Below are 126,342 nucleotides of genomic sequence, written 5' to 3'. Positions count from 1 at the left end.
GGCATGCGGAAGGGCGGTTTGACAGTTTCTAATCATGAGAAAACATCAGACAAACCCAAAGTGAAGGACATCCTGTAAAGTAACAGATTAGTACTCTTCAAAACTGACAAGGAAAAAATGAGGGAAGAAAACAAGGAAAGAAATGGTTTTTCAGAGAAGACTACAGGGTCATGACCACTAAATAGAATGTAGTAACTTGGATTGGATCCTGGACCAGTAAAAGGACATTAGGGAAAACCTAGTGCAATCTGAATGAAGTCTATAGCTTAATTAGTATTAACAATGTTAATTTCTTAGTTTTAATTAACAAATCATGAGTATGTAAGATATTAAAATAAAGGAAGCTGGGTGAAGGGATAACAAAACTCTCTGCAGTTACTATCTTTGCAACTTTTCTGTAGTTCTATAATTATTCCAAAGTAAATAATTTTATAAGAAAAGAAACCCCACGGTGAGAAATATACTCATTAAAGTGGCTGATTATCTTTTTTAAGTTTATGTATTGTGAGAGAGAGAAAGTGGGAGCAGGGGATGGGCAGAGAGAGAGGGGGGGCCAGAGGATCTGAAGTGGGGTCTGTCCTGACAGCACAGGGACTCAAATTCACGAACCGTGAGATCATGACCTGAGCCGAAGTCAGACGCTAAACCGACTGAGCCACCCAGATGTCCTAAAGTGGCTAATATAAAGGTGAATGACAATCCCAAGTTTGGGTAAATATGTGAAGCAACGGAACGCTCATGGATTGCAGGGGGGGATTGTAAATTGCATCATTTTAGAAATGTTTTAGCTGTATTAACTAAAACTATACATATTTCTACCTTATGATTTAGCAATTTTACGTCTAAGTATATACTGAAGAAAAATGAGTGTCTCTAAAAAGACATGTACAAGAATATTTGTAATAACTTTATTCACAATTGCTGAAAATTTGAAACAAGACAAGTCAAAAAGAACCAAGAGAATGGATAAATTTAGGTGTATTTATATAGTGGAATACTACAATGAGACAATTTAAAAAAGAAACCAAGCATCTGATGCTAGCAACAACAAGCATACATCTCAAAAACAGGATATTGATTAAAAGAAGTCAGACACAAAATGGTTAATATGACATGATTCCATTTATATGTAGTTCAAGCATAGGAAAGACTAATGGCTCGGGGTAAGTCATTAAATTAAATAGTGAATATCTCTGGAGATATCCTGTATCTCAAATGTATTGTATGTCTCCCAGAATAGTAACTGAGACCCAAGCAGTAAGGATTACTGAGGGGGGAGGGATGTGATGTCTTCTTCTAGGGTACTAAAAATGTTCTGGATTTTCTGGGATGGCAACATGAGTCTGTACATATGTAATAGTTCTTCAGGTTATACACTTAAGATCAGTACAGTCTATGTACTTTACCTTATGTATCTTATGACTTAATAAAATGTGAAATAAAAAAGAATAACAGGCACCTGGGTGGCTCAGGATCCTGGGTGGATCAGGATCCTGGGTGGATCATGCAGGTCATGATCTCACAGTCATGAGACTGAGACCTCTGTCGGGCTCTGCACTAGGGAGGGAGCCTGCTTAAGATTCTCCCTCTCCCTCTCTGCCCCTCCCCCGCTTGCTGGCACATGGCTGTCTTTCAAAATAAATAAACATAAAAAAAAAGGTAAAAAAAAATCTTTAAAAAATACGATAAAATTAAATTTAAGATTCAGTTCTTCCATTGCACTAATCCCATGTCAAGCATTCATTAGCCAGATGTGACTGGCACCTACCATATTGGACAACACAATTAATGATTTTTATCATTACAGAAGGTTCTGTTGGACAATGCTGATAGAGCTTTTATAAATGGACTAATCCAAAGGGAGGCTTTAGGCCTTGAGTGTAAAAATAATTGCCTTTTTGAGGTCTTATTGCTCTGGAATGGCTTCTGCGTGAATCACCCTATTTTACTGGACAAGCCCCTTTATCAAACAGGTGTTTTTTGGTTTAAAAAAAAATTTTTTTTTACATTTATTTTTGAGAGACAGAGAGAGAGCACAGCGAGGGACGGGCAGAGAGAGAAGGAGACACGGAATCAGAAGCAGGCTCCAGGCTCTGAGCTGTGAGCACAGAGCCGGACGTGAGGCTCAATCTCACAAACCATGAGATCATGACCTGAGCTGAAGTCGGACGCCCAACCAACTGAGCCACCCAGGTGCCCCTCAAACAGGTGTTTTGAAGGTCAGTTCATAAGTTGAGGATATCAGAGGTATGTTACTTGTACAAGTAAATCTTTTCATGATAAGCACATAAAAATGAACAGATGCCTAGAAAAAAGATCTAACATGAATGGCACGGCTCTGTGCTGAGCAGCAGCATGGGTGGGGGACGTGTTGACACTGGGGTGGGGGAAGGTGAAAGGTTGGCCATCCTAGATATTAAACTAAATTAACTCTAAGGTATAATTCCTTAAGGATGAACTGTTATGTCAGAAATATAAATATAATTATAAAGCAATGAAGAACATAAAATAGACTAATAGTACAGGCCCAGCTCATTTATGAGAATCTGAATAAAATATTAGCAAACAAGATCCCAAAGGTACATTAAAAGAAAACAACAAGATCAAGTGTGGGTTATTCCAGAAAAGTAAAGATAGTTTAGTATTAGGAAACTGACTTATGCAATTCATCAGATTGATAGATTTAAGGAGAAAAGTGGTGTAATCATCTCTGCAGAATTTTAAATGACATTTGTTTTCCTCTTGTAAAAATTCAATATCCATTGTTAATTTAAAACTTCAGTGAAATACGGATGGGTACTTCCTTAGCATAATAAAATAAACACATCTATTGTAACTTCTGCTGAAAGGGGACATTTTCATTAAAATCAGGATCAAGACAATGATGTTCATTAATGCCATTACTATTTAACACTGTTCTAAAGGTACTAGGCAATGTATTTAGACAAGATTAAAATGTATTAGAAGTATAAAAATTAGACAGCAGAGATTAATTTCATATTATTTATTATAGGTGATAGTGTAAGAGAATCAAATGAAAAACTATTATAGATGAGAAGAGAATTGAGTAGGTAGCTGGGTAAAAAAAAAAAAAAAAAAAACAAACTAAGAAAAGATCTCATTTCCATGACACACAGATAAAACACCTAGGAATGAACTTAACAAGAAATACTCAAGATCTATATTTTTAAAAAAATTGAACATTAAAACACTACTGAGGGATACAAAAGGAATCGATACACAGAAAGTTACCATGTTCGGGGCGCCTAGTTGGCTCAGTCGGTTGGGCATCTGACTGCAGCTCAGGTCATGATCTCATGGTTCGTGAGTTCCAGCTCCACATCAGGCTCTGGGCTGACAGCTCAGAGCCTGGAGCCTGCTTCAGATTCTGTGTCTCCCTCTCTCTCTGCCCCATCCCCACTCACACTCTGTCCCTCTCTGTCTCAAAAACAAATAAATGTTTAAAAAAAAAAAAAAGTTACCATGTTTTTGAAAGGAAGACTAGTACCAGGAAAATGTTAGTTCTGAGTAATCTAGAAGTTTGGTAAGGCTCAATACAAATACCAATAGAAGTTTTTTGGGGGAGGGTTACTAAATAAGCTGATCTTAAAGTTCATTTGGAAAAAGAAATAAGAAAATATAATCAGGAACATTCTAAAAAAGATTAAAAGGAGCTCTGATATATATTAAAATATAAAGCTAAAAAATGGAAAGACTGTGGAACTAGCAAATTAAAAAGATCAGAAGAGGAGACTTGAAAATCCAGAAGTAAACTCAAGTTCTTACACAAACCTGGTTTATGATAATGGTAGTGTTTCCAGTTAGTGAAGAAAAAAAAAATCATTGTTCAATAGGTGATTTGGGGGACAGCAAGATTACATTTGAAAATTGCCCAACAGAAAAATAGTAAGAGAGATGAACAGACAGTGGAAAGTAGTTTACAAATGACTCTAATGTAATGAAAATGTTCACTCACAATGAAATGAAAATTGTCAGTCACAATAAGAAATGCATATAAGAGGTGCCTGCGTGGCTCAATTGGTTAAGCATCGGACTCTTTTTAAAAAAATTTTTTTTTCAACGTTTATTTATTTTTGAGACAAAGAGAGACAGAGCATGAACAGGGGAGGGGCAGAGACAGAGGGAGACACAGAATCTGAAACAGGCTGCAGGCTCTGAGCGGTCAGCACAGAGCCCGACGCGGGGCTCGAACTCACGGGCTGTGAGATCATGACCTGAGCCGAAGTCCCGAAGTCAGATGCTTAACTGGCCAAGCCACCCAGGCGCCCCAGCATTGGACTCTTAATCTCAACTCTTGATCTCAGCCCAGCTCATGGTCTCACAGTTCATGAGTTTGAGCCCTGAGCTGGGCTCTGCCTTTGCTGGCAGCACGGAGCCTGCCTGGGATTCTGTCTCTCCTCTCTGCCCCTCCTCCTCTCTCTCTCTCTCTCTCTCTCTCTCTCTCACTCTCAAAATAAACTTTAAAAAAAGATGCAAACAAAAATTACACTGAGCTAACATTTTTCACCTTGATGACCTCAAATGTTTGATAACACACCAAAGTTGGTGTTTGCACATGGAAATGGACACTCTTAAAAATAGCTGATGTTCTGTCTCTATGGACGGCAATTTGGTAATATTTATCAAAATAAAATATATCTGCCTGTGATCCCCAATTTTTTTGACACCAAATTTTATTTCTAGCATTTTTTGAAAGCAATATTCCCACATGTGCAAAATGACATAGTTTACTATTGTAGAATTGTTCTTTTTTTTCATTTTTTTTTACATTTACTTATTTTTGAGAGAGAGAGAGAGAGAGAAAGACAGAGCTCAAGTGGGGGAGGGGCAGAGAGAGAAGGAGACACAGAATCTGAAGCAGGCTCCAGGCTCTGAGCTGTCAGCACAGAGCCTGACTCGGGGCTGGAACTCAGGAACCGTGAGATCACGACCTGAGTGGAAGTCGGATGCTTAACCTGCTTCCCAGGCACCCAGAATTGTTCTTAATAGTAAAGATTGGAAGTGAATTAAAAAGCCTCAAAGAAGTCTAGTTAAATGGAGCAGCCATATAATGGGATACTATGCAGATGCAGATATAAAAATTAAGGAGGAAGCTTTTTGATACTGATATGTAATTATGGCCAAGCTAATTTGATACATGAAAAAGGCTGGGGAAGGATATACAGAAAATGTGCTACCATTTGTGGAAAAAGGAGGAAGGGAATATATGTGTACATATTTGTAAATTACCTCTGGAAAAGCATCAGAAACAGTAACATTGTTTGCTTCCAGGGAGGGCAAGTTGGTGATTGAGGGTCAGGAGTGGAAGAGACATTTCACCATTTACTTTTTGATACTTTGTGAATTTTGAGCCATGTGAATAAATTACCTACCCCAAGAAAGGAAATAAATAAAGTTAAAATTAAAAAAGAAAAAGAAAACTTAACTTACTCTGGTTTACACAAAAAAGAATGCCTCATGAACCATGTTCTTTTCTTTTCTTCCAACACCTCCATCCTCAGAGGATTCGCTTTTTAACTCCATGACCTTTCCTTCATGACAGCAAGATGGCTGCCCCGAGCAAGATAGCAAGATAGCCATCATGTTCTCACACAAACATTCCCCAAACACGAAAGGAGGGACAAGGGAAGCCAAAAACTTATGATGTTTTTTGTCCTGGGAAGGAAGACTTCACTATACATGTCATTGGTCAGAAGTGGATCTCATGCCCATCCTAAACCTGGCAAAAGGTAATGGGCTTACTGGCTCTTGTGATTGGGGAAGGGGCCTCCCTTCCTAATATCATGGACTCTCTGCCCTAGTACAGAAATAAGGGTCTGTTTCTAGGAAAGGTATGGAAGTCTGTTGCGTATGTTGCAGAAAGAATTCATCACAGCTGTCAATGTGAACCACTCCATCTTTTGGAAAAAAAAAAAACTTAATTACCCAAGGACAACATAGATAAGCATGGGCAGTGCTATAGGGTGAATTATGTCCTCTGAAATGCATACGTTGAAGTCCTAGGCCCTAGTACCTGAGAATGTGACTGTATTTGGAGATTGTCTTTAAAGGCATAATTAAATTGGGGGCACCTGGGAGGCTCAGTTGGTTGAGCATCCGACTCTTGATTTCAGCTCAGGTCATGATCCCAGGATCAAGCTCTGTGTCGGGCTCTACACTGAGCTCAGTGTAGAGCGCAGAGCCTGCTTGGGATTCTTTCTCTCTCTGTTTCTCTCAAATTAAAAAAAAAAGAAAAAGAAAAGAAAGAGAGAGAGATAATTAAAGTGAAGTCATTAGGGTGGGCCCTAATCCAATCTGACTGGTGTCTCTATAAGAAGAGGAGATTAGGATGCAGACCATACAAAAGCCAGAACCATGTGAGGACTCAGGGAGAAGACAGCTATCCCGCTAGCCAAGGACAGAGACCTCAGAAGCAACCAGTCCTGCTGACGCCTTGATCTTGGACTTTTAGCCTCCAGAACTGTGAGAGAATAACGTCCTGTTCTTTAAGCCATCCAGTCTGCTGGGCTTTGTTATGGCAGCCCTAACAAATTAACACGGGCTGATATAGTCCTAAATTTGAATGGTGTCACCTAGGACTGGGCCTCAGCACCATTTCTTTAAAAGATGTTTCCTCCTTTTATTTTGTTGAAAACTGTATATATATATATATATATATATATATATATATATATATATTTTAAATCTAAATACCTTGAACGATTATTAAGGATTCATGTTGTCTGGCTCTGGCATACTGGCCGAGCGGGGCATTAACTCGTGAAGATATAGCTCATGATGACTTACTTGTCAAGAAAGGAATTTGGATCTAATGTTTTCATGGTCAACCTTAAATAACCCATCCACTCAGTCGGATCAGATGGTCCCTGTAGCCACACCATCTTGATGAGCCCCAGCAACAGTGTTCTCAACATCAGACCTAGACGGTGGCCTTTTATGGAAGGATCTGTCCGCTGGCAGCTGCTTTCCTCCCAATCGTTCAAGTTCAGGTTGTCTCTACCAGGCAGTGAGGTAGACAAATTCTGGGCCCAGACGTTTTCTAATAATAGAGCTTGAGGAGATTTAAAGTTCTATTTGAGAAAAATTAAATAAGGCAAAAGAGAATAAACAAGGAAAAATCATGAGTGTGCCTTGCGAGTGGAAGGAGGCTGGCCCAGATCTCTTCCCCAACAGAATGGGAAGAATATTTCACATTTTAGGGCTAATGTGCGTATCTTTCCCTTTGGCCTTGTGGAAAGAACACTCTTTCACTTTGCGTTGTGGCTGCGGGTAGGAGAGTTGGCTGAGATTGAATATGCCTGCAGAACACGAAGCAGGTCTGATTATTTGAGAAAACCAGCCCATTTTTAAACCCCTGTTCGGAGAAACTCTGTAGGGGTATGGTGTGTGAAGTTTTTACCCGAGAGGCCTCTACGGCCTAATGGGGTGCAAATCCAGCTTTGCCATTTGCAGCTGAATTAGGCAAGTCATTTACCCTGTCTGTGACTCAGTTTCCCCAATAGTTAAATGGGAATAGTAATACTATCTATCTCAGAGAGATGTTGTGAGGGTAACATATGTTAATATTATAAGGCATTTATTTACTTATTCATGTTTATTTATCTATTTTGGGAGAAAGAGAGAGATCCTTCGCGTGTGTTGGGGAGGGGCAGAGAGAGGGAGAGAGAATCCCAAGCAGGCTCCGCACTGACAGCAGACGTGGGACTTGATCTCATGAACCGTGAGATCATGACCTGAACTGACATTGAGGGTCAGACGCTTAACCAACTGAGCCACTCAGGCACCTCTATTGTAAAGCATTTAGAACACCATCTGGCACCTTGTCAGGGATGGCCGGCTAATACAGTTATCACCTGAATTACAGACACCAGCCTCTCATTGAAATACCTTTGTAGGATTATATTTTAATGTTTTGACCTTTGCCTTTGACATTGCCCCAATGCAATAGTGTTTCTATGTAAACCCCAAGAAAATGAGTGACCTAGGTCTCGATCTCCTCTTTATTTGCATGTGGTTACAATTTATAAATACACTTGCTGTTTTCCTCTCCCTCCAAAACTCTCCCTTCTACCTAGTAACTGTATCCAAACCCCCAGTTTTTAGTGACTCCCTTTCTAGGAGGAGAGGGGAGGGGTGGTCCTCCATGTAACTCCATCTTCTACAGGGTCTACTTCAGTCCATGTGAAGTGTGGGCTCTCAAAGGGCCTCTGAAGCTTGGGGATGAGCACCACGAATCTGCTGGAGGTCCTGCTGATGTCCTTGCAAGTGGCCATGTGGCTGTCCTCCTTCTGTGCCCTGCTTAGGGTGCAGAATGCCGTGGCGGGCAGCAGTTAGCATCGTTTGCCCTGTCCGTGCCCGAAGCCAGGCCAGTGCAGCCCCGGCGGGCAGGAGGGTCTGCAGTGAAGTCTCAGGCCTGCACAGGAGGCGGTGAGAGTCTTGTGGCACGTACATACCCAGCCAGTGCCCGGCCCTGCTCTCAGAGATGCGTCTCAGGCCCGGCCCCTCAGGGTCTGCCTCTCAGGGGCCCTATCCAGGCCCTCTGTCAGTCCTGTGTGGTAGGGCAGCCGCAGGGAGAAGATGCTCTTGCACCTCCCTTCTCCTGGCTTTTCCCAGACACCAAGAGGCATGGGGGACAAATTGGGTCCTTGGCCCTGTTAGAGGGCATGGCACCCCAGTGTCTCTGTTTCAGCCAGGTGCCAAGCTTTGCCATCCTCCTGGTAGGGTGTAGAGAGCCCGGGGGGGCCTGGGGCACCCTCTTCAGGGGTGGGGTATGGAGGTTCTGGGGGAGCAGGGGGGTCTCCAGGGCCCCGTGCTCCCCCCAGTACTGGCCCGTTGTAGATGTAGATGTTGCCAGTGACAGTCACAGACCCGCCGGTGACATGAATGCCGTTGGTACCTGTGGGAAGGGAAGCAGAGTGAGAGGGGCCGACGGCTAGCTGTTGGAGTCTCTGTTTTGCTCTGCTTCTGTCTGGCTCACTTTCTCCTCTTGCACACCATCCTCCCACCCCCCCCCTTCCATGCCCCCTCTTCTCCCTCCTGCCTGCCCCATGCTCACCATGGGCCACCTGGCCTTGCTCTGGGAGCTCAGCCTCCAGCTCCCTGGCCTGGCTTAGAGGACTCTGCTGCTGTAGCACCTCTTCCTCCAAGCCTGGGGTCGCTGGGAGCCTGGCCGAGGCCGGGGCCAAGTCTCCAGAGAAGGGCAGAAGTGGCTTTACCAGGTCAGGGAAATGTGGATTGACCCTTGGAGGTTCCCAACTTCCATCAGCAGTATTTGATTCCTCTCCCTGCAGGAGAGAGGCAGAGAACCAACCAATGACATGGGCCTCAGACTCCATCGTTCTTTAATTCCCACACCCCACCCCATGCTTAGGCAGCTCATTGTTCTCTCTTCCACTTCTTGCTCCCTGCCACAGGGCCTTTGCACTTGATGTCCCTCTTCCTGGGGCACTTTCCCCCAGATATTCTGATGGCTGGCTCCCTCATTTCTTCAGCTCTCTGCTCAAATATCTGTTTATCAGAGAGGCCCTCTCTGTCCACTCTAAGATAACATACCCCCATCCTTTGCCACTGTCATTCACTGTCCTACTACCACGCTTTATTTACCAATTATCACTACCTGATAAATGTTTGTCTAACTTTATTCTTGCTCCGCTGGCATGTAACTCCAGGAGGGTAGGTACTTTGTTTTGCCCACTGCTATATCCGTGGTGCCCAGAATGGTATCTGGCACATGGTATACGCAATCAGTTATTAGCTGAATGAACACTGAAGCCTGCACACTCTTATCCTGCCTACCCCACCTGTTCATGTATCCCCGTCTACCCCTCCTTGTGGCCTTCTCAGCCTCCCCCATTACCTCTGGACGCCTCTTGAGCAGGGATCCTGCAATGGAAAATTAAAAGGGTCTGGAGCCTCCGGTATGGCTTTCACCCTTCCCCCACACCACGATGTTGCTCCCCACCCTGGGGTCACAGAAGGAACACGCTATCTTTGCCCTTATCTCCAGCCTCAGAATGGGGGTGCTGGATGGAGATGATGTCCATGCTGAGGGCAGGCACTGGGAGTCTTAAGGGTGTGGAGGGACAGAAGGGTTAGCCCTGGGGAAGCTGACTGTTCCCTCCAAACCCCCTTCCCCATCAGGTGGGGACGGACAGCCGGCCAGGCCTGCGTCCCTGCCAGCATCCAGCTCCTTCCTACCCAGCTTCCTGCAGAGAGAGGGGTGGCTCTTCCAGGAGCAGGCCAGGACCGTGGTGAGGAACAGGAGAGAGGCCAGCGGCAGCAGGATGGCCAGCACCAGCACGGTTCCTGCCAGGACAGCAGACGGGACAGCCGTGACGACCCCAGGAAGGGTAGAAGGGGAGGGAAGCTAAGGAACAGCTTTCTGGTCCTCTGGACAACTCAGAGAAAAGGGGTGGCAGCAGCTTTTCCCTTCTAGACCCACTGCAGTTCCTAAAGGCAGAATTGGAGAAACTTCCCTTGGGTTACAGAGAAGGGGAACTAAGTTGGACTGGGGCAGGCCCTCCTGACTGCCGGGGGAAACTCAAGCGAGGGTGGAGATCTCTGGAGGGCATGGATGGTGGCCACCATGTAGAGACCAAGGATGGGGGCAGTCTTGTGGGTGAGGACAGGAGTGTGGGCACTTGGTTTTCCAGGGTTGGAAGTGGCGGTGGAAGGCAGTACAGGGAAGGTGGGACTTGGGTTTGTAAGCAGACTCGGGCCACAGGGTAGAGCCACATTTTTGTGGACGTGACCATCTTAGAGAGAGGCTGCTATAGGAGCTGAGATTGCCCCTCTGTCTCTGTGGGGGTGTTTACAGGGGTGGGGGAGTGGGGCTTGCAAAGTCTCCATCCCCTGGCTCAAGGCAGGCTCCAGGAGGGGAGGGAAGGGAGGCTGGGAGCTGGGATTCTCAGGTCTTGGTGTGTAGCAGTGGATAATTTCTGTCTTTCACAGAAGAGTCTAGAGCACCCATCAGTTGTACCTGGGGAAGGTCAGGAAGACTTGGACATTTGTATACTGGGAGCTGGCCCTTTCTGATCCACCTAAACCTAGGGCCTGAGGGAGCACAGAATGGGAGGTGTGGGAAAAAACTGGACCTGGCGTCTGAGATGTCTGTGTCCCGGCCCAGTTGGGTGACTTTTTAAGCCATTCTACCTCTTGGAGCATCAGTCTCCTCAAAGATACAATGAGGGGGGTTTGGTACCTACTGTCTAAATTTCCAGCCCTAGGGGCGCCTGGGTGGCTCAGTTGGTTAAGCGTCTGACTTTGGCTCAGGTCATGATCTCAGTCCGTGAGTTCAAGCCCCGCATCAGGCTCTGTGCTGACAGCTCAGAGCCTGGAGCCTGCTTCCGATTCTGTGTCTCCCTTTCTCTCTGCCCCTCCCTGGCTCGTGCGCTCTCTCTCTCTCTCTCTCTCTCTCTCTCTCTCAAAAATAAGTAAACATTAAAAAAATTTAAAAAAATAAAATAAAATTCCAGCTCTAAAGTGCCAGGTATATTTGATACATGGTTAAAAAGTACTAAGAGGACAAGGAAAAAGATGATATAGCTGAATGAAAAATCAAGTGACAAAATATTCAAATGACTCCACTTTTAGAAAACCAATTCTATATATAGACATCCATTGAAAAATGTCTGGCAGGATATATTAAAAAATGTTAAGAGTGGATATGCTAAGTGATGGTCCTGTGAGTGGTTTTTAGTTTTACTTCTCTGAATTTTCTTTTTTAAAAAAATTTTTAGTGTTTATTTATTTTTTGAGAGAGAGCACGTGTGCAAGTGGGGAGGAGCAGAGAGAGAGGGAGAGAGAAATCCCAAGCAGGGATGAGGGGCTCGAACTCACAAACTGTGAGATCATGGCTTGAGCCGAAGAGTCAGACGCTTAACTGACCGAGCCAGCCCAGTGCCCCTGTTTCTCTGAATTTTCTAATTTTCTATGGTGTGCGTGCATTATGGTACATGCTCTGGAGTAAGAAAGAACTGAGTACAGGTCTTTGTAATACCAAATACCAGTGAGTGATCTGGGCCAAGTCCCATAACCTCTCAGCCTCAGTTTCCTCCTGTCCTCAGTGAGGATAATAATAGAACTACCATTGACCCTTGAACAATGTGGGGGTTGGGGGCGCTGACCCCCGTGTAGTCGAAAATCCACGTCTAACTTTTGACTCCCCCCAAACCTTAACTACAAATAGTCTACTGTTGACCAGAAATCTTACCAATAACACAGTTTGATTCATGCATCTTTTATATGTTACGTATTATATACTGTGTTCTCGTGATAAAGTAAGCTAGACAAAAGAAAATGTTATTAAGGAACTCATAAGGAAGAGAAAATACATGTATAGTAATGTTCCGTATTGACTGAAAAAAAAAAGCCACATATAAGCGACCCGCTCAGTTGAAACCCATGTTGTTAAGGGTCAGCTGTACTTTACACGGTCATTAAAAAGATTACATGAGCTAGTGATTGTCAAGTGCTGGCAGAGTGCCTGATGCCCTAGCTCTCAATAAATGAAAGCCATAATTATAAATATTTGGTAATTTTTAAAAAGTTAATAAACTCTCTCCCTGCTAATCATGTTTACAGTTATTAGAAATACCCCTTAATCATCTGTTAGGCTAGGAAACCAGCAATGTCACAGAAAAGAAACAAACAAAACAGAGTCAAATGTGGGATGAACTCTCTAATAATGAAAGTGTGTAATCTAGTAAAGAGATTTTTGGTCTGGTAAGTGGGTTATATGATGGTGGCATGTCCAAGACGAGGACAGTAATGTCAGTTACAATTACATCTCAGGGTAGGAGTGTTCCTTGGCATAATAGTACATGTAACTTACAAGTTATGTGTATAATACATAACTTAAAAAGAATGTGTAGATCAAGCTTGCCTAGGGATACTCCAATTTTTCCTTAGGGAACTTTTCTGCTTGCCCCAATTCTGAGAGAAAAGGATTAATCTTTTCCCCATCTTTTTAGCTGGGAGAAATGAAGGCATTTTCCCAGATTCCCCCCATGTGCCCCTGGGCCCCAGACTCCTCACCTGGCATCTCAGGGGACTCGAGTGGATTTCTGCAGCTGGTGTCAGACTGGGCAGTGCCTGGAACTGCCTCTACCAGACCCTGTTCCTCACACCTGTGAAGGAAAGGGAAGCCCAATTCAAGCGGGCACAAGGCTGGAAGTGGAGGCTAGCCCATGCATGCGAGCATAAGGGTGGTCAGCAGCTGAGACTTCTGGGATGGTGGGAGTACGGGGTGGGGGTGCACTCACCTCGTGTGGGGCTGGCAGCGGGCCCTGGGGGAGGAGGTATTCTGGAAGTGCCCTGCCTTACAGGGAACACAGTTTCTCTTAGCCTCCCCGACTTCATCTGGCAAGAGAAAAGCAAGGCCAGCCAGGGTGAGTGGGCAAGGGGCGTCTCTCCACGCTGTGAGTTTCCTTTATTCCCACTGAATGGCCCTCCCTGCCCATAGCACCTTTCCTGATCTTCCTCTGGCCCGAGCCTCCCTGAGCTGAGAGAAGCCTCCTTCTGAGGCCCCAAATCTGTCCCCTGTCCCCGTTCCATTTCTCTGCAGACCCCTTCTGTGGGCCTTTAGCCCAGGGAGGGAGAGGAGGCTCTTTATGTCGAAGAGAACTACCTGGGGGCTCCCTACAGATGAAGTACACGCTCCTGGCCCCATTCAAGATCACTGGCACCCAGTCTCCTCCCCGCCTTCTGCCCACGGTGGCCTCTGACCTTTGAGCTCCACCTCGGTGCCAGGTGGGCAGTTGGAGAGTGGCTCGCAGTGCACACACTCGGTGTCCCAGTGCACGCAGAACATTCCGGGCTGGCAGCGGCACTGGGTTTTCTGTTTGCTGGTGCAAGGCACAGTCTCCTCGAAGCCCAGCACTGGTGGAGAGACAGACAGGGGAGCTCGGTGGAGGGGCTGCGCTCCAGGAGATCCCAGCCTCCCCGGGTACACGGCCACTCACTCTGGTCACAGGGGCGGCACATCTGGCAGAAGGAGAGATGGTTCCAGTGCTCGTTGTAGGAATTCTCGGGGCACATGGCACACACTGTGTTCTGGCCGCGGCTGCATTCCACTGAGACACGTGTGCCTAGGATGTGAGCGAAGCGATCCGGGTGTCAGGGGAGCGGGGCTCCCACCCTCACCTCTGCTGCCTGCCTGCCGTGTGACCCTGCCCTCTTGGGGGCCACGTCCGACGGATGGCCGGCTGCTTTCCTGATGCAGGAGAAATGCCTCTCCTTTCCAGGGGAGATGGTGTCTGTCTCCCCTCCGAGGCGGTAAAGGTGGGCTGGAGTGCCCTGTAACCCACCTCCCGTCCCAGGCGTCCTGTGGCCCTCGGGTCTCACCTGGGGGGCAGCGGGAGCAGCAGACCCGATGCTTGGGCTCGTAGTACTCCTTTTCCCGGTCCTGGCACGTTTGGTTCTCCGTGTGGTATGGGGGCGCCTTCAAGGGGAGATGGAGGTGGGGGGAGAATTGTCCAGGGGGCACCTGGGGAGGGCAGAGGGACTAGAGGGAGGGCTGCCCAGACCCCGCTTCCCCTCCGAGTCTGCCCTCACCCACCTGCGCCGGCCCCTCCCTCATCAGTGGGGCCTGGGATGCTGCCAGGAGACTGCAGAGGCCCAGGACGAGTGGCCCCCAGGCCAGGCCGCAGGGGGAGGCGGCCCACGGCAGGCGCATGGCGGCCAGTCGGCCAGTCGGCCAGATGGGTGGAGGCCTGGGGGGTAGGTGGGAGGCCTGCACGTCCCGGGCAGTGGTGGCAGCGACCTCCCCCCGGAGCCCAGGGTCTGGGACAAGGCTCGGGCTGACGTGCCCCTGGGGCCGAGCGCCCGGGCCTGGCCTGGCCTCCAGGGCTCCAAGAGCCGGGCTCAGGAAGTGGGAGTGGAGCAAGCCGGCCTCGGGGCGGGGACAGGGAGCGCTGGGAGCAGAGGCAGCTGTCGCAATCGGGGAAGAGGAACAGGCTTGGCCGCCCCGATGCAGGGCGGGAGGGGGCGGCCGGGAAAGCACGTGAGGGCAGCAGGGCCGGAACCGGGCCTCCTCCCTTCTTCGGAAGCCTGGCCGGGAGGAGAGGACCGCTAGGTGGGAATGGGCCACAGAGCCAGTGGACAGTGCCCAGATGGGCCTCCGAGAGCAGGGCAGAGCTGACTCGGAACAGAGGGAGAGCCGGAGCTGGGTCCAGCTGGGTGCCAGATCTCAAAGTGGAAGGGCCTGTGAACGGCAGACACGGAGAGTGCAGACACCCGCCGAGGCCCACGGCCAGCCAGCTGCAGCATCTGGGAACCAGAAGTCCCAGTTGGCATCCATCTGGACTCCTGGGGGTTCCTGCCTTGTTGTGTGACTTTTAAAGATAAGCTGCAGAGGAATAACAAGCCAGCCAGCCCTTCCGTCCCCTGATCCACCCCAGTGCACGCATTAGTGGGCACAGGTCACCCACAAGACACTGCAGAGAGTGCTGTGGCCTCTGCTCCCTTGTCCTTTGACGACGGAGGACCACGTAGACCAAATTCCCCATGAATAGGGGCGGCTGCACCGGAGCTGCGTAGCCACAGTCTTTAGTCCCAGTTTCCTCACCCAGGAAGGAGCCTCTGAATCCTTCTGAACTGGAGGAAGCTGAGACACCACCAGTCCAGCCGCTTTGCCTTAATCATGAGAAGATGGAGGCTGAGGGTGCCACATAGAGAGAGACCAGGATTCCGGGGGGCTTGGTCTAGTCCCTGCCCGCTTTCTTCCCACCATTTCCCGGCAACCCGTTAACAACAGCCCCTGCCATGCCCCCTTATGCCAGGCTCTCTGGTCTTCAAGTTGCTGTGCTCCTGGCGAATTCCCACCTGTCCTTGAGGCTCGCACGGGCTCTGGGATACACCCCCACCCCAGGCTGCACAGATCCCACGCAGACAGCGGTCTGGGCTTATTCTTTCCCGCCTCACCAGGCTGTGAGCTGTGCAATGGCCTAGACTGCATCTTTAGGACTGGGTCTCAGTGCTTGGCCGAGTCTGGCCCATACCAAGTACACGTTTATGGAATAAACGATGATGCCTTGTCCACATCACATAGCCAGTCTGCGGCAGGACTAGCCTAGACTCCAGAGTTCCCGATTTCTGGGTCCCAAGCTCATTCCTGCCTGAGTTTAGATATTTCACTCTCCTCTCCTGGTGCAGACCTCAGACCTGTACTCTGCAGGCAAATGTTTATATGGACGGTCCCAGGCAGCCCGGAAGGGGAAGAAATACCAGAGGAGCACACCCTGCTCAGGGCTGCCGCTCTTTCAAAGTCCAGGGAATTGGGGGCTGAGACTGGACTCACCACTGAGCTCTTCAATGCATACAGGTATGTGCATGCAGTGGCCTTAGATTCCTTTTCCTTTTTATTATGGAAATTAACACACCACACACACACACACACATACACACACACACACACGAGGAGAAAATAATACTGTGAACTCCAGCTTCAGCTCATGGCCAGTCCTATTTCTTCCATACAGCCCTCCTCCATTCTTCTGATCTCCTTTTAATTATTTTGAAGCAAATCCCAGACATATATCATTTCGTTTGAAAATATTATAGGATTTTATCGAAAAGAGAGATCTCTCTCTCTCTTTTTTATTATTGAGGTATAACTTATAAACAGTGAAATGCTTGAAGGACACTGATCTGATGGATACAGATCAATGAGTTTTCACTTTTGTAGGTTCTTGTGTATCTCCCCCAGAACATTTCCTGCACTTCAAAAGGCTCCTGCTTCACAGGTAAGCCCTATCTCAGATCTTTTTTAACCACAGCTGGCTGAACTGTATCCTTTCTGCTGCCAATCTCATGCTGTCACTTCAGCCTTCAAGGAGTCTCTGGGTCCTAAAGAAAGAGCCTTCAGATCTGGACTTTAATCCTGGTCCCAACACTTCCCCTCTCTGGGCCTCTTTTTTTTTTTTTTTTTTTTTTTTTTGTATTTGCCAGTCAACTGCTGGTTTGCTTACAGATCTGTCCTCCCCTCTTCCTCTGCTGTTTTGTATCACTGCTGGGAACTACATTTCCCAGACTCCTTTTTCCTCGGGCTTCTGGGTAGTTTCAGCCAATAGGAAGACAGGTGAGTGAAGGACAGGTAGGTGGGAGGAGGAAAGAAGCCAGGCTATTTCTCTGTCTCTCTTTGCTTTCGGACATCGGATATCACCTGTGTTTGCCTGTGTTTCTTCCTTCCCTCCTTTCATAATCCCATCTCCTGTCAGGCAGTCCCCACTATTTACTTCCTGCCAAATAACTCAGGAGGCCTCTGGGTCTATGATGCTTAATTACCCCGCTGTCCTTCCAGCCCTAGAGATGTAGCTGCTTCCTGCTTCGCTGTTTTCTGGGTTGCCTCGCTGTCCCCCGTTGGCTTCTCATCTCTTTCATCACCCGTGTACCAGTTTCTTGGGTTAACTTTCTTCCATTTGGAAGACTTAAGAGTGTTTGCTGTTTCTAAGCTGGACCACAATTGATAAGTCTTAGCAATAAATGGTTATTATGCCTACCCAACCTTCTCCAGGAGGGTGAAGGAAACTCACAGGGGGATCCATGAATTCTTTGTGGGCAGGGCGTTGTCTTGGTTTCTTTTTCTTTGTGTTCTTTGCCAGCTTCCTTGAAGCTCATTTCCATTGGGCAGCACCAGGGCTGGACTGAGTACCCCACAGATTCCCAGAATGTTTGGCCTTCTTCCGAGAGGACTGCTGAGAGACCTTCCTTCCCAGAGGTCTATGAAGAATCCAAAAAGGGTGCCTGGTGGGAATGGATTCTTCTGGATACTCTTTTCCACACAGTTCTTAGCCAACTGGTGCTCTCAGAAAGGGTCTGGTAAATACGGAGAGATGTGTCATGGGTGAGGGGGTCATCCTTCTCCGGAGACTTTGCATTTTCATTGGGGACCATCCCTTTAAATAAACCCAAAGAATTATCCAAATGTCAGTTGTGCTGAGGTGGAGAAATCCTGCCTTGACCCAAAGGAATAAACTTCTAATGGTGAACTTCTAAGCCTCCTGCCAGGTGACTTGTGTAGGAGTGGTATGGAGGAGTTTTCTGGTCATTCCCACCATATAAGCGCAGATAGAAAGCCTACTGTTTTCCACAGTGGGCAGCCCAGTGTTGAAAGGCTCATTAATTCCAAGTAGTAAGAATAAAGAGCTGCATTTAATTGAGTGACTCATTTTTTACCCTAGAAATGGAAAAAATGAAGGAAATTTAGGCAAATTAGTAGATGACAAATTAATGAGTTATCAGAGGAAATTAGGATGTTCAATGGAGATGCTTTCTCATAGCACATCACTCTCTGCCGAAGGTAAATCTTGAGTCTTAAGATGCTCATTCTGCCATCTTCTGCAGATTGGGTCAACAAATAGTGACCACTAGACAGTGGGACGACCAAGATGAATAAGCCTAGAGCTTGTTCTCAGAGAACTCATAGTATGATCTGTGTATACGCACATGCACACATGCACATACTAGGCTAGTAATCATATACAGTGGTAAGTGCGGCCATAGATTCTCAACAAGACTCTTTCTGGCAGTGTGGAAGAGAAAGTGATTATTTCCATCATCTGTTCCCCAGAGAGCAAGAGGCAGTAAGCCCCTTTGAACTCATGACCTTCATCCCATCGCAGACTCCCTATTTCACTTCTCTCCCTGTAGCCTTTGCACATTTATGGCCACATAGGGTTAGGGCATGGCTAGTGCCAGGAGGGAAGGAACAGCTCCGGTCTGGGAGAGCATTTTCCAATGCTGGGGAAGCTTCCAAAACAAGGACCACACGGCCGTGGGACCCCACAGAGCAAGAGTCCACTTCTCTGGAAGTCAGGGGAGCAGCACTGAGCATGGAAAGGAGAAACTCAGCTCTCCATCTGGCCCCACTCCTAACTCCTCACTCCTCTGGGCCTCAGTTCTTTCTTGTGTTAAGCAAGGGTTAATGCACAGTCAACTGGAAAGGGCTTTTGGGACCATCTGGGACCCTCACTCTCCCTTCCCCCTGCCATTTCACTTTTCAGATCAGAACGCAGGAGCCCAGAGAGGTATAGTGCCTTTTCCAAAGTCACATAGTTTAAAGGCAAAAATGGAAGTCACAGAATACCTATAATATGGTCCCGTTTATGAAAAAAAGTATAAATGTAAAGAAATGCATATAATTCTATAAAAGCACACAAAAGATACAGATGGATATACGGATTACAGCAGCCCTCCTTGGCCTGAGGGGTGGGTAGGGAATGGGACAAAGGGAAGCTTTTGCTGTTCTGTATATTTCTGTCTTGTTGGAAAGTCGCATTGTGGCAAAAATGTATTTGGGCATTATTTCTGCACTTTCAAAGATAATACTTAAAATGGAGCCGTGACAGAAGTGCAGATTTCTGTGTTTCTCACAACAAACTTGCTCTGGTCCATTCCAGATCTAGAACGACGCCTTCCCTGAGCATGGGCTGCCCCCCACCCACTGCCCCGGTACACTGACAGGCACTTCTGGGGACACCATGTCCACGTGCTCCGGCTCAGCCCAGACCCGTCCTTGTGATTCTTCTCACAGAGCCCTTGAGATGAGAACTATTTCTGTGCTGCTTTGAGCCCGTGGTTAGATTTCAGACACCAGCTAGCAAACAGAAAAGGCAGGGAGGTGCCTCTCCTAACCTTTGAGATCAAACAGGCAGGGTGCTGTGTACTCCATTTGTTTAAGAACCTGGCTCCGGGGAGAATAGGGGTTCTAAGGCTGTCTGGGTCCTGTGGGAATGTGGGGTCAGTGTAGAGAGCTTTCCACAGAGCTGGGGAGATAAGCCGGGACCCAGATTGCTGATGAGCCCATGAACTCTGCGTTTGAAGCTCCTAGGTTTCAAAACCAGGTACAGGAGGGCTCCAGTTCCCCATGAGTCTGCAGCTGGTTTGTCATGGGAAATAAATGGCAAACGTCCTAAGTAGACATCCCTGCAGGAAAAGAATTCTGATTTTGTGTTTCTCTCGGCTGCTGTTTCGTTCTGTGCCCTCAGAAAACTGGCTTCTCTTTATGGAGGGTCGGTTTCTTCATCTGGAAAATGAAGGAAAAACCCGCCTTTCCCTTCCCAGGAGGGCAGCAGGCGTCAAGGGGAGTGATGGGACCGGGTTTGGAATCCTGGCTGACAGCAGCTCTCACTTTAAGAGGCCGCAGGAGACCTTCTGCCCTAAGAGGAAGCCGCAGGGCCCAGCTGCACCCTGAGTTTGGAGTACCCTGCTTCCCTCTTACTTGTCTGGCACACCCCTTGGTGTTCCTCAAGACCCAGCTGAGATGTTACCTTCTCCAGGAAGCCTTCCTGAGTCTCCTCAGGGTGAGTGCCTCTGCCTGCCACCCCGAGGCTCCCTCAGCACTTACTTCTTATCTCTGCCACTAGAGTCCTTATCTTATGTAGCATGACTGCCTTCTTCTGCCACTCTCCCATCAGTGCTCAGGCTGGGCCTGTGTCTGCACATCCCAGGCCGGCTTCCCCCGGGTGCCTCCGGTGAGGGTCCACTGTGGCCGACCTCCTACCATCAGGCGCGGGGCCTGGCTTGTGTGGTTGGGGCTCCTGTACCTCCTTGGGCTGTCTCTGGGCCCTCTCTCTGACCCTTCCCTTTCTGTGTGCTGACTGCTTAGGCTTCACTCTTTTTCCTCTTCCTGGATTAAGTTCGGAGCAGAGATATTGGAGGAAAAACACAGCCCCTACCAGCGAGCCTTTCCCTCTTCCCAGGGCTGGTGTCCACTTTGGGCCATGCCCACCTTCCTCCTTCCCGACACCTGGTGCTGCCTACATCCCTCCCTATTCGCTCAGGGCCCACTGTCCCTAGAGCTCCTCAGGCTCCAGGTCTGTGCCCAGGTGCCCTGCCTGGCCCCTGTGCTGCCTCTCGGTGACCACATTCCTGCAGCCCCGTGACCACAACAGGGGACATTACACATTCCTGGCCTGGCAGCCAATGGTGTAAAAAAGAACAGAATGTCCCAGGGCCCCGCCCAATCTCCAGCCTCACCTGGGCCCCTCCCTGGCCTGGACGAGGTAAGGGGTGGTAGTGAGGAGTCAGGAGGGAGAAGGATGGACCAGGAGGGAGAGGCAGAGGGGCGCTCTGTGCCCCAGTGCCCAGTGGGGCCAGGAGGTGTCCCCACTTTACTGAGTAGATACCCCTTCTTCTTCTATAAGACCTGGGGGTGAAGCTGACCTGTGGGTGCCTTTGGAAGGAGTGCCCAGAGAGGGGACCCAGCTCCTGGAAGCCCACTTGGGGCTTCATCCCCTCAGTCTCCTGGCTCCACCCCCTTCACCCTCCTCTCTCAGCCTCTCCTCCAGCCCTCCCTCCCAGGCCTTCATCCTGTCTTCTTCCATCCATCTCCCTTTTTCTGCCTTCCCTGTTCTGGTCTCCCCTGCCTTAGTCTCCCTCATCCTGGCTGGTTCTTTTTTCTTTGTTTTGCCCTCCTGGCTTTGTGTTCAGGATCTCTCTCCTTGTCTGAGATCTCTGGCCCTCCCCCTGCCCTTTTGTCTCAGATCTCCTTGCCTGTCAGCCCCCAGGGCCGTTACTCTTCTAGGTGGGGGGCGGGGAGCACCCACCTCCTCCAGTCCCACACTTCCGGGGCACCTGCCCTCAGGAGCCCTCCTCCCTTTGGAGAACTCTCAGCTCAGACTCCTCCTTTGCCCCTCCCCCTGCCCTGCTCACCTTTAATTGAGATGCTAATGAGGCTTCTGTCGCTTCCATCCCAGCCTGGCGGGCGGGCTCCCTGGCTGGGCCGCTGCACCTGTCAGGTGAGGGGGAGGAGAGGCTCGGCTGCCAGATTCAACTGGAAAGGAACCAGTCCCAGTCCAGCCACAACCTGGGAGCTGGGAGCAGGAGGCCGTCCAGACCTCCTGGAGCCCTGCAGTCCCTGGGACGGACACAGCCCAGGGCCAGGGCCAGAGGCGGAGGAGAGAGCCCACTCAGACAGAGAGGGAGCAAGGCAGGGAGGAAGAGGAAGAGAGGCAGGACCAGAGAGCCTGGCACACAGACAGGAGACAGGCAAGGAAGACGAGAGCTGAGAAAGAGACCCAAAGAGAAGCAGAAAGCAGAGAGATAGAGAGAGAGAGAGAGAGAGAGAGAGAAGAGCTGGGACACAGAGGTCCTGGAGGAAGGAGACTAAAGATAGACTGACTAAGCAGGGCAGACTGACAGCTGAGGAGACAGAAAGGGAGGTGCTGGGACAGAACTCTGAAGGGTGCTTCTCAGGCAAGCCCAGCTACAGGTCTCCTGGCCCGGACTCCAGCAGGTCAGCCGGCTCCTGGGACGGTGGAGGGAGGGAGGGAGGGGTAGAAAAGAGTGGGCTCAGGGCGGGATGCGGGCCTGGCTAGGAGCAGCCTTGCTCTGGGTCAAGGAGTGAGGCACCAGAGCCTAGAAGTCAGCCCTGACCCTGGCCCTCCATGACCCCCCAAGGCTCATGAAAGGAGAGCAGCATGCGGAGCAGGGGCTGGGCCCCGACCCCGCGGCACCCCCGCAGCCAAAAGAGGAGGAGGAGGCCCTGATCGAGTTCCACCGCTCCTACCGAGACCTCTTCCAGTTCTTCTGCAACAACACCACCATCCACGGTGCCATCCGCCTGGTGTGCTCCCAGCACAACCGCATGAAGACGGCCTTCTGGGCTGTGCTCTGGCTCTGTGCCTTCGGCATGATGTACTGGCAGTTCGGCCAGCTGTTCGGGGAGTACTTCAGCTACCCCGTCAGCCTCAACATCAACCTCAACTCGGACAAGCTCGTCTTCCCCGCCGTCACCATCTGCACCCTCAATCCCTACAGGTCAGTCGACCCCTCTGTCACTTCCCCTGCGCCTGGAAGTGGGGGACAGAGGGCGCCGAGGCCGACCCGCAGACCCGGGAGTAGGAGGGGATACTCCTGTCCCTAGGTAGACCTCCCTTTGGGCAAGATAGGGAGCCCCCGACTCGATGGGCTCTGCCCATCTGAGCGGCTCTGCCAACGGGGCCCTCCAAGTGCCCACAGCTTATCCAGAGTGTGGTTGTTGGACTTCCCTTCCTCCTCCCACAAGTGGGAGGGCAAACAGATGAAGTGAGATGCAGATAGCTCCAAAGAGCAGGGTAGAGATCATTCCCATCCCTTCCCTGGAGCAAGAGGAGGGCGAAGAACAAGGCCTCCTCCACCTCGAGAGAAGAATCTAATGGACAGGTGAAGCTGTTGGCAGGTGCTGTGGGGGTGGGTGGTGAAAGCTGGCGGGGCTGGGCCCTGGTATGTTGGTCTCAGTATAGAAGGGGAGTTTGTTTTGGGGAAATCAAGGTGGCGGCTGGTGGCAAAGGGTTGGAGAGCCTTGAGGCTGGGGGTAGAGTCAGAGGGAAACCAGGACAGGACAGAAAGCAGCCCTCCCCTCCCCCAAGACCCAGTTGACTCCTGCTGGGCTGTGTACTTCACCTGCCCAGGTGCCTGACTTTTAAGTGCTCGGGTGTGTCCTGAAGGTTTGGGTTTCATCGTTGCTCTTTGCCAGTTTTTCTTCTAGAAGCCAGAGGGGATGGTAGCCATGGAGAAGAAAGGAAGGCACAGCTAGGTGTTTATCCACACCTCTTATTTGTATTTACTCAGTCATGCAACACGTGGGGGATACCTGGAGCATATGCCCAACACTGCTAGGCACCTGGCAAATGGGTTCATTAATAATTCATTCAGTCTTCACTGAAGGCCAGGCACTTTGCTAGGTTCTGGGGACAGAAAGATAAAATACGGTGGAAGAGACAGGCGACACAGATAACAGCAGGACAGTGTGGCTTCGAGAGTCAGTCTCTGCCCTTAGGGAGTGTAAGATTTGTGAGTGCCTACAGGTGTGATTGCATGAGTGTGCATGTGTGTGTGTATGTGTGTGTGTGTGTGTGTGAGCAAACATTGGGTATAGGTATGATTATGGAGGATGGAGATTGGTCACATATTAAGGATGAAGGCCCCCCATGTGTTCCATGGTGTCCAAAGGTGTATCACGGACTAAAAAGGGTTGGGACATCCTGTGCTGCAGGGAAAACCCTGCCGGCCGTTTTCATGGATTAGCCTCCATATGCTGTCCAGGCGAAGGGCGCGTTTCCTAAGAAGCTGCTTCATGCACCAGCCACTGCTAAGTACTCTGTGGCACCCCTAATTCTTCCAGAAACCCCACGAGGCGGGGACTATTGTAATCCCTGTTTTGCATTGGAGGAAACCGAGGCAAAGGCAGACAAGTCACAAGGTCACACAGACAGTGACGGAGCTGTGGTTCACCCTCGGATCACAAATCCCTCCTTTTCTTGATATCCAAGGTGTGGGACACGGAATCAGCGAAGTGTGTAATCAGATGTGTACATCTCATTTCCCAGCTCTCCTTTTCTGGCTCAGCCTCATTTCTCTTCCTTGGTGCCTGTGAGCTTGGCTCCTCTCCTTCCTGACCCTCTGCTGCTTCGCTACCCTGATCTTTCCCCTACTTATTTCTCTTCACCCCCTTGGGCCATGGTGGAGGGCACTGAGTCAGCAGGGAGGGGAAGGCGGGCAGGCAGGAAGGACTAAAGGCTGGGTAGTAGGCTCTCAGTAAATGTTTGTGCTTGAAAGACATGGGTGGGAGATGGAGAGCAAAGGGCTACATCTGTTGAGGCCTGCTGAGGGCAAGGTCATGGACAGTCTATGAAAAAGCCCCAAGGGATGAAACCAGAGCCCCTGCTCCTGAGGCCTGCAGGCTGGGAGACAGGTGTCCACAGAGAAAGAAATCCCTCCTGCCTAACTAGCGTCCACAGGGCTTAGAGGGGAGAGAGCCCTCGGGGAGGGAGGGGAGTCAGGGAAGGCACAGGAAACCGTGTCGAACACCTGCTACATGCTCACCCTTTGCTGGGTCCTTTATAAGGACTATCTCATTTCATCTTGACAAGTCCATGGCGGTGGACATAGTTATTATTTCCATTTGAAAGTGGAGGCAAAATAATTTGAGCAAGGTCACACAGCAAATAATAAAGAAATAGCAACAATAATAGTGAACACTTCTTCAAAAATTTTTTTAATGTTTATTTATTTTTGAGAGAGGGAGAGAGACAGGGCACAAGCAGGGAGGGGCAGGGAGAGAGGGAAACACAGAATCTGAAGTAGGCTCCAGGCTCTGAGCTGTCAGCCCAGAGCCCGACAGGGGGCTTGATCTCACGAACCTCGAGATCATGATCTGAGCCGAAGTCAGATGCTTAATTGACTGAGCCACCCAGGCGCCCCAAGAACACTTCTATAGTACCTAATGTGCACCAGATATGTTACATTTTATATGAAATTATTTAATTCTCACAACAGACCTCTGAAGTAGGTACGAGTATTATTCCCATTTTATAGAAGAGGAGACTGAGGCCCAGAGAGGTTAAATAACCTGTCCAAGTTCACACAGGTAGCAGGTGGTGAAACTGGGATTCAAAAGTCACCCACCCACCCCACCAAGCAGCCAGTGCATTTCTGGTTAGCAGCTGAGTCACAAACCAAGTGTGTTTGATATCAAAGCCCTTTATCACCTCTACACTTTAAGAAGGTGCCACAGGGTTGCCAGCTGCTGGTGGGGGCTTATGGGTGAGACAGATGAGGGGTACTTGTCATGAATGGAGGAGAGAGGGATGCAGGGCTCTTGGCTCCTATTCCAGGAGAGAGGCAGGGGTGGGTAGACAGGTTAACACAGCCTGGTGGGTGGTGACCTGAGGGTGAATCACAGGTGCTGGCTTGCGGCAGGTGCAGGGGACAGGCCAGATGAGTGATTCCTACTGAAGCAGCAGGGAGGAGGTGGAAATCTGTGGACAGGATAGATGAACTGGTGAGATAACAGGAATGAGGCAAAGTCAGACCAGGGATGCCCAGAGCTGGTGGGCACGGCCGGATGTCCACAGCCCGCAGAGGTGGAGGGGTTCTGGGTTGCTTGGGAACTTCTGAGAGAGGCTGCAGGGGCCACAGTAAGCAAGAAAGCGTGAAGAATCCACTGTGAAGGGTCAGCCACTGCAGTTGCTTTCTTTGTGGCCAAAAAAGGGCTTTATTCATCCAGGAGAGAGGGCCAGTCTTAACCACATCCACAGAAAACAGAGCCCAAGAACATATTTTTCATCTAGTCCTGGGAGGGACTGAGGTTGGGCCTAAGGAAGAGCTCAAGATCCTGAAACATCACAGGAGGTGATGGAATCCCTTCCCAAGATGGCAGAGCAGAGGCATGGCACAGGAGTGGGGAGAGGAGAGGGGCAATTCCCTAAAGAGGGAAGCTGTGGACCTTTTTTTTTTTTTTTTTTTAATTTAAGAGAGAGAGAGAGAGAGAGAGTGCGTGAATGGGGCAGAGGGGAGAGGCAGAGACAGAGAGAGAGAGAGAGAGAGAGAGAGAGAGAGAGAGAGAGAGAGAATCTTAAGCAGGCTCTATGCTCAGCATGGAGTCTGACATGGGTCTCTCTCCCAGGACTCTGGGATCATGACCTGAGCCAAAACCAAGGGTCAGACGTTCAACTTCCTGAGCCACCCAGGCACCCCTGAGCCTAACTCTGCAAAGTAGGGCTAGCAGTTCGCTCTGTGATGGCAGGCCTGGCAGGGACAGAAAGCCAGGACTCTCAGAACTGCCCCCCTTGGCCCCCAGTGCTGGGCTTCTTCTCCTGTCGGGACCCTCCCTACCTCTGTAGCAGCCGTTGTTAGAAAGTTCTTTCTCAGGGCACCTGGGTGGCTCAGTCGGTTAAGTGTCTGACTCAAATTTGGCTCAGGTCATGGTCTCACGGTTCACGGGTTCGAGCCCCACATTGGGCTGCACGCTGATGGCGCAGATCCTGCTTGGGATTCTCTCTCTTCTCCTCCCCACCTCGCTCTGTCTGTCTCTCTCTCAAAGTAAATAAATAAATAAAAACTTTAAAAAAGAGAGAGAGAAAGTTCTTCCTTAGGTAAAGCTGCAGCTGACCTCGTTATAACTTCTAGCTTCTGCTCCTGGTTCTGTGTCTTTGACACAACCCTAAAGATATCTCCTTCCTCACCCACCGGCCACCAGCCCATGGTAGCAGCATCTTCAAGGTAGCTTGCAAAATTCACCACCGAATTCAGATCCTCCTAACAAGCTTGTTAGATAAGGAAGGAGATACCCGCCCCCTCCCCCCTCCCAGTCAGATGTGAAAACTGAGGCTCTGAGAACCTGCAGGCTTTGCAAAGGTCACCCAGCTGTTATGTGGAGGGGTCCGAATTGGAATCTGGTCTTAAGTTCTACTTTTTTAAGACCACAAAGTCACGTGGCAGCTAAGTGGCAGATAAGTGGCAGTCCTCCTGTGTCTCCTCCGCCTGCTCTTCTCCAATAACAGCGCTGATACGAAGACAATAGCAGTAGTTGTATAGTGTCTACTCGGCCAGGTATTTTTCTCAGTACTTTTCCTGTATCAAATCATTTCACCCCCACAATAACCCTTTGCCACAAGGACTCTTTGAAAGAAATAGATTTATTTAAGTAATCTCTACACCAGCATGGGGCTCGAACTCGCAACCCCAAGATCAAGAATCACACACTCCTCCGGCTGAGTCAGCCCGGAGCCCTGGCAAGGACTATTAATAGTCCCATTTTACAGATGATGAAGCAGAGGAACAGAGCTAAGTAACTTCTCCAAGGCAAGCCATCAATTTTTTAAAACTGTTTATTTTATTTTTGAGTGAGAGTGTGCTTGTGCAAGTGGGGGAGGGGCAGAGAGAGAGGGAGACAGAAAATCCCAAGCAGGCTCTGAGTGGTCAGTGCAGAACCTGATGCGGGGCTCAAACTTACCAACGGTGGGATCATGACCTGAGCCAAAGTCAGATGCTTAACCTACTGAGCCATCTAGGTGCCCCTCCAAGGTAAACCATCCAAACGGTGGGCAAGGCTTAGATAATACACCTGGAGAGCTGATTAAAACTTAGTCCCTGCAACTTTTCTTTGGATGAAATGGTTTCTAGAGCTCTTACCACCCTGGCTGTTCATCCTTGGAACAAGCATTAGTTTGTGAACATCTGTTGGTCTAAAATGTTGCAGCCATGGGGCGCCTGGGTGGCTCAGTCGGTTAAGCGTCCAACTTCAGCTCAGGTCACGATCTCACGGTCTGGGAGTTCGAGCCCCGCGTCGGGCTCTGGGCTGATGGCTCAGAGCCTGGAGCCTGCTTCTGATTCTGTGTCTCCCTCTCTCTCTGCCCCTTCCCCATTCATGTTCTGTCTCTCTCTGTCTCAAAAATAAATAAACGTTAAAAAAAATAATAAATAAAAAATAAAATGTTGCAGCCAGGACGGAACTGAACATGTAATCTGAGACTCAGAACTGACCCTAGAGAGGCTGACTCTGTCTTCAGGAGGGCTCCGGGCTGAGGGGCTGCTTGAGGGCACCCAGAGCTCACAGAGGCCCCAGGGAGGAAGTTGGAGGTGCTGAGATGTGGAGGAGAATGGGGCTGAGGGAGGGGCCAAAGAAAGGGAGGTCAAGGTTGTCCCTGGAGGAAGGAGGGTGCTGGGTAGGTCCCCAGATGCACCCTGGCAGGGGAGGAAGCTGGTGAGTTTCCAGTGCCCAGTTCTGCCAAGTGCTTCTGGAAGGCTGGCTGAGAACGCTCCACTAGGGTCCTCTGGGGGCACGGGGCAGTGGGGGGGGGGGTGGGTGGTGATGAGAGCCTGGGCAAATCCAAGGCTGCTTTGTGAGAAGGGCTCTTTTGTGAGAGGGGGCCACCGAGGGGAAAGGGGGAGGGAAGAGATACACATAGGAAGATAGCAGGGGTATCAGTCCTTAAATCTCTCAGTATCCCTGCTCATGCTAGTCTGTCTTGGGCAGAGAAGAGGGGATGCTGTGGCGGGGGGTTGGGGGGGGGGGTGACGGCCCGCTGCAGGGAAAGGAGATTTTGCTGCCCATTCTCAAGTGCCTCTGAGCCCGGAGGCAGAAGTAGTAGAAAAAAGCAGGGACCATGAAGTCGGACAGGCCTGGGTTCAAATCTTGACTCCGGTACTTCCTAGCTGAGTGGCCCTGGAGCAGTTGCCCAGTTGATGGTCCTCAGTTTCCTCAACTGTAAAATGGAGTAGTAATGCCTGCCTGATTGAATTGGCAGGGCTCCGATGTCGGACTGTCGGCCAGCGCAGATGAGAGTGGGGGTAGTGACCGGGACTCGTGCAGGAAGTCAAGGTTAGGGCTAGACTGTCTTGCTGCAGCTCCAAGTATGTATTCTTTATCCGCTCTCCAGCCCTGGTCTCCTCTTGCCAGGGCCCTCCTGCTTGCAGGATAAGATCTGATGGCATTAGTGGGGTTTACTCAGTGGTCAGTTTTCTTAGTTCTAGGTGTCAGCTGAAAGGGAGGGAGAGATTTCTTTTCTGAAGGGGTGATATGGGAATATCTCTTCCTTAAGGGCTCCCCACCAAAAGGAAAGTAGGCCTTGGGAGGGAGGGTGTTTTGTATGGAGCCCAGCCTCTTCTGGAGGTGGGGGTTGCGGTCTCATCAGAGGCCTCTCGGGAAGAGGCAGGAAGGAGCTGAATCTGAGGGAGACCACTGAGGGGAGACCTGGCTTACAGACAGCTTGGGGCTCTGTGGGGAGGAGCCTTGTGGCTACAGAAGGTGACAGACAGCTCTGAGTCTCTGATGAGGATGAGGCAGGTGTACAAGGCAGAAGGGGGGCACAGGGCGACTTGAGACAGCTTAGAGGGGTGTGCCAAGGGAGGCTCAGCCAGAGATGTGGTGGCTCAGGTGGAAATGACACCAGCCATGGTGGGAGACCTGGATTCTTCCTGTGTGACCAAGTTGAGTTTCTTGGGCTTTGGGCCCCCATCCATGTCTTCCTGAGATTCAATGGCCTCTTCATTTTGTGCCACTGAATACTTTCTCATTTAACCCTGTAAGAGCTTCATGTGGTATGCAGATCTAGTGTTGTGCCCATTTTACAGATGGGGAAACTGAGGCCTGGATTCAGGAAGGTTGAGTTCCTCACCAACGTTCCCCAGCTAGAAGTGTGTGGCTGGAATGCCAGGCCCCGCATCCAGTCAACTCTGGCTCTGGTGCTCTTTCTGGGGCACCTTGTCCATCTGCTAAAATAGCCAGAGCTAGCAGGGACAGAGCAAAGGACAGTGTGATGGATATAGTGCTTTCTGACCTGGTTCCTGGCTGTGTGACCTTGAACAAGTCACCTGCTTCAGGTTTTTCACCTGTAAAAAGTATTAGCTAACAGTGGCAGATAGTTTTCTGAATTACACTGAAGATTAAGTGAGTGTTCATTCGAATACCACAGGGCCAACCTCATAGTAAGTGCTCAATAAATCCGAGCTATCACTGCCATTCTTTTCATTACCAACCACAAGCAAGTCTCTTGGAATGTCAAACACACACCTTGGTTGGACCTGGGCTACATTTTCTGAGGGCATGAGGGGTATCTGGAGCTGATGCCTAACGGCCTAGCCAGCTAGACTTTATGAAGGAAAGAGAAACAGAGCCAAGTGGAGTAGACAGTAGGGTATGGCCTAGAGACTGGTTAATGTAGCTGCACTTTAGGGCCCCTGGGGTTCTTGTAAAACAACCTTGTTTGGGCCCCACCAACATTCCCAGTGAACACCAATCTCTGGCAGGGCCCCCCTAAACACAGGTATGTGACTTTTTCTTTAGTTGAGGTATAATTTACTTATGATAAAATGCACAAATCTTTTTTTTAAATGTTTATTTTTGAGAGAGAGAGAGAGAGAGAGAGCAAGCGGGGGAGAGGCAGAGAGCAAGGGAGACACAGAATCTGAGGCAGGCTCCAGGCTCTGAGCTATCAGCACAGAGCCTGATGCGGGGCTCGAACTCACAAACCGTGAGATCATGACCTGAGCTGAAGTCAGACGCTTAACTGACTGAGCCAACCAGGCCCCCCTAAAATGCACAAATCTGAAGCCCTCACTGAAGTTTGCTAATCAAGGTACTGAACATTTCCATTACACAATGGCCCTCTGAAGCCCATTCCTCTCTCTCTCCCATGGCCATTCTCTGACTCCTGTCACCATCAATTAGTTTGACTTGTTCTCAGACTTCACATCAAGGGAATCACACAATGTGAATTTTTTTTAATGTGTCTGGCTCAACGTACTCATTTTACTGAACTTAATATTTCTCAAATTCTCTCATGCTTTTTGCCTGTATCAGCCCCCCCCTTTAAAAAATTTTTTTTAATGTTTATTATTTTTAAGAGAAAGAGAGAAAAACAGAGCACAAGAGGGGAAGGGGCAGAGAGAAAGGGAGACATAGAATCTGAAGCAGGTTCCAGGCTCTGAGCTGTCAGCACAGAGCCTGATGTGGGGCTTGACCTCATGAACTGTGAGATCATGACCTGAGCCAAAGTCAGACGCTTAACTGACTGAGCCACCCAGGCTCATTTGGGTTGTTTCAAGCTTTGTGGCAATTATGAATAAATGTGCTTATGAACATTCACGTACAAGTCTTCATGTTTTCCTTGTGCTTGAGTAAATAGCGGGGAGTGGAATCGGGTAAAATATCCAGAAGTGAAATTGCTGGGTCATAAGGGAGATGTATGTTTAACTTTATGAGAAGCTGCCAGATGACCCACCAAATCGACTGTGCCGTTTGACTCTCCCACCAGCTGCAACCCCAGCTGCTCTCCATTCTCACCAGTTGACACTGTCCAAGTCTTTTACTTGTTTGGCCCTTCTAACGGATGTTAAATGGTGGCCTCATTATCTGTTTTTAGAAGTTTGCCTTTTTTAATTGTATTTTTTTGTTGTTGAAGTAGAGTTGATGTGTAATATTCTATTAGTTTCAGGTATGCACCACAGTGAATTGATCATTATGGTTTTTTTTTTTATTTTTTTTTTAACGTTTATTTATTTTTGAGACAGAGAGAGACAGCATGAATGGGGGAGGGGCAGAGAGAGAGGGAGACACAGAATCTGAAGCAGGCTCCAGGCTCTGAGCTGTTAGCCCAGAGCCTGATGCGGGGCTCGAACTCACGGACTGCGAGATCGTGACCTGAGCTGAAGTCGGATGCTTAACCGACTGAGCCACCCAGGCGCCCCGATCATTATGGTTTTAATTTGCATTTTCCTGAAGGCTAATTATGTTGAACACCTTTTCCTGTGTTTAGTGACTGTCTATCTTTTGGTGCATTTAAAAAAATTTTTTTTTTGCATTTATTTATTTTTGAGAGACAGCGTGAGCGAGGGAGGGGCAGAGAGAGAGGGAGACACAGCATCTGAAGCAGGCTCCAGGCTCTGAGCAAGAGCCCAACACAGGACTCAAACCCACGAACCTTGAGATCATGGCCTGAGCCGAAGTCCAAAGCTTAACCGACTGAGCCACCCAGGTGCTCCCTTATTTTGGAGAGAGAGCAGGGGCAGAGGAAGAATAGAGAATCCTAAGCAGACTCCATGCTCCAAGCAGAGGGGAGGGCTGGGGGGAGGGCCCACATGGGCCTGACTCAGGGCTTGATCCCATGACCCTGGGATCATGACCTGAGCCGAAACTAATACACAGCTGCTCAACCCTGACTGAGCCACCCAGGAGCCCCTAAACAACCTGTCTTTTTATTGCCAATTTGTAAAAAGTCTTTATATTTCACAATAAATTCTTCCTTAGATACTTATTGCAAAAAATACTGCCTACCTCAAGGTCATGAAGATACTTTGATGTTTTCCTCTAGAATCTTTCTGGTTCTGAATTTTATGTTTAGGTCTGTGATTCAGACTGACTTAATTTTTGTGTAGAAACTGAGGTGGAGGTTGAGTTTCTTTTTTTTGTTTTTGTTTTTTTTTTTCCTTTCTCAATAGAGCATACTCTGTTTTAAAAAAAAAAGATTTTCCCCATTGAATTGAATTGGTGTTTTGGTCAAAACTCAGTTGACTGTATACGTGTGAGTATATATCTGGACTTTTTTCTGTTCCATCGATCTACTGTCTGTCCTTACATAAGCACTACACTGTTTTGATGACTGTGGCCTTATAGTGAGTTTGAAGTCAGGTAGAACTAAGTACTTCAATTTTGCTCTTTTCCAAAATTGTTTTGAGGGGCACCTGGCTGGCTCAGTCAGAAGAACATGTGACTCTTGATCTCAGGGTCATCAGTTCAAGCCCCATGTTGGGTGTAGAGATTACTTAAAAATAAACTTACAAACAAAATTGCTTTGACCACTCTACATTCTTCACATTTCCACATACGTCTTAAATCAGCCCATCAGTTTCTTCAAAATGTCTGCTGAAATGTTGATAGGGATTGTGTTGAATCAAAAGACCAATTTGGGATACATCTTAACTATACAGAGTTCCAGACCCAGGAACTCATGTAACTCTCTATTTTGGTTTTTGAGTTCTCTCAGCATGATTTTCGGTGTAAAACTCTTGCCTCTTTCATTAAATTCATTCCTGGTATTTGATGTTGTTTATGCTATTTAATATGGTGGTTTTTGTGATGTAATTTTCCATTTTTTCGTTGTTATTATGTAGAAATACAATTAATTTTTGTACAATGGTTTTGTACGCTACAACCTTGTTGAATGTATTAGTTCTAGGTGTGTTTGTTTTGTTTTGGTAGATTCTATCCCTACGTCGCTGCTACTATGGACTTTCATGACGGAGCGGGTAACAATGCCTGTGCTGAGAAGGAATGTGATGATTTATACTGGACAGTGTTTAACTTATGGTGTTTGGGCCCCACCCATCTCATTAAAACTGAGTCTTTGATGGGGAGGGGCCGTGTGCAGCATCTGTAGTTTTAAAGTTCCTGGGGAAATTCTAGAAGTGCAGTTAAGCGCCCCTAATTTAGAAGGTGCCAGGCGGCAGACAGAGCCAAAGGCCACCCTTGCCGGAGGAGGCCAGGGTGGGTTGACCTGCTCGCTGGGTCTGAGGGAGCTTGTGGGCGAAGGCCGCGGCCACACCCTCTCCCGTGTTGGAAAAGGGCAGACGAGTTCCGGGTTCCCTTCGCGGCCAGGGCGAGTGGGAGGAGAGGGCCTCACCGACAGGAGCCTCCGCCTCTCCCTTCTGATAAACAGGCCGTAATAAATGCCGTCACCGCCGGGGCTCATAGTCGCCTCCACTAACCCCGTGGAACACCAGTCTACACCCTCACGTCCCCATCCCTCCGAGAGAGCCTTGGAGACACCAGAGTTATTCCCTGCAGGCTTTTCCAGGATGGACCGACCTCACCGGTTTCTGGCGAGGAAACCGAGGCCCTGAAGGGCCAGGGACTAGCGCGAAGCCGCCCCCCAAATCCGACCCTCTTCCCATCGCCCCTTCCAGGTACACGCAAATTAAAGAGGAGCTGGAGGAGCTGGACCGCATCACAGAGCAGACGCTCTACGACCTGTACAAATACAACTCCTCCAGCACCCTGGGGACCCACCCCCGCGGTCGTCGCGACTTGCGGGAGCCCTGGCCGCACCCCCTGCAGCGCCTGTGGGCCCCGGCCCCGCCCCCCGGGGCCCGCGGAGTCCGCAGCGCCGCCTCCAGCGTGCGGGACAATAACCCCCAAGTGAACAGGAAGGACTGGAAGGTCGGCTTCCAGTTGGTAAGCCCCGCCCCCGGAGGCCCCGCCCCCGGCCTTCGGGTCCCGCCCCTCCTGGTTGCCCGGACCCTCCGGTTCTGCCCACTCCCCGACAGCACTCCCTTTCCGGACCCCGCCTTTGTTGCCTAGCGACAGGAGGCGGGACCTCGTCGGCCTGCTGGCAAAATACATAACTAAATAACATCTCTGAACGCCAGCTTGTGGGGGTCTACTCGCTGGGGCCTCTGTGGGAGGGTTTAAACGTCTGGAAGTCAAATCTGTGGCGGAAAAAGCACCTTTCTGAATCGTCAGCCCCCCACTGGTCCGGACTCGCTTGGGACCCTCCCGTATGGCAGGGAACTGGGGCTCTGCCTGCCTGAGATAGAGAATGAGGAATCAGTAAAATGAGAGACTTAAAAAAATTGTTTTAATAAAAAATAAAAGGGAGAGTAAGTGGAAGCGGGAGAGGAGCAGAGGGAAGAAGAGAGGCCCCCTTTGGGGAGAGTGGACCGCACAACCAGGAGACCTGAGTTCCGGTCCTAGCTCAGTCGCTAGGGCAAGCCTCTGGATTCCTCCATCTTCCCATCAGTAAAGTGGGGAGATGAATCCTTGCTCCACCGTCTTGCAGAGGCTGTATAAATGACCCACACTTGGGACCACAGCTCCTGGTCTCCTTGGCCAACTGCTCCCTTAAGCCTAGGCTCTCCTGGTCCACTCTCTTCCGGGCTTCAGCTTCTGCCTTCTGTTCTTCTGCACTCTTGGCTCCCCACCCCAGTCCTCAGGACCTCAGACCACTCATTCTTTGACGTTAGCCTGCCCTGCCGCCTGTCCCCCGCTGCTGATCCTCTGATGCTCTCTGTGTTTAGTGCAACCGGAACAAATCGGACTGCTTTTACCAGACGTACTCGTCAGGGGTGGATGCAGTGAGGGAGTGGTACCGTTTCCACTACATCAACATTCTTTCTCGACTGCGGGACACTTCTCCATCCTCGGAGGACATGCTGGACAACTTCATCTTTGCCTGCCGCTTCAACCAGGCCTCCTGCAATCAGGCGTGAGTCCCTCCTGCCTGGCTCTGTGCTCTCCACGGAGTCTTCTTTCTGAAGTCAGCCTGAGGCTCAGATGGGCAGCACCCAGGAAAGGCCTTTGGGCTAAATATATGCCTGCAGGGTGGAGGGGACGCACTGACCTCAGGTCTAAACTTCTGGCCCATGGATTATCCTGCAGGGCTGGGTCTGAGTGAGGCAGCCTAATATGCTGCCCTGGGAAGGCTGTAGTTGAGGTCTGGCTTTGAGAATCCAATGGCTGGAAGCATGGTTCTCCATGCTAGTGACAGGCCCCTCTGTCACTAGCACCAAACTCACAGGTGCCCGGAAGGTCATCTTCTCAGATGAGGTGGACAGCAGTGGTTTGGAGGAAATAGCATGGGTTGAATGAAGGAGGTGACCTGAGTCACTGCTCTGGCTCTGTAACTTTCCGGCCAGGTGACTCTGGGCATTTCACATCCCTCTTCAGAAACTGTTTCTTTGTAAAATGCGGGGAAAATGAGATTCATTCATTGTGTATTCCGACAAATACTTTTTACTGTCTGGGCTGTGTGCCAGTCATTTAGGCATTTTAGGCATTTGGGACACATCAAACAGGGCAATGTATATAATCCGTGCCCTTCTGGCACTTTTACTCAAGTGATGAAGATGTTGATAACACCCGTCTCCATGTTCATGAGATACGCGGGAGGGCATTTTGTAAACTGCAGTGAAAAATGGGTCTCTGTTGCTCTTGAACGGAACAGGTGAATGTGACTTGCCCTAGGCCACCAGGCCAGCCCTAGCTAGCTAAGGATCCTTCCCACTCAACTGCACTGCCCGCCAGGCATTCCTTCTGCTATAGATCCAGTCACAATGTCCTTGCAAAGAGGTCATGGCAGCTGGGCAGTTCTCTGAGGCTGTAGCCTCTGGCCCCTCCTACCCCACCCTTCCCCTCCTACTTCTCCTTGGTTTTCACCTTTTCGGGCAGGGTGCTGATGCAGCCTCTCCACTCTCTAGGGGCCCTTCCCGCCCCCATCGCTGCAGAATGGCAGCAGGGCCAGGTGTCACCTGCTTCTGCCCCACCCTCACCTTGTGCACACACTCTGGTCAGTGTAGGATTTTGTTGTTGTCTCCAATCTTCTTGTTTGTTTGAAGACAGGAGCTACCTGCTGGGAAATGAGACAGTAGCAGGGCCTGGGCCCCAGTCATCTCACCCTGCCACTGGGTGTCTCTAATTGTCACCTTCCCACCAGTCCTCTTGCTCTGCCAGCCCCATGCTCCTACCTCCCCATCAACGGAAAGTCCGTAGTTCATCTCAGTCTTGACGGTTAGGTCACTTCCTTAGCTCAGAGCCTCATCATTTCTCACCTGGGTTATTATAGTCCCTTCACCTCCCAGTATCTTTCTGCCGCCAAAGCCTCTCATTATTCTGCAACTCTTCCAGTTAGTCCTGCTCAAAATCCTCCACTGTCTCTTGTGGCCTCCAGAACCGAGGTGAAGCTCCTTATCGTGGCTTTCTCATCCCTCTCCTCCCCATGTCATCCTTTCTCCTTCTCTCTGTAATCTTTTCTCCAGTGACAGCTTGATTGAGATACAGTTCCCACACCACAAAAGTCATCCTTTACATGTATACCATTCAGTGATTTTTTAGCATATTCACAGAATTGTGCAAGCCCTATCTAATTTTAGGACATTTTCCTCACCCCCAAAAGAAACCCTACACCTCCTAGCGGTCACTCCCGATTCCCTCCCCTCCTCCCAGCCCTGGAAACCAGGAATCTAGTGTCCATCTACGTGGATTGCCTATCGCGGGCGCTTTGTAGAAATGGAATCCTACACTATGCAGCCTTTGTTCCTGACTTCTTTCACTTAGCATCATGTTTTCAAGGCTCATCCATGTTGCAACATGTGCCAGAACTTCATTCTTTTTATGGTTAGATAATATTCCATTGTGTGGATATCCCACCTTTGATTTATCTGTTCCTCAGTTGATAGACATTTGGGTTGTTTCCACTTCTTGGCTATTACGAGTAATGTTGTTAAGAATATTCCCGTACCAGTTTTTGTAGGGATGTATGTTTTTATTTCTCTTACGTATATACCTGGGAGTGGAGTTCCTAGGTCATGTGATAATTCTATATTTTGAGCAACTCTCAGACGGTTTTCCAAGTGGCCGTGCTATTTTACATTCCCCGGGCAGTATATGAGGGTTCTAAATTCTCCCCACCCTCCGCTTGTTACTTTTTTTTTTTTTTTAATGTTTATTCATTTTTGAAAGACAGAGACAGAGCACAAGCAGGGGTGGGGCGGAGAGAAAGGGGGACACAGAATCCGAAGCAGGCTCCAGGCTCCGAGCTGTCAGCACCAGAGCCCGACGCGGGGCTCAAACTCACGAACTGCGAGATCATGACCTGAGCCGAAGTTGGACGCTCAGCCAACTGAGCCACCCAGGCGCCCCTACTGTCTGTTTCACTTTAGCCACCTTAACGGATGCCTGTAACCTTAAGAGCAAATGTATACAGCTCTTACTAAGTGCTAGGCACCTTCCAAGTGTAATTTCAAACTCACAGCACCCCTGTGAGGCAAGTCCTGTTCTTATCCCCATTTTACAGATGAGGAAACTACAGCATGGAGAGATTAAGTAACGTGATTGGTCCCACAGCTAATACTTGTTAAAGCTAGGGTTCAAATATGGGTAGTTTAGTTCTGGAGTCTGTGCTCTTAACCCTCACGTTATATTGCTTCTCATATATTCTCCTATGGATATATAAATGACCATGTCTCGTTTCCCCTCTTTTTTCCTAAGCTCTGTTTTTAAGATCCATCCATGTTGTTCCATCTAATCGGTTGATTCCACCTGCTGCATACTGTCCATGGTGTGTGTCCATCACATCGTACCTGGCTGTCCCCTCTCCGCCTGAGCAGGGCTTACAGGCCCTTCAGGACTGGCCTCTGTTCACTTCCGTAGCCTTTTCTTTCCTCCCTCCCTGAATCCTGCCTTAGCTCTGGAAATGCTGGCTTCCTAGCACTTCCTAGAATGTGCACCAGTATTTCATATTTCTAGGCCTTTGTTCTTCAAGGCCAGTGGAATATTCCAGATCATCCAGTTCCAGCCTCCTTGTTTTACAGATGAGAGTAAGCTTAGAAAAAATGACTTGCTCAAGGCCATCCCACCAGAACCCTCTCCCTCTCATATCTGTCCTGGGATCTGACCTTCCTCCGCTCAGCTCTGTGTTCACCACTGCTCTCACTGTCTCCCCAAACTCTGTTCCCTTCCATTTCTCCACTTCATTCATTCGACCACTGTTTATTAATGATCTTCTGTAGGGCCTGTAGGTCAAGAACTATTCAATTAACCCAGAGATGATACAGAGATGAAGGAGATGTGACCCTTGTCCTCAAGGAGATCACAGTCCAAATGGGGAACTAAGATTTAGATTCATGAGAAGCTAGGGACACTGCCAAAGTCTTCGTAATGCAACAGAGTGACACAAGAGAGGTCACAAGGCCAGTGAGGTCAGGTGGCCTGGTGGGGAGGAGACTGCATTAGAAGGTAGATGACCTGTGTTTGAGTCTCAAGTTTGTCATCACGGTGTGACCTTGGGCAGCTACTTGACCTCTCTGAGCCCTAGCTTCCTCTTCTGTGACGTGGGGATGATGCCCTCACAGGCTGTTGGTTGGAGTGGCTGAGGGAACATGGGGAAAGCTTCTAGCACATAGTATGTGATCAGGAAACAAAGGTCACTGAAAGTCCCGCTCTCTCTGACCCCCACCCCCACTTTCTTTTTTGACTCTACTTTTTCTCTCTCCCGGATAGGAATTACTCCCACTTTCACCACCCGATATATGGGAACTGCTACACTTTCAATGGCAAGAACAACTCTAACCTCTGGATGTCTTCCATGCCTGGGATCAAAAATGGTGAGCAAGCCCTCATTTCCACAATCCCTGTGCCTCAGCACTTCTCACGGCCCTGCCCACCCACAGTTACCCACCTTGTGCTCATGTCCTAGACATGCTGTGTGCCTCTGGGCCTCCCCACAACGTGCCCGTCTGCATCCTGGAAGGAGTCCTCTCTGTTCTTTGTCCCCCATGGGTACCACAAAGTCCTTTCCAGGTGTTATAGGAATCTTGTCCCAGTTCTTCCTGCCCACCCCTGAATCCAGCCCAGGGGCTGCCAAATCCCTATGTAGGTCTTCTTGGCCTTGCCCTCTGTGGAGCATTAGAAACTAGGCGCGTGGAAGGGGCTTTCCATCCCCCAACACTCCTCCAGGACCTCCCCGACTCCACTCCCTCTGCACCCCTAGGTCTGTCCCTGACGCTGCGCACAGAGCAGAATGACTTCATCCCGCTGCTGTCCACAGTGACCGGGGCCAGGGTAATGGTGCATGGGCAGGATGAGCCTGCCTTCATGGACGATGGCGGCTTTAACTTGAGGCCTGGTGTGGAGACCTCCATCAGTATGAGGAAGGCAAGAGAGGGCCGGGAAGATAGCAGGGGAGGTGACTCACCAGCCAGAAGACTATAGAGGAAGATCGTGTGGGGTTGGTCTGAGGCAGGTGGCCATCTTCAGAAGCAGAGTTAGGGGCGAGGGGCTGGCAGAAGGAGGGACCTGAGGAGGAACCTTGGGTGAGTGTGCTGAGAAGGGTTCAGGATGTGCTTAGGGTTCCGGGGGTGCTCTGGAGCCAGTGTCCTTGAAAGTAGCACCCAGATGGGCGTTGGGGGCTGCTGGGGCGTGTTTTGAAATTGTGAGGCAGACAGGAGAGGCTGGTAGGTGTGAGATACAAATGGCCTGGACCCAAGGGAAGGTGGAGAATTCAGGAAGAGGTCTGGGCCACTTGCTCTGACTTCCGACCTCTGATTTGTTTGTGTGTGGGGGTTTACAGGAAGCCCTGGACAGACTTGGGGGCGACTATGGTGACTGTACCAAGAATGGCAGTGAAGTCCCCGTGGAGAACCTTTATCTTACCAAGTATACACAGCAGGTGAGACCAGCCTGTTTCTATGGCGACCATCTCCCAGGCCTGCCCTGTTGGTCAGTCCAAGTTGGAGGGGTGTGTGTGTGTGTGTGTGTGTGTGTGTGTGTGAGCGAATGGGACAGGTGGAGAGAGGGGTACAAGTATGGTGAAGAGCATTGTTTGTCCTCCCCTTTCCTGCCTCTTTTGGGCTGTGTGTGGGGAGAGCAGACCTGAACCCCCTTTCCTGTCACTCCTGTGTCCCCCAGGTGTGTATCCACTCCTGCTTCCAGGACAGCATGATCAAGGAGTGTGGCTGTGCCTACATCTTCTATCCGTTGCCCAAGAACGCGGAGTTCTGTGACTACAGGAAGCATAATTCCTGGGGTGAGACCACAGGGAGCCCCTGGCCGGCCCCTCTGCCCCAGGACTCTCACAGACTTCCTTCTCAGACCCTCTGTGACCCTCATTCTCCCTCTGTCCTGCGCTCCAGCCCCTCCATTTCCTGTCACTCCATCTCTCCCTTCTATCCCCTTCCTCCCTCGGGCTTCTCTCTCTGGGTTTTGGCTTCTGTGTGTTTATAGAGAAAGGCCCCATTTAAAAATAACCTGCAGCAGAAGGAAGGAGGAGCACGTGAAGAAAACCTTTCTCACTCCACACTCTGCCTGTAGCTTCCCTGTCTCACTCTTCTGGTGCCGGGCGAGGCACAGGACAGCTCACCAGGTGCAGGAAGAAAATACTAGAAGTTGGATGTATCTATCTCATTCCCTAACATCTTCCATTTTATATATGTTTTATAATGTACTTAATGGATCAATTCTATAGTAGCAAGTTTGTAATTTATAAATCAAATACATATGTTGGAGTTACTTAAGACCTTTTTACCTACAGGTGGGCACAATCAAAAAAAGTTTGGAGAGCACTGAGATCTTTTTTTTTTTTTTTTAAATTTTTTTTTTAATGTTATTTTTGAGACAGAGAGAGACACAGCATGAGCAGGGAAGGGGCAGAGAGAGAGGGAGACACAGAATGTGAAGCAGGCTCCAGGCTCTGAGCTGTCAGCACAAAGCCCAACACGGGGCTCGAACTCACGAACTGTGAGATCATGACCTGAGCCAAAGTCAGATGCTTAACTGACTGAGCCACCCACGCACCCCTGAGATCTCCTTTTTAATCCTGGATTAGGAGTAGACAGATCCCTGTTCCTTTCCACTATAGCAGAGTTATGCCCCATGGAGGCTCTGTGGTAGGAAGCTGAGAGAAAGGAAGTCCCAAACAAGAAACTGGAAAGTAGAGGGTTAGAAATCCTGGTGCACAGGCTCTCAACTGGCGCCTGTGACCTGAGGGTCCTCCTGTCTGGCTCCCTTGGGCCCAGCTCTCCCTCTGCTGGTGGCCACTGCTGGAGGAGATGAGCCTCCACACCTCTGAGGGGACGGGACAGACCCCAGGGGTTATAATGTCTGCCTCTCTTGGTTCTGTCCCTGTGGATCTTCCTGCCTCCTCCCTTCCCTGGGTCTGCTCCACACAGCTCTCTCCCCTGCCCTGCATTTGGTTCCCATCTCTCCCACCTTATGTCAGAGCACATCAGAGCTGGAGGGACACTCAGGGGCCCAGGGGGAAGTCATGATGTCATGTCTGAGGACGAGGAGGATGCGCAGAGCAGGGACTCCCTGCCCCCTGCTCCCCGCTGCCCCCAAACAATGATTTCTAAGTGCTTGTGAGTTTGAGGATCTGTGAGAGGAAAAATAACAATGCTGATGGCTGAGAAGCCGTGCGGATGGGGAGAGGAACAGTCTCCCAAGGACTGTTTACTCCCCGGGGGAAGGGACCCAGCTGCTCCCCATGCTTCACCTTTCCAGACCCCCAGCCCTCGTAGATGGAGGGATTTGGGTCAGAAATGGAGAAGGACTTCTGGACCAGGCAACTAAAAGTAGCAAGAATGACACAATAGAACATACTTACTTAGAACTTGGCGAATAGGGGAGAAGGGAGATCCATAGACTCATTCTCCCCACCCTTTTTTTTTAAGGTAGCAACTCAATTGAGATAATTTCTATCCCAAGTAATTCACCCATTTGATTTTAGTATACTTTTAGTCTTCAGTATAATCATGGAGCTGTATAGTAGTGGCCGGTCAACTTTAGAACATTTCCATCACTCCACAAAGAAACTTCTTACGCATCAGCACTCTCTGAGCTTCCCATCCTCTGCACCCACAGCCCCCCACCTCACCCCCAGAAACTACTAATCTACTTTCTGTCTCTACAGATTTGCCTGTCCTGGGCATTTCATATAAATAGAATCATCTGTGGTCCTTTGTGACTGGCTTCTTGTATTTAGCACAGTATTTTCTTCTTCTTTTCTTTTTTCTTTTTTTAGCACACCATTTTCAAAGTTCATCCAGCTCGTAGCATCTGTCAGTACTTTGTTTTTATGGCTGAATAATGTTCCATTGTACAGATTCGTCACGTGTGTTTATCCATTCATCAGTGGATGGACATTTGGGTTGTTTCTATTTCCTGTTTCCATTTTGTGTGTGAACATATGTTTTCAGTTCTCTTGGTATATACCTAGGAGTGGAGTTTCTGGGTCATATCATAACTCTGTGCTCAACATTTTGAGGAACTGCCAGACTCTTCCAAAGTGGCCACACCATTTTATGTTCCTAGGAGCAATAGAGGAGCATTCTAGTTTCTTCACATCCTCACCAATACTTACTTACTTACTTATTTATTTTTAATAGCCATCCTGGTGGGTGTGAAGTGCATCTCATTGTGGTTTAATCTCATGATTCTTCCATAACAATTGTTCCCAGTTTTCCTTTTGACTTTTATTTTAGAGAGAGAAAGAGAGAGAGAGAGAAAGAGTGTGAGGGAGAGAGTATGAGTAGGGGAGAGGGGCAGAGGGAGAGAGAGAGGGAGAATCCTAAACAGGGTTCAGTCCCATGACCCCGAGCCATCAATCAGTGAGCTAGATGTTCAGGTGACTGAGCCACCCAGGCACCCCTCTTTTTGAATTTTAGAATTTTGTCCATATCCTACTCATCTTTACATAAATGAGTCCTGGGTTGTTTTTTGTTTTTTTTTCCTTACGTAGCTTCATTTTTTCAACATTTTCGGTGTTGCCACTCAGGAGACATCACTGATGTAGCAGTAGCTACTTGTGATGTGGGAACCCACATATCTTGGGAGACCTCTTGGGTTCGGGGTGCAGAAGGTTGAGATGCCCTAGGGAAATGGGCATCTCTCTGCACCCACAGGTTACTGTTACTATAAGCTCCAGGATGCCTTTTCCTCAGACCGCCTGGGGTGTTTCACCAAGTGCCGGAAGCCGTGCAGGTGAGTGTCCCCTTCCCCTGGGGCACAGGTTGGGCAGCTAGCCACTTGACTGGGTGGGAGAATGCCACCCCCATCACTGAGCTCCTTTCTCCATCCCCAGTGTGACCAGCTACCAGCTCTCTGCTGGTTACTCACGATGGCCCTCAGTGACATCCCAGGTAATGTGGGGAAGGGGAGGGATATGAGGGAGAGGGGATGTGTGTGTGTGTGTGTGTGTGTGTGTGTGTGTGTAACACTGTGGTCTTTTCTGGGTGCATGTATGTGTATGGATGTGTTTGATCTCACCCCCCACCCTGTAAGCCTGAAGAATATGGGGTGACCCCATTGACACCCCCATTCTTTTCTAGGACTGGATCTTCCAGATGCTATCCCGACAGAACAATTATACTATCAACAACAAAAGGTCAGTCCTACCCTGATCCAGCTGAGGGGGACGAATTCTTGGGAGGGAAAACTGATCTGGGAAGAGAGGAGGGTGTTTGTAAGGGTCTGAGAAGTGAACCCATTGCCATTTCTCCCTCCCTTCTCCCTGACTCCAAAGAAATGGGGTCGCCAAACTCAACATCTTCTTCAAGGAGCTGAACTACAAAACCAATTCTGAGTCTCCCTCTGTCACGGTATGTCCTTGCAGTTCTCTTGGAGATCTTGGCGGGTGTCTTTCAGAGAAAACAAGGGGGTGCCTCTGTGGGGCCAGAAGGTCTGGGCCTTGAGGGCAGGGGACCAAGGAAAGGGGGGGGCGAAGGTGAGGTTGCAGAGGTTGGAAGAAGGGGAGCTTGGCTGGGGAATGAAGTCTTTGGGTGTGGTGGGGGGGGGGGGGGGAAGGATGCGCCAGATGGGTATGACTAGGACAGAAGGGGTCCAGGGGACCACCAGGAGGCTGAAAGGGGTGAGGGAGGACCTCAGGGAGGGAGAGATGGGGCTCTTCTTCTAGAGCCCACCCAGGGCCCTCTGCCCCAGTGGTCAATGTGCCTTTCTCCCTCACAGATGGCCACTCTCCTGTCCAACTTGGGCAGCCAGTGGAGCCTGTGGTTCGGCTCCTCGGTGCTGTCTGTGGTGGAGATGGCTGAACTCATCTTTGACCTCCTGGTCATCACGTTCCTCATGCTGCTCCGGAGGTTCCGAAGCCGATACTGGTCTCCAGGCCGAGGGGGCAGGGGTGCCCAGGAAGTGGCCTCCACTCCAGCTTCCTCCCTCCCGTCCCATTTCTGCCCCCACTCCACATCCCCACCAGGCCCTGCTACCTCCCCGGCCTTGATGGCCCCTCCGCCTGCCTATGCCACTCTGGGTCCCTGCCCATCTCCCTCCAACTTGGTGGAGGCCAGCTCCTCTGCCTATACTCTGGGGGAGCCTTGAGAGGGAAGGAAAGTGCCCTCCCCCCACAAGGCAGGCGCTTCCCCTGGTGGGAGGGGAGCAGGCTTGGCAGGATTAAAGAATGTCTTGGGACTTCCTCTCAGAGCTGCCTAACTGCCTTGGTGTGGGGGAGGGAAGCAGGGTGGATAAGGGGCTACAGAAATTGCCCAGGAAATGGGGGCCAGGGAACCTGCCCATAATTGCCCTGGCTTCTGTCCTGTGCCCTCTGGTCCTGCCTCTAGAAGACTCTGATTTCCCTACCCAAGTGCAAACAAGTCTCCTTTTCCCTGGGATCAGCCAAGCCAAACTTGGAGCTTAGACAAGGAACCTTCCTAGGAAACCACTGGTGACCGGAAACAAAACACAAGCAAGGGCACACAAAGGCATACACAGGTTTCCTACCCAAAGATGACTGAAGCCAACCCCGGGCCTGGCCACACTGCTTTCCAGTGACACAGACATTTGATCCTCTTCTTGAACTTGAGTGGGGAACCCCACCCAAAAGCCCCCTTTGTTCATTCTTGGGCAATTCCCCTTCCTAGGGCAGGGGCCGGAGCAGACCAATGTAGTCAAGGCTTAGCCATTCCTGGTTGGCTCCAGGCCTTTTCCAGCCTCATCTAGCCTGTGCCCCCACGGAGCTGTACCCCAATGCCTCTGTGTCTTTCATACCTCTACATATTTGTTCAAGCTATTTCCTCGGCCTGGTAGCTTTCCACACCATCTGGAGAACTCCTGTGTATCCCTTAGAACCCTACTCAGACACCTCTACTTCTGTGAAGCCTTCTGCCCTTTCTTGTCTGCCCCAGATGTGCTCACTTCCCTCTCCCCTGGCCTCCCATAGCACAGCATAACGTCTCTTGGGGTGCTGATGTTGCATCATACCTTCTTGTTCACTTGTGTCTGCCTCCCCAGCTAGACTGTGAGCTCCTTGTGGTCAGGGAATGAATCTTGTTCATTTATGTATCCTCAGGGTCTAGCCCAGTGTCCCACTTGGAGCAAGTAGGCAGGTGCTCAACAACTGTATGTTGCATAACGAATGTCTGGAGGGCTGTATGGGGGTAGGGAGTGGATGCAAGTCCCTGGGCCCCAGACTTCCACACCCCTTGGCTTCACTATGGAAGGGTCCATTCTTCAGGGGCATTGGCAGAGACAAACTTTGCTGCCAGCTCCTCCATGGGCGTTGCTGAGCACGTGCTAGGTGCCCATCACCAGGTTAGGGTGCAAGAGCAAAGTCATGGTGCTGCTCTCCTTGGGAGACCTACTGGGCAGTGCTTGGGATGACTTACCGTTGTCCACTGTCTGGACTTTCTTGTCCTCCCCAACTTTACTTACTGTCATCAGTAATCCTCCTCTGTGATAACTGAGTGCCACCTTCCATGCAGCTGTAAGATAAAGCCCTCACCTGCCCACCTCCCCATCAACTGTCCGGTAGTGGGGGTGGTGTGGAGGGTGAGACTCAGGCCAGTTTCTTCTGGAACTTCAAAGCCTGCTATGCTGTATTCTCTCATCATTGCAGAGAGAGCAGCAGCAGCAGCAGCAGCAGCAGCAGCAATCCCCCCCGCCACGCCGCTTTTAATAAAGGATAAACTGAGGGGTGTGTGAGTTGAACCCCAGTTTTGGGAACTCTGGTTCCTTTCTCTAGCATCAGACCTGGCATCCGGAAGTTACTATTCCTCATTATCTTTGGGGACACTTCCCTTGCTGCCTTGGTCTTACCCCTCTCAGTTACAATCTCCCTGTCCTGGGGGCCATGGGAACCTTGGGGAAAGAGGGGGAGATGGTGAAGGAAGTGGAGAGGTAAGAAAGGTTGTGACCAGGAACTGACGTGAGGACTTCTGACTTCCCTTTCCTGGACTCAAACTGATGGGGGGAAATGGTGGTGTCACAACCACCATTGGTGTCCAATGGTGTCCTCGTCTGAGCCCTCTTGTCTGCTTTCTGCCGCAGCCCAGCCTGGGCCTTGCCCCTCCAAAGGCCCAGCCCCTCTCCTCTGGCAGACTTCATTTATGGATGATGGCAATCAGTTCCTCTACCCCCACCACCCACCCCTACTAACCATGCTGGAGTTTCCTTATCTCCATGCCCTATCTGTACGTACCTGTGGATCCCGTGGTTTAGGAGTTAGAATTGGTGTCAGAGAAGAAAGGCTTTAGGTTGCCTCCTTTTCCGTCTAGGGCAGGTTAGCAGGTGAAGTGACTTGCCCAAGTTCATGATTCTTACAGACCCAGCTTGGAGCCAGGTCTCCTGCTATGACCCACCATGTCTCCGTGCCACACATGGAGTCGGATGGCAGGGCTGGGGCTAGAACCCACGTCACCTTGACTTGGAATCCAGTGCCTTTGCAATCACTCTGTGCTGCTGTGGGGGTGTGTGCAACATGTGATGGGGAGGGGTCTCTGCTCTTCTGTCTTCACCCATTGCTCTACAAGCCATAACGGCCAATTCCATCATCCCCTAGTCGCCCCTCTGCTATTTCCCCATCTCTCCATTCTCTCCCTCCATTGTTTCTTTTTTGCCCTGGAAGAATTATGGCTACATTCTCACCTCCTCCATGAGATTAGTTAGCCTTTCATAATCCTTTTTTTTTTTTTAAGTTTTTATTTATTTTTGTAGTAATCTCTATACCCAAGGTAGGACTTGAACTCCTGACCTGGAGATCAAGATTTGCATCCTCTTCCTACCGAGCCAGCCAGGCACCCCAGCCCTTCATATTACAAGCATCCATCCCTCACCATTTGTTTCAACATTTATTTATTTTTGAGAGACAGAGAAAGACAGAGAGCGAGCAGGGGAGGGGCAGAGAGAGAGAGGAAGACACAGAATCTGAAGCAGGCTTCAGGCTCTGAGCTGTCAGCACAGAGGCCAACACAGGGCCATCGGGGCTCTAACTCACAAGCCATGAGATCATGACCTGAGCCGAAGTCAGTTGCTGCACCGACTGAGCCACCCAGGTTCCCCAAACCAGAATTTATTGAACAAATTAATATATTTTTCAAAATTTAAAGTAAATACACATTTATCCTAAACAATTAAAGAAACTCTCTTTTTGCACCAGGCTACATATAATGGCTTTGACAATTGACACAGACTATTAAAAATTCCTTGTAACACTAAAAATTAGGACATTAAAGTTATTAATTGTGAATACTATTAATTGTGCAACTCTTTTTTTTATTAAAAAATTTTTGTGTTTATTTTTGAGGGAGAGACAGAGAGCTAGCAGGGGAGAGGCAGAGAGAGAGGGAGACACAGAATGTGAAGCAGGCTCCAGGCTCTGAGCTGTCAGCACAGAGCCCAACATGGGGCTCGAACTCACAAACCGTGAAATCATGACCTGAGCTGAAATCAGTGTTTGACGGACTGAGCCACTCAGGCGCGACGAATTGTGCAACTCTTAACATTGCTACCACTTACTGAATGCTTCATATATGGTAAGCACTTTTTTCTTCAGAAGCTGGAGGATGGGGTGGAGTGAAGTCAGCCGGAGAGAGGTGGGAGGCATCTGAGCTCCACTGTCATCTACAGATGCCCTACTCTTGGGATCAAAGAGGGGAGGCCAGGGAGAGCCAGGGAGTGTGGAGTCTAAGGTGTGGGGTCAGCTGGAAGATCAAGGGGAGAGGGAACCAGGAGCTCTGATTCCAAGTCACAAAGACCTAGGACCTCACCCTCCAGTCTCCCTGCGTTTCTAGCAACCTCAGTAGATGGAGGACCTTGGGCCTGGATGGTGTATAGTGAAGGTCATTGTGCCTATAGGATATTTGGGTGAACGTTGTAGCCTTGTTGTGGGATTCATCTGGGAGAGACCCTGCACAAATGGGGGTGGCATGAAATACCCAGAGTCAGAGTGTGGTGTCTGACTCAAGGGGATGGATAGAAAAGTGGCAGTGTGTCTGTCATAGCAAAATGGGCCCTTGGACTGAAGTTGGGGCTCGGGGGTTTCAGCTGGCGGTGCAGAGAACATGCCTTGTGTGTCCCCAGGCCTCGGTTTTCTCTGAGACTTCGCCTCAGGTCATGATCTCACCGTTTGTGAGTTTGAGCCCTGTGTCGGGCTCTGTGCTGACAGCTCGGAGCCTGGAGTCTGCTTCGGATTCTGTGTCTCCCTCTCTCTCTGCCTCTCCCCCACTAGCTCTCTGTCTCTCTCTCAAAATTAAACATAAAAAAATTTTAAATAAAAAAAAGAATCACACGATTAATCTATAAAACAAGGTGCTGCAGCAGATTATGTCTAAGGTCAATTTGGATTGATGTATCAGAGTATTTGGGAAAGGGGGCACTGAGAATATACTGGTAATACCTGATCCAGGTATCAGTGATTTTCACGAATCTCATCAAGCCTCATGACAGCATTTTTCCCATGTAGGTGGGCTAGGCATTGTTACTGTCAATAAAGGAGGCTTGGTGGAGAGTTTGCGTTTGTTTGTTTGTTTGTTTGTTTTTTTTTTTTTTTTTTTTTTTTTTGCGGCAGAGCCACATCAGCGCCTGGGGGGTCCCAGCCCCGCAGAGAGTGAATGAGCACCAGATTGGGGGTGGGGGTGGGTGGGGTGGGTGGGTATCAGGGCCCCAGTGAGGGCAGAAAACTAGGGTTTGGGTTTACTCCAAGTTTGAGTTTGGGTCGGAGGGGTAAATTCCCAAGAAAGCAAGAGATTTGGGGTGTCGGTGGAGAACTCTGGGGCTAAGGGAAGAGTTCTTAAGGAACACCGAGTACCTGTCATGGATCAGATGCTTACCTGTCCTGTCTCAGTCATTCCTTACAGTAACCCCATGAGCTAGGTGCTCTCTCTCCATTTCACAAACTGGAAAACAGACCCACAGAGTGTTGGTTATTTGTCCCAGACCACCCAGCTCAAAGGCAGAGGATTCTGAACTGAAACCCAGTGAATTTGACTCCAAAGCCCTGAATCGTTCCAGTGCTGTTCACGTGGGGAAGGCCGGGTGACTGGGTGAGGAGGGAGGGGCTTATCGCGCCGTGGCGGGGGGGGGGGGGGGGGGGGGAGGGAGGGGGTCGGGAGGGGTCCGATTGGTGGGTTGCGGGCACCAGGCTGCTGGATCCGGGACTCTGGCGCCTCTGACTGAGCTACGAAGGGTTAAAGACCTTCGCCCCCTCCTCCCGCCTCCTCCTGTCTCCTCCCCCAGGCTCTTCCTGTCCCGAAGTTGCAACACCCCATCTGCCACTCTCCCTTCCCTTCTACCTCCACTCTCCTTTCTGCTTTAGTTTTCTCCCAGTTCTCTGGACTCGGGCTCCGGCTCTGGCCTTCGGGGTGTGAGGTCCCTGGGATCAGGCGGTGACCTTCACCCCAACCCTATCCCGCTCAGCTTCCCTCCCCGGGGCGCGGGCTCTTCTTGGGACCTCCCGACCCCGCGCATCCCGGACTCCGGTCGCCGCCGCCGCCGCCGCCACTGCCTGAGCCCTGATGGGGGAGTGAGAAGCCACAACTGGCCGGACATGGGCCTCCCCACCGTGCCTGGCCTGCTGCAGCCACTGGTAAGACCCGGGACGAGGGCCTAGTGGGCTGGGGGCGGGGGAGGGGGGGGGAAGGGCGCCGCCCCGCCGGAGTGGGCCCTCGCCCCGGGCCCCGACCTTCGGCCGGCGTGGCCCAGCTTCAAACTCGGCCAGAGTTCGGGTTTCCCATTCTGAGGTCTGCTCTGAGTCGGAGGCAAGGCCGAGGGTGAAAGGGAACCCGAGGACAGCCAAGGAAATTTGCTGGGCTTTGGGGTGGCCGGGAATGTGGGGGCAGGTGATCCCAGGAGGCGGGGCGCATTTCGGAAGGGTAAGGAAAGGAGTGGAAGAAGGACGTTTCGTCCTCTCGGAGTCCAGATGATTCAGAGTTCTGTCCTCGGGTCAGCTGGCCAGCCGGTGTGTGTGGGGTGGGAGAGGTGAGGCTGCCCGTGGGCCCTGGCTGAACAAACCTTGGCAGGGTGTAGGAGTTGGATGCTAGTGAAGGGGGAAACTGAGTCCGGGAATGGAGATGGGCTGGTGGGTAAGTTTGGGATGCTGTGTGTGTGTGCCCGTGTGGAGAGGGGGTATTTGGGAGTGGAGTGGGAACCGGATAGGGACAGGGCAGTGGAGAGCCCCCCAGGGCCAGGACGCCCACCTGCTGGCATTCCCCACTCTCTGCTTCTGGCTCAGCTTCTAGGCTGGTGCCCTCCGTTGGACTGACTCTAGACAGCTGCCAGCGCCTCCACCTGGTCCCCGACCCTGTGGCCAGCCTTCAGCCCCCTCCCCACAGACCCAAACAACAATCTCTTCGTTTCTTCTTCCACAGATCAGTTTGGGGAAGTTAGTAGAAAGTTGTTTTCGTCACTGGAAAATGTCCCTTTCTTGTGCCTCAGCCTTGTTTCAATGTATGCTCCATCTCCCTGCATGTCCTGGAGTCAGCCTGTGCGATACCGGGAGCCCCCCACCTAGTAGAGCGGATTTTCCTGGCCTGTGGTTGGCCAGTTTCTCCTGGGTCCCTGCCTATCTCTGGCCCCCATCTTCCCCACTGTCCTCTCCTCTGGGTCTTGTCCTGTCTCTCCTAATCATTTCTTCCTTTTCTGTCAGTTTCCCTAGAAGTCTCCTTTCTGAACCTTTTTCTCTCTGGTGCCTCCCTCTCCCTCTCTTTTCTGCTGGGAGTCCACATCTCCAGACCGTGATTCCCCGTGCAGCACCTCTCTCTCAACCTGAGTTCTTACTGTTTTTCTGACTGTCTCACCTCCTGTCTCCCCAGCCTGTCTCTTGACTTCTCTCAAGCCTGTCCTTCTCCCAGGCTCCCTCAGCCCCCATCCGACTGCCTTGTCTTCTCTTCTCTCTTTGGGGGTACATCACTTGGATTCAAATCCTGGCTCCCTCACAGACTAGCTGCCCGAACTTGAGCAGGCTATGTAACCTTTCATGTCTTAGTTTCTTTATCTCTAAAATGGATATAACGATCACTACTTTCTAATGGTGTTTTGAAGATTAAATAGATTGACACACAGTTGACCCTTGAACAAACATGGGTTTGAACTGTGCACGTCCACTTATATGTGGATTTCTTTCCCATTAAATACAGTACTGTAAACATATTTTCTTTTTCTAATTTTCTTACTAACATTTCCTTTTCTCTAGCTTACTTTCTTGTAAGGACGCAGCATATAATACACGTAACACACAAAGTATGTGTTCATCAATTGTTGATGTTATCGGTAAGGCTTCCAGTAAACAGTAGGCTATTAAGTTTTGGGGGGAGTCAAAAGTTATACATGGATCTGTGATTAAGTGGGGGGGTGCCGATGCTCCTAATCTCTGCATTGTTCAAGGGTCTACTGCGTGTTAGATCTTCAAAGTATTAAGTGCTGGGTCTGTGCTAGACATTATTTTAAGTGCTGGGGTGACAGCAGTGAACGAAATCTCTGCCCCCATGGAGTCTACATTCTAGTAGAAGAATAAGGTCTAGCAAATAGAAAGCACTCAGTAAGCGATAGATTTGTTTTGTTAGTATAGTAGGGATTACTCGGTGGCTCCTGTGCTTGGAAGACAGAGGAGGCCTGAAGAGATAAAGGGAAGTGCCTGGTGGCAGGGGCGGAAGATGGCAGGTGGGAGGTTGGCTGTGAAGGGACCCAAATTCAGCTTGGAGCTGGAGGGGAAAGAGAAGGAATGAAAGGCCTGAGCTGTTTTCAACTGCTCACCAGTCACTGGGCAATACCCAATGCACCAGAGTATACGTGTGGGTGTGTGTGTGGGAGGTAGTGGAGAAGAATACAGGAGAGAGTGTGGCAAAGCTCCTAGGATTTTGCTGTTCTCAAAGAGCTTGCAGTCTGGGAGCCAAGATGGCTTACAGCAAAAAAATGAGCTCAGAACAGTCTGGGGAGAATATCCACAAAAGCGTTTTGATGTGGTGCCCTGGGACACGGATGGGAGGCAGGACCAGGGAAGGGAATGAGCATCATCCAGCTGCTTTTTCTTGCTTAGCTGGCCTCATGTCTGGTGTCTCTGCCCCAGGAACCCCTCCTGCATAGACTGCAGAGCCTACAATGAATGGATTGTCTCTGACCTGGCTGAGAGCTTGATAGCATGAGTGGCGTGAATTCACTAGGTCCCTAGCAGCTATATGGGACCTGGTGCCCATGTGATGCTCCCTAACTCTATGGAATGACTCGAGGAACAGGCATTGGTAAGATGGAATGAGGAAGGGAAAGCCTCATAGAAAAGTGGATTTGGAGTTGAGATTCAAAGTCACTGACTGGCAGCGTGGCTAGAAAGAAGGGAGACTGGTTTGAGGGAGAGTAGGGGAATGGAGAGGTGGGATATTGTGTTGGGGATGGTGGTGGCAGGAAGCTGAACACCTTGACTGGAGATGGAAGGACCATGTTGAGGAACAAGAAGATGTGAGAATGAGAAAATTGGAGGGAGTGGGGGCGGGGATGAAGAGAGACTTTGAATGTAGTCCCAAGTAGAGGAATTCGAGGAATTCATTCATTCATTCATTCATTCATTCATTCATTCAGAAGCAGTTCTCTGAAAGACCCATGGCAGCTGGGAGTGTGTTCAGAATAGCAGTGAGGTACCTCTGCAAGTACTCACACAGGGAAGGAGTGACTTGTGTGGAACTGATGTTCAAGGTCAGGTTCTGGAGAAGAAGATTCCCACACATGTGGGTGCAAGTTGAAGCATGAACACAGATAAAGTGCGTAGGATGGATTGGAGCAGGAAAGAGGCTGGTGGCTGGGCCATCAGCTGGAAGACAGTTGCAGTAATGTGAGCGTGAGGCAACCCATGGTTATGGACAGGACTGAGAGATCACGGAAGACGGACTGGTGAGATAAACTGACAGGCTGGATGGCCGCAGGATCGGGACGGGGGACCTTGAGGAGAGAAGGGTGGCAAAGCTCTCACACTGTGGGTGCTGAGAAGTTGGTGGTGTGACATTTGTCTAGACCAAGAGGTTGATGAACTGGGTTTGGGGCATGTTGAGGGTCCGGGAACAGCTAAATGAAGTGCGTACCTAACAGACTAGAGCAGGGCTTCTCAAACTCTTATCTGCCTTCGGATCATTCACCAGTGATACTCAAAAGGGAGTGTGCGTGTGTGTGCATGTGTGTGGGAAGGGGTGGGCATAGTTTGACCACTCTCCCCTGGCGATGAGTATGTTCCTTCATGGGAGCCCTGACTCTTCTATTTCCCTCTCTGGGAATCACTGGCTTTGACTGGAGTGGAAGACAGATGAGCCGTTAGATTGGCCAATCAATGATTATTCTGCTCCTTTGGTTTTGGGGGCTGAGAAGATACCCAGGACCATAAGACACTATCTCTGACCACACACACTCTTTCTGATCGCTCATCTCATAAGAGTTTATGGTCCTTTCGGGGAGATCATATCTACACGCTCAGGATAATTATAGTATAATAAGATCCCAAAGTAGATATAGTTAATTCCTGTTATTGGACTTCACAGGGGGCTGGGCATCTAATGAGCTCAAGAGGAGGAAGTGGCATTAATGGAGGGCTTCAGCAGAGGGAGGTGGGATCTCAACCGAGCTCTTGGAGGAGAAGCTGTCATAAGCTCCCCGAAGATTGACATTAAAAGAACAAACACATTTTAATTTTGTGAACAAATTAATGCAGGGGAAGGGCACAGCTAGGTCATGAGGTGCCGGGTCAGGGTTAGACCACAGGGTCGCTCTGCTCTCATCCTCTCCGCCCCTTCTGCAGCCCTGGTACAGGAAGTCTCACTTTAAAGTCTCCCCAAGCGGAAGTTGTGGGGGAGTTGGAGGGGTGCTGGGCCACCCCCTCAACTGTCTCTCCCCAGGCACCTCCCAGCTTCCTGCCCTTCCCCTGCTCCAGGCGACAGGTGCAGGCTGGCTAGGGTCTTTGCTCTCAGAGCTCACCTCCTAATTCAGCTGCAAGGTGCAGCTGCTAAGAAGGACATGCTCCCCAGAGCCAGCTGGTGCCGACTGGTGGGGGCCTGAGGCCCTGGCTAGGAGGGGTCAAGAGCAGACTGGCTGGGGCACTGCTGGGGACTATGAAAGACCTGGGAAATAGTGCTGGCTGGCTGTCTTACATCCCTTCTTGCCTGCCTCCTTACTCCTGGAAGTGGGCGTTCAGGGCTCTGGAGTTTTTCCTGTGCTGCCAGTAGACTTGCAGGGAGGGGCTGTGGAGACTCAGAACTGGCCTTATTTCCTAAGGATTGTTTGGGGACCCCAGGGAGGTCCCCAAACCCAATCCAACTGGCCAGAATCAGTCAGGCTGTGGGAATGCAGTGAACCCCGGGTGGGAGGGCAGCCTTAGTTTACTTCCTTTTGGAACTGGGGGGTGTCAGGGGCCTCCTGGGAGAATCCAGGGAAAGGGCTGGTCGGTTGGGGACTGGTTGGATGGGGAGGAGGAGCCCGGGTGAGGCCTGGTCTAAAGGAAGGATGCTGAGGGGCGGAGAAAGAGCTGAGTGGCCCCTCAGTGGGGGTGGGTAGTGACCTGCTGGGAGGAAGCCAGGGGTTGAGGAGACTTCCCTTTGGGATGGATTGGGAGAGGGGGCCATTTCCTGAAATATGCGGGCCAAGTGGGACAGGGGTCTGTTGCCGACTCTTTTGAAGGGGAGGGTGGCGGGGGGAGGAAGTGTGCTCCGAGTGGGGGTTGGAAGGAGAGCCTGGCCCACAGGACAAAGGGCTCAGATGGGGTTCTCATTGCTGGCTGGTCCCTTCAGCCTTCGTGCTGACTCATGACCCTTGAGGAGCTGGGGAAGCTGCTGGTTCTATCTCCCTTCCCCTAGATGCCCTCCCTCCCTGGCCTGAGTCACTGGGCGGAGTTGCTGGGAAAAGATTTCTCTTTCCCGGATCTGACTTAACCCCCAAAGTGCTGGAGACGCAGGGGGATGCTAGGCTTGAGAAAGCCTCTCTCCCTCCCTCCCTCCGTCCTTCCTTGGAAGTTTACTCCTCACAGGCCTGTGGTCCCTGAAAGGCTCCCCACCAATGCTGTGGGGGGTGGGGGGGGGCAGAACTGGATCCCCCAGTTTTTCTTCCTGACTTTGTCTCTGCCGGTTGGCTTTGCTCCTGCAGGAGGGGGCCCTGCATGGAATTTCAAGTGCCAGTAACCTTGGGTCCTGAGAGCTCTTCGGGGAAAGGAACCACAATTTCAGGATTGGGAAGTTCTTCCCATAACCACCCTGAATTATTCCTGTGGCCCTGGACGCCCCAGTCTTGTTCAGGGGAGACGGCATGGTCCAGTGGCTCAGGGAGGGGACTGCTCTCTGAGTAGGGGAGCGCAGCCGTGCCTTGGCCGCTGCTCTATTTCTCAGTGTGGCTTCTGATTGTGGCTGAGGCTCCAGCTTCCAGGCTGCAGTGTCTCCCAGAGGGTGACTCAGGGCAAGCACGACCTGCCTGCCTGCCTACCGGTCTGTGGGCTGCTGTGCTGTCCTGTCTCGGACTGGGGTTTCTGTGATCAGATTAGTCTGTTTTTCTCCAATTTTAACACACTTTGAGGACATCCTCTTATCTTTACATAAAGCAGCTCTTATAGCAGAGGAAAAAAAAAGAAAATCAAGACCCAGGGAAAGCCAGAAAGAGGCTGATTAAGAGATCAAGGAAAAAAGTCTAGGCTGGAGCTCAACACTGACTCCTGGCTTTGCTGTCCCTGGCTCTGAAGCCAGAACTGGGCAAGTGATTCAGCTGCTGAGGGCTTGCCCTGAGGCTGTAAAAGGTGCCTCTCAGAATGCCCCTGTGTGCAAAGGGCATCAGGACTCCGGCCCATCCTCAGCTTCTGACTTGATGGTCACCTGAGCCCGATCACCAGCCTCTGGATACATACATGTTGTATGTAACCTACATGCCTTTTTCCAATCCTGCCTGGACCTAAACTTTGTCAATCTCCTACCTCATTCCCACCCTGAAGCTTTCCCTTTCACTGCCCTCCCCGTTTGCCCTGGCCAACCTGGGTCATTTGTGCAGATTTAGTGGTGGAAGGGGATGCAGCATGAGGTCTGAGGGCAGAATCCTGAGTGAGGTTTTGATACAGATTTATGAAGAAACTCTTCCTTTTGCCCACTCCCTACAAATGGTGCCCACAGAAACATCACTTACTTCCACTCCAATCTGATTTTATTTATTTTTAAAGTTTTATTTATTTATTTGTTTATTTATTTATTTGTTTATTTTGAAAGAGAGAGAGAGAGAGCGCAAATAGGGGAGGGGCAGAGAGAGAGGAAGAGAGAATCCCAGCTAAGCGGGCTCCATTGCTGTCAGTGCAAAGCAGATATGGGGCATGAACCGTGAGATCATGAGCCGAAACCAAGAGTCTAGTTGGACGCTTTTAACCAACTGAGCCACCCAGGTGCCCCCTCCAATCTGATTTTATAAACATACCCTTTCTACTGGAATTACGCAATCCAGGAAAGTGCACAGATCCTAACTGCTCACCTCTGTGGATGTTTACAAAGTGAACACACTGTGAACATAGCACCCAGAAGGAGGAACACCACTTTAATATCCTTAAGGCTCCTTGTTGGAAGTAAGGGCCCCAATTGAGGTAACCAGTTCCCAATCAAAAAAAAAAAACATTCCTTAAACACCCGCCCTGTGTCCAGCACTGTTAACTGCTATGGGGAAATAAGGATAAAATACAGTCCAGGCCTGGGGTCTGCTAGTCTTAACTCGGAGGGACAAAAAAATTAGTACACAGAACAACTAGAGAAGAATTAAGCACTAGATCACATGGGGCCAGCTATCTAAGCTTAGAGGAAGGATATCCAGTGTGAGCAGGAATGGCCCCGGGGCAATGTTCCACTGAGAAAGGACTTGAGCTGGGAAGGCTTTGAACTTGCTACCTCTAGGGTTCCCACCCTCCCTCTCCTGATAGGATCTCCTCTGTCTGATTCTTCCCCAGGTGCTTCTGGCTCTGTTGGTGGAAATATACCCATTAAGGGTTACTGGACTGGTCCCTCACCTCAGGGACCGGGAGAAGAGAGCTATTCCGTGTCCCCAAGGAAAATATATTCACCCTCAAGATAATTCCATTTGCTGTACGAAGTGCCACAAAGGTAGGAGAAAGTGGGAACAGTGAATCACCTCAGTTACAGGGTCCTGCTTCTTCCTTTGCTTTTTTCCAGATATTCTAGAACTTGGGGATCTCTGACCTCCAGGCTCCTAACTTTGCTGCCTCTTCTGGGCTGGGATTTTCTCCCTTCTTTCCTCTCTTACAGACTTCAGAGGGGTGGCCCTGGCTATTCTCTCTAGCATAGGGTTCCTTCCTTGAGTTCCCACTGCAACCTAACTGATCCCCCATCACAGGGACCTACCTGTACAATGACTGTGCCGGCCCAGGGCTGGACACGGACTGCAGAGAATGTGAAAACGGCACATTTACTGCTTCAGAGAACTACCTCAGACAGTGCCTTAGCTGCTCCAAATGCCGAAAAGGTGAGTCTCAGGAGGTGGCGAGGGCTCTAAATGGAACGTCAGGCGGATGTGTTAGAGCAGTGGGCTCGCCTGTCTGTGTGTGAGGGCAAACACAGGAATGTGCATGCATAATTGAGTGCAGGGGTGTGGGCGTGTGTACAGAGAAAGACACACACGGTGGGGGGGGGGGTGGGTTGTGCTCACACCCTGTCTCCTTCCCCCTCCAGAAATGTACCAGGTGGAGATATCTCCTTGCACAGTGTACCGGGACACCGTGTGTGGCTGCAGGAAGAACCAGTACCGGTATTACTGGAGTGAAACCCATTTCCAGTGCCTAAACTGCAGCCTCTGCCTCAACGGCACGGTGCAGATCTCCTGTGAGCACAGCTCTCCATAGCCCGGCCCCACTCCCCGCCCCAGGGTGGGCCCTGTCTCAGGAGAAAGGCCTCTGCCTTTCTGTACCCCAGCCCCCTGACCCCACACTTCCTCTCCTTCCCATTCCCGAAGTCTGTGGGACCATTCTGGCCATCTGCCCCCTGCCCCTCCTAGCTTTCCCTGTGGTCCTTGGTGCAGGGTGCCCCTCCTCTAGCTGGATTGTATCTCTCCCCACAGGCAAGGAGACACAGAATACTGTATGCACCTGCCACGCGGGGTTCTTTCTAAGAGGGAATGAATGCGTCTCTTGTGTTAAGTGAGTATCTCCCTGGCTGCTGGGCACTGGATCGGGTGAGGGAGCTTGGGGTGGGGCGGCGAATGGGGTGACTGCAGGTGAGAGCCACCAGCAGGGCAAGAGAAACAGCCCAGGATGCTCTGGTTCTTACTGACTGGTTGACTCTTGGTGTCAAAACACCAGACAGTCCTTCTTCCTGCCCTCCCGACCCCCCGCCAGAATTGTTCCTAAAATCTGAAGAAGTCTTTGGGAATAGAGGCTCATACTCCACGGACTTGCAGTTCTTTGAACTTCGACATTTGGATTTTGGGGTGACAGGGTCTACTACATATAGTTCATGGATTCTAGGATGCACATTTTCATGTCTCTGAAATCAGACTGCATCTTACAATTGATGATGTATCATGGTTTAACTGGCAGCTCTGTGTGTGTTTGTAGTATGTAAACGATGGTGCTTTTTAGTGATGGCATCTTTGAGGCAGTATGGTGTTTCTTCCCCAGTCTCTGTTCAGGCCTCCTCACGTCTTTTGGCTCCACAGGGTCTGTTCTTGCATACTTGCTTGCAAAGAAGGAACTCTGAGGGCTCTACAAGTTCAAATCTCAGCCTAGCCACTTATGTGTGACCTTGGGCAAGTTACTTAACATCTCTGAACCTTAGTTTTCTTACCTTTAAAGTAAGGATAATGACATCCACTTGGCAAAGCTGTACAGCTATAAAGTAACACCAAACTATTTGTTTTCTTTTTCTACTAAGTGTCTTTTCTCCTTCAAAGAGCTTTTACATTCATTCCATGTGGTTCTCACTGTGAGTTTGTGAGGTCGCCTCTTCCTGCGGAGCATTGACCTTCCCAAGTTCCTTCTAGCCCCCCATGGAGTTCTCATTACTCCTGCTGCCCAGTGACAGCTTCCAGCGGGGGAAAGATGTTCTTGTTCTAGAGTGTTCTCTGGCTGCCCCCCAAAATAAGTCTTTTTAAAATTTTCACATGCATGTTTGACCCCTCTTTCCACAAAGTCAGGGATTGTCACTAGCAATGTCATCTCAAGAAAAAGCTCTCCAACCTCTCTTTGCCATGGGATTCTCACAACAGTTCAGTGACAGCCACCATTTATGGAGTGCTTCCTATATGCCAGGCATAATGATCTCACTTCTCAATTCTGACAGGTGGGTAAGAGTCTTACTTTACTGATGAGCAAACTGAGGCTTACAGGTTAAATGACTTGCTTGGAGTCACAGTGCCAGCCAACGAATGGACTGGAATTCACACCCTGCCCCTTACTGCTTTGAATTAGTTCTTTCTACACAGCCTCTTTGAGATGACTTCCAATTCTAAAAGGAAATGATTTTGTGATTGGCTTGCGTTTCATTCCTCTGAGTCAGGAGAGGTTTAATTTCCATTATTTCAAGAGATAGCTAAAATGTTTGCAAAGCAAAGAAATTTCCAACAGTGTGGAGTTTTCTTCTTTTTCCTTTTTCCCCTGTCTTCCTCTTGTGGGAGGGCCCCTATGTACCTGTGCGATCTCTTCTTTCAGCTGTAAGAAAAACACAGAGTGTACGAAGTTGTGCGTACCCATCGTGGAAACTGTTAAGGACCCTCAGGACCCAGGTGAGGAGAAATAACCCGCTTCCCACGCTCACCTGCCCTCTCCTAATCCTCGCCCCTCCACCTACCCAGCCAGCCCTGCCCTTCCTGCTTCCCTTCTCCTCTCACCACAATCTGCCTCGCCTCCAGGCACCACAGTGCTGCTGCCTCTCGTGATCTTCTTCGGCATTTGCGTTTTATCCTTCTCCATTGGTTTAATGTGCCGCTACCAACGGCGGAAGTCCAAGCTCTTCTCCATTGGTGAGTGGGGCCCTTGGGAGGGGAAAGCTTGCTGCTGGGGGATGTGGGAGGGGGTTGAGTGGGTGAGAGGGATCAGCATGGAGGGAAATGAGGAGTGTCCCCTTAGCTTGCTGCTGAGGACCCCATTGGCAGGAGGTGGCCCTGATGGCTTGGTGAGAGGTCACAATGCATCAGTAGGTCTCTTGTCCCTGGGGCCACTTTGGCCCTGAAGCATGTCACCACAAGTCCCCAGGGCCAGCCCCGGTATGGGCGCCAGGGCTGAGAGAGGAAGTGAAATTTGTGACGCTTGGTTTCTTTTTTCTCAGTTTGTGGGAAATCAACACCTACAAAAGAGGTAAGATGAAACCAGGAACCTACCCCCAGTCTTTCCCGCTGATTGTCCATTACAATCTTGTAATACCTAAATGACCCTCGGTCACCCCTAATTCCAACCCGCCTCCAGAAATAAAGAAGGTTCGGGCTGTTTGTCCTCTCCTCCACTAACGCTGTGCCTTCTCTCTTTCAGGGAGAGCCTCAGCCCCTGGCCACAGGTCCAGGCTTCAGTCCCATCCCCAGCCCCACCTTCACCCCCAGCCCCACCTTCACCCCCAGCCCCACCTTCACTCCCAGCCCCACCTTCACTCATAGTGACTGGGCTAATTTGAGGGCTGCATCCGTCTCCAGAGAGATGGCTCCACCCTACCAGGGGGCTGGCCCCATCCTCTCCGCGGCTCCAGCCTCCAGCCCCATCTCCACCCCAGTTCAGAAGTGGGAGGACAGCACCCACACTCAACGCCCAGAAGGTGAGCTCCTTGCAGGGGCAGGTGGGTGGAGCTCCTGGAGGGCGCGTGCGCGCGAAGGGACGGGCGGGGCCACCTCCGCGGCCAGAGGCTAACGGCCGGGCTTCCTCGCAGCGGATCCCGCTGACCCGGCGACGCTGTACGCGGTGGTGGACGGCGTGCCCCCGTCGCGCTGGAAGGAGTTCGTGCGGCGGCTGGGGCTGAGCGAGCACGAGATCGAGCGGCTGGAGCTGCAGAACGGGCGCTGCCTGCGCGAGGCGCACTACAGCATGCTGGCGGCCTGGCGGCGACGCACGCCACGACGCGAAGCCACGCTGGAGCTGCTGGGCCGCGTGCTCCGCGAAATGGACCTGCTTGGCTGCCTGGAGGACATCGAGGAGGCGCTGTGCGCCCCCGCCTCCCTGTCGCCCGCGCCCCGCCTCCTCCGGTGAGGCCACGCCCCGCCCCGTGAGGGGCCTGCTCTGAGGACCGCTGCCTACAGGCGGGGTGGCCCAGAAGGACGGTGCGAGGTGCCCTCCGGATCCCCTCTTTCTGGACAAGGGACACGAAGGGGCAGGCAGGAGCTGGCAGCCACCTACTTGGTGCTACTCCCTCAGTGTACACAGAATTTTCTCCGTTTTCGGAACACTGCCGGAGGGTCAGCCTTGTGTGTGTGACAGATGTGTGCGTGTGATCCTGAGAGAGGCTGAGTGTGCCAGGAGCCCCAACTTGCGGTTGTAGAGATGAGGGGCGCCATGCCTCATCACCCACTTTGGGTTTGGAAAACCCAGCAACGCAGCTTCGGGGCCTCTGGGTGATCCCTGGGCCGTGGTCACAGTAGATAAGCAATCTTTTTTATCAATTATGTTACACTAATAGAAACTGGGCACGCCTCTGCCCCCTGCCTGGACAAGCACAGGGTGAGCTGACCTGTCCGAAGGCAGGGGCAGGCACAGAACAATGGGGCGGCCAGCTGGAGCTGGAGCTGTGGACTTTTGTAAATACACTAAAACTCTGGAATTAAAGCTCTGCTCCCGGACGGGGTGGTCCTTCTGAGTGGTGGGTGTGGGAGGCTGGGGCAGAGACTGCGATCCTGATGGCGGTGGGCTGGGAAAAGCCCTGAGCTTGGGCCAGGTACCCCACCACCATGATCCCAACTGACAAAGGAGCAGCCTGTGCTCACTCTCTGACCCCTTCCTCATCAGGTTCTCTTTCTTCCCACCCTTATCTAGTAATGACCAGGCGGTCATTTTTATGTACAACTTTATGTGGGGCTCTGGTATGTCTATGATACAAAAATGTACAGCACTTGATCCCAAAGCCCTCAGAGCAGGAAGGGCATGGTGCCCGGGCCAGGCTTCTTATTGGGAAGTGTGGTCCTTGAGGTAGAGTCCAGGGGTGGGGTGGTGACCAGCACTCATGGGGAGAGATTTCCTCCGGGAGAAATGCCAAAGGTCCTGAGTGTTCCTCACACCTCTCTGAAAAGAAAGGAGGTGGGTGTTAGGCAAAGTCAGATGTGGGGTGAAGAGTGAGGCTAAGTACCCTTCCTTGCCATGGCCCCTGCTCCAGTATTACCCTCCTTCTATACTCTGTCCCCACTGACATCTTTGGTACCCCTCTCACTCCATACTGGCTTCTCCACCCCCTCCCAAGCCACTTTCCCTTCAGCACTTACGATGTGGACAGGGGGGTGTCCAGCTGAATGATGTGGGGCCCACGCATTCTCCGCAGTTGGACCCGGGTCAGCTTCTGAGGCCTGTTGTTCCTCCGAGGCTCGGGGATGCCCTCAATCCTCTGGCTGGCCAGTTCTTCCCGGATCTCTCTGAGCATGTCCTCAGCCCGGAGAGGGCGAGGGGAGCGGGTGCAGTCAGGTCTCAGGAAGAGGGGCCCTTCTTCTTCATCCCCTGAGGATTCCCAGGGGCTTTCCCCAGCAGAGTCAGTGTGGGTTGGGGATGCGGGGAGCTGTCCCCGAAGTTGGGCCCTATGCAGCGTTTCTGCTACCACATTCCCATCTACTGAGGTCCCGTCTTCTTCTTCAGACCAGGTTGGTGGATCTCGCCTGGGAAGGCTGCTTCCTCTTCGGATACCGTCCCCTGGCAGTTCAGGGGCGCTTTGGCGTTGGGGGGCTTGGGGGTTGGGAGGTTGAGGGCGCAAAGGAACATCTCGGAGGTCCAGGGTGGAGAAGGTGAGACGAGGGTCACGCCGAAGGGCCTGTGGGCGTAGACGGCTCACAGAATGGGGCCCCTTGGGGGAGCCTGGGATCAGGGTCCCATAGCCAGAGTCTGAAGTATCATCTGGTACCAACAGAGGCTCTTCATCCACGTCTTCTGTCACCACCAGCTGGGGGATGACGGTTGAGAACTCTGGAGTCCTACAATTTATAGGAAGAGTAAATGGTCAGAGTCGGGTGCTGAGGGGTCAAGTTCAAGTCCAGGAATTTTCCCTTGATCTTCTTATCCAGAAACAGCCCCTCCTCCAAACTTACTTCGGTACCACCTTTATTTACACTGCACGATTATTTTCTCATCTTGCTGGCTAGACTGTAAGCTCCTCTAAGGTATTTTAGCCACAGCAACTGGCCCAGGACCTTGTACCAAGCAGGTGCTTAGCTATCTGCTGAAGGGTTCCTGAGCTCCCCTGAGGCAATCCCCCAATGATGGATCTTTCTTCTCCTTAACCATGCTGCTGAACAGATGTGTTCCTGTGAACGAACCTCTCGCCCTCTCTGGGGATTTGGACTCACTGGATCCTTGCAGCTGTGACATTCTGCAAATCCCATACTGGCTCTCACTCTCCATCCCTGGCCTGGGGAGCCTGCTCCTCAAGGAGCTTGCATCTCTTGTGTCTGTTTCTGTCACCCTGGCAACTGTTGACTAGTGCCAACCTGTTCCACTCTAACCAGTAGCCTGGGTTCCTCTATTTCCAATGTCCCCAGAAGCTGTGTTGCCACTTCTCTGCTGCGTGGGTTCCTCTCCCCTCTCTCCCTGCCTGCAGCCCCCCTACTTTGAGAGACTTGTGGTCCCTGTGGGTCTTACCTCCCCTCTGCGCTGCTCTGAGAGTCCTCCGGGGAAGGTGAGGAGGGCCTGGTGCATGGGGCCTCCCGGTCCTGGTCCCGATAGAGAGCTAGGAGCTCCCTCTTCTGTTGGACATACTCCTCTGTCTTCAGCTTTTGCAGGGTGATCTGGGGTGGGCATACTTGCATTAAGAGCTCTCATTTATTGAGACTTGCTGTATGTCACCCATGTGCTAAGTGCTTTACATACATATTATTTCATTTAATCTTCACAGATTATGACTATATTATGAAGGCTATGAGGCAGATATTATTTGTTACTCCTACTTTACTAGGGAAAAATGGAGACTCGGTATAAGTAACTGCCAAGGTCATGGGGCAAAAGAGAGTGGGATGGCGCCAGGAATTGAACCCTCCAACTGGCTCTGGGGGTGGGTGAGGTGAACAGAAGACCCCCTTTCCTGCTTGTGCGGTTCTTCCTGCTTCTTATGCCCCCTTGTTAAGCCCTCTATCCAATCTCTTCCCCCCTTCAGGAAGCCCTCCCTGATATATGGTGATGGTGGTATAAGTGTTCTAAATGGTGGTGGGCCCTCAAATTACTCCTTCTCCTGCTGCCATGGTGGGCAGGGTCAGGCTTTGTCCTCTGCTGTCCTTCAGAGATGAAAGCAAGACCGTCCCAAGAGGAATGGAGGAGGATACACTGTATTTTCTGTCTTCTTCCCTCAATATTTTCACACAGGTGCCCTCAGAACAAAATAGTGACATCTGAGAAGCACCTTACAGGGCACCTCCACATGCATGTGATCATTTGATACACACCATCACCCTGTAGGTTGGAAAGCATGGATATTAGCCCATTTTACAGATGAGAAAACAAGACTTAGAGAGACAAAGGGACTTGCTCAAGTCCCATGAGAAGAGAAGCAGAACTGGGACTGGGCCTTCTCTTTGAGTCCTGGTTCAGGAACTACACTGACTTTCAAGGGCAGCCTTAAAGGGCAGAGTTGCTAAAGGACATTTGCTTGGGGAGGGGGAGGGAAGGCAGCAGAACCCACAGACAGGTTGAAGGCACAGGCTGGTCAAAGGGAGGTCCTGGTGGCAGCTGCGGGCAGTGCTGGTATCAGTACTCACTGGTATGGCCATATCATTGTTAAAATATTGGAGTACTTCCATGCTGGTAACCAAAGGGCTGCTGTCCAAGCCTCCTGCCTCCTTTCCCTAGGACTGGTAACCCCATCCTTCAAGATCCAGTGATAACATGTGGCACAGCAGGGGACCTCTAGCACACTCCCAAGCTCCCAAGATGCTCCACTCTAATTGGATGATGGCCATGCCATACTGGTGGTTAAATATTTTGATTATCTCTCCAGCTTAGGTATCTGAACCAGCAACTCTTGGACACCTGGACCTTCCCAAAGCCTCTCCAGAAACACGGGGGTAGCTGGTTCAGGACAATAGACATGTTGGAGAAATGGATGAACAGGGATAGGAAAATGACATCAGGTTTTTATTGCAAGTTTCCTTTCTCTGGCTCTCCAGTCCCTCAGTCCTGTGAGTGACAAAGCAGTGCAAAGATTCTTAGCAGTCTCATAAGACTAGTCAGTTGGCCAAAGCAAGGGATGATGGTACCTGGGTGCAGAGAACCAGCACAACAGGGCCAGGTCCTGTGACCTCCTCCCTCATCTCCAACGTGGGACGGAACAAGAAGCAAGGATGCTGGGTGGGGTTGTTCTTGGGGCCAGGGTGGAGTGGAGCAGCCTGCTTGTTGGGCTGAGATGACCTGCCCTTGGCTCCACATGACCCAAGTTCAATGGAGTGTTTGGGAAGTCCAGGATAGGATGGTGTGGGGAAGGAAAGAACTGGGAGGAAGGGGTGGGGTTCGTAAGGAACATTTAATACAAGTATCTCCACTAACATGCCCCTGGCAGTTGCCCCTGGCCCAACCCTAGGAAAAAGCAGGGAGGGAGGGGACCTGAGGCATCAGGGAATGGGACTGTTTGAAGTCCCCCCCCAGACACCCCAAAGCTTCTCCAGCAACCCTGGGAGGATCTTCTCAGCTTGGGTAAGAGGAGAATCAAGTTGGGAAGGGAAGAGGAAATCGGTGCCTGAGCCAAAATGTGGCTCCTCTACAAAGCTGAGAAGAGGAAGGGAGGGCTCCCCCAGCATGATTCTTCTTTCTTTGCCCTGGTGGAAGACATAAGCCTTGAGAGGAAACACCTCTTCTCCCCACTGCCTCTGGGGTTGCTCCTAGATTCATCTGCTCCTCCCAAAGTTCCCCAAGTGGACTAACACAGATCTCTCAAAGTGCCCACAAACTCTGAGCAGCTGTGAGGCCTTTCCCTAGTCAGCACCTAGCCCCGCCCAGGCGCCACTGATCACCTCCTTCTTCTAATGATAATTACAAACATTTATGGAGCGCCCATTAAGTGCTGGGCCTCGTGCCAAGCAGCAACAATAATTGTCCCATCTCTCCTACATGATTGTGCCCACTATCACTGCAATTCCCCAGATGGGGACTGGGCTTGGAGAGATGACATAACCCCTGCAAGAACACAGATAACAGGTGAGAGCTGGGCTCTGGCTATTACCTTAGCAGCCTGCTTCAGCCTCCTGCCATTCATTTTTTGACCTCTGTCTCTGACAGCTTTTTCTGTTCCTGTCACTGGTTCCTTTTTCCTCTTCCCAGTCCCTAATCATGGGCATTTCCCAGGATTTAGTCTGTCTTCCCTAGAGAAGCTAATTTTTTTTTTTTTTCCCTAAAAGTTTAAGCTGCCCTGGCTAGAGCTGCAGGGAATAAATCTACATCTACATTTCTGTGAGGGGGAGAAAGCAACAGTCCCACCCTTGGGTGGTTGCTCTATCAAGGGGACCAATAGATATTCCACTGCCTTTATCAGTTTACAAAGGCTGATAGCAGTAGAGAGAAGTTTTCTTTAAGAATTCAGCGTGAAACAATAGCAGGACAAACTAATTTCAGTTTCAGTGTTCTTTGTTTTGCTAAGGAAGGCCAGGGAGCTTGTGCACTGCTTGGTTATGTATCAGAAGTGACCTCCTTTCCTCTGTTAGCCAGGAGTGAGACTGCCCGAGGTAAATTAGTTTGAATAAAATCCCAATAGTTTGTAGTGGTCCCTTGGGGGTTCTAAAGGGAGGCGGGAGGGGGGTGTCATTTGGGGACTGAGAACCAAAGGAAGAAGACAGAATTCTGACAGTGGGGTGGTGAAGGAAAGGGCCTCCTGTGAGGGCCCCCCACCTGGTGCCTTAGGGAACCCTGTGGCTTGTTTTAGGTATTCAAGGAAGTGGCAGTCCTACAGGGTCCTACAGGGTTGTAAGACACAAGATCTTGAGGTTCCGTCTTTAATTCTTATTTCATGCCTTTTTTTTAATGGCAAAATCCTCATATTTACTTTCTATTATCCTAATTCATGGTTTTTAATACACTATTTAAACAGAGACTAAGTTCTGGATTTTCTTTTCTTAAATAAGCTCTCCACATTATGATATGATAGTATAGATAAGATTTCAGGAAGAATGCTTAAAATTATTTAAAGAGCAAGACTATTTTCACACATTTTCAAAAGTTCCAGAAGCCTTAACTACCTAATGTGCCAAGGACAAATCATTACTATCTATTCATTAAAGCAAGCCCTATGAGAACCACTAATTTGATTTTAACTGTAAAAATAATGAGGTTGCATTCTTTAGAAACAGTCTACATTAAGATTTCTTGCTTTGTTCAAAATGCCCTTTTTTTTTGGTAATTGAAGTATAATTGACATAACATTATATCACCTTCAGGTGTGCAGTGTAATGATTCAACATTTGTATAATGAAATAATCACCTTGGTAAGTCTAGTTAACATCTGTCACCATACGTTTCACAAAAAAATTTTTTTTCTCTTGTGTTAACTAACAACTTTTAAGATCTACTCTCTTAGCAATTTTCATAGTTCATCCCTTGTCCCCACCTGAACCCCAGGGCTGTGTTCTATACTTCCCAGAGTCCCTAAGGTATGTCCACTTGCCTAGCTCCCACCGAATCACTTTCAAAGTGCTTCTGTTTAAAACTTACTACTGCTCTAGACCCACCCCTCCCAGGAAGCAACAACCAACCCAACAGGTTTCTCTCTTTGTATTGATTTCATTTCACACAGAGGGGGCTGTCAAAGCTGTCTTTCAAAGGGGAAATCATCCTTTGTCCTCCCTAATCTGTGACCTGCATTCGGGTGCATTTACCTAGAGCTGGTAGCATGCTGCCTTGCTTAATCAGAATGACTTCTTGGGGCACCTGGGTGGCTCAATTGGTTAAGTGTCCAACTTCGGCTCAGGTCATGATCTTACGGTTGGTGAGTTCGAGCCCTGCCATCAGGCTTTATGCTGGCAGTGTGGAGCCTGGAGCCTGCTTCAGATTCTGTGTCTCCTTCTCTCTCTGCCCCTCCCCTGCTTGTGCTCTGTCTCTCCTTGTCTATCAAAAATAAATAAAAATGTAAAAAAAATATTTAAAAAAAGAATGATTTTTTGGGCTCCTCTCTATGAGGCAAGGACTGCCATTATTTATGTCCATTTTGCAGGTGAAGAAATGGAAACTCAGCAGACCACATAACTCACCTAAGGCCACCCAGCTAGGAAGAGGTAGAACTGGTGTCTGAACCTGGAGTTTCTTGCATTCAATATAGGTTTTTATTTATTTATTTATTTATTTATTTATTTATTTATTTTTAATTTTTTTAACGCTTATTTTTGAGACAGAGACAGAGCATGAACGGGGGAGGGGCAGAGAGAGAGGGAGACACAGAATCCGAAGCAGGCTCCAGGCTCTGAGCCATCAGCCCAGAGCCCGACGCGGGGCTCGAACTCATGGACCACGAGATCGTCACCTGAGCTGAAGTCGGACGCTTAACCGACTGAGCCACCCAGGCGCCCCTCAATATAGGTTTTTAATCACAGTCTCTCAAAGGCTTCTCTTCCTTCTCTAGCTCCTTTCTCTAACCTGCCCCCCTCCAACTTTTCCCCCTTTTTTGCAACATGTCCCTAAGAATATGACACTAAACCTCAATATTTCACACTCAAACTAGTACAGTAAATCTCCTGCCACCAATCTCTCTTGCCTCCAGCCCACCTATCACACTGCCAGCTATCAATTCAAGATGAACACACTGATTTCACCGTGGCATTCCCTTGCTCAAGAATCTATGGTGGCTCTCTCTTGTCAACCCAATTCAATTCAACCTTGTCCCGTCTGCCCTCTTCTGTAGCTTTTGGGGTCCTGTAAAACCTGGCCTCTCCTCACTTGTTCACATAAACCCTTGGCTCAGACTTAGACAGATGTGGTCACTGTCCCCAAAATAATCCAACCCAGTTTCTCCCTTGATTCTTTTGTTCCTGGTCTTCCCTGTCCTTAAAAGGCCAATTCAAATCTTTACTTTTTGGCCATTCTGCTCCTATGGTGGGTTGAATAGAGGCTCCAGAAAGATATGTCTAGGTCCTCACCCCCAGAACCTGTAAATGTGACCTTACTTGGAAGAGGGGTCTTTGCAGATGTGTAAAGATCTTCAGTTAAGGATCTCAAGATGAGATTATCCTGGATTTAGGGTGTCTGTATAAGAGACAGGAAAGGGAGATTTGTACACAGAGACAGACCGAGAGGAAGGCCACATGAAGACAGAGGCAGAGACCGGAGTGAGGCAGTCATGAGCTAAGGAACACCAGAAGCTACCAGAAGCTGGAAGAGGCGACCAACATCTGGCCTCCAGAACGGTGAGACAATGTTTCTGTTGCTTTAAGCCATTAAGTTTATGGTAACTAGTACAGCTCCATTTGGATCTTTTGAATTCCTCTAGCTTTTATCGCATGAATCTGCCCTGTTAAACACCTTCTCTCGATCCTTGTCATCGATAGGACAAAGTTCAAGTTCCTTAGCATAGCACCCAGTAGTAGACATGAGCTGGTAGTACCTACCCCCTGGCCTCTCTGCCACTATGCCTGCTCTGTCCTGGTAATATCAACTATGAGGCCAGTGGTTTTCTCAACACACACACAGTTTCATGTTTCCCACATTTGCACAATCTGCTTCTCCATCTGCAATAACTTTCCTTCCCATCCTTGTTCTCCTCACGAACTCCTAGATATCCCCCCAAACAGGGCTCAGACAATAGCCTCTCTGTGAAAGTATCTCAGCAGACCTCCCTCTGCAATGTCCCCTTTCCCAACCAACACACCAGACAGAATGAATTACTCCCTTCTTGGTCATAGTTCCATTCTGTGCTTTCTATTATCTGTACACTAATATAATTTGTACACTAATGGAACATAGTTCCATTCTATGTTTCCATTATTTGTACACTAATTTGTCCAGCTAGGCTGCAGTGCATATTCTGGGGGGAGGGGGGGAGTGGTGTTTTATTCTTTTCTGATTCCCTAGCACCTAGCAAGTGCTCCGTTAATGTTGAACAGAAGATGAAGTTCAGAAGATCGTGGTTTCAGGGTACAAAAGCCTTTAGGGGACGCTGTCTTGGGCTCTCCCAGTGACTGGCACAGTAGCTGGCCAAAGGCTTTCTTTCATGCTCTTGTCAAGGCTGTGTCTCCCTCCTGAGGGCCCGAACCAGACTGAACCTGCATCCACCTCAGCCTCTTTCTCTTCCTCCCTCCCTCTTGTGCTCCCTTTTCTGACCTCCGAGGGCCCCTCCTCGCTCTCTACTCCTGGCTTTCACATACCTGGGCCTCCTGGGTCTTCTCTAGCCACCGGGCACGGTCTGCAGCATTAGGACAGTGCACAACGAGGGCACTGGAGACGCACTGGAATTCAGTGAGATGGATCACCAGGAAGCTGTCTGGGTAGAGGAGGTGAAGGTCTGCTCAAGGGCTAGACCATATTTGATCCCCATCCTGACTGCTCCTTCCCCTTGCCAAGAGGAAAGGAGAAGGAAAGTGTCCCCTCAGGAGAGACATACTAGGGTCTCGGAGTGGTCGGCACACAAGCTTCTCCAGCATGAGTGGGGGACGGATAACCTTGGCTTTGTCTGCCTTGCGTTGGGGCTTGGTCACCAGCAGCACATCAGAGAAGAGGAACAGGTGCACATCCAGCTGGGAGGCAGGTGTCAGAGAGAGACAAGGGTCAGCTGGAGCAGGGGAAGGGTGGCACATGGACTGGGGCTCCTGCATGGTGTGCGTGCATGGGTACACATGTGCACAAGGGACAGAACTGTGGAACGCTAGAGCTGGAAGGGGTGTCACTTTGGTCCCATCTCTTGTCTTACAGGCTGATTCAGGGGCATACAGACAAGCAGAGCTTAGCCACAGCACGTCCCCTTCTCAACACACACAGACACACAAACATCTCTTTGCCCAATTCCAGCTTTTCTGACTCTTATCCTGTGTCCTGGCACCCCTCCCTTCTCTTCAGTCTACCTGCCGTCTTCTCCAGTCTTCCCGGTAGCCCCTCACCTTCCCTTCTCGCCCCTCCTTCACTCGCACGGGTCCCTCCAGCAGCAGCTGCCTGGTGTGCTCGGGAGCGACCCCCACCACGGGCGACATCAGGTCCAGGGTGCAGAATGGACGCAGGTTCTGAGGGACACAGCGCGGAGAGGATCACTGCCTCCCCCTCCCCCTCCCAGCCACCATGGGTCTTTGTTCTATCACCAGCACCTTCTCCCCTCATCCTCGCCTTCTTGGAGGGAGAGGAAGCAGCCAGTAATTCCTTTTCACTCTTTAGAACTCTGACCCTCAGCCCCTCCTCATGGTGAAGGAATGGTGGGCACGGGCCCTCTGTGCCACCTCTGCCCCTTAGCCTCCAGGCCTCTGCTTCATCTTTTTTCCCAGGGACCTTGTTTTGCTGAGCCCCCTTCCCCCTGCCCTCCCTCACCTTCTCCACCTCCTCACTGGATGGCTCCAGCACTTCGTAGGGCCCAATGCGTTGGGCTGCAGCCACCAAGCTCTCCTGCTCTTCCCCTTGGCGCACCTGTTTATTGACGTATCGCAGGAATGACTCCACAGCGGCAATCTAGGTGACGGGCGGGATGTGGAAGAAGGAACAGCTCATCTCCTTACCCCGTACATCTCACCCCACCAAAGACAACCCAGGCGGCCGGTCGGTGCCACACAGGCACGTACATATGAGGAAAGAGACCCTTAAGAGCCTTAAGAGTTCCTGGAAACCAGTTCCCACACACCAGCCCCCAGCGCCCAAGGCACGGCCCTGCCAGGCCACATACCATGGCGCTCAGGCCCTCCCGGGCACGTGCCTCAGGGCTCCTCTTAAGCACAGCCTGGAGCAGCAGCGGGTACTTGGTGATGCGCTGGTGGGGCTTGATGAGCAGGTCGCCCAGCATCTGCCTCCCCGAGCGCTTGTGCTTCTCACACCACTGCCAGCAGAGGAGGGCAGGGGGTCAGGAGTCTGAAGGCCCCATGCCGCCCTATTCTAGCGCCGGACTCAGCTTTGGACCCAGCTGGAGATGCTGGATGATCTGGTTGTTTCAGGTCCCCCCCGGCCCCCTTCCCAGGCGCCCTCTCTCCCACCTGCACAAAGGAATGGAAGAGAGGATTGTTGTCTTGCTGTTCCCGGGCGTAAGCCATGGTCTGCTTCACTTGTAGGCAGTATTGGACATAGGGCTGGAACCGCTGGCTGAACTGAGGGGACAGATAGGGGCAGGCAGGGGGAAGGTCATGAAATACAGGCTCCAGCTGCAGAACACGGGGAGCACGGAGGAGAGAGCCTCCCACCGACCCTTAGTCCAGTTGGTGCCAATCCCTACCGTCCATGACGCTCTCCCCCATGACTGCCAGCCCCTCCCTCTGGGTTCCAGGGAGAAACTGAGATGCCAGGAGGCTGACCCATGGCCACTCTCTGAGCTCCCATGCACAGCCCCTACTGTACCCTGCTTCTCTGGACGGACTCTCCTGTCATCAATAATTCAGCTGGAATGTTTTTAGGACACAGCAGGTCTCGTTTCACACAGAGGTGGGTAGTGACCTGAGGCTTGCCCAGAAGCCCTATTCCTATGGAAGGGGGTACCAATGGCTCCCAGGAGACTGTCTCCCCACCTCTGTCCCCTATTCTGGCTCTGCAAGGCCCACATTTTCTTGATTGGGTAACACCGTGGAAGAAAGTCCGACCCCAGGCCCCTTGCTTTTTTTTTTTTTTTTTTTAATTTTTTTAATGTTTTATTTATTCTTGAAAGAGAGACAGAGCATGAGTGAGGGAGGGGCACAGCAAGAGAAGGACACAGAATCTGAAGCAGACTCCAGGCTCTGAGCTGTCAGCACAGAGCCCGACATGGGGCTCAAACTCACAAGCTGTGAGATCATGACCTGAGCCGAAGTCGGACGCACAACCGACTGAGCCACCCAGGTGCCCCAGGGCTCTTGCTTTCTTATTACATTTCTCCATGCTCTGGGTGCCCTGTGGCCTTTTACACCCCCTTGCCCCACCTCCCCACCCCCCAGCCAGTTGCCCAGGGGATGCCTTGCTTCGGCCCCATTCTTCTCGCAGCTGTTTGTCAGAGGCTTTCTGGCCAAGAAGTAAGATTGTATAGTTAAGAGATTCATTGGAACCCTTCTCTGAGATAGCTGCATTTCATTTCAAAAGAGTCACCAAAAGACCAAAGAACTTTTGGGACAGAGGTCGTATCGGTGGAATGAAGGGCAGGAGGTGAGGTGATATTCTGGGGGTGGGGGTGTGCCCTCAGACTCCCCCCAACTCCCAGAAGGGTTTGAGTGGCACAGGCTGATCCTGCAGACAGGATCTCTCTGGGCTCTCCCAGGCCCGCCCCAGCCACACGTGGCCCTTCGCCATGCCTCACCGTCAAGAAGCCGTCTTGTAGACTGACAGGGTCCAGAGGCTGGCCTGAGGCTCGAGCCTCCCCCAGGGTGGGCCCCAGCACCTCCTCCCAAAATCTCTTGTGGACTCGAATCAGGCTGGGGACATTTCCAAACAGGGTCTCAGCTGATACCTGGAGGAGGGAGCAGAGCTTAGCCACAAGCCTTGGCAGGTCACTGTCAGGCAGCACTGGCCGTGGACAGGCAAGGAACCATAAGCTTGGATGAAACTTGCGGGGGAGCTGAGAGATGGAAGGGGCTGGAGTTTTCCCTTCTATTTCTCTGGCACATTGGCGCAGCTGTGCTGAGCACCGGAAAAGAGCAGAGGCCAGCCTGCTTGGGGTCGAGAGCAGGAAGGGGACCAGGGAGGGCAGAGGGTGTCCTAGAAAACAGAGAATTTGGACAGCAGCCTGTGGGGCTCTCTGCAAGCCCACTCCCACTCTGTGGGCTCAGGGCTTGGGGTGTGGAGGGTCCTCCAGAGTACCCACTCACCTCGGTCAGGAGCCCCACTCGCTGCAAGTTCAGCAGACCGGCGGCCAGGAGCTGGATGCAGGGAAAGATGAGGGTCTCAGTACCTGACCTCTACCTTTGGGACCCCAGCCTAGTCCTCTGAAGTGTCTCTACCTCCAGATTTACCACTGCTAACCTTCTTCCTAAGATCCCGGGGAGGTCTCCAATGGGGGGGATCTCTCAGCTGCCTGTCCCCCACCCCTACGTTCCTCCCACCCCTTGCCATGGTCCTCCCTTCTTGGCCTGGGGAAATGGGGAACAATGCAAGGGAGATGGGTAAGTGGCTGAGGTGAGGGCCTGGGCTGGAGCTGGGGGCAGCTCACGTCAGTCATGATCTTGAGCTTCCGCACATAGATCAGCTCGGTGGTCAGCAGCTCCCACAGTGCTTCCTGTTGGTGGCAAAGCTCCCGGCTCATCTCCTGGGGTAGGGACAGTGCTGGCTCAGTTGGTGGAATAATGACAAGAACAGCAGCTGTCATCTGTTCAATGCTACTAGATCTACTTCATAGATGACCTTTTAATCCTCAAGTGTGTAGATGATGTTATCCCCATTTGACAGATGAACCAACTGAGGCTGAGAGAGGTTTACAGTCTCGAGCAAGGTCTCACTAGTCAGTGGCAGAACCATGAGTTGAACCCAGAACAAGATGTGTCCAAATGCTTTCCCCACATGACCCCACTTCCCAAGGCCTTTCTCTCTTCCAGGGCAGAGGGGAGGTGTATGTGTGCGTCTGTGACACCACAGGGACCAACACTGTGTTCCAGGCCTACCTTGTGCCCAGGCACCAGCTCCTTCCAGGACTTCTCAATGACCAGGCAACTGTCAGTGCCCTCTCCTATCTCCCAGTGCTGACGGTCCTCAGGGGGCAGGCGGGGCATCCCAAACATGCTGAATGTATGCAGCCTCATCTCCAGTTGTTGGGCCTTGGGGACTTCCTGGGAGAGCCAAGAAGGGGACCAGTCCTGGCCATGTCCTGTGCACCCAGACCCCTGGTCTGGGGAGGGCTGCATGTGCGTGTGTGTGTGCGTGTGTGTGTGTGTCTGAGAATGGGAGGTAGCAAGCAGCACTGTCTGTGAGTGGGGACACGGAGGCCTGGGGGACAGGGGTTGACCCCGGCTGGGATTACAGGTGAAAGGGCATCGCTGAAACACGGGTGGAGATGTACCTTAGTCTCCAGAAAGGTGCCTGACAGAGGAGTCTGACCTAGGCTCTTTGACCAGAAAGATACTTTGTAGGGCCCTTCTGAGGCAGAACCCTTTAGAGGGACCTTTGGGTGGAGACCAGACAGGACTAGAGAACCAGTGGTCTCAGGCAACATTTTGACATTTGCCTCTAAAATGAACATTTTTATGAGGCAGCATGGTTTGGAGATGCATCCTTGAGAGGGTCTCTGGACAGAACCGGATCCAGCTTCTTGGAGGAGCTGGCCATGCTCTTGGCCCTGACCATCTGTGGAGGACACTATGGCTTGGCTATGAGCATGGGAATGGGAGAAGAGGGGCCCCTCACCTTGAGTTTGGGGGAGTGTGGTGGGCCAGCCCCCAAATGGCCTCCATGCCTTTTCTCATGCTCTGGCTCTCGCAACTTCAGGGGAGACAGGCCTCGGACCTGGCCGGAACCCTTGGCAAAGGGGACGTAGTCTTGGAAGCGTCGGCGACTGGGATCCTGGAGGAGGAGGAGTAGGGTAAGTTCTTAGAGGGGCCTCCCTTTTCCCAGAAGTCCCAGAGTGGTAGTGGGGGCTTGACTCCAGACGGTGTCCCTCACCGCTGCAGGCAGGGCGGGCTCACCTCTCCCCTCAAACCAGTTTGATGTGAGCCACTCCCGCCCTGAGTCACAGCACCTGCTGCCAGGGAGGCCAAGTGGAGCTGGGCAGGGGCATGCCAGCTTGGCTCCCCTAGTGGGCCCAGGGGCACAAGTGGGGGGCCTACTGTAGAGCAGGCACACAGGCACCTACACGCCTGGGCTCTAGTGTGTGTGTCCCCCAGCATCTGCCCACTCACAGGCGTGCTTCCTGTACCATGGGCTTGCGTTGCACAGTGCATTCTGGGTCCCTCGCAGCTTCCCTCGCATGTGGGGATGAGGGAGCACGCATGTGCGGCCTCCCTCCTCCCCCGCCCCCCCCCCCCCCGGGGCATGCAGCCTGTGTCCTTTCCAGTTGGGAGTGGCTGCCCTTCTACATGAGAGATTGAGACCAAACGCCGGCCACACACGTCCTCCCCCCCCCCCCCCCCCCCCCCGGGGCAGGCCTGGTCACATTCCTTGATCTGCCTGTGGCCTGACTAACACTGCGTACTTCCTAGTCTCCCTTCCTGCCCTCAGCCTGGGAGAGTCCCTAGCCGTCCTCCTTGTCTCCCAGGGCAAAATCCTCTTCCAGTAAGACAGGGGATACCCCAGCTGGAAGCAGAACTGTTCTCAAGGTGATGGGGTAGCTTGGAGGCTGAGGGAAACACTGCTTGGCCTCCACACCCCTTTTCTTGGTCAGCATTTGAGGCAGGCCAGGAGGGCGGAGCAGTGGTGAAGCCCAGGCAGGCCTCCGCACCCCTCCCGCTTGCAGAGTAGGGACATCCAGAACCTTTGCTCTTCCTTCAGTGCTGACTCAGAGGGAGCAGGTCTCAGGGAGCCCACAGGCTCCTCCCAGGTAGAGGCGGGAGTCTGGGAGGTACCAACCCCAAGGGTTGATACATGCCACTCTCCACCGCCCCCCACCCCTCACCTCCATGCCTCAGACCTGTCTAACAGCACCTCTTCTGAGGACCTGGCTTCTCCTGGCTCTCTGCCTCACCTGCCGCATCTGCCTGGGATGGGTGTGGAGTCCTGGGAGTCTGGCCCAACCCTGCCCTCCTCTCCCTCACAAGCCAGGAAAGAAGGTAGGGGTGAGGGACAGGAATAGAGCAGCCCATGAACCTGCAAGAGAGACCTGAAAGCCTTGGTATCCTCCCTCTGCCCCACCCAGGTCACTTTGGGGGCAGCCTGGACTCACCAGCACAGGCCCTCCTCGGGGATAGAGACTGCCAGCAGGATTCTGGGTGGTGGCCCGATGCCGGCCCCCATAAGTCTCAATGCGGGAGGCCACAAGTCCTTGGAGGGGACCATCATCTGGAAGAGCAAAGGTCTGCATCTTTTCTCTCCTGGGTCACCTCGGAAGGGTCATAGCTTCAATGTCCAGGAGAAAAGGGTCCCCTGAGGCTGCACAGAGAAAATAGAGAAATGAAAGGGCCAGCCTTGATCAGTGGGTGGCTCCAGGTTGGAGACCAAGGGACAGAAGAAGGAAAGATGATGGAGTGGGGGAGGAAGGAACAAGAGCTTGTCACTTATTGTGGGGGCATAACTGCCTATCTGTGACACAGTGGAGTTGGGTAGGACCCCACATGCTGGGTGGAAGCCCCCTTGAAGCTATGCCTCCTTCCTCACGTGTATGCACATTTGGGGTACAGGCTCCCTCGTCTGCCTCAAAGGATGCTTGTAGTCCTGAGTAGCTGGGAGCAAGAGCCATAGGCAGGTCCCCAGGCTTCCTGGATGCCCCCTTCCAGTGGGGGTATTTCTTTTGCACCTAGCCACCCACCCCCAGCCCAGGGAAGAGCTGCAGGGAGAACACGGGGTGGGGGGCACTGGACACTGAACCACCTGCCTACTGTTTTTGTACAGCCCGAAAGCTAAGAATGCTTTTCACGTGTTTGAATGGTCGGGAAGAAAAATCAAAAGAAGAATAATATTCCAGGACACATGAAAAGTGTACAAAACTCAAATCTCAAGGTCCCTAAGTAAAGTTTTAGTGGAACACAGCCACATTTACTCCCTTCCAACTGTCTACCACTGCTTTATTGCTAGTTGTGACAGAGAGAGTTCCTATAGGCTTCAACTCTGAAATACTTACTCTCTGGCCCTTTATTCAAAGTTTGCCTACCCCTGACTGGACCCTCCTGGCAGACAGGGAGGTGAGGGAAGACAGCTAGCAGGCCGCTGGACTTACAGACAGAGGCAAGGGCAGGAGGGTATGTTTGGTGCTCCCCAACCTCTGGGAACACCTCCAGAGAGCTGAGCCCGGAGCCAGGTGGGGGGATCCGTCTCTTCCCCGTAAACCTGGATAGAGGACCTACCCTTTGAGTGGGCAGGGCCTGGAAGGCAGAGGCCTTCTAGGTAGCTGCTTGTGCCCCTCCAGATGGGCCTGAGGCCCCTGCTCAGCTCCTTACTTTTCTCCGGTTTATGAGCAAGGGAGGAAAACGTTCATTGTCCCCCAGGTCCCCTCCCAACAATCATCTCTTCAAGGGCTGCCTGTCTCTCTCTCTCTCTCTCCCTCTTCCTACCCCCGGACCTTTTCGAGATCTGACGTGGGCTTCCCTTCCCTTCTCGCCCCCGCGCCGCCAGCCTCGGCCAACCCCCCCCCCCCCCCCCCCCGCCCCCAGACCGTCCCGCCCCCGTCCGTCCGGCTCGCAGCCGCTCACCTGTGCCCGCAGGTGTCCCGGCGCCCGCCGCCCGCGCCGCCGGCCCCCCGCCCGCGGGGCTCCCGGTCGCCGACGGCTGCTCCGGCAATGCCAGCCCTGCAGCCAGGCCTGGGTCTGGGACCGAGCGGCCCGCGGGACCCGGGCAGCACAGGGCCGGGCCGGGAGGGAAGGTGGAGGGAGAGGGGCGGGGACGCGGGCTGGCACCGCCCTCTCACCGCGGGCTCCGGACCGGCTGTGCCGCGAGGGCACCCGTGGGGCCCCGGGGACGGAGGGTGTCGTGCCAGGGACGCAGCCACCTCTCCCCGGGTCAGGAGAGCTCACTGCGCAGCCCCCCCTCCCCTCCCTCCTTCGCACCCGAACTCACCAGCTACCCGGACTGTGCGCAACCTGGAACCGCGCGCCACCCTCCGGCCCTGCTCTCCCGGCCAGACCCCTGCGAGGAGCCAGAGTAATGAGGCATAAATGCGAGGCTGGGCGTCGCGGCAGGTGGTGAGGGTAAGGACCCAGTGATCCTTACCTGGGACCCACCTGGCTTTCAGGTGCAGCGAGTGGCCGGCTATCCCCTCCTCCCCCAGCCTTGTCTTCCTCCTTTAACTGGGCAGGGGAGTGGGACTGCCAGTAGAAGGGGTACAGGGGCCCGTGTTCTCTGGCAGAGTCCAAAGTGTGACCCTTATCTCTCACATGCCTGCCCTGGCCATCGGGTCGAAAGCTGTCTCTGGACTTTGCCTTTGCTCCTGGGATGGCACTTGGTGCCCCTCTGAGGCCGGACCCGGCGCTTCTCCCACCACCCAGGACTAGGGGCGGGTGGACAGGGGTATCAGATGGGGACACCCTCACACTTCACTGGCACACAGGCACATCCCAGGTTTCACAAGGACCATCCTGGCACCTGCAGCGGCTGCTGACATGGTCACTGTTCCAGCAAGGGCTCTGGCTGGACATTACACGAAAGGACCACATTTTTACATCCCCAAATCGTGACCCATCACCCGGCTGAAGCGCTGGATATTGGATATTAGAAGTGTCCACGGATGCGGGGTCGTTATAATCTTACAATCATGAAGCCAAAGAGCCTGTAGTGGTGGTGGCTGGGCAGTCTTCCTCCCACAGATCAGCTACGCAGCGATGGATACGACTCCTTCCATTTGTAGAACATTCTGAAATTCATGAAACATTTTCAAAAGTATAATTTCATTACATCACTAGGGGAAAGGGTCTCCATTCTTCTCTCCCTTCTGACATATTTTTTTTTAACGTTTATTTATTTTTGAGACAGAGAGAGACAGAGCATGAACGGGGGAGGGTCAGAGAGAGGGAGACACAGAATCCGAAACAGGCTCCAGGCTCTGAGCGGTCAGCACAGAGCCTGACACGGGGCTCAAACCCACAGACCGCGAGATCGTGACCTGAGCCGAAGTCGGACGCTTAACCGACTGAGCCACCCAGGCGCCCCTCTTCTGACATATTAAACACATAAGTGATTGGAAGTGTTCTAGTCCTTACTCCAATGATTCCGTTTTGTTTGGGAGAGGAGTCTTTTTCATTCCATGGCTTCTAATTTCATCCACCCTCCTTATATTTGCTCCTTCAATATTCTCTTTTTTCTGAGCATGCTGTTACGGGATTGCTCTGTTGTTTTGGAAGAGTACCTCTAGCTCCCTGCGTCCTACCTCCTGTTTCCTGCCTCCCAGTTGATCAAGATTAGTTTTAGGGAGAGGAGCTGAGTAGGGCAGGAACTGTAGTGGAAAGAAGCCCCGTTCTTTTCCATACACACCGTGTGTGTGTGTGTGTGTGTGTGTGTGTGTGTGTGTGAGAGAGAGAGACAGAGACAGAGACAGAGACAGAGACAGAGAAAGACACAGAGAGACAGAAAGAGACAGAGATTCAGGGATGCCAAGAGTAGCCATGAGGGAAAGACAGCTAATAAACCAGGAGATGGTGATTACTGGCAGTATTAAATGACACCCCAGAGAGAGCTGGTGCCTAGGGCCCCTGGCTTCTCCTCCCAAAATCTCCCAGAAGGAGGTGGAAGGAGGAGTAAGAGGGAAAGGGAAATGGAGAGAACACCAGAGACAGGTCTGGACTTACAGGGCTCTGGGGTGAGCTAGCTAGACTGGCTCAGTGGACACAAGGAGAGTTAACCCTTTCACTGCCCTCAAGTCAGTGATCCAATCTCCACCCGCCACTGCCTTGGGGCCTGTCTTCAGCCTCTCTGGGAGGAGAGGTTCCCAGGGAAAGCTGGAGTCTAAAAGCGGGAGGTGTGGCTGGGCACAAGCTGTGAGCTGGGAGGCGGGACTCCTCTGATCTAGCCATTCTATTCCGGCCTTGTTAGATCCTCGCCCTCACAACACCTATTTCCCCTTGGGAGGTTCCCCTGTGGAGAGCCCCCTTCAGACAGGCTGAGGGGGAACTGGGCTCAGGGAGCTGAATGAAGCCCAGAGACTTGGTGGGGGGGGGGGGGGTTGCAGGGTTGGCCTCTACTGTGGGGCACTGGGGAGCACTTGGCCCTTGGTCCAGAGAGGGGCACTGGATGCTTGTCTTTCCTCTTGGTAGGCCCAGACTTTCTTCACATCTCTAGCTTGAGTCCTATCCCTCCTCTGACCCTGAGTTTCTCCCTTAGTGTGGATACCCTCTGTCAGGGTATCTGCCAGCCTCACCCCACAGCTGATGAGAAGGTGTCTGTGTGTCCAAGACCAGAGCTTTGAGGATTCAGAGCATGAGGGTAATCTTCTGGGGGCGGCATGTGGGGCTCCATGTCCCTTCTCCCTGCCTCCACAGGCGGGAAGGTCAGGGAGACTCCCTTGAGCTCAGAGCTCTGCCCAGCCCACACCTCTTGGGGCAGGGCAGGGCGGGAGCCATCTGGGTTAATGAGGTGCTAGCAGGTGCATCCTCATTAGTCCAGGGTCAGGGAGAGGAGGGGAACCTGAGGGCTTGAGCTGGGAGGTGCCGGGGCATGTGAGGCAGCTGAAACCAGGAGGCCAGGCCACTGGGCACAGCTGCCAGTGCCGCAGACCAGGACTGATGCCCTCCTCCCCTTTCCTGCTTCCCTTCTCCCTCCCTCCCAGCCTTCCTTCCACACTTACTGACAGTGTTCGTCTGTGCAAGAAGGTACTGGGAGTGTATAGAGCAATATATTCCCAGTATGAGGATTAGTCCTATTCCTAGTGCAAGAGACAGTCCCTGGCCTCCAGGCGGCTACAGATAAGGGAGAGACGGATGGATGGTGAACAGAACACTGATCTATACGTCATACATATAACAAATGAGCCAAGAGCCACGGGAGCTCTTTGGGGGGACTAATAGCTACATGAAGGAGCCAGGGAAGCTGCATAGAGGAGGTGAGCTTTGTACTGGGACTTTAAGGATGAGTAGGAGTTTGCAGCGCAGAAAAGGAGGAAAGGGCATTTCTGGAGGAGGGAACAGCGTCGACAAAGACCCAGAGAAGTGGAGAAGCATGTTTAAAAGAAAGGGGGAGGAGCACCTGGGTGGTTCCATCAGTGAAGCTCCTTCAACTCAGGTCATGATCTCACGGTCCTGATCTCATGGTCCTGAGTTCGAGCCCTGCATTGGGCTTATTGGGCTCATGGGGCTTGCAATGCCTGATGTGGGGCTCAAACTCATGACCATGAGATCATGACCTGAGCTGAAATCAAGAGCCAGATGCTTAACCCACTGGGCCACCCAGGCGCCCCTAACAGATACCACTCTTAATCTGCCCAATACTGTCACTATTGGATATGCCCATGTCCCTCACTAGACTCCAAGCTCATTGAGAGCTGGCCCCAGCCTAGGGCCTGGCACAGGACTGGCATCCAGTATCTGTGGGGTTGAACTGCATTGATTCTCTAGAGGATCCAGATGGAATCGAGTTGTGGGTAGACTCGCCTACTGTCATCTCTCTACCTCTGCTCAAAGGAACCACCTTTGTTTTTTAAATAACTGGGATTCTGTCCTAACTTCAGTTTGGCATCCCTGCTCCATGACTGTAGCTTCAGCATTTCCTCGCTGCTTCTTCTAAAGGTTTCTGTCTCATTAGGACAAACATACCATGTAAGTTTCACCTTGCACATCACTCCTGATGGGTTAGTACTGGCCGCCCTAGCATATTATGCCAAGAAGGATTCTGTGGATGATGAGGACTCAGAAGAAAGAGCCCTATGATGGCTTAGCAACATTTGCCATGTGAGGAGGCACGGCTCCCTCTGCCTTCTGTTTATCAGATACTTTTCTTACATGAAGCCCAGACTGGGGCACTGTGAGAGTCTGGAGCCTTTCCCTCTGGTGGAAGCCGAGGGAGGAGAGGGAGCAGAAGAGGAGCTGAGGGCTCCAAAGGTATGTTTATCTTCTTGAAGTTTCCTAGAGCAGTCAAGGGTCTGTGCTCTTAGTGTGCCCTCTCCTGCGCTTGACGTGATCAGTCCCCAGAGCTGGCTGTGGACTCTTAGCAAGACCAATAGGGCCTCGTGGCTCGGGATGCCCAGCAGGTTCCTCAGCAGGTGAACCTAAGGCAATGGCCCTGAGTTCCCCATGTGTGGGAATGTTCCCAATTCCTCTCTCCTCCTAGGCAGCTGAGGCTTCAAGAATGACAACAATGTATCAACATGTAGAGATATTTTATTTCTCCTCTATCTTTGCTGCATTGCACCTGGGGGCCATGGTCTCCTCTAGTGGCATCCCCCCGAAATGCTATGAGATTTGACTTGGCTTCTGGGGCCAGGAGTGGACAGGCCCCCAAGCCCTGCCCTTTTCCACTTGAATAGGACCCATGTGGTCTTGCAATCCAACAGTCCTCCTCATGCAAGAACACTGGCTAATGACCTTGACAGATAGCCCCATTATCAGTCTCTACCTGATAACCTCCAGTAATGCTGCTTCTAGATTCTGTGCCTTTGTTCAAGTGGTTTTGATTAGTGGAGGTGTGCTCACTTCCTCCAAGCCCCCTTCCTCCCAGGAATCACCTGATTTCCTCCCTCAGGTCTATACTGACAGTGGGTCTCCACCTCTTCGGCCCAGGGTAACTCAAAAGTACTTGTAATTGTGAAATTTAAGGCTCTCATTGGTCTTTGCAAATGCTCTCCACGTTAGAACAGCCTGGCTCCCTGCCATAGTCAGTTTCTAGCTCTGTGACCCTCATTGCTTCGTCCAAGGTTACAGCCAGTCCTTGCTCTTGGACCGTATATTTTGAGGCTTATTTGCCCAGGATGGCTGACTGTCTCGTCCCATATCATTATTTTACATGTTGCCCAGTCCAGGAAGATGGGCAGATATTTTACTCTTTGAGTAGAGGCCAGCACCACAGTCCTAAATCATTAGTTCTAATTTAAGTTGACAACCTGATTTTCAGGAAGTTCTTTCTCATCTCTGACCCAAATACCTCCAGCTCAAGCTGAAGATAATTTCCTCATACTTTGGGAACTATCCTTCTCTGTATCATGAACCCCTTTTTGGATAATTGAGCCACAATCTGGGTCATCTCAGAGACCATCCTTTAGAGACCTTAATTCTCAGTTTGGGTTCGTGTGGACAGGCACATAGGTCTGAGGCACCTAGGTCTGGTGCCAGGCACTGTGCTGGATGCCCAGTGTAGTTGATTGATCAACATTCTCTTACTACAACCCAGTGGAAACAGGTACTACTGGTATTATCCCATTTGATAGATGCAAGGTTGAGTCTTGGAGGTAAAGTAACTTGGCTAAGGTCACAAAGCCAGCACACGGAACACTTGGGATCCAATCCCCACATCTAACAAGGCTTTAGAGCCGGGAATCGGTCCAACCACTAGCCTCCAAACAGGAGATCTTTGTGAGCATTTAGGACAGATACCTTCCTCTGACCTGGCTCCCATTTTACATTGGTCCCCACCCTAGTCTTGCATTAATCCTTTCTATCTGCCTAAATGACCTTTGGTCATAGCCCTACACCTGCCTTAATGGTCTTTGTTCCCTGTCAGTGTCTTTGTTCAAAGGCAAGCCCTTCACAAAGGCTTCTGGGGCAAGAGGACTTGACTTTTCTAGGTCTCCATCCTTATATGTAAAATGAGGATAATAATATTAAATTTTAGGATCATTATAATAATAACAGCTAACATTTTAATAAAGCAATTACTATAAGCAGGCATAATTAAGCACTTGACATGTTTCACTTTATTTAATCTTTACAAAAACTCTATAAGTTAGATATTATCCTCCTAGGACACATGAAGAAACAGGCTAAGAGAGGTTATGTAACACACTTCAGATGACTAAGTTAGCAAGAAGAAAAGCCAGGATTTGCTCTCATGTTTTTGCCTCACACCGAAGCTGGCACTTTTAGCCCCTGTCCTATGGGAAAATAAATGGGCTGCTCTGTGTAAGTAGCTTGCCATGTGACAAGATAAACAAGGAAAATGGACTGTCTTGTTTCAACCCTGAAGGTCACCTCAGCATTCAAAGGAACAGAAATCTAACCCCCGAAGCCTTGAGAAGTAACCTTGGTCTTTGCTAAAGGCTGTTGACCTGGAGCCTAGGGTCTTGCAGCCTACCACATGGCAACAATTCCTTAAAAAAAGGTCTTTGCACATCATTCCCTGTCCCCCAAAGATCCCTTCTCATCTGTTCAAACCTCTCCCCCGCCCCAGCTCCATTCCTTTTCCTTTATAAAGCCATCCATTGTCACCTTCCCTTGTGCAGCTCGGTCCACCCTTCCGCTCAATAAAACCAAAGATTTTTCTGAAAACCTACCATTCTCAAAAGGGGGTAGTAAACCCATATACAAATTGAATAGGATTGTCCTTGGCATGCTGGGCACTGAATGCGTGTCCAGGGGAGGTGGAAGGAAACCCTAAGTGGCTGAGGACACAATGCAAAGGGGATTTAGAAATTGACTTTCTTCCTAGGTCCCTCATTCCACCCCTTTTCTTTCCCCTCCTTCGGTACCTGGGGGAGTGGAGAGGAAATAGAATTATCCCACTCTCCTTACTCATCATTTGACTCAATGTTGCATGTTGTGCAAGACCCAGACGAACCCCCCACCCGACCTTCCCCACCTCTCCAGTCCACAGTACCCTTTCCTACCTTTGATTCCTGTTGCTTTCATTCCCTTACCATTTGTCTTGGTTTCAGTGTCATCAACCTTTCCACGGTGGTGTCTCATCTCCTAAACTAGGCTGTAAGTTCCTTGAAAGTAGGACCTTGCCTCTCCGTTGAGCGCAGCAACATGCTGGGCACACACAGTGATGGAACTTGAAAAAGATATTGTCAGAGATTTGCTAGGGAGGTGGCTGTGAAATACTGGTTAAAAGAGATCTCTGAAGTTTGCATCGTGGCTCCATCACTGTGGATCGTCCCTGGGTTTTTATGCCTCTGTGGCTCTCTGTCATCTGAGAGCACATTGCCACACTCCCTCTGGGCTTGGCCTGGTGATTTGCTTTGGCCAATAGAGTGGCAGAAGTGACGACTTACTGGTTTCCAGTCTTGGGCCTCAAAAGGCTTTGTGTGCTTTCATTCTCTCGGACCCTTCCCACCATCATGAGAACAAGCTCAGGGTAGCTTTCTGGAAGACGAGAGACCATGCAGAGGAGACCCAAGTCATCTCAGCTGAGGCTGGTCAGGCAGAATATATTGACCCATGGCCACAAATGCATGAGTGAGCCCAGCTGAGGTGAGCCTTGCCTGGCCCAAATCAGCAGAACCTCCTAGCTGACCAATAGACTCACTCGCAAAAGTAATTATTATTAGCCTGTTAGTAGAGGTTTTGTGGATGTTTGTTATGCAGCATCAATGTGGCAATAGCAAGCTGACACAACCACTTACTGGCTCTGTGACCTGGGGCAAGCTATTTAATCTCCATGTGCCTCAACTTCCTTATCTGTAAGATGGGGATGCAGCAGAGTTTTCCCTTCCATGGATTGCTTCAGATGAAGAGCTGCATTACTTACTCAAGTGTCTGCCCCTTCCCCTGGGGCAGCCTATGTCTGATAACCGGCTGATGTGGAAGTATAAAGTTCTGGCCCCCTTGTTCCGATTTGGGACAACCTGCCTGGCCATCCCAGCTCCAGAGGTGTCTGTGGGATCAACTAAGGCTTTTGTTGCAATTGTGTCATTGCCCTACCTCTCCCTCTGCCCAGTCCTGCTTCATTTGCCCTCTGCAAGGGTTGAAGCCAAGAGTGCTTCCAATAAACTTCATCTATTCATAGCTTCATCTTAGAGGCTGATTTCCCGGAGCTCACCAATGACAGAGGCTGCAAGTGACCACGTAGTGAGTTCTGGCCAATGGGTGAAAGCAAAACATGGCAGTTTTCTGAGATGTTCTTAAGACTGCTATCTTCAAACTTTGTACTCGTTACCACTACCAAAACAATTTTGGACAATTATATACATCCTTGCATAGTTTTTAGGTCTAAACTTTTTCCTTATGTTAAAAATTTTTTGGGGGCGCCTTGGTGGCTTGGTCGGTTAAGCGTCTGACTTCGGCTCAGGTCATGATCTCACAGTCTGTGAGTTCGAGCCCCGCGTTGGGCTCTGTGCTGACAGCTCAGAGCCTGGAGCCTGTTTCGGATTCTGTGTTTCCCTCGCTCTCTGCCCCTCCCCTGTTCATGCTCTGTCTCTCTCTGTCTCAAAAATAAATAAATGTTAAAAAAAAATTAAAAAACTTTTTTTTAAATGTTTTTATTCATTTTTGAGAGACAAAGAGATATAGAGTGCTAACAGGGGAGGGGCAGAGAGAGAGAGAGGGAGACACAGAATCTGAAGCAGGCTCCAGGCTCTGAGCTGTCAGCACAGAGCCTGGCACAGGGCTTGAACCCATGAACTGTGAGATCATGACCTGAGCTGAAGTTGGACGCTTAACCAACTGAGCCACCCAGGCGTCCCTTCCTTATAGTTTTAAATGTAATTTTTAGCATATTATATTAACATTAAAAAATTCTTCATTTTTTACTTAACTTAGAGAATTCTAAAATCAAAAAATTTTTTAATGTTTATTTTATTTTTGAGAAAGAGAGAGAGACAGAGCATGAGCAGGGGAGGGGCAGAGAGAGAGAGATAGAGAGAGAGAGAATCCAAAGCAGGCTTCAGGCTCCGAGGTGTCAGCACAGAGCCCCATGTGGGGCTCGAACCCACGAACCGTGAGATCATGACCTGAGCCGAAGTCAGATGCTTAACTGACTGAGCCACCCAGGCACCCCCTAAAATTTTTTAAAAGTTGCAAAATGATATGATAACTTCTTGTATACGCTTTCCTTGGATTCATCAATTATCAACATTTTGCCCTGTTTGCTCTCTGCCATACTCTACACATCGTTAGAATCATTAGTACAAACTTGATCAAAGCAGAAATATATTTCAAATACACATTACACTTAAAAATTTGTTGGACTTGTACTTCCCCAGAGGGATGTCCAGAGCTTTCCCTGACCTTAAATTTTTTCAGAGAGGCAGCCTCATGCAGTTTAGCTCATGAATGTAGTCAGCAGCCTGGATTAGAAGCCTGGTTCTGTCACTTATTAGCTGTCTGGCCTTGGGTAAGTTATTGAATCTCTCTGTGCTTCAATATCTCCATAATAGTAATACCTATCTCATATGGTTGTGAGAAGGACCCAATGAGTTAATATCATAAGGTGCTTAGAACTTTACCGGATACATTGTAAGTGCAATTTATGTTTATGATATAGATAAAATGCACCAATGGACAAATAATTATTTATTGCTAGAATAATTAGAGTTAAGAACAGATTAACATGAAGAAGAAAATATGTATTACCAGTAAATTGGAAGCTTACAAAAATAATGATTGTTGTTGAATACGTTATTTATAGGAGATCACATCACAGATGTTATTAAATTAATCTAACAAAAACATGGTAGGAATAAAGGGTCCCAGAAGTGACTGATAACTTATAGCAAGCAGGAGACATGTACACAAATTAAAAAAAAGAAAAGAAAAGAAAAAAAATATGACTTTTCATTATCCAATAATTTGGGGGGCAAAAGTTAATGAAAATTTTTTTTGTACAAGTCAGTAAATGTTTACAAAAATATGAAACACTAGGGGCGCCTGGGTGGTTCAGTCGATTGAGTCCAATTTCAGCTCAGGTCATGATCTGACGGTTCGATGAGTTCTAGCCCCACGTCAGGTTCTGTGCTGACAGCTTGGAGCCTGGAGCCTGCTTCAGATTCTGTGTCTCCCTTTCTCTGCCCCTCCCCTGCTCATTCTCTGTCCCTCTCTCTCTCAAAAATAAATAAACATTAAAAAATATTTTAAAAATATGTGGAACACTTAAAGTGCCTCTGATACATGTTCTTTTTCTTTAAAGCTGTCATGTTCATCTGTTGAAAGTAAATGTGAAACTTTTCACTTCCTCCTCCTTGAAGTCATGCAAATGTGCAAAGGAGAACAGACCCAGACAGGATGGCTGAGGACGCTGGCCACACTCTTTCTAACTGCTGACTGCACATTGAGGGCACTGAGTAAGCTTCCTAGTGGGTCGACATTGCCCAGATCCTTTTTGGGAATCACGAATAGTTTTCAGATGGATAGATAAGGCATGGAGCTCTGTCATGAGTTTGTCACCTGCATGATATGATACCTTTAGTATTTCATTTCTTTGTGTCCAAGGGATTCTCCCTCGGGACATGGGCATTCTTGAACAATTTGGGGGGCATGGAAATTAACACCACCTTTCTGCTGCTCCACTCTATGCTATATCTGAATCCAGAACATCCCAACATGAACCATAATATCTTCCTTCTTTTTCTTTAAGTAGGTTCCACACCCAGCATGGAGCCCAATGCTGGGCTTGAACTCACGACTCTGAGATCAAGACCTGAACTGAAGTCAAGGGTGGGATGCTTAACTGACTGAGTCATCAAGGTACCCCATAATATCTTTCTTCTTTTAATGTTTATTAATTTTTGAGAGAGAGAGAGAGAGAGAGAGAGAGAGAGAGAGAGAGAGAAAGAGCGGGGAGGGGCAGAGAGAGAGGGGGACAAGAGAATCTGAAACGGGCTCTGCACTGAAAGCAGCAAGCCCAATGTGGGGCCTGAAACATGTGAGACCTATCACAGGTTTGTGGTGATTTGATTACAGGGAGTCTCACCCTATTTCGGCATTTTTTTTGTTTGGGGCCACAAAACTTTTACACTCTAAGCATTAGATCTTAAATTCAGGAGGGATGACAGCCTCAGGCTGAAGTGTTTGACACCTTTTTCCTCTTTTAGACAAAATTATTTTTAGCAGTAACCCTGAAATGAAGTAATTACATTTCATGCCTGCTCTTACTAGACAAAAGGGGTCCAACTTGGAATCTGCCCTCCTTTTCAGTTTGAATTTTTAAACACAAATAAAAAATCCAAGGAAACAGGTAAAATAACTCAATTTATTCCTTTTGTCTTTACATCCTTAGCGCTGTCATTGTTTCCTTTGAATCTCCTGTTTAAACCAGAGATAAGTAGTGTGCCCAGATGGATGGGCTGACCTAGCATGAAGGGCCATCCCACTGGAAAGGGGCATGCGTGGCTGAATTGGAAGTCGAGGGGACCACCGTGTAACTGGAGTTTCCGGAATGAAATTCTCTGTAGAAGATAATGTTTCTTCTTATTTTTTGCAAGTTTATTTATTTATTTTGAGAGAGAGAGGGAGGGAGAGAGAGTGCGGGAGTACAGTGGGGGAGGGGCAGAGAGAGAGAGGGAGAGAGAATCTTAAGCAGGCTTCACGCCCAGCATGGAGCCTGACGTGGGCCTCGATCTCACAAACCGTGAGCCAAAATCAAGAGTTGGATACTTAAGCAACTGAGCCACCCACGTGCCCTGAATATAATGTTTCTTAAAGATATGCTATGAAAATATGCTAATATCTATTATTGAAAGCCAATGGCAACCACAGCATTAGTTTAGATTTATTTGTTTATTATTATTTTTTTAATGTTTATTTATTTTTGAGAGAGACAGAGACAGAATGTGAGTGGGTTAGGGGCAGAGAGAGAAGGTGACACAGAATCCGAAGCAGGCTCCAGGCTCTGAGCTGTCAGCACAGAGCCCGACGTGGGGCTCAAACTCACGAGCTGTGGGATCATGACCTGAGCCGAAGTCAGATGCTCAACCAACTGAGCCACCCAGGCGCCCCTAGATTTAGAACTTAGACCAACAAGATATATTTTCGGGAAGGAATATTTTGTTACTGATGTCGTCTAGAATTGCTGGTTGAGGTGATAATAAAGAGCAGCTGGCTTTTGGTTGATTACTGTTTTAAAATTCTCAATAGACAGTGCACCCCTTTGCCTCCCCTTGGTGGCAGGGTGACAGTTTCCACTACCCTGCTTTTGTGCGCAGTTGAAGAGAGGTCTACCTTTCGTTTATAAAGTGGCAAAACAGTGCCTCATGCCAACAGGCAGGTGGGACAAGAGAATTGGCAGAGGCCTTGACTGTAGGCAGAAATATCTCAGGAAGAAGGTGACAGAATATGAACTGGTGGAAATGAATTGCCCTTCCAATGGTGCTGAGTACCTGTTGGCAGATTTAATGACCTCTGTTTTACACAGCTGCCAACACAAGCCCTTGGCCCCCTTTTCCTTGTCTCTGTCTCTATCCTGCAATCCCGATGCAGATACTGCCCTCCTTGACCATGAGGCAGAGGGACTGACCTGTAGGGCTGGCAGAGTGGGAAGCAGCCTGGGACCCCAGGACTCCATTAAGAGCCCTCATATCTCCAGACTTTACTCAAGTGAGAGATAAATGAGATTCCATGCTTTCTGGGGTTTCTAGCACTTCCAGGGGTCAGGAAAGGCCCTGACATTTAAGGGACCTAATATTTAAAGGATGAATGGGTGTTTTTGGAGTAAAAAAGAAGAGTGAAGAGAATTTCCAGGAGTAGGAAGTTCATGTAGGAAAGTCAGGAGCCTAGAGACAGCATGGCGAATTTAAGGAATGGAAAGGAGCTCAAGGTGGGGAAACTCAAAGTTCAAGGGGATTTGGGGGGTCTTGAGAAGGAACTCCGGAAGAATGGCAAATGATTTGTCTGTGTTTGTTAGCCTCACCTAACATCCCAGTTGGGGAGCTCTGCTGTTCTAGGAGGTTCTCAGAGGCCAAACCGAGAAATCCAGGGCCCTGCCCTCCCAGGGTTGCCCCAGGCAACTTCTATTAGTAAAGAATCCTGTTTATTACCATGTGACTCACAGGCACCTGTGGTTTCCATGGTTGCCACCCACAATGAAGCATAAGTCCATTCCTAGAGGGTGGGGTTTGCTGGTGGGGCTGTTCTCTCCCTTGTCTGGTTCAGCACCCCAGCAGAGCTGCCCAGCATATAGTAGAGGAGATCGGTGGGGGGACTCTTGGGGGTGAGTTCTTTGGGAGGGGATGAGAGAGAGGCTGGGGCACGGGGCTGAGTGGGGTTAAGGAACTGAGTGGGGTTACCGTGTGTAATGGAGAACTGTGCAGCCCCTACTCTCTCCAAATACAGGAGGATCCCAGGAGATGGAGAGACAGGGAACCTTGGGACACGGAAGGGTTAGAGCAGGATTTGGGAGACCTGGCCAACTTCTTCACCAGGGACAAGCAGGGTTTGTTCCCCATTGTGGTGGTAGGAATGATAGGCCAAGTATACAAATGCAAAGCCAGGGGGATTGGGCTGTTTGACACCTGGTGGGGTTGTACAGGAAGGAACCAGAAGAAGAGGAAGCTAAAATATAGACAGCATTTTAAAAATTCATTAACTAATTAATTTTTAAAGTTTATTTATTTTGAGAGAGAGAGAGGATCCCAAGCAGGTTCTGCACTGTCCATCACGGGGCTCGATCCCACGAACTGTGAGATCATGACCTAAGCAGAAATCAAGAGTCGGACGCTTAACTGATTGAGCCACCCAGGCACCCCATATGGCATTTAGGAAAAATGATTTCATCTCCTACATTTGCACAGTCTCACAGGTTACAAAGCATTTGAGCATCCATTGTCTCATTTGCTTTTCACAGAAGCCCTGGGGAGAAATCAGAACAAAAAAATACCAATGTACTCTAAACTGGGGAGACTGGGGTTTATAGAAGTTATTTAACATACCCAAGGTCAAAACCAGGACTAGAATCTAGCCCTCCTTGCTCCCTGTCCAGTTCTTTGTATTAAATCTGTGTTTCTTAAACTTTGGTACCCATAGCATTTTAATGGATGTCTGGTACATAAAAAGTTCCTAAATTTAAAAAAATGTTTATTTATTTTGAGAGAGAGAGACCGCACAAGCAGGAGAGAGGCAAAGAGAGAGACATAGAATGAGAAGCAGGCTCCAGGATCTGAGCCCCCAGAGCCCAACGCGAGGCTCAAACCCATGAACTATATCACAATCTGAGCCGAAGTCAGATGCTTAACCGACTGAACCACGAGGCACCCCATTTTGATAAATTTTAAAAATTATCACAATTTTTAAAATAGTGTAATAAAACATGTAAAAGTAACAACAATGGCTTTGTTTTAAATCAATGAGAATGATATGTTTGTAATCTTCACTAAGGTATTTGTATTCAGCTCGATATCAGATAGTTTGAGCCATAGCTTGGATCCCATAACCAGCAGGGCTGTTTTTTTTTTTTTTTTTTTTTTTTTTTTTTTTTTTTTTTAAACGTTTCTACTAAGTTAAGAAAATTGAAGGAATGGCATAAGGTGCTTCATCAGCCAGTCCTGGGTAAGCCGATTAAACTTGGACTCAGAACTGTGGAGAGCATTCTTAGTGACAATTGTTTGCAAACTACCAGGACCTAGGTCTATAAGCACATGACGCACAAAAGTTGGAATATTAACTATTGTAACCTAGGAGGTGGGGGCAAATGGATTTCTTATCCAATCCTCAGCTTTGTTCAGCTTTGGAAAGCACTTCTTGTTATGACATGGAAGTTCAAGTGTGTGTGTGTGTGTGTGTGTGCGTGTGCGTGTGTGTGTGTGTGTGTGTGATAAAATACATAACACAGACCTTTCCGTTTCATCAAAGTGGTTTTAAATATGCCCAATAACGTGTTTTTTTTAATTTCTTTCTTAAATAAATCAAATATGGGACGCCTTGGTGGGTCAGTCAGTTAAGCGTCTGACTTTGGCTCAGGTCATGATCTCACCGTTTGTGAGTTTGAGCCCCACGTCGGGCTCTGTGCTGACCGCTCAGAGCCTGGAGCCTGCTTCAGATTCTGTGTCTCCCTCTCTCTCTGCACACCCCCTCCCGGCTCATGCTCTGTGTCTTTCTGTCTCTCAAAAATGAATAAATGTAAAAAAATTTTTTTTAAAAATCAAATGTTAGAAAATAGTAAAACTTTGATGCTGCCATAGTTCTAGTTTTGAGAAATCCCCATATTGTATTCCCAACATTAAAATTGTGAAATTTCACTCAGAACCTGAGTTCTGAGTTTCTGACATATTGCTAAGGTATGTGAGTAGACCATTTGCAGTTGGAGAGATGTTCTTTGTTGACATTATCAACGTCATGAAGTGTCACCGCGCATTTCAAAAACTCATATAGTGAAAAGGAAGAAGTAGAACTATCTTTGTTTATCTTTATAGTAAAACTACTATATATAAAAAGACATGATCTTTTATCTAGAAGACCCTAAAGAATTTACAAAACACCAATTAGAACTAATAAATAAGTTCAGCAAAGTTGCAGGATACAGGATCAATATACAAAAAACAATTGTGTTCATACACTAGCAATAAACAATTTGAAAATGAAGTTAAGAAAATTCCATTTATAATAGCATCAAAAATAATAAAATCCTGGGGCACCTGGGTAGGTTGGTCCTGGGTAGCGACCAACTCTTGATCTCGGCTCAGGTCATGATCTCATGGTTTCATGGGTTTGAGCCCCACATCGGGCTCTGTGCTGACCATGTATGGAAACTGCTTGAGATTCTCTCTCTCTCTCTCTCTCTCTCTCTCTCTCTCTCTCTCTCTCTCCCCACTCTGCCCCTCCCCTGGTCTCTCATTCTCTCTGTCTCTCTTAAAAAAATACTTAGGGATAAACTTAACCAAAAAAGTACAAGACTTGTACACTCTGAATCATTGTTAAAATAAGTTAGAGATGGTCTACGTAAATCTAACCACATCCTGTGTTCAGTGTCTGGAGAGTTTAGTATTGTTAAGATGGCAATACTTGCCAAATTGATCTCCAGACTCAGTGCAATCCCTGTCAAAACTGCTTTTTTTTTTCCAGAAATGGGTAAGCTGATCCTAAATTTCAAATAAAGCAAGGGACCAAGAATAACCTGTAAAACAGTCTTAAGACAGGACAAAGCGGAAAGACTCACACTTCTCAATTTCAAAATTTGCTACAAAGTTACAGTAATCAAAATAGTGTGGTACTGGTGTAAGGAGACCTATAGACCCATGGAGTAGAATTGAGAGTCTAAAAACAAACTCATATACTTATGGTCAGTTGATTTTTGACAAAGGTGCCAAGACAGCTCAATGGGGAAATTTTTTTTTCAACAAATGATGCTGGGACAAGTGGACATCCACATGCAAAAGAATGAATTTGGACTTCTATCTTATGTCATCTACAAATCTTAACTCAAAATAGTTCAAAGATCTAAATAAAAGAACAGAAAGTAGACAACTTTTAGAAGGAAACACAGGTGAAACTCCACATGGTTTCAGATTAGGCAATGATTTCCTAGAACACCAAAAGCACAAATAAAGAAAAAAATATATCAATGCGACTTTATCAAAATTAAAAATTTTTGTGGGTTTAGGGTGCCTGGGTGGCTCAGTTGGTTGACCGTCTGACTCTCAATTTTGGCTCAGGTCATAATCCCAGGGTCGTGGGTTCAAGCTCCATGTTGGGCTCTGAGCTGAGCATGAAGCCTGCTTAAGATTCTCTCTCTCAATCTCTCTCTCTCTCTCTCTCCCTCCGCTCCTCCCCCACCCTAAAATTAAAAAAAAAAATGTGTGTGTGTCAAAGGACACTAACAAGAAAGTGAAAAGACAATAGAATTAGAGCAAATATATGCAAATCATATATCTGATAAGGGTCTAGTATCCAGAATATATAAAAAACTCTTACAGCTCAGCAATAAAAAGAAAACCGAAGTAAAAAATGGGCAAGAGATTTGAATAAGCATTTCTCCAAAGATATACAAGAGGCCAATAAACACATGAAAAAATGCTCAATGTCATTAGTTATTAGGAAAATGCAAATCAAAACCTCGAGACACCACCTCACACCCACTAGAATAGTTATAATAATAATAGTAATTACAAAAAGGAAAATAACAAGTGCTAGTGAGAAGGTAGAGGAATCGGAACCCTCTTACACTGCTATTGGGAATGTAAATTGGTTCAGCAGCTGTGGAAAACAGTTTGGCAATTCTTCAAAAGTTTATAGAATCACCGTATGACCCTGTGATTCCATTCCTGGGTATACGCCTAGAAGAATTGATAACACGTTCACACAAAAACTCGTACATGAATGTTCAGAGCAGCATTACTCACAATAGCCAAAGAAGTAGAACCAATACACTGTTCGTCAGGTGATTAATAGACAAAATGTGATATAGCCATGTGATGGAATATTATGCAGCCATACAAAGGATTGCAGTATTGAGGCCAGCTACAACATGGGAGAACCTGGAAAACATGATGCTAAGAGAAAGAAGCCAACCCTAAAAGACCACGTACCATGTGGTTCCATTGATAGAAAATGTCCAGAATAGGCAAATCCTTAGAGACAGAAAGTAGATCAGCAGTTACCAAGGGATGGGGGAAGGAAGGAATTTGGACTAACTGCTGATAGGTGTGGGATTTCTTTTTGAGATGACAGAGACGTTTGGAATCAGTAATGCTGGTTACATAACATAGTAAATATGCTAAAACCTCTGCGGTATATCCCGTAAAATGGTGAATTTTATGTTACATGAATCATATCTCAATGAAAATGTTAAAACAAAACAAAGCCAATCCATGTGACCACCTTTGCCCTCTAGAGTCAGAGGATCTGCTAGGCGTTGGGAGGAGGAAGCAGTTTCTGGGACGTGCTGCCTATTTCTACGTGAACGTGTTGGAAACAATGTAACCTTGGTGACTGCAATTTGAATCACGGTGAAAATATTTTCTACTTCCTTCAACACTGAATTGGATTCAGGAGGCATATCGAAGGCTGTCAGCGGTTCTCTGTGAATTGAAGTGTTCAAACTAGCATTCGTGTGATGCAAACAATAATCACCTTTATTGAGCACTTTCTGTCTGCTAGACATTGTCCTGAGCACTTCGGATGTATTTCTTCACTAACCTTTACCAGAACTGTATGAAACAGGAATTATTATTATGATTACTATCGTAACCATTCCCCCTTTTTAGAGGGAAAGAACCCGAAGCACGGAGGAGTATAACTTCTTTCATTACGATTTCAACTTCCTGCCTTCTTGCTCCCGAAGTCAGTGCTCCGTCTGTACTAATGCCAATGTGCCTCTTTCATTCACAAAGTGATCTCTGGTAACACAAAATAATTTTTCTCTTGTGGCAGGGAAGTTTAGAGGTAAGGAGAACAAAAATTCATGGACTGTTTTGCCACCATACATCTCGTCTCTATTCTAAAAGCGATGTCACAGTCCGCGTGTCAGGATTTTAGCCAACTCCGCAGAGACATGAATACTAGTGTGCATTCAGGATGGTGACTGCTCTTGTACCCCATTTGCCAGTTATGTGATACCCAACAGTAGTATTTGCTAAAGCTGCTTTCTCTGAGCATTTATGTCATTAACTTCACAACTGGTTTGTCTGTCTTCTCTGTTGTGTGACTTGTACCTGTATTTGCTCTGAGGAGTGAGGACAACTTGGAGTGATGTGCTATATTTTAGGTGCCTTTTTCTGCCTTTGGCACAAAATTAAAATTTTATTCTGGGAAGTGCTAGTGTGTGCTTATTTTGAAAAAAAAATCATTAGGCTCTAAGTTTTGATGACTTTGAGCCATGATTTGACATTTCACAGCTTGATAAAGCTTTGGGGACAAGGGGTGAATAGTCAATAAAATCTAGTTTCCAGATAACCTTTGTGGTAGCTCCTATCTGCAGTTTCTTTTTTGCTTATTGTGCAAAATAATCACTCTGACATTTTCCTTTGTCTCAGTACATGTAGACATACTATATTCCCACTGAAATCCTGCTCACTGTTTATGGATGATATTGTTCTGAATTGTCAGATCTATATTACTATCTTCATTGCTACTTTTATGACTCCAGAAAGAACTTTGAACCATTAATGACTTTTTTTTTGTAATTTGGGGATAAAACATAGCACAACAGTCTGAACACATAAAGTACTTTTAAAACCTAAGCAAAAACATGCATGAACTGGTCCCTTGAATGAAAGCAGTCCTGAAATCTTTAGAAATGTAATAATTGCTAACATGAGAGATCTGTGACAGCCATAATCAATGCTGTATTTCAAATTTGTGAAAGATAGGGAACAAAATTGTTTATCACGTTTTCCCCTGAAACTGCCAGTCTACAGTTGATAAAACTGCCCTTGGAAACATTTCACTGCTCCAAGAGATTTTATTTTATTTTTTATTTTATTTATTTATTTATTTATTTATTTAATATGAAATTTATTGTCAAATTGGTTTCCATACAACACCCGGTGCTCATCCCAAAAGGTGCCCTCCTCTATACCCATCACCCACCCTCCCCTCCCTCCCCTCCCTCCCACCCCCCATCAACCCTCAGTTTGTTCTCAGGTTTTTTTTTTTTTAATTTTTTTTTTTAATGTTTGTTTATTTTTGAGACAGAGAGAGACAGAGCATGAACGGGGGAGGGTCAGAGAGAGAGAAGGAGACTCAGAATCGGAAGCAGGCTCCAGGCTCTGAGCTGTCAGCACAGAGCCGGACGCAAGGCTCGAACTCAGGGAGTGTGAGATCATGACCTGAGCCGAAGTCAGACGCTTAACCAACTGAGCCACCCAGGCGCCCCTGTTCTCAGTTTTTAAGAGTCTCTTATGCTTTGGCTCTCCAAGAGATTTTATTTGTTTATTTTTTTAAGAAGCTTTTTTTTTTAATGTTTTTATTTATTTTTGAAGGAGAGAGAGAGAGAGAGAGCATGAGCGGGGGAGGAGCAGAGAGAGAGGGAGACACAGAATTCGAAGCAGGCTCCAGGCTCTAAGCTGTCAGCACAGAGCCCGATGCGGGGCTCAAAACCGCAAACTGTGAGATCATGACCTGAACTGAAGCCGGATGCTCAACCGACTGAGCCCCCCTCCCTGCCCCCCAACCCCAGGTGCCCCTGCTCCATGAGATTTTAAATTCCAAAGAGATGAGCTGCGGGGTTGGTGATTGAAGGATAAATGGCACAGGCCCCAGGAAGCATTGAGGGTAGACTCCCAGGGTGGATTCAAGCACCTTCCCAGGAATCATGCATTTCCTCCTCTGGCCTGGGGGGGTCCTTATGCCAGAGTTACAGCCCACCACCAGGGGGCACTGTACAACCAGGGACGCCAGCCATGTTTCTTCTTGGGTCTATTTAGAGTTCTTTGTTTCCTCCAGGTGTTCCTGAACGCTACCCAAGCCTCAGCAATTTAATCATATTCATTTCATTTTTCTCCTTTATATTCAGGGTTCTGAACCTGGGGACTGTGGTCAGGCTTCTAATGGTCAGTGATCATCTAGAATTTATACATAAAATTTGTGTGCCTGTGATGAGCTAGCTGTATTTTTCTAGTTAGGGGAAAGTTTTATAGTTTTAGTCAAACTTTCAAAGGGATCTGTGACGTTCCCCCCACCCCCACCCGGACCCCCCAAAAAGCAATAGTATTCCCTTGAAGGTGTAGAATGTAATGGTGTCAGGTACTAATTTGTTGACATCTACCAGTGGCAAGCACTTAATATAATGTTATTTAACACAATCCTGAAAAACACCTTGTAAGATATCTTCACTTCACAGATAAAGAAACTGAAGTTCAAAAAGGGGAATGTACTTTGCTCCAGGTCACACAGCTGCTTCACGGGGAGGCTGGGATTTAATTCCAGGAGTGGTTGATTCTCACTGCGCTACTGATACTCTGAGCAAAAAGCAAGGGAGACTTACCAGCACACATGCAGGAGGTACTGGCTTATGTCCAGTGGTGTGCTGGGTGCCAGGGACAGAGCCGGGAACCAATAGACTTGCTGCTTGCTGTCCTCAAGCTCAGCTGCTAGTGGTGGTCATGTTCATGGGGAACAGACAGTAAACAAATACGCCTTCAGTTGCACATTAAGAAAAGTGCTGGAAAGGAAATAAATAGGGGACAGCGACATAGAAAAATGGGGAAATCTCCAGGTAGGTTGGCCAGGGAAGGCCTGAGGAAATAGCATGTCAGCTCAGACTAAAGGGTGAAGGAGCCTGCCTTGGGAAGGGGCAGAGACGGAGCCCTCCAGGGAGGGAAGAGCCTGGCCTGGGTGTGCATCTGATGGGTTGCTGGCGTGGCTGAGCAGGGGACCATGAGCAGAGGTGAGGGTGACAGGGAAGCAGAAGTCGTAGTCTCAGAGAAATGAGAGGCCATCGTGGGGTTTAAAACAGGCGAGAAACGCCAGCTAATTTATGTTTTTCTTATTTTACTTTTAATTGTAAAATGAAACACATAAAATAAAATTTACTGTCTTAACCACTTTGTAAGCTTACAGCTCAGTAGTTTAAGTGCATTCAGATTGTGCATTCCATTTCTAGAAGTGTTTTCATTTCGCGAAACTAAAACTCTACACCCATTAAATAACAGGTCTTCTCCCACCTACTTCCCGGCCCCTGGCAATCACCATTCTACTTTCTGTCTCTATCAATTTGACTAGGCTAAGTACCTCCTGTAAGTGGAATCGTACAGGACACAAATATACGGTATTTTCTAGTGACTGGCTTATTTCACTCAGCATTATGTCCTCAGGGTTCATCCATGTTGAGGCATGTGTCAGAATTTCCTTCCATTTTGACGCTGACTAATCATCTTCTGTATGTGTACCACGTTAGGTGTACCTAGTCATCTGTCAGTGGACACTTGTGTGACTTCCACCTTTTGACTAGTGTGAGTAATGCTGCTGTGACCATGAGCGTCCAAATATCTCTTCAAGACCATGCTTTCCGTTGTTTTTCTTTTCTTTTTAATTCATGTGTTAGAAGTGATAATATCTGAGTTTGACACGAATTTCAAAAGATACAAAATCACTGTGTCTGGGGTGGAGGAGCGTTGGAGCCGGTCAAAAGTGCAAGGATGTTATGTGGTCTAGGTTGGCCACGGGGTGGCCTGGCCTGTGGTGTGGCCTGCTGATGGAGAACAGTGGACAATATCGGTCCATTCTTAAAGTCCTGGGAGGCCTTCAAGGAGCCACGTCAAATAAGCAGTCTTGTGGGCAGGAGGTGGACTACAGGAGTCGTGGTGACATAGATGATATCTGAGGTTGTGAGGATGGTGAAGATGGCTGAGGCAGAGCGAACTGGAGAAGATGGGGGCCTGGGACCAGACCTGGATGTTCAGTTGGGTAAGAGGAGGAAGCTGAAGAGGAGACAAAGGAGTAGAAGGAGGGGGGAAGCATGGGCCCCAGGGGGTGAGAGGAGGGAGTGATCCACTATGGGGTCGTCGAGGTGACAATGGGAGGGCAGAGGGGCAGCGCCCCCTGGATGTGAACAAGAGTAGTTCCAGCCCAAGCTGGGGGCAGAGGCCAGCAGAAGCAAGAACAGGGGTGCAGGAGTGCAGACAGCAAGGGCAGACAGCTCTATCAAGAAGCTGGGTTCTGAAGATCAACAGAGAAATGGGCAGTCCTGAGCTAGAGGGATGTGGAGAAAGAGCTGGGTTTTTGGTAGTTGTTTGGGCTTTTAAAATGCCTTCCATTATGGAAAACAGTATGGAGGTTCCTCAAAAATTTTAAAATAGAAATAGCGTTGGGATCCAGTAATTCCACTGTTGGGTATTTGCTCAAAGAAAATGAAAACACTAATCAAAAAGATGTAGGCACCCCATGTTTACCGCAGCATTATTTACAATAGCCAAGATAAGGAAGCAACCTAAGTGTCCACCAACAGATGAATGGATAAAGAAGATGTGGTGTGTATATACATACCATGGAATATTACTCAACCATCAAAAGAATGATATCTCGCCATTTGCAACAACATGGATGGACCTAGAGGGTGTTATGCTAACTGAATTAAATCAGAGAAAGACAAATACCATATAATCTCACTTATGTGGAATCTAAAAAACAAATGAACAAATGAACAGAAACAGACTCATAAATACAGAGAACAAACTGGTAGTTGCCAGAAAGGAAGGGGTTAAGAGACACAAACTTGCAATTATAAAATCATGGGGATGAAAAGCATAGGAAATGCAGTCAATATTATCATGATAACTTTGTATGGTGACAGGTGGTAACTATGCTTAATCATGGTGAGCATTTCATAATAGAATTGTGGAATTGCTATGTTGTACACCTGAAACGAATACAATGGTATGCGTCAACTGTACCTCAATAAAAATAAAAATAGAGAAAATTAAAGAAAATTTAACTAGAAAGCAAATGCATGTATAAGACCATGGTTGATGTTGAAGGGAATGATGGGGGTGGCAGAGAGAATGAAGACAGCAGCTGTCAGAGTGGGGATAGCAGGAGAAATCAACAAGATGGATCCAGGGCTCCTGTGGATGGCTGGTTTTGGGGAAGAGGGACTCTTCCCCTGTGGTATCAGGAAAGGAAAAGGAGATGCGGTCCGGTGTTGGTGGGTGAATTTGGTCACAGGAGGTTGAGAAAGCTCCTGTCTGCTGGCTCTATGTTCTGAGGAAGTGAGAAAAAAGCTGTCAGGTGAAATTCAGGAGGGTCAGGGCCAGGAGCAGGTTTGAGGGGCAAGGAGAATGTGAGAGGGAGCTTGCTTCAGAAACATCTTAGGATCATTGGCTGCTCCTGGGGCCCCGCTGGAGGGTGGCGGGCAAGAAGTCATAGCAACATCATCCGCCTGGTTGATGTGGTTTCTCCAGCAATGTCTGACTCTGTTTGTATGGCCTGGAGAAGTTCATCCAGAGCTGAGGTTTTGTTAGCCGAGTATGATGGGAGGAAAAGAGGAGATTGAGGATTTGTGAGTGGATCTAATGAGGATCCATTGACCATCTCTTGGTGGAGAGGGAAGAGAAGCCAGAGGAGGCTGGAGGTCTCTGTGACACCAACGGATTGGTTTATAGGTAGTCCGTGAGCAGGTGGCCCGAGCTGGGATGATGGCACAGGTGCTTGGGGAGGCGGGGCAGTTTCAGGTTCGAGATAAGATCCAGGGTGTGCTGAAGGGAGGAATTTATCATCACAAAGGAAGAGGAAAAGAGAGGCCGCAATGATGGAGGTCATGTGGATGTGGAGGCCCTGGAAGAATGGGAGGAGTGAGGTGGAAAGCAGGGTGGGGACCAGGGGCTGAGCCTTTAGGGAAGGAAGGGGAGTGGCCAGGAGGCCAGAAGATGGCAGCAAGAGGGAGGACAGGGTGCTAAAGCTGGATGCCCAGATTCTTCAAGGACGTTTCGAAGGGGTGGCAGGGCTGGTGGTGGGACATAACTTCTGGAAGCAGCCATGAAAAGCCAGAAGGGCGCCAACTCACTTCTGGCCCCTAACGTATGTAGGGAATGTGAGCATATGTTCAAGGCTGGATTTGAAGAAGAAATTTCTGACCTTGCCGGGCGGGGTGTGAGGCATGAAGACTGGCAGCTAAAGGAGTCCTAGGAGGTGTCTTTTCTTCCAGGACAGGTTGAGAAACGGAACTGTCCCCACCCCCAATCCTTCATTTCCCTATCTCCCAATCTTTCTGAAGCCTGTTAGGGGCTGTCTGGCCTCATGTGCTGGAGAGATTTCATTCATTCCACACAATTCTACTGAGCCACAGATATGTAGTCTGTTCTAGGCACTGCAGAGACAGAGAAAAAAAACAGAGAAACATAACAGAGAAAAGAAACCCCTGTCCCCTTGAGCTGGCTGCCTAGCAGGGGGATTTGTTTAGTTTTTTTTTTCTGACGCAAAAGCTACCAGCAGGGTAGATTACTCACGAGTTCTAGAATCTGGATGTGGAATGAGTTAAGAGAGTGAGTCTCTTTTGCTTCTGGTGTGTAGGAAGAGATGGGGTGACTGGAGAGACACGGAAAGAGCACCAGGGCTTGGTGTCCAAGGGCTGGGGGCTATGCGACCTTGAATAAGTCATGTACTTTTTTTTTAAACTCATCCTGTTGGCTGATCTGCAAAACGGGAATAATCTCTCATTCCTTGGATTGTTGTGGAGCTGAACGAAAGCGTTGCCTACATAATTGTCTACAAATTGTCATCATGCTATGAAGTCTTTATTTCTTTCTCTGAGTATGGACACACAACAGCACCTGCTTCACCCAGGGTGGCTGTGGGTATTTAAATAAAATGAGGCACATTAAAAGGCTTAGTAAGATGTCTAGTACATGTGCTGGATCAATGTTGGCCACTGTCATTAGTCCCCAGTTCATCTCCAGAGAATTCTTTGCTGTCTGAGGATCAAGCTCAGCCAGGAAGGGGAAATGGGTAATTGTGCCAGGCTGAGGGCAGGGGTTCAGGATGCTGGGGGCCAGGCGTGGGATCCCCCTGGGCCTGACATGGTGAGCAGATGATGGAGACAGGGGAGCTCAGGGTGGTGTCTCAGTTCCTTGGGGATGAAGGGAAGAGGAAGAGGCCCACTGATGAGGAAGTCTTGTGAGATTTCTAGGGGTAAGGGTAGCTGGAGGAGTGGATGGGGACCCCTGCTTTCCTTTTGCCTGTTCCGTTCTCCCTGTGGGGCAAAGTCCCTCACCCATTCATTCATTTGGTACATTTTCATGGAGGGCCTACCGTGTGAAAACCCTGCGTTTCGAGGGGGGTGAAGGGTGGCCAGCCTGACAAGCAGGCTCACTGTTCTCACAGGCCCACTGTTCTCGCAGGCCCACATCCCGGGTGTGGACAGAGATGGAAAGGAGTGGCAGGTGGTAGGCTAGGTCGCTGGTCTTCTCCCTGGAATCTAAGGGTATTTCTGGTCTTTCCTCTCGGAGGTTGGGGTGGCTGGGTAGGCCCCCCAGCTTCCAGCTCCAATTTGGCATTGGCGTGGGTCCCCGAGCAAGACCAGAAACTCATCTTTTAAAAGCACAATGTAGGGGCCCCTGGGTGGCTCAGTCGGTTAAACGTCCGACTTCAGCTCAGGTCATGATCTCACGGTCTGTGAGTTCGAGCCCCGCGTCCGGTTCTGTGCTAACAGCTCAGAGCCTGGAGCCCGTTTCAGATTCTGTGTCTCCCTCTCTCTGACCCTCCCCCGTTCATGCTCTGTCTCTCTCTGTCTCAAAAATAAATAAACGTTAAAAAAAATTTGTTTTTAAAGCACAATGTAAAAAAAAAAAAAAAATCACAATGTGTTGGGAGAGAGAGAGGGAAAGAGATCTCCCCCTCCAACTTTTTATTTTGCAAATGCTCCTCTCTACAAGAAAATGAAGAAAGCCCCACAAGGAACCCCATACAGCCTTCAGTTGGCTTCCCTGGGAGCATCCCGAGGGCGGGGCGAGGGCGCGGGGACCCAGGCGGGGCCTCGCTGCTGGCCGCGAGGGGGCGCCGCTGGCTGGCCGGAGGGGCCAGAGCCCGCCCCGTGGGGCCGCGGCGCCCGCGGGTGACTCAACGCGGCGGTGGGAGGATGAGTCAGCTGTCCTCCGAATTCTCGCGCCGCGTCCGGGCCTCGCTTTCCCCCCCTCGGCCCTCCCTGACCGCGCGCACCAAGCTGACCCTGGGAGGGGGCCGGGCCCCGGGGCGCCGCCCTGTCGGCGTGCCAGGTCTCCGCCCAGGCCTCTTGGGACTCGGTTTGGGCCCAGGCCAGGGGCCCCAGGCCTTCCCCGAGGCCGGGGGTGCGCGCTCGGTCCAGCAGCCCGCATTTTCTCTCTGTGGAACCAGGGCTTCAGGAGGAGACTCTGTGCTTGCTGGGGCCCTGGCCTGCCCCGTCCCCCAACGCCCCCCTCCCTGGATCCCGGGGCTGCCGCCCCACCCGGGTTCCCGGAGGCGCTGGCTGCCCTGAGGGGGTTCTGGGACTGGGCCCAGGTGGCATTTCCTGCGGGGAAGAGTGGCCCTCACCCTCCTGTCGGGAATTGCTTCCCTCTGGAAGGGGGCTCAGGGCCCCGCCTGGGCCTGGACAGGGATCTGTGGGCCTTCTCTGCGTGCCAGGGCTGGGCCGCGGGCGTAGCGCAGAGGGAAACATGCCCCCTGCCAAAACCACACGGGAAAGAGCCTGCTCTGTTTCTTGGGTGTGCCCGGGTGTTTTCAGCTCTTCTCAGAGCAGGTCAGAAAGAATAGGAGCCCCTGGGTCCTAGCTGCAGGTTGAAGAAGGTGCCCTGGGAGGGTCTCGCTCAGACCCTTAGGCTGTAAAGGCTTCAGGAGACATCGCAGAGCCTGGGCTATCAGCCTCTCTTTGGGGATCCCTCTCAGGGAGGGAAGTGACTTCTTCCAGGGCCTCAGAGAGGGAGCCCAGAGCTCCTGGGTCTGGGCCTCCCACTCACCAGGTGCATGGAAAGTGACTAAAATAGTGCTTGGCGCATAGTCAGCCCTAATATATATACCGCTAATCTTTATGGGGCATTTATGGCATGCCAGGTATTGTTCCAAGTGTTCTCCACATGTTAATGATCTTATCTGACCTCACAACTACACTAAGACATAAATACTATTATGTCCATATGACAGCTGAGAAAACAGAAGCTCAGAGAACTTAGGTAACTTGCACAAGATCACACAGCTAGGAAGTACAGGGTAGGATTAAACCCAGATCCCTTGACTTTAGAGACTGTGTACATGAGACTGACTTTAAATATTGATGGCATTGGGTAATACACTAAATGGTTTGCATTCAGGGTCTCTGAAGAGGAGAGTGTTAAACCCAGCGCCAGAGGGAGGAGCCATTTTCCTCTAGCCTTGTTAGCTCTGCCCCTCCTGCCAGAGGCCCAAGCTTTATAGCCTTCTTTCTCTGTAGCCACAGGCCAGAAGAGAATCACTGAGTAGCGCTCTTGTCCCACTGTTGACCATCTGTGTTGTCCCAGTACCTGGTCTCCTGCCTCCACCATTATCCCCGCTGGTTGGGTAGGCCACACTTTCGCCTTTAAGGAAAGTTGCCTTTAGCAGGGTTTCCCAAATACTTATCAAAAGAGTGAAGTGGACTTGGGGTTAGAATCAGTTGGGGAGCATGTGAAACACACAGATCCCCAGCCCACTGGAGAGCAGAGATTCTCAGCCTTGCTCATATGCTGATACCCAGTGGACTTGAAGAGAACCTGGGTTCTACCCTCTAGAGATTCTGATTGAATAGATCTGGGGGGTCAGCCTGGACGTTGGGACGATTCTGGTGTTCAGAGGACGTTGCACACCACTGAGTCTCTAAAGACTGAATCAGCAGGGTTGAGATGGCCCCAGGAATCTGTAATTTTTCAGAGGGAGCTCCAGCAATTTTCTTGTGCAGCTACGTTTGCAAACCTCTGGTGTAGAACCCACTTTCTTCTAACTGGCTTTCAATAGTGTCCCCGATTTTTCCAATGGAAGCATCTGGGTCAGTCTTTTGGAGTTGCGTCCCTTCTCAACCTCTCCTGACCCCTACCTCAGTTTATAGAATTTCTCCCCTTAGCAGGCCCGAGCATTCTCACCACCACCCCCACCCCAGTGGGGTTCACTTCTCACTGGTCCTGGGCCAGGTGCTCGGTCACTCCTCTGAGCTTGTCACCTGGACCTGGGACCCTTGAACTCTGAGGGCTCAGACTAGCCATGTTGGCAGCCACAGGACGTTAGTGACCTCTCATATCTGTCTTCTTTCCCCAGATCTCCAATAGACTGTGTTATCAAGACATGTGAGCTGGATAAAGTGATTGCTTCTTCCCTTCCCCTGGGTCACATTGTTGATCCCTCTCTTTCAGTGTCATATTCCACCCTGGAGTAAAGTTATATCTGTCATCTCTGAGCTTGATAGCCTTTTTCGCTTGCCTTTGGATCCTGAGTGTTATCCTGGATGTTAGGTGCATATGCTGTATAGTTGGTGTTGAGCTAGGAGACTAGGGACCTGTGCACTGAATTAACTGTGTGCCTTGGGTCATATCACTTCACCTCTCTGATCCTCAATTTCTGTATCTGTGAAATGGTCACAAGGTTTCCCGTGTGGTTCAAATGAGGTAGTCTGCGGAGGTGTGATTTTGTGACTGCAAATCAATCATGACACCAATGTCATCTATATTCACTGAGTTGGATAAACTGAGCTTTCTCTTTCCTGGTTGGCAGTATTCGTAGGGAATGCTCAAGATGTCAGCAGCTGATAGTAGAGTCCTTGACTATGGTACATCCTAGAAGTGTGCCTCCCTTCCTCATTGAATCAGAATGTACTCACTGAGAGTTTACCCTATGTACCAGGTGTGGAGTTAGGTGTATGGGGGTTCTAGGCTTTTTGTTGGGAGGTAAGGCCATCTACATAGAAAAAGAAGTGGGTAATGCTGGGTAAACGCTGAGTACTATAAGCTGTGTATGCTTTGGAATTTCAGAGGGACAGTGTGGCATTAATGACCAGAGAATAAATACTCTTTGGGGGGAGGGCCTGAGGGAGAGAGACTGCATTGACAGGCCACCCCTCACCCTGATTTCTATAGTAACCCAGCTCAGGAGGATGGTCCCAAGCATGGAGGCCTCTTAGGCACCAGCATCAAAAAAGGGTGTCATATCGTGGTCACCAGACGAGGCGATGGCCCCTTCCCTGGTTCTTTGCTTTTTATTATCTATCTATTCATTTATATATTTGTTATTTATTTATTTATTTATTTATTTATTTTAATGTTTATTTATTTTGAAGAGACAGATTGAGAGAGAGTGAGCAGGGGAGGGGCACAGAGAGAGGGAGACAGAGGATTTGAAACAGGCTCTGTGCTGATAGCAGCAGAGAGCCAGATGCAGGGCTTGAACTCATGAACCATGAGATCATGACCTGAACCAAAGTCAGACACTTAACTGACCAAGCCACCCAGGTGCTCTGCTTTTTTTTTTTTTTAAAGTTTGTTTGTTTGTTTATAGAGTGTGGGTGTGCATGAGCTGGGGAAGGGCAGGGAAAGAGAAAGGGAGAGAATCCCAAGCAGGCTCCACGCTGTCAGTGCAGAGGCTGATGTGGAGCTCAATCTCATGAACTGTGAAATCATGACCTGAGTCCAAATCAAGAGTCAGATGCTTAACCAACTGAGCCACCCAGGCGCCCCTGTTCTTCTGCTTTTTTTTTTTTTTTTTTTTTTTAAGCAAAAAGGCACATCCTTCTTCCGGTAGTTTCCTCTGAAGGGAGAGCTGGTGCCATGCTCTTCTAGAATCTGCTGCTCACTGGTAACCATTTTTGGTGCACTGAAAAGGAATGACAAGTGAAAGCCTTCCTTTTTCCATTTCACTGGCTGGGGGCAGAGGCAGGGAGCCATGGTTTGATATGTCCTTATGTTGCCAACACAGTAAAAGTTGCTTATTGACGACAGTCTGAACATGTTAGGTTTCCAGATCAGCCCTCACAGATGGCTCCCCCATAACCCACTCTCTTTCACCCTGGGTTCTCGGGCACCCCCTGTGCCACCTCATTCTGTTATTTCTTCTCCAACGTAACATCATTTGTCCCTGCCCAAATGCACCCCCCCCGCCCCCCCCCGAGCTGCCATCCATTGTTCTCAGAAAAACTCTCTTTGGGAATGGATGCAACAAGGGAAATTACTCTGGGACTGAGGAGGAAGGAAAGAAGGACAGGAATGGAATGGGTGGGTGATGGAAAAAGTGACTTCTAGCCATTCCTGGGGCTTGGGTCTGAAAGGCAATGCAGTGGTTGCTGTGGTGACGGCCAGACAAGCACACTGCTGTTTCCCCTCTTCTCAGAACTGAACAATGTTTGTTGTGCCTTTGTCTTGTACTCTAATACCTCAAGCCCGTGCCTGGTATGGAGTATGGATTCTCTAGGTTTAGCTGCTCGTGCCTCAGTTTCCCAGCCTGCCCAAAGGAAGACAAAGAGGGTGTGCTAGATATTCTGTTTGCCCCTCTGTCCTCGCTTTCCACCCTTCTCCACCTACTCTGCACCCCAGTGGGCTGACCTTTGTGGACCTCTGCTAGTGGGCTCTTGTCTGGCTTCCAGTCAGCCCACTGGAGGCACCCCAGGACCTGGAGGCTGAGACAAGAATGGGAAGGGCACTCATCCCCCTCCCCTGGCTCACTTGCCACTGGGCTGCTGATTGGCAGTGTTTTTGTTCCTTTCCTGAAGGCCACAGCTCCTGTCAGGTAGCCCTCCCTTGAAGCGCCAGGCCTTGCTGGCTCCTGCTCCCTTCCCCTTGCTTCTTTATGCCTCAGAGTGGCAGTGGCTTCTAGCTTTTTTTAGCCCCAGAGTGCTTCACCATCTCTCTTTGGTTTTCTTCAGCCCTGCCTGTTCCTCCATGGTTAGCCTCTGCATCACAGTCTTCTCGGTCACCCCTTCTGGATGCATTCTCTGCTTGCCGCTGAGACCCTGGCTGATATATCTAACAATGAGGAAGGAAGGTAGCTGTCTCAGGACTCCTTTCTTTGTGGTCAGGGCTCCTGCAGGCTGGCTGTGTGGGAGGGGTAGCCACCTCCGTGTAATCTGAGACATACCCAGAAGTCTACCCTGCTCAGAAATAGCCAGGCTGTAATTCTGAAATCAGAGGCCATTTCTCTGAATTAAAAAGCTTATCTGTAAAGAGGCCACCCTTCCTAGGAAGGTGAGCACATGATCTAGTCATTCATTTCTCAACGTGTCTTCGTTTCGTCAGATCACAAGCTTGACTAAGCTTCATAAATTCAAGGACTGTGTTTGTCTTCATTGTGTAGACATGGGTGGCATTTGGCCTGGTGAAGAGTAGGCTTAAATAAATATCTAAATATCTGGTGAATAAATGTATTCACCATTCCGTGACTACTTCCCGAGTACCAACTATGTTCCAGGCACCATTCTAGGTGCTTGGGATATATTCATGAACAAAATAGACAAAGATCCCCCTCAGGCAGAGTGACAGACAATAAATTATATGTATATATAATATTAGAAGATGATGGGTGCCATACAAAAAAAAAAAATAAAAGAGCAGGATAAAGGAGATAAGAAGTGGCTGGGGCAGGTGTTATTGAAGTGTTATGTGGGGTGTTTGGGGTAAGCCTTATTGAGAAGACGACATTTAAGCAGGCCTGAAGGAACAGTGAGGTCTCTGAAGTTTTTGGAAGAGGAGAGTGATAAACACAGAGGGAAGAGCCAGGACACAGGCTCTGTAGCTGGAACCTGCCTGGCACCAGTAAGACACAATAAAAAGCCCAGTTTGTTTGGAGCAGAGTGAACAAGGGGGAAGTGATTTGCTATGACATCTCGCTTTCTTTTCTGTGCCTGACCTAACATTTAGGGTCTCTTGTACCAGCCCTTAGGCCTCCAAGGAAGCCTCTGGAGAGCCCCACTGAGCCCCCTGACCCCAACACAAACTTCCTCTGCTTCCACTGCTATTAGCAGCCGAATCTCCTATTGTTTCCTTAGTGTATCTGATCTCATGGGTTGTTGATCAGGAAAGCAAAAGCTCCTAATAAATGCAACAAATGTTGCTCCTAGGAGTCTTTAGAGTGGATCTTTTATAATCAATTCCATATTGGTGAAATTGAATGCAGTGTAACAGACTGTATTAAGAACAATCAGGTTCTGTCTGGTCCAAGATGGCAACATAGGAGGCTCCTAAACTCCCCTTTTCCCACGGACTCACCTAATCTACAGTTACATGTAGAGCAGCTTCCTCTGAAAGAAATCCAGAAATCAAATCAGTGACTTCTATACAGTGGATAAATGGGAAAATACCCACCTCAAAATAGGTTGGAAAGACTGGGGTACACTCTTGCTATAACCCTTACCTCCCACCGTGGCACAGCAACATGCAGATAGAATTCACAACTCCCAACTTCTCTCCAAGGAGCAAAGGGTTTGGACCCAGTATCTTATACCCTAACTTCTAAGACTTCCACTTGAGGGCTAGGGTCCCAAAATACTTAGCTCTGAAAACCAATGGGGCTTGCATCCATAAGACCCACAAGACTATAGGAAACAAAGCAATGGTCCTTAAGGAGAAACCTCCCCTCCCCTCCCCCAGGGCTCAGTGCAGAGGGAGCAGAGAAAATGTCCACCTCCATATTTCCCAGAAAGAAGCATATTTGGATACTTTAAAATCTGCTGCCTGAGGGTCAGCCTTCTAATTAGCACACATCTGGGAGCTAACTGTTATCCTCCCAGAAAGTGGAGATGGGAACCCTGGCAAGGCTGTCTCTGTATTCTCCCTCTGGCCTGCTCCAAGTAGCCCATGTCTCCTTGGAAGGAGCTCGTGTACATGTTTGGTGCCCTGGCTTTTGCAGGTGCCACCTAGAGGACGTGGCCATTGATCATTTGGCTCTGGTGGCCAGCGCTTGTGTTCATGAATCCCACAGGACTGTAGCAAAAAAATAAGAAAGAAGAAAGAAAGAAAGAAAGAAAGAAAGAGAAGAAAGAAAGAAAGAAAGAAAGAAAGGGAAACAGTTCTTAACTAGCCATTCCTTTAGGACTCAGAGAGAACAGACAGAAATGTCCATCTCTCAGTCTTTCCCTGAAGGAGATTTATTTGATACTTTAAAAGCTGCCAATAAGCTTGCATCTAGGTGCTGATTAAAATCCTCCCCTTTGGGCACTAACAGGTCTTGGCACATGCTAAACTACTGGGAGCCACTAAGAGCAAGGAAGGTGGCTTGGAAAGTCACATAATTTTGAGAGACAACTAAAGGCTCAGGCTGTGTTGAACAATAAGGGTCATCTCCTACCTTACCAATCTTTCAAGACTGGGAATGAAGTCTGTTTTATCTAATGTGCAGAAACCAATGCAAAGAGTCAAGAGGAGTGGAGAAACAAAGGAATATGTTGTAAACAAAAGAACAATGCAAAACTCCAGAAACAGACCTTAATGAAATAGAGATAAGGGATTTACTGTATAAACAGTTCCGAAAAAAAAAAAAAAAGACCATAAAGATGTTCACTAAAGTTAGAAGAACAATGGATGAACACGGTAGAATTTCAACAAAGAGAGAGAAAATATAAGGAAGTACTAAACGTAAATCATAGAACTGAAGAATACAATTACTGAACTAAAAAATTTAATAGAGTGGTTCAACAGAAGACTAGATAAATGGAAGAAAGGATCAGCAAACTCAAAAATATGACAGTGAAATTCATCCAATCAGAAGAGGAAAAGAAAGAGAGAGAAAAGAAAAAGAGTGAAGATAACTTAAAAATTTTTTTAACGTTTATTCATTTTTTGAGAGACAGAGAGTGGTGGGGGGAGGGGTGGAGAGAGAGGGAGACACAGAATCCAAAGCAGGCTTCAGGCTCTGAACCGAGAACACAGAGCCTGACGCGGGGCTTAAACCCACGAACCATGAGATCATGACCTGAGCCGAAGCCAGAAGCTTAACTGACTGAGCCACCCAGGCGCCCCATCTCTGAGTGAAGATAACTTAAGAGACTTATGGGATACAGTTAAGTAAATCAATATATGCATTATAGAAGTCTCAGGAGGAAAAGAAAGATTGAAAGAGGCAGAAAGATTATTCAAAGAAATAAGGCTGAAAACTTCCCTAACCTAGGGAAAGAAACAGACATTCAGATCCAGGAAGCCCTGAAAGTTCCAGTCAAGAGGAATCCAAAGAGACCCACAATGGGACACATTATAATTGAATTGTCAAAAGTTAAAAACAAGAAGAAAATCTTAAAAGCAGCAGAAGAAAAAACTGTTACATACAAGGGAGGCCCCATAAGACCCAATGGGTTTTTATTTAGCAGAAACTTTTCACACCAGAAGAAAGTGGCATGTATATTCAAAGTGCTGAAGAAAAAAAAAATTGCCAACCAAGAACACTCTATCCAGCAACAATGTCCTTTAGAATTGAAGGAGAGAGGGGCACTTGGGTGGCTCAGTCGGTTGAGCGTCCGACTTTGGCTCAGGTCATGAACTCATGGTTTGTGAGTTCGAGCCCCATGTCAGGCCCTGTGCTGACAGCTCAGAGCCTGGAGCCTCCTTCAGATTCTGTGTCTCCCTCTCTCTGCCCCTCCCCAACTCATGCTCTGTCTCTCTCTCTCTCTCTCTGTCAAAAATAAATAAACATTAAAAAAAATTAAAAAAAGAAAAAAAGAATTGGAGGACAGAGTTTTCCAGACAAGCAAAAGCTGCTCATCCCCACTGGACTGGCTTTACAAGAAATGTTAAAGGGACGTTTTAAAGCTGAAATGAAAGGATGCTAATTAGCAACAGAAAAACATATGAAAGTATAAATCTTACTAGTATGGATAAACATATAGTTACATTCAGAATACTGTAAAATGGTGGGGGGTAAATCACTTATAAATGTAGTATGAAGGTTAAAAAACAAAATTATTGGGGCGCCTGGGTGGCTTGGTCGGTTAAGCATCCGACTTCGGCTCAGGTCATGATCTCACGGTCGGTGAGTTCGAGCCCCGTGTCGGGCTCTGTGATGACAGCTCAGAGCCTGGAGCCTGTTTCAGATTCTGTGTCTCCCTCTCTCTCTGCCCCTCCCCTGTTCACGCTCTGTCTCTCTCTGTCTCAAAAATAAATAAACGTTAAAAAAAAAAAAGTGTGAAGCCCATTTAAAAAAAAACAAAATTATTAAAAATAACTATAACAACAATAACTTGTGAATGGGTACCCAAGGGAAAATGATGTAAGTTGTAACATTAAAAGCATAAAATGTATGTGAGGGGAGAATAAAAATATAGAGCTTTAGTATGTGTCTAACCTTAAGTTGCTATCAGCTTAAAATAGAGTGCTATAAATTAAGATGTTTGAAGTAAGCCTCATGGTAATCACAAAGCACAACTCTATAGCAAAATACACAAAAGATAAAGAGAAAGGTCGCTAAGCATACCACTACAGGATATCATCAAATCACAAAGAAATGAGCAAGAGAGGAAAGAGCAAAAAGTTTACAAAACAGCCAGAAAGCAATGAACAAAATTACAATAATAAGTCCATTTTTATCAATAATTACTTTAAATGTAAATGGACTAAATTTTCTAATCAAATGACATAAAGTGGACGAATGGAATTAAAAAAAAAAGACCTAGGAGGAGACCTATGTTGCCTCCAAGAGACTCACTTTAGCTTTAAGGACACACACAGACTGAAAGTAAAGTGATGGAAAAAGATATTCCATGCAAATGGAAACCAAAAGAAAGTAGGGGTAGCTATACCCACATCAGACAAAAATAGACATTAGGCCAAAGACTATAATAAGAGACAAAGAAGGTCATTATTTAATAATATAAAGAGTCAATCCAACAAGAGGATATAAGATTTGTAAATATTTACGGACCCAATATGGAAGTACCTAAATGTATAAAGCAAATATTAATAGACCTGAAGGGAGAAATAGAGGGAAGTATTATAATAATAGGGGACTTCACTACCTTATTTTTAATAATGGACAAATCATCCAGACAGAAAATCAATATGGAAACATATGGTACCTAAACTACATGTTAAACAAGATGGACTATTTTACATCATTCTATCAAACAGTGTCAGAATACACATTCTTCTCAAATGCACACGAAATATTTTCCAGGATAGATTATATGCTAGGGCACAAAACAAGTCTTAATAAATTGTAGAAGACTGAAATAATCTCAAGCACCTTTTCCAACCACAATGGTAAGAAACTAGAATCAAAAGAAGAAAACTGGAAAATTCACAAATACGTGAATATTGAAAAACATGTTGCAGAACAACCAATGAGTGAAAGACAAAACCAGGAGAAATTTTAAAAATCTTGAGACAGATGACAATGGAAATACAACATGCTAAAATGTATGGATTTCTAAGAGATAAGTTCATGGTGATAAATACTGACATTAAGGGGAAAATAGGCCTCAATAAACAACTTTATACCTCAAGGAACTAAGAATAAACTAAGCCCAAAGTTAGTAGATGGAAGGCAATAACAATGATCAGAGTGGAAATAAATGAAATAGAGACTAAATAGACAATAGTAAAGGTCAACGAAACTAAGAGCTGGGTTTTTTTTAAATGTTTATTTATTTTTGAGAGAGACAGAGTACGAGTGGGGGAGGGGCAGAGAGAGAGGGAGACACAGAATCTGAAGCAGGCTCCAGGCTCTGAGCTGTCAGTATAGAGCCCCACACAGGGGTTTGAACCCACAAACTGCAAGATCATGACCTGAGCCAAAGTTGGAGGATTAACTGAGGCACCCAGGCACCCTAGGAGCTGAGTTTTTTTGAAAAGATTACAAAAATAGACAAAGCTTTAGCTAGATTCAACACAAAAAGGGGACTCAGACAAAATTATAAACGAAAGAGGAAACATTAGAACCAAAACAAATGATCACATAAATACAAATGATCATTAAGAGACTACTGTGGGGGTGCATGGGTGGCTCAGTCAGGTAAGCCTCCAACTCTTAATCTATGTTCAGGTCATGATCTCATGGGGTCGAGCACTGCCTTGGGCTTTGCACTGACAGCATAGAGCTTGCTTGAGATTCTCTCTCTCCCTCTCCCTCTGCACCTCTTAAAATAAAAAAAAAAGTAAACTTTAAAGGAAAGGAAAACAGGATATTGAAGAGATTATCTGCACTGTTCACTGAAGCATTATTTACAACAACTAAGATATGGAAGCAACCGAAGAGTCGATCAGTGGATGAATGGGTAAAGAAGATGTAATATATACGTACAGTGGAATAATATTCAGTCATGAGAAAGAGGGAAATCCTACTGTTTGGAACAACATGTATGGATCTTGAGGGCATTATGTTAAGTGAAATAAGCCAGACAGAGAAAGACAAATACCATATGATATTACTTATCTGTGGAATCTTAAAAAGAGAATAAAGTCTGAGGAACTGATATATAGCCATGGTGACTATAAGTAACTATAATGTATTGTATAATTGAAAGTGATAAGAGTATAACTTCAATGTTCTCACCAAGAAAAAAGAAAAGAAGGAAAAGAAAGAAAAGGAAAGAAAAGAAAAGAAAAAGAAAAGAAAGGAAAGAAAGGAAAAGAAAGAAAGGAAGAGAAAAGAAAAGAAAGAAGGAAGGAAGAAATGAAGGAAAGAAGGAAGAATATGTATGTGCAGTGATGGAGCTGTTAATGAACTAGAATGGGGGGGTCCCCTCTCACAGTGTATATGTATATCAAATCACCCTGATGATGTACACCCTAAAAGTCTTCCAACTTTTTGTATCAACTATACCTAGATAAGGCTGAAATAAAAACATCAGGTACTGTATATGTGTGTGTGTATCAGTGTCCTTAGTTGCAAAATATAGCAGTCATTCTTGTTGTGGTTGGAAAAGGAATTTGTTTTAGAATATTTGATTCCCAGGGAACCTCGGGGAGGACCAGGGAAACTAGTTTGTGGGCAACACAGACCCTATCTCTGACCACATCAGAAGACCACATCAGAGACCAAATCTCTGAGCACCCTATCTCTGCCCACCACCCTCCCTGGGTAAGGGCAGTGCATCCCATGCTGCCCATGCTGGCCCCCAGACGCTGGAGCCTCCAACCCTTCCATCACTAGGGCTTGCGTCCCGCATGGTAGCTGCCTCCTTAGGCTCTTTCTTCACCTGCACGGTAGACCTCATTTAGTTATATCTGGTTGGTGGGACGTGGGTCACATGCCTGGTCCCCAGCTACAAAGGAGGCTCATAAAGCCTGTTTCCTGACTTCTCCCTTGGAAAAGAGGAATTCCCCAGACACAGGGAGGGTATTCGAAGGTGTTGGGCAGCAAGAAAACATGACAAGTGTCCCCCACTGTAAAGCTATGTGGGGCCTGTGAGATGAGGTCAAGAGAGGGTCACAGCCCCTATCAGTCTGCATTCTTGGTCGCAGCCGACAGAAACTGTCCTTCCTTAAGTGAAAGGAACTTATTGCAGGGAAGACAGAAGAAAAGTACCTGCAGAGGGGAAGGGGTAAAGGTCATTTATGGAGCACCTACTATGTGCTTTGTCACACGCATTATTTCTTTTAAGTTTCATGTGGACCCTGTGAATTGGATATTGTTACTCCCACGTCACAGGTGAAGAAACTGAGCCTCAGAGGGGTTCAGTGGCCTGAGATGGAAGAGGTAGTAGGTGGCAGATGTAGAAATAAAACTTAGATCTTTCTGATTTAAAACCCTATGCTGTTTCTTGGCTTATTTTTCTTTACTTTTTGTGTGCATGGATTGTCCAACATCTCCCAATATTTTTCCTACTGCTGGAGCCTGGCACAGGCAGCAAGTGGGGTGGCTGCCTGAGGCTGTGGTGGCAGAGGAGAGAAGAGGGAGGGCTGTGCCTGTGTGGGCCCTTTGTAGTCAGGTATTTATAAATCTGGACCTTCTCCCTTGTAGCAAATATCAGAGATATTTCTTCTGGCTCTTAGACTCGGGGAAGGTGTCCACGCCTCTGTTCCCAGGAACATATCCAGGAGAGGCAGTGCTGGGTGTCAGGTGAGGCCAGGCCAGCCTGGAGGTGCTGGAGACCGCCCTGCCTTCAGCCCTTCTGAGAGAAGTCATCCTGAACCAGGGCCTGGACCGGGGCTTTGGTGTCAGGGCTGTGCCCACATGGGAGGTGCTGGTGATGGGCTGGGCCTTGGAGCAGAGGGGACCCAAGCAGGAAGATGCCCAGAAGGAAGAGAAAAAGAGGCAGCCCACGGGAGAGGTGGTCTGGGCTCTGAGCCCCGGGTGCTGAGCACTGTCCCCCTGCTGAATTAGAAGGCCCACTTATGGCTGTTCCTGGAATCCTCAGTCTCTTCTCGCTGTAAACTCCTTACGAGAGTCCCCTCTTTTTTGATCTAATTGAGCGAGGATGATTGTGGCAACTGGAAGAAATGCATGTGGATAGCCCCAGATCACAGAGCCTGATGTGGTCTGCCCTGCCACACTCACAGGGGTCAGGGCCTGGTGGCCTGTGGTGGCCCACACTTGGGTCACTGGCTCCTGTGGTTCATAGGGATGCCTCAGGGCCAGAGTCTGAAGTAGGGGTAAGATTTGGACCAGAAGCCAGGGAGGAGGGAAAGGAAGGGCCAGAAGGACCATGGGGTGGAACCATGAATTTCCAGTCATGACATCACAACATAGCTCGGTCGTGGGGTGGGTTGTAATAGTCAAAGCGCTAGTTTGTATTTTAAAGCATATATTTACTTATTCAATATTTTCAGATTCAAAAGACACAGGAGGGGGGCACCTGGGTGTCTCAGTTGGTTAAGCCTCAGACTTTGGCTCAGGTCGTGATCTCGCAGTTGGTGAGTTCCAGCCCTACGTCGGGCTCTGTGCTGACAGCTCAGAGCCTGGAGCCTGCTTCGGATTCTGTGTCTGTCTGTCTGTCTGTCTGTCTCTCTCAATAAACAAACAAACAAATAAACAAGCAAACATTAAATTTGTTTTTCAAAAGGCACAGGAGGGAATACACTAAAAAATCTGCCTCCTTCCTGTCTGGCAGCTCCCACCCCTGAGGCAGAGGTTTCTGCCTCCCAGAAATGTTTCATGCACATAAGCAAACACATTCACATACACATTCTTTCCCCCCACTTATTACATAAATGTCAGCATACTATTCCCATTGTCCTGCACCTTGTTTTTTTAATGCATGAATAATTAACTAGCTTCTCCCCTGGAGAGAGCAGATTTGAGATCAACCCTACAGCCCGGTGGCCCTGGCTCATTTGCATTCCGAGGCGCCTTTCTGCAACGGTGAGAGGGGGACCGCCCTTACTTAGGGAGGGGTGTGGGGGGGCACGCGCACAAGTGTCGGTGTGGTGTGGGCGTGCACTACCAACAAGGCCAGCAGGAGAGAGTGCAGAGGCCCCACTCAGAAAGCCCGTCTCTGTGTCTGGCGTCTCACTGCCAAGTCAGGGCCTTAACCCCCCTCAGGCTGATTCCTTCCCGCAAAAGGGTGACGGGGAATGTTCCTTGGGGTTGCTGTGGGGTGTGGAATGAAGATGAGGTGAGAAATAGTCCTGTGAATTGTCAAGTCCTCTGAGGTGAGGGGTTATTCTCAGCCTGACTGAATTGGAAGTGGTTTCCTCCATTTTTCTTAAGGGCAGGTCGGATCTTCTCTGCTTGTTTCCCACTCACCTCCTTATTTTGAGTTGGTGGCAGTCACCTCTAGCTCAGGGAGTAAATAGAAGGCCTCCTGGCCCTCCCACCCACACCCACTTACCCATTTATGGGCATCTACCCCACCTCACCTCCCTCTCACCCTCTCTTGGGCATTTGAAACCTGACTCCTCTCCTGCACTCCCCAAATCTTGAACCCCTCTCTCCTCTGGCTCCTTCAAATCAGTATTTCTTCCTGTCTTAAAAAGCAAACCCTCCCTTGCTTCCCCCATCACCTTCCACTGTTTTCCTCTTCCACTCCAAATTTTTTGAAAGATTAGCTTACACTCAGTACCATCACCTCCGGTTCCATTCACTCCTTAGCCCTAGTGTTTCTAGATCAAACATTTATTGAGCTCTATGTGTCAGGGGCTGCTCTAAGCCCCCAGAACTTGCATGTTCTGACCCTTTACGAAATTTTTTTTAGTTTTTAAATTCTCATTTAGTTTTGAGAGAGAGAGAGGGAGAGAGAGAGAGAGAGAGAGAGAGAGACAGAGAGATTGAGAGAGACAACCCAAGCAGGGAAGGGGCAGAGAGAGAGGGAGACACAAGATCTGACGTAGGCTCCAGGCTCTCAGAGCCTGACATGGGGCTCGAACTCATGAACCACGAGATCATGACCTGAGCCAAATTTGGACACTTAACCGACTGAGCCACCCAGGCGCCCCATGTCCCGACCCTTTTAATCCTCACCACAACAAGCCAAAGAGGTAGGTGCTACTACTAGCCCATTTTATAGATGAAGAAACTGAGGCCAGAGGTTAAAGGCAATCACACTGAGCGCAACCCATGTGCAGGAAGTAAATAATTCTGGTTTCAAAGCCAGGCCATCTGCCTCCAGAGCCGGTGTGCTTAGCCACGTCACTACCTGCCTTCTGTGTGCAGTGGCCTAGTAAACCGATTTGTGCAAGGGCAGTGACCTCTGCTAAAAAACAAAATCCAACTGAGTAAAGCTTTATTAAGTATTTTATGAATTGGGCAGCATCCCACCTAGCAAGCAGAGGGGAGCTTCTGGGAGTTGTTCAAAATGGAGGGTTTTTATAGGGAGGAGGGCAAGAATATTATTAGCAAAAGCAAAAGATTGTTTCAGGCCAGGTCATCTTCCTTCCTTCCTTCCTTTATTTATTTATTTTTAAGTAATCTCTACACCCAACGTGGGGCTTGAACTCACAACCCGAAGATCAAGAGTCACCTGATCTACTGACTGAGCCAGCGAGGAGCCCCCAGATCGTCTTCCTTTAGGGGGTAGGGCAGGGGGTGTCTGACTAGGTGGATTTCCTCATCTTTTGAGGCATGGAGAGGGCCCGTGGGACACATTACCTCATTGGAGCTGACCAGAAAATTCCAGATTGACTGACTTAAAATTCTACTCCTAGAGGGGTGCCTGGGTGGCTCAGTGGGTTGAGCATCTGATTCTTGATCTCAAAGTTGTGAGTTCAAGCCCTGCCTTGGGCTCCATGCTGGGTGTGGATCTTATTTTACAAAAGGAAACAAAAAATTCTACTCCTGGAGAAGTTGAAACTGCAGTTAAGTCTTGGTTTGCTGTCCTGGGAGCACTTGACTCTGAGTTTGGCCTGTAGCTGGCCTTCTTTTTAACATCTCTTGGCTCGTACAATGGCACTTTTCAGACATTCTCCAATGGGTGTTTCCTGCTGCATCCCCAATGACTCTGTATCCTGCCTCGGCTTGGAAGACTTCCATGGCCAGCTCCCATCCTTCACCCTGGCTGCCATCTTCCTTCTGATCTATCTCTTGGCTCTCATGGCTACTCTACCTGCCATCCCACTTGAACATCACAGAGATATTCTAAACTGCCCCAACTAAATGTAAGCCATTGTTAAGAAGTTTGGATTTTTTCATTTGGGCCTGGGAGGCCATGGAGGGCTGCTAGTCAGAGGTGGGGGTGGCAGTGTTTGATCAGATACATGCTTTCAAAAGCCTCCAGCCTTGAACATGCTGTTCACTGGCAGGTGCCTTCCCCACTTCTCCCTACTTTCTTAGTCAACTCTTGAAATATCTTTGGTCTCAGCTAAAATTATACTTTCTCAGGGAAGTATTTCCTAAGACCCCCCCCCCCCGCCCCAATACATACAACCTAAGCGCCCTCACTGTAGATTCTAGGTGTCCCCTTCTGTCTCAGATCCCTTATTTTGGACTGTAATTGCCCATTTTCTTGTCTGTGCACCCCTTCCCCCAACGGAACTGTTTGGCAAATTTGTCGAGATTTGGCACGCAGCATAAAACACTCCATTAAACGTGTGCTGAATGACATTTTAATAATGTAGATCTTTCTGCAACTGTGGAAGGGAAAGAATTTCAACTGTGGAAGGGAAAAGAGTTTCAAGGTGGTGGTTTGGTTCAAGAGAAGTCAAAGGGAGAAGCATGGAAACAGAAACATGAGAATGGAGACAACTGTGTGGGTGTGTGTCTGTGTCCAGGATGTCTCTTACCTTCCCATCTAGGGGTGGTCACAAGAGCACGGGTTTCAAAGCGTGGTGGAACTGCGTTCAAATCCCAGCTCCACTAATTATTGTGTGGTGATCTAGAGAAAGTCCCTTAACCTGTTTCTCAATGACGTAGGTTACCTGAAACCCGTCGTGATGTCAGTGGGCCAGGGCTGTGCTCCTGGTTCTGTGCCGAACTGTCCTATGCAAAAAGCCTCTCCTCTCTGTGCCTCTGTTCCCCATCTGCAAAATGAAAGCAATGGCCAGTTTTTCCAGGGGCACTTTCATGTTCGAGCCTCTTTAGCTTGCTGTATACCTCTTGGATTTTACACTCTGGACCTTTGACACCGCAGCGAACATTTCTCCTGGAAGAAGATGGTGATGTTTCACCCAACAATCGTACACCCGCAAGAAAGCATGCCCCTGCCCACCAGAGGAGTGATCAGGGAGGTTGTTTACGCAGAAGGGCCAGCCCTCATGACAGAGACCACCATGGCCTCTTAAAGACTGCTTCAGAGTCACATGGACTTTGGTTGCATCCCCACAGCAGGGAGGCTGAAGATCTGATAAGACCCAGGGCTGATATGACCTATCTTTTGTACAAAGCTTATCTCCTTGGTTTCACAGCAGCCCTGGAGGCAAGGGTTGTGACTCTACACTTATAGCATATTGGATATGGTGAGGGGTTTTATTAGTCAGGGCTTTCCAGAGACAGGACCAGTAGGATATGTGTGTGTGTGTGTGTGTGTGTGTGTGTGTGTGTGTGTGTATGTGTGTGTATGTTTATATGTATGTGTGTGTATACATACATATAAACATACACACACATACACACACATATACACACTCATGCATATATATATACATACACATCCATACATATATACATACACATACATATATACATATGCATACATACATATATATACGTACACACGTATTTTTAAACAAATTTCTACATTTATTTATTTTTGATAGACAGAGACAGAGCACAATTGGGGGAGGGACAGAAAAAGAAGGAGACACAGAATCCAAAGCAGGCTCCAGGCTCAGAGCTGTCAGCACAGAGCCCGACACGGGGCTCGAACTCACAGACTGAGAGATCATGACCTGAGCCAAAGTCGCCCAACCGACTGAGCCACCCAGGCGCCTCTTAATATATAAATAGTGATTTGTTTTTCAACATTGGCTCATGTAATTATGGAGGCTGGCAAGTCCAAAATCTGCATGGTGGGCAGTCAGGATGAAAGTCCAGGAAAGAGCCAAGGTTGTGGTTCATGTCCAAAGGCCATCCGCTGGAGAAATTCTTGCTCAGGAAGGTTAGTCTTTTGTTCTATTCGGGCCTTCAGCTGATTGGATGAGGCCTACTCATATAATGGAGGGCAATCAGCTTTACTCAAAGTACACCAATTTTATTTATTTTTTATTATTAATTTTTTAATTTTTTTAATGTTTATTTTTGAGAGACAGAAAGACAGAGAGTGAGCAGAGAAAGAGGGAGACACAGAATCTGAAGCAGGCTCCAGGCTCTGAGCTGTCAGCACAGAGCCCAGGGCGGAGATGGAACCCATGAACCACAAGATCACAACCTGAGCTGAAACCAAGAGTCGGATGCCCAATTGACTGAGCCACTCAGCCACCTCTCAAAGTACACCAGTTTTAATGTAAATCCTACCCAAAAACACCTTCACAGAAACACCCAGAATACTGTTTAACCAAATATCTGTGTACTGTGGTCAAGCCAAGTTGACACATAAAACTAACCATCATAGGCGCTTTCTGTTTAATCCCTACGACCTGGGAGGTAGATGTTGGGATCCCTGTTAATGGTGAGAAAATGAAGACTCAGAGGAATGATGAGGTTAACTCAGGGTCGCAGAGCTACGGTGGCAGGCAGTCATCAAGGGGCCACCTCCTACATAGTGGACACAAGAATTCTTGCTGGGTGGGATACACGAAAACCAACACCCGGGTGACCAGAGCAGAGATGTGTGAAGTCATGGTTAGAACCAGATGGAAAGTATGAACATGCTTCTTACCAGAAAGGAGGCTGCTGGGTAGCTGAGTCACTCCACCTCTCAATATCAGGATAAGAGTGGCTCCTTCCTTCACCCATGTTGTGGAAAGTCCAGAGTATTCCTCAGGATTTCTGAGATTGCCTGGGGTGGAGGTTGGAATGCATTCCCTTGGTCACTTGGCCCCGAGTTCCTGCTTCTGCCCAGGCAGCCATCTTATCCCTCTTGCCTGAGCAGATCCTGTCTGTCAACCTCGGAACTTTTTCTTTTATTTCAAAACTCACCTCCTTCCCACACCACCAATAAGTGTCTGTGTGGCAGGTTTTACTGATGGACTGGGGAGATGGAGAGAATTTACAGAGCGTTGGCGATGACTACGAATTGGATATTAGACCACATGTTCTCATACAGGCTTCCTGTAGCCATTTCTACAGCCCCAGCACTGCAGTTGCTTTGCATTCTCCCTTCCTCATCTTCCTTCCTCTTCCTTTCTCTGCCCTCTGTTGTTGCTATCCTCTCCCTCTCAGAAATAAAATTTACTCCCTCACGTTTTCCTTTACAGGGGAATTCTACCTTCTTTCACCCAGAGTGTTCCTTTTGGCTCCAGGCCTTCCTCTGGGGGCCCTGGGGGTGGACAGATGCTTTCCAAGAATTCTTTGAGAGTCAGCAGCTTCCCCCTCTCAGGTGCTCTTGCGCCGGTGGGGTCTGGCTCCTTCTCCCACGGGAGCTGGGATGAGACAGTGTCTGAGGCCAACCCAGGCACGGCCCTTCCTGGGACTGGCTAGGTGAGGAGGCCGCCTCCATCTGTCTAGCTGGTGGCAGGTGAAACTCGGTTGCCAGGGTAGGTCCCCAGTCTACTTCAGCTGAGGGCTCTGGGGCTCCCACACATCTCTGTGGTTTGTTCGTTCTCCCCTGTGACTTGTCGGCAGTGTGTGAGCACCCTGGCCAGAGGGCGAGAGGGTCTGGTCTGAAACGGCACTTGACATTTCAGTGTCTGTCAGACTCTCTGCTCAGGTAAACACCCACCACGAAGCCCACAGTTGCCCCCTCCGCTTTGGGCTTTTGTGTTCAGAACCCCTCCTCTGCCTCTTAGGCATCCGCATGTGCTCTGTTGCCTGTTAGGGGCTTTGAAGGATGCACACAAAGCACCGTAGAGTCAGGCTTCCCAGGCCCTGGAGGCCTTGGGGCTTCTGGGAAGCACGGGGTATCGGATGCTGGGGCTGTGGGCTTTGGGGGCAAACACACATGCTTAAGTCCTGACTCCATTTCCATCACTTATTGT

At 49.3% G+C, this 126,342-nt stretch overlaps 4 protein-coding genes and 2 long non-coding RNA genes across 11 annotated transcripts; 3 read left to right on the top strand and 3 right to left on the bottom strand.

The window, feature by feature from the left end:
- Window positions 1–8,003: 8,003 nt before the first annotated feature.
- LTBR (lymphotoxin beta receptor) lies at window positions 8,004–14,902 on the bottom strand. The gene is given in 12 exon segments (XM_060658631.3): window positions 8,004–8,674; window positions 8,676–8,698; window positions 8,700–8,917; window positions 9,077–9,305; window positions 9,878–9,903; window positions 10,219–10,326; window positions 13,057–13,148; window positions 13,284–13,380; window positions 13,747–13,899; window positions 13,983–14,108; window positions 14,365–14,461; window positions 14,579–14,902. Coding segments are annotated over 12 exon segments (1,413 nt in total). The 5' UTR covers window positions 14,696–14,902; the 3' UTR covers window positions 8,004–8,547.
- Window positions 14,903–19,316: 4,414 nt separating this feature from the next.
- On the top strand, window positions 19,317–45,203 carry SCNN1A (sodium channel epithelial 1 subunit alpha). 3 transcript variants are annotated; one of them, XM_060658628.2, is made up of 14 exons: window positions 19,317–19,862; window positions 20,156–20,321; window positions 22,420–22,779; window positions 34,186–34,453; window positions 35,296–35,483; window positions 39,275–39,378; window positions 39,765–39,928; window positions 40,344–40,442; window positions 40,682–40,799; window positions 43,672–43,750; window positions 43,851–43,908; window positions 44,098–44,153; window positions 44,292–44,367; window positions 44,735–45,203. In XM_060658628.2, the coding sequence occupies exons 3-14, from the start codon at window positions 22,424–22,426 to the stop codon at window positions 45,101–45,103; spliced, it is 1,935 nt and encodes a 644-aa protein (XP_060514611.1). In that variant the 5' UTR covers window positions 19,317–19,862; window positions 20,156–20,321; window positions 22,420–22,423; the 3' UTR covers window positions 45,104–45,203. The 3 variants fall into 3 exon arrangements, with proteins under 3 accessions (XP_060514611.1, XP_060514612.1, XP_060514609.1); XM_060658629.3 differs by lacking the exons at window positions 19,317–19,862; window positions 20,156–20,321 and adding an exon at window positions 21,037–21,758; XM_060658626.3 differs by lacking the exons at window positions 19,317–19,862; window positions 20,156–20,321 and adding an exon at window positions 21,765–22,255.
- A 4,942-nt stretch (window positions 45,204–50,145) lies between these two features.
- TNFRSF1A (TNF receptor superfamily member 1A) lies at window positions 50,146–62,749 on the top strand. Its single transcript, XM_060658630.2, has 10 exons — window positions 50,146–50,582; window positions 57,930–58,083; window positions 58,334–58,462; window positions 58,669–58,818; window positions 59,054–59,132; window positions 60,642–60,715; window positions 60,842–60,952; window positions 61,258–61,286; window positions 61,458–61,734; window positions 61,846–62,749. Exons 1-10 carry the CDS (start codon window positions 50,544–50,546, stop codon window positions 62,160–62,162), a joined length of 1,359 nt encoding a protein of 452 aa, XP_060514613.1. The 5' UTR covers window positions 50,146–50,543; the 3' UTR covers window positions 62,163–62,749.
- LOC132694842 (uncharacterized) lies at window positions 59,253–60,922 on the bottom strand. The gene is made up of 2 exons (XR_009617491.1): window positions 60,821–60,922; window positions 59,253–60,641 (listed from the first exon to the last, which is right to left on the bottom strand). It is a non-coding gene; the product is annotated as an uncharacterized LOC132694842 (long non-coding RNA).
- A 207-nt stretch (window positions 62,750–62,956) lies between the features above and the next one.
- PLEKHG6 (pleckstrin homology and RhoGEF domain containing G6) lies at window positions 62,957–80,292 on the bottom strand. 4 transcript variants are annotated; one of them, XM_060658623.3, is made up of 17 exons: window positions 80,015–80,292; window positions 79,851–79,919; window positions 78,025–78,230; window positions 76,554–76,709; window positions 75,815–75,979; window positions 75,367–75,462; window positions 75,026–75,076; window positions 74,518–74,667; window positions 73,235–73,345; window positions 72,931–73,080; window positions 72,582–72,719; window positions 72,164–72,283; window positions 71,671–71,803; window positions 71,435–71,550; window positions 64,746–64,891; window positions 63,386–64,081; window positions 62,957–63,188 (listed from the first exon to the last, which is right to left on the bottom strand). In XM_060658623.3, exons 3-17 carry the CDS (start codon window positions 78,160–78,162, stop codon window positions 63,179–63,181), a joined length of 2,376 nt encoding a protein of 791 aa, XP_060514606.1. In that variant the 5' UTR covers window positions 78,163–78,230; window positions 79,851–79,919; window positions 80,015–80,292; the 3' UTR covers window positions 62,957–63,178. The 4 variants fall into 4 exon arrangements, with proteins under 4 accessions (XP_060514606.1, XP_060514607.1, XP_060514608.1 ...); XM_060658624.3 differs by having other exon boundaries at window positions 78,025–78,140; window positions 79,851–80,069; XM_060658625.3 differs by lacking the exons at window positions 79,851–79,919; window positions 80,015–80,292 and adding an exon at window positions 79,487–79,661 and having other exon boundaries at window positions 78,025–78,140.
- A 12,407-nt stretch (window positions 80,293–92,699) lies between these two features.
- Window positions 92,700–98,467, top strand: LOC132694843 (uncharacterized). Its single transcript, XR_009617492.1, has 2 exons — window positions 92,700–92,792; window positions 97,407–98,467. It is a non-coding gene; the product is annotated as an uncharacterized LOC132694843 (long non-coding RNA).
- The last annotated feature ends 27,875 nt before the right edge of the window (window positions 98,468–126,342 follow it).

This window comes from Panthera onca, chromosome B4 (genome assembly GCF_046562875.1).
Source record: "Panthera onca isolate mPanOnc1 chromosome B4, mPanOnc1 haplotype 2, whole genome shotgun sequence".
Classification (NCBI taxonomy): domain Eukaryota; kingdom Metazoa; phylum Chordata; class Mammalia; order Carnivora; family Felidae; genus Panthera; species Panthera onca.
Note: the sequence above shows the minus strand (reverse complement) of the source record. Positions and strands in the feature narration are given on the sequence as shown.

What these genes read in the sequence shown, in the direction of transcription:
- TNFRSF1A (XM_060658630.2), top strand. Translation starts at nt 50,544, where the DNA reads ATGGGCCTCCCCACCGTGCCTGGCCTGCTGCAGCCACTG. An exon ending in CTGTACGAAGTGCCACAAAG is followed by an intron (nt 58,084 to 58,333) that starts GTAGGAGAAAGT and finishes CCCCCATCACAG; the next exon opens with GGACCTACCTGTACAATGAC. An exon ending in CGGCACGGTGCAGATCTCCT is followed by an intron (nt 58,819 to 59,053) that starts GTGAGCACAGCT and finishes CTCTCCCCACAG; the next exon opens with GCAAGGAGACACAGAATACT.
- PLEKHG6 (XM_060658623.3), bottom strand. Translation starts at nt 78,162, where the DNA reads ATGCAGACCTTTGCTCTTCCAGATGATGGTCCCCTCCAAGGACTTGTG. An exon ending in AGCTGGTGCCTGGGCACAAG is followed by an intron (nt 75,463 to 75,814) that starts GTAGGCCTGGAA and finishes TCCCTACCCCAG; the next exon opens with GAGATGAGCCGGGAGCTTTG. An exon ending in AGGAGGGGCGAGAAGGGAAG is followed by an intron (nt 71,804 to 72,163) that starts GTGAGGGGCTAC and finishes CCTGCCTCCCAG; the next exon opens with CTGGATGTGCACCTGTTCCT.
- SCNN1A (XM_060658628.2), top strand. Translation starts at nt 22,424, where the DNA reads ATGAAAGGAGAGCAGCATGCGGAGCAGGGGCTGGGCCCCGACCCCGCG. An exon ending in TGCACCCTCAATCCCTACAG is followed by an intron (nt 22,780 to 34,185) that starts GTCAGTCGACCC and finishes CGCCCCTTCCAG; the next exon opens with GTACACGCAAATTAAAGAGG. An exon ending in CATGCCTGGGATCAAAAATG is followed by an intron (nt 39,379 to 39,764) that starts GTGAGCAAGCCC and finishes CTGCACCCCTAG; the next exon opens with GTCTGTCCCTGACGCTGCGC.